The sequence below is a fragment of the Amblyomma maculatum genome, chromosome 6, assembly GCF_055883805.1.
Source record: "Amblyomma maculatum isolate TAMU_Amacu chromosome 6, ASM5588380v1, whole genome shotgun sequence".
Classification (NCBI taxonomy): Eukaryota; Metazoa; Arthropoda; class Arachnida; order Ixodida; family Ixodidae; genus Amblyomma; species Amblyomma maculatum.
The window spans coordinates 175339021-175483199 of record NC_139349.1 but is presented as its reverse complement, the minus strand read 5'-3'; the positions used below and the strand labels follow the sequence as shown (position 1 = coordinate 175483199).

The window sequence follows — 144179 nt, the reverse complement described above, 5'->3', positions numbered from 1 at the left end:
CGCAGACCGGTTCGGGTTCCGTAGAGAAGAGGCTCCTGGTAACGGGAAACACGTGGAAGGAATCTTCGCAGTAAGGAAAGCAGTTTGCAAGGAATTAAGGTTCACGCCTAAGGGTGTCGGTGGAAATGTTTTGTTATGGGCGCGCCGTGATGTACGGGATGTCGGTAAAAAATTCTGCCAGGAAAACCAATTGCTGAATTTCCTTGGGTGAGTAGATGAGTTTGGATGAAGAGAAAGCGCTCGTGAGTGGCTTGTAGTCGGTGCAATTCATATTGTCTTTTTGCGCTGCGCCCTTCCAATATGAATCGACACCAACTCGCCCAATTGTCTATCTTTCTTCAACTTAGTCCGTGAAGACCACAAAATTGTGGCCTTCCAAGAAAAAAACGGAATGAAGAGGGCAATAATTACCTAGGTACGACGGCTAAGGCTCGCAGGACTTCAGCTGGACGGAACAATCAGCCGCAGACCACAACTTCAGTGCGAAAAAATGCGCTCCAATATAATAATAATAATAATAATAATAATAATAATAATAATAATAATAATAATAATAATAATAATAATAATAATAATAATAATAATAATAATTGGTTCACAGGAAGAAAAAGGCGCCGTATCTGTCACACTTGTGTCTGTGGACACCAGAACCGCGCCGTAAGGGAAGGGAGGAAAGTGGGAGTTAAAGTGGAAAGAGAGAAAGAGAAGCCGTAGTGGAGGGCTACGCAGTATTTTCGACCACCTGGGGATCTTTAACGTGCGCTGACATCGCACAGCACACGGACACCTTTTCGTTTCGCCTCCATCGAAACGCAACCGCCGAAGTCGGGTTCGAACCCGGGTATTCCGGACAGTATAGTCGGGCGTCTTACCACTGTACCACCCCGGCGGGGCTGCGCGCCAGAATCAAGCGATATGGCGATGGAGTGCCGCAGCGCTGTGTTCATCGTCTTCCTTACAATGGCCCTGCTGTGAAGGAGTCGCTGTGACTTACGGGGAAGAAAGGACGAGATGGTTGTAATAGGGCTTGAAGCGGCTGACATGGATAACCTCACGAAGATGACAGCGGTGGTCGGAAGATGGGGTTACTTACTTAATGACGTAGTGTTACGGGGGACATGATTTCCACGACGTGATAGACCATTGTACTTGGCAGTACAGTTGCGGTTCTAGGGAGCCCACAGTCAAACGAAGCTATCGGCGAGGAACATCGGAACAGGTGTGTTGCTTTCGGGCTGATCTTTGCGATAGACTTGTGTGTCGGATGTCATCGTGCGAGCTAGCTCACAGCATATATGGGCCTTGAGTGCGATATCTGACGAAACACTGGACTCAGAGGTATCTGGATGGTAGTACAAAATTGTGTCGAGGTTGCAGGATGATTCAGGGCCGTATAAGAGGAAGAATGGCGAAACACCGGTTGTTGCTTGGGTGGCAGCGTTGTACGCGAACGCCACAAATTTGAGTATCTGCCCTTGGTTCGAGCATCCCGAATCAGCTATAACATGCGTTGTTCTTCAACTTTATCAGAACCGATTGGAAAAATTCTCCTATGGCAACCGTAGGCTTATTTGCGGTGAAACCGCGCCCAACGCTTGCGCGTACTCGACCCTTTGATTCTTGACAGCTCGACAAGGGTCATTACATGGTTTAACCACACTTAAGGAGAAACCAGAAGCGTCTGCGACGAGATTGAGGGAGCGAAAGACGCCAACGGAGGCTTTCCGGCGAAAGGCAGTGGTTGCGCCATCTGGCATTGCTTGAGGATGACGCCACGACAGAGAGAGCGGCCGAGGTGAGCGTTGCAATGCGCACGGCTAGCTAGATAGCTTCACCACTACCTTTCGCTGGAAAGTCGGCGTTGGCGTTTATCGCCAGCTCTGTCTCGTCGCAGGCGGTTCGGACTTCTAATCATGCATGGCCAGACCAAGTAAACACCATTGTGAAACGTTTTAGGAAATAAAGGTAAACAACGCAAAAGCTTTGTGCACGGTTTCACCACAAACTTGAAACTGGTTGAGGCGGGAAAAATTTTCAAAACGTCTGCTACAAAGTTGCAGAACACTGTACATGGCGAGCATGTCCCCAAGCTTACGGTTGAACCACTCGACGTTTTTCATTTGCGGGTGGTACGTGGTAGTAGCACGATGAATAGATCTGCAATTTTATAGGAGCTTGTGGACGACTTCCGACAGAAAAACATGACTTATGTCAATCAGTAGTTCTCGAGGGACGCCATGTCGGAGAACGAAGTGACGCAGAATGAAACGAGCTACGTCTACACTGGAAGTGCGGCGGAGCGAGTGAGATGGTTGACGGCGACGATGCCCCATCCGTTTTACCAGCGGCACAGCATGGTAGTGGACTGCAAACGTCAATGCCCACGCGATCAAAAGAGTCCGAAGAACACAGAGGGCCGGTCCGGCGGCAAGTTTACAGACGTTACAGGAGCAAAGGCAGCGACGTACAAAATTGTACATGCCCGCCAGTAATACCTTTGACGAAGGCGATCGTAGGTTTTCAGACGGGGGCATGATCGCTTTGTGGGTCAGCATGATGAAGAACGTAAATATTGAAGCGGAGGTAGCACGGAGTGACAAGGAGCCATTTTCTGTCATCTGAGTTGTACTTCTGTGGATGCAAAGTCCGTATCGGATGGTGAAATCGGAGGCTTGTTAGTGGAGTGAACTAGGATGTGTAGCCGCGGAAGTGGCGCCTTGGATGTCTAGCAGAGAAGAAATCCAAGGATCCCGTCATTGCTCGGAAGGCATATATACATTTTTATAACGTTATTTATTGCCTCAGGGCATAATGGAATATGTAAAGAAAAATGTAGGAGGGTTATTAAATGAAATAATGAAGGTTGGCTGTTCTAATACAGTTCAAGAGAGAGCGATGATAAGGCCCTTGCGTCCAAGCAATGTACGATGATGAGTTGCTCGGAGAAAGGCCCACTGCCGTCAGGTGCCGAATTCTCGTCGGCTTGTCCCGGGCAAACCCACAACAAGGGGTGAATATCTGCCTCATGATTTTCTGACTTGCAGACAGGACATCCTGGACGTTGATATAAATACCGATATAGAGCCCATGTTCATGTTATAGCAGGTGTGAGGGCAACCCCGACCCGGAACCTCCGTAGCGCAACCTCCTCTGAGCGGGTAAAACCGTTGGGGAGGGTTACCGCACACAGTGGGACAAGAACACGTGTGCGGCACTGGAAGTGCTCCTTTCTTGTGAGAAGCAGAGTGGCATCATCCATAGTGAGGAAGCGTGTCATTGATGAGGGTAGAGTCGCCTGGCAGCGTTGCGGAATCTGCAGAGGTTTGCGAACTGAGTAGGTCACGTGGGACAAACTCAATTCGAATGGTATGCGAGATGCGAGCCGCCAGACGATGTATATCCTGGCAGATTTATGGGCTGCGGAGCAGACGTATTGCTTGTAGGGCGTCGGCGCGGATGACATTTTTGGTTGTAGGTAGTAAGGTTGAGACGGACAGAGAGCGAAGCGCGTCTTGGGCGGCACCAGCTCAGCACAGAAAGAAGAAGGGGGTTCTGCAAATTGGGCATCTGGATGTGCCATTAATCGCCGGCTTACAAGGACAATGAATTGGAGTTGGCGTTTCACATCCGTCAATGCTAGCATCTACATATACAATTATTGAGCCTTGGGGCAGGTTTGTGTCCTAGCATCTACATAAACAATTATTGAGCCTTGGGGCAGGTTTGTGTCCTAGCATCTACATATACAATTATTGAGCCTTGGGGCAGGTTTGTGTCTTGCTCTGCGATTCTTTCACGAAGGGATGATTCCGCATAAGATGTGGTTGGTCTATGAAGGTCAGTAGGTTTGTTTTCGCTCAGCGGAACAAATTTTCATGGAGGAAAAACTGGCAATGGCGACGGCAATATGATGTGCGATATAGCATAGGCCCGGAGTGCTCGCGGTGAGTAAGGCTACAACCATCATGGCGTTGCTGTACCAGTTCATCTAATGTGTTGAGCTGAGCGTTTTCTTGTAGTGCCACGATCGGTGTGATGCGGGGGAGACAAGTGATGGTTCGCATAGCCTCTCTATTTACTGCTTCTAGACGATCCCATTGAGCTCTTGTCAAGTGCTAAAACTGTGCTTGATAAATGAGGCAAGGCTGCAGAACCGCTGTCACCAAATGCCGTGCGACGTGCGAGCGAGCGCCACCGGATTTAGGAGCAATACGTCTTATTAGGCCTAAAGTCTACATCACCTGCGTTTTAGCTTGAGAAAGCCACGCGGTTCCCGTTCCCGACTGATGAATCGACAGTCCCAGAATTTTCAATGTCTCACTTTCATGATGGGGAATTCCAGATAGTAGGAGACGGATCGGCATCGCCGCGAGTTTACGCGTTGACCCCAGCGTTTGGCGACCGCCGTGTACTGTTGCGTCCGGACGGCGGCTTCAAAGGGACATCTGGCCAAGTGGCTTTCCAAGAGGCCACAGTGAACGACTTCCTGTGCCACGAATTCTCTTCGGTCCTTGTTTCGACGTGTATCGGGAATTTATGACTGTCTGCACCTTCTCAGCCCAAAAAGAGAAACACACAGAGCAGTTGGCGCCGATCTCACCAGAACTACGTTTACGCTGTGCTAACTGCTCTGTTTTCGTCACTTCGCGCCGCGGCCGAGAGGCGACTTCGGGGCCATTTGCCGTGAAGCGGAGCGGACGGAGCCGGCGGCGCAGCCTTTTCCAAGGGTTTCGGATACCACCTCCAAGGAGCGGCCGCTTCCGCCGCGGTCATAAATTTTAACCCGCGCCAAGCTGCCCTTTGACCCTGGGCGTTCCTCTGGACTCTCTCCCGCAGTTACGTCATGTGACGTGCGTGCCTAGGGACTCTGTGTGGGGACCTGGGGAACTTTTTCGCTAGATATACCGAGCTCCATCTTGTGCGAGCTCTCTCTCACTGTGAACCTGGAACATGTAACCTCTTGTATAAAGTCTCTTTCTCTTCTCCTCTCAACTGAGCCTCTCGCTTCTTCGAGCACGGCACCGACACCCATAGAGTTTCTCACTCTTACCTAGAGGGAAAGCTGTGCTGCCGTCTATGGGAGTTTACATGGAGTTTCCAGACGGCCAGTTCAGCCACCACGGGCGCACAAAGCATCATGGGCCGGAGAGCTACCGAGTGCAGAATTACAACTTTTGGCCAAAACTAATGCAAAGATAAACGTTGTTCTACCGTAAATAATGTCCCAAGATTGAATATTGTGACTATAAATTACAAAAAGAGAGAGAAACAGAATGCCAGTGTGAGATTTATCCAATATAAGCGATGGCTCTTTCTCCTATTGGCTTAGTATTGAGCAGCACAAATACCAAAATTTCGCACTTAATAGGCAAACTTTGAAATAAAAAAATGTTATGAAAATATTTATGGTTGTGCAATCACTTAAGGAAGTTTTTAGTGGCATTTCGGGAAAGAGAAACCATTTATTCGCGACGTCTGCTTTTGCGCCTTCGCTACTATGGCTTTCGCGGTCTTTGTACGCACCTTGAAATGATGATGATGACGAAAAAGAAACATCGCAGTAACGCCACTCCACGTAGCCGAGAAAAACCGACTGTCCCGCAACAAGTAGCACACCGGCCCATGATTCTTAGCGCGCCCATGGTGGCTGAAGTGCAGCGCCTTCAGCTTTCCCTCTAGGTAGGGTAAGGAACTCTATGCCGACACCGGAGGAGCCGATGGCGTCGCTAACCAAGTCCCAACAGTACATAGTTTTGCTCGTGGAAAGCTCTATTCCGATAGATTTAACATAGTTGGCAGTAATATCCAAGGCTGACTTCAAGGCTGCCGCTTAAGTAAACCGGTCATGGTGTGTACTCCACACCGTAATATCATCAGCATACAGCAAAAAGTTGACTTCAGGGACATTATGTAAGCGCCATGAAAGGGAAATGAAGGCAATGTTAAACAGCGTTGGCGACAGTACCGAGCCCTGGGGTACACCGCGAACAGGGACAAATGATCCGATGGAATCGCATTAAGCCGTATTGCAAATCTTCTGTTTTCAAGGAAGGATTTTACGAAACTGTGTACCCTAAGTGGAAAAAGAATCATGAAAAAAAGTTCACCGAGTGTGCTTCAGGACTGGTATACAAAATTCCCCTCACATGGGGCAGATTTTACATTGGGCAGACGGGTAGATGTTTCAACGAACGGGCACGAGAACACAATTTGGCAATAAGGAACAATGCTGGAGGGCTTTTTGCACTCCACTGTGGGAACTGTGAAGGTAAGGGGAGGGGAAAGAACAAAGCACCCTGCACACCAATTTGGCGCGAAACCACGTTTTTGTTTAAGTCAAGAGAAAAGACAGAAAGGGAGGTTGTTGAAGCTTTTCATATCTTAAAAACAGGCGGCAGATGTGTGAGCACACCAGCTATTTTGCTTTCATCGAGTGAAATTGCGTTTTTGGAAGGCCACCTGTAAATTTTCTGGTGCCTTTTCATGTACTAATCTTGTGATAAACGGTTTTCAGTTTTCCAAAATGCAATTCGTTGCATAGCTTTAATATTCACCTTTACAGCTGTGTTTTCTAGAATAGCAGCTTGGGCATGTTGGTTATACATCTTGAGGTAACAGCGCGGAACACAGGACGGGAGCACAAGATTAGAGGACGACACAACGAGCGCTGGTTGTGTCGTCCTCTAATCTTGTGCTGCCGTCCTGTGTTCCGCGCTGTTACCTCAAGAGCTGTGTTTTGTTTTCCATCCTGTCATTGTTGCACATGATTATTTTACCTGGTTCTTTTACCTGGTTTTAATGATTTTAGGTTCACCTTTACAACTGTTCCTTGTTAATTTTTCTTTTCACATGATCCTCTTAGCAGATTTTAATGGTTTTAGGTACACCTTTACAACTGTTTCTTGTTTTTCCTCCCAGTCATTTTTTCACATGATTCTTTAAGCTGGTTTTAATCTTCACCTCCATAATTGTACCCTCTTTTCCGTTTACCCCTGTTGTCTTTTCGCAAAAGCTTTTTCCTCCTTTAATGTTCACCGTTTCTTTTCATCTCTGTCAAATGTTTCACGCCACCGTTGTTTTTCCTTACACCTATACATTGTTTCATAGCCTTTCCAAAACTGTTTTGTTTCTTCTGGTTTAAACTCCATCTGATTGTGGTTTGCCTTTTTGGAACATGGCGTCTGAGTGCTAGACCTTTTATCTTGCAATCTGCAATATGTTTTCTCATAGTGTGAAAGAAGTTTATGATAAAATTTTACCGTCTTATGTTTATCACGCCTCGTGTTAAAGATAGCAGTGGTTACGCGCCTGAGTTCCCTCATGTATATAGCATGTGCTTTCGTTCACCAATAAACAGTTGGAAGTCTGCGCCCGTGTTGTCTTGTTTGTGTTCCTTCGCCTATTGTCCTGTTTTTTAGCGCAGTTTACATTTTGATCTGCAATGAACTAACTCGCCCGCAAAAATATTCTAATGGAATTGTCGGCAAGGTGTTGGTCTCCTGAAGTAACAGGGCCCACACCTTAAGCTTGTGCAAGCGAAGGTGGGTTTCGAGTTCCCCCACTTTAGAGGAGATGCCTCTGGAGTTCCACTGGAGCACACCAGAAAAGCTTGTAGAAGCCATTCTACGTTAGGAGTCCAAGCGTTGCAAGAGAACAGATGTCAGGGTGCACAGCTGTGTCACCATGAAACGGAGCAAGGATACTGTAGAATTATCTTAAATTGCATAAGACACTCTGGGAGTAGGAATGAGTAAAGCAGTTGGGCGGGACATAGTAGGATGTGATTCAGCATTTCCATTTGCGTTGCTAGATCCCTCAGCAAGCCTTCGGCGTTCAAGCAGTTCGCGATGCTGTCGAAGTTTAGCAACCTCTGCCAAGAGGCGTGCAATCTGGTTGTCCACTTCTGTCATGTCGTCGTGGGGAGGCACCGGCATGCTATGTTGTTTTTTATGCTACAGGCGTCGGCGGCCCTTACGCGCTTTGTCGCTATATGTCTGCTGCTCGGCGATTTCATGCGGCTCTCCAAGTTCCGGACACTCGTCATCATCCCGTTGGAGAGCGTCAAACCGGTTGTAAGTATGCACCAGGGCTGTATTTATATTCTGAGACCATTGCTTAGAATTGGCACACCGAATCTTTTGTGTAGCCTTCAGGTTTGTTGGGCAGGTTGGAGATGCTATATCATGGCATATCCTCGATGGTTAGGGTTGTCAGTGAAGCCTCGGGCTAGGGGAACGTTGGTGAGAGCGAGGCCACCGTTGACCGAAAGAGCGTCGGTGTCACAGAGCCTGCCAGCACAAGGGCCACGATGGCCAGGCGGATTCTTGAGGGAATCGAGCAGCAGAGATCATGATGATTTGTAATTACTTCGAAGGAGCTGCCGTACAACTAAGGGCGGAGCTTTGAGGTGGCACCGAACTATTACGAAGCACTCCTCTTCGGTAGCGGAGTAATTGACTCAGCTTTTGTAAGAGCATGACTGGCGTAGGCGACAACATATTCGGAGAAGCTGGGCTTACGCTGAACGAGGGCCGCACCGAAGCCGACACCGCTGCCATCGGTGTGGAGTTCCGTGGTGGCAGTAGGGTCGTAATGACGAAGGATTGGCAGTGACGTCAAAACATGGCGTAGCGTCGTAAATGCACCATCGCAGGTTCGTGTCGAAGAAGTGAAGTTAGTGGTGTTTTTCAGGAGCTAGCTGTGCAAGGGGGGCTATGGATTGATGCGAAATCCTGGACAAAACGAAGAAAGCCGCAGTTCTTTGAGAGAGGTTCGTTAGATAAAGTCAGCAATGGCACGTACCTTATCGGGATCATGCAGATAACTCCATATTTACACACATGTCCGAGTGTCGTTAGCTGGTGGGCACCGAAGCGGCACTGTTTGAGATTGAGTCGGAGACCGGTGCGTGCGAAACAAGTGAGGACCTGGCGAAGGCCGGTCAGGTGGATGAAAAAGCCAGTTGAAAAGACGTTGATATTATCCAGATAGCACAGGAAGGTGTTCTGTTCGATGTTGCGCAGTGCGGTGTCCATCATTCTTTTGAATTAGGCTGGGGCGTTACATAGTCTGAATGGCATAACGTTGAATTCATACAGTGTTGTATATTTAGTTTCGGTTCTAGTTTGTGATCACCCGCCGCCAGAGGCACCAGTGTCGCTTTGTGTATATAAGTGACTGCATGTTGAAATAAAGGGGAATTTCTTGTGTGCTTGGCAATCCGTGTACATCTGCGGCACACGGCGCTACAACATTGGCGACGAGGATTGGCCGATTCCGGGGGCGTGACTTTCGCCGCTTGCTCTCCGGCGCCATGAGTGTTTCGGGGCTCACGCCGCCGCCCCCGTTCCTGCCCGCGCCTGGCCGACCTGCTGCTGCATGGCCGCAATGGTTGCGCATCTTCGAGAACTACCTGCTTGCTTCGGGTGCCTCCGACTTCACGCCGGATCGTCCAAGGCGCTACTTCTTCACAGTCTCGGCGTAGAAGGTCAGCGCATATTTTACACCCTCCCATCTTTGGACAACGCCATGCTCGGTGAGCAAATTGCTACTGATAAAGCATCGGGAGATAGCAAGGGCACATGCGACGGAAGGCCTGAAGTATCATCGTATGATATCGCAGTGGCCGCTCTGCATGCTCATTTTTCGGCAACAAGCAATGTTGTTCCGGAACGGCATCGTTTTAGTAGGCACGTCCAACAAGTTGGTGAATCAGTGAATGAGTACATCACTGGATTACGGGAGTTTCTGCTAAATGCTCGTTTCCTGTTGAAGAAGATTCGCAGCGTGAGCAGTTTGAGGCGGGTATTTCGTCTCGGAGCTTGCGCGAACGTCTTCTCCTTGAAGGATAGTCTCTTTCGTTCGCTAGAGCGGTACTACTGGCAAGGCAGTTTGAGCAGGCGTACAATGATCTGCAAGAATTTCCTTCTACAGATGTTGGAAGTATAAATACTTGTGGAAACACTCCTACGCGCACACCATATTCCGACGAGAGCTTGAAGCAGTCACAATCGTATTGTTACCGCTGCGGTTCATCTCGGCACAATTCGGCATCATTTCGCTGTCCAGCCAAAAGTAAGCGTTATCATTATTGCGGCGTCATGGGTTACTTCCTCTCTGTTTGCAAGAAACGAGGCTCCACTCTGGTTCGTGAGATAGAGCCAAAATTCTCCTAGCGAAGAAGTTTTGAGCATTCTGGCTGTGACGACGGCCGCTTGCTCCGCAGTCCACGTCACAGTTTCGATTGGCCATACGGACATAACTTTACTTGTAGATTCTTGTCATCGGTATCCATTGTTACAGAGAACCTTTTCGAGTAGCATTTTGAAGACCACTTACTTTTGCCCCAACGGTTCGCTTACTAAACTATTCAAAACAGCCAATTCCGGTTCGTGGCTGTTTCTTCGCTGACGTTACGTACAAAGCTTGCACATCAAGCCTTCTTTTCTATGTTGTAGAACAGGGCACCTCACTCTTCGGTATTGATGCCATCAAGGCGCTAAGTCTACAGACTGATGGGCCATCTCTTCAATGCCCTTAAACGATGCTAACGTCTAATTATCGAAGGGAACAGCGCTCTGACTCGTCGAAAGCCGTGCAGGACATTAACTTCCCAAAGGAATTAGTTGAAGAGTTTGGATCTCTTTTCAATCTAGGCCTTAGACTCACAGTATGTTTTGTGCACCACGTCAAAACGCGATCCACAGTGCAGCAGTCCAATCAAAACTTCGGCGCCTTCCGCTTTCACTGCGACCATTGGCGTCGGAAGAGCTCCGTTGGATGGAAAAACATGAACGTGATAGAGAGGGTGGAGGCATCTGAATGGGTGTCACCCATTGTGGTCGTTAAAAAGAAAGAGGGAGTTATTCGCCTCTGTGTAGACCTTTGACGAGCAAACAAAGCTGTCGTAGCAGACAGTTTTCCCTTTCCTCATACAGAAGAGCATAGTCTAGTGGGGGCAACAAATTTTTCTAAGCTAGACTTCGCTTCAGCTTACCACCAGGTCATGCTTCACCCTGCGAGTCGCGATTTGACCGCATTTCTAACTCACGAAAGCCTCTTTCGTTTTAAATGAGTGTGCTTCGGGCTGGCTTCCGCGCATTCTGCATTTCAGAGTATGATGTCCAAAATCCTGCAGGGATATAAGGGCGTGCTTTTCTATACAGATGATATTATAGTCTTCGGGCGGGGCCGGAAGAAGCACATAGATAACATTGCAGCAGTACTTAAACGCATTAAAAAGGCAGGACTCAAGCTGAACAGGAAATGTATCTTCAATACGCAGGAACTTTCATTTTTGGGTCACAGGATCACAGAAAGTGGTAATGTTCCACTGGAGGAAAAGGTTGCTTCCATCAAGGATACGCCGGCACCCATCAATGCAGCCAGCCTTCGATCGTTCCTTGGATAGGTCGAATACTGCTCTAGGTTCGTTCCCAACTTTGCCGATATGGTTGAACCGATGCGTGTTCTTCTTCGAAACGGACAACCATTTGGTTGGGTCTGGCTAGGTAGACTCCAGTTTTCGAAAGATCAAAGAGGCACATGCGTTCCAGCACAGTCCTGCGGATGCTCGATGCACCCTTCCCGTTGTTGTTTCCGCTGACGCGTCTGACTGTGGGCTTGGAGCGGTTCTCCAACAGGTGGATGGAGAGGAACTGCACACTATCGCCTTTGCTTCTCGAGCGCTTTCATCCGCAGAGAGATAATCAGTAGGAGAACGCGAAGCACTTGCGTGTGTTTGGGCGTGCGAGAGGTGGCATGTTTACTTGTGGGAACGCCATTTCACGTTGCTTACTGACCACCAAGCCTTGGTCGCATTGCTTTCAACTCAAGGGTCAGAAAGGTGTCCTTTGCGGATAGCACAGTGGGCGGAGTGCCTACTGCAGTACAACTATACAGTAAAGTACCAGAAGGGCTCGCAAAATCGAGTAGCAGATACGCTTTTTCGTCTCCCTGAGTCATCTCCTTAGGTAGAAGAGACTTTGCCAGATGAAACTGTATCAGGTGCCCTTGTATCTTCTTGCATTACGAGGGAAGACATTGAACAGGTCCCGTCGGAAGGCGGCACACTGCAACAAATCAAGGCCTACATTGAATCGTCGTGGCCTACGCACACATCTCTACCGGGTGAGCTTCAACCTTTCTTCCAACTTCGCGATGAACTTTCAGTGGTGGACAATTTAATTTTGCGGGACGAACGCCTTGTGGTTCCCGCATCACTTACACCGCGGATAATTACCGCTGCTCATGAGGCTCACCTTGGAATTGTTCGAACGAAAGCACGTCTGCGAGAAAAATTGTGGCGACCAGCCATGGACAGGCAAGTCGAGCTAGGTATCCAAACATGTAGTATATGCCAGGCAGCGGACAAAAACACGAAGGTTATGGCTGCACCATTGAACCCGGTCCCCTTACCAAAGGAACCGGGGCTAAAGCTGGGCATGGATAGATGGATGGGAAAACATTTATTTCATCGGCTTTAAGAGGTTCAGTTTGATTGCTGACCGCGCCAGATGGCCGCCAGTTGCGTCCTGTCGGCGATCTCTTCGGCCCACTCAGTGACCCGAGCCTGGATGGCCGGGTCCGAGCAGCGCAGCACGGCCTCCCACTCCTCCAGAGATGGAGCTGGCAGCAAATCGGCGGGTGGCGGATAGGCCGCGCACCCCCATGTAATGTGGTCTAAAGTAGCGTCGACGCCACACTCTTTGCATTCAGGGTCAACCCGCTCTTTGAATATATATGAATAAACTTTGGAATTGTTGGCCCATTTGAGAGAGCGCCACACGATTTCCGATATGCGATCACGCTGGTCGACTACTTTTCTAAGTGGCCTGAGGTATATTTTTGCAACCAAGCCACAACACGCACAGTCACGAGCTTCTTGGTGTCAGTGTTCGCACGTGATGGTTATCCAGAAGAAATTGTTCGCGATAACGGGCCACACTTTTCATCTCGAGAGTTCCAAGCTTTTCTGCAGGATCGCGGCATCCGCTTGCGGCATTCGTCCGTATACTACCCGCAAGCAAACGGGCAAGTAGAACGGTTTAACAGAGTTTTTAAAAGCTTTGTGTAAGTAGCTGCACTCGAGCAGCGTCCCTTACGCCAAACGGTAACCGAATACTTGGGCGTTTATCGTTGCACGCCGCATAATACAACTGCAGTTGCCCCAGCACTTCTCCTGCATGGACGTCTGCTAAGAACTCGGCTTGATGTGGTTGGGCACCCGTCAGCCATATTTTCGACTGACGCTAATTCTGAACTCCACCGCCTACGCGAGCGGTTGAAGCAAAATCAACAATCTAGCAAACTCTACACAGACGCTCGCAGGGCCGCAAGGCAAACCAAAGTGAATGTTGGTGACCTTGTACGGGTACGGGGACCTACCACTGCCTTTAAAGGTGACCTGGCTTTTAGCTGTCCAAGGAAAGTGATAAGAAAGCAGGGGCAATCTTTTTTCCACCTTGATGATGGAAAAACGTGGAACGCTTCGAAGTTGTCGAGGATGCCACCAGCTTCGGCATCCTTTTGTGGGCGGGGTGAAAGGAATGGTACAAATGATACCGCTAGGGAAAGCAGCTCAACACATACCATGGAGGGACCCGTTTCAGAAGCGCCAACCGGGACTTCAGCTTCAGCTGTTGCTGCGGCGGTGCATCCGCCTATGCCACCAGTGACCTGCTGTGAGCCGGAAGAGACTTCGCCTGCTGCCAGTGGGTTTTCTGAAGCATCGGGACTACAGCGTAGGCTACAGCCATCAAAGAACAAACGACCCCCAGATCGCTGCGGACACTAAGTGCAGAAGGACCCGTTGTGCTGTAGTGAACATGAACTTGTCACACTCCGCACGAGTGTTGAGTTTGCCGAGTTTGAAAGATATGGACATTATTGGAGGTGTAACTTGTTCTCTTTTTTTTATATACTTTGTACTAAGTGCATAGGACAAGCACGTTGTCGTTAATGTAAATATAATTTGGTAAACGAGCACTGACGTACTAACACTACTAAATTGCTAACCCATGTAGCTGTTGTTATAAGAAAGGGAGTGTGTTGCATATTTATTTTCGGTTCTAGTTCGTGATCAACTGCCGCCAGAGGCACCAGTGTCGTTCCGTGTATATGTGACTGCATGTTGAAATAAAGGGGGATTTCTTGAGTGCTTGGCAGTCCGTGTAAATCTGCGGCACAAGCCGCTACAACATATATTCCATCCGGGGTGACAAAGGCGATCCTCGCACGATCAGTTGCAGTCATGGGTTCAGCGCAAATCCAGGGAGGAAAAGAACTTTTTGCCTTGAAAGCAATCTAATCCATCGCATATTCATGGAAGGGGGGACACATCTCGACGAGTAATTTTGTTGAGGCGGTGATATTCAGTAAAAAAGAGTATTGATTCACCCTTCTTCATAACTGGGACCACAGGAGGCGACATGGATTGCAGGATTCTCTAATTATGCCGCACTTCAGTATGTCGTCTACTTTTTTTTAGTCGATATTTATTGTCTCAGGACATCAGTAGGGTATGAGATGAAGGATGAATGAATGATTAAATGAATGGAAAAAGGTTGGCTGATTTTATGAAGTCCAGAAGGGAGCGATGATGAGGTCCTTGCGTCCAAGTGACGTATGAGGCAGGATTGGTTGCTGATAGGCCAGCTATGCTCAGGTGCCGGATTCGTGTTGGCTTGAGTGCTGGGCAGTCCCACAGCAAGTGGTGGATGTCTGCCTCGACATCTTCGTTGTTACAGATCGGACATCCTGGGCGAGGATATAAATTTTGGAAGTATGACCACGTCCTAGTTACAGCTGGTGTAAGGGCAACACCGACCCGGATCCTCCTAAGCGCAACCTCCTCTGCACGGGTGAGACCGCGGGGAAGGGATATCGCACACGGAGGGATAAGTGCACGTGTGCGGCGCCGGAGGTGCTCCTTTCTTGATAAGAGGAGGGTAGCGTCTTCAACTTCGAGAAGCCGTGGGATTGATGCGTCTTGGTTCACGAGGCGGGTTGCAAAATCAGCTTGACTTTGGGAAGGCAGCAGATCCCGTGGGACCCACTCAATGCGTATTGATTGTGGGATACGCGCCGCAAGCTGGTGGATGTCCTGGCAAATTTTAGGGCAGCGGCTGACACGTCGGAGCAGACGTACTGCTTGAAGTGCGTCAGTGCGGATGACAACGTGGGCTGTAGGGAGCATGGTTATTGAAGTCACGGAGCAGAGTGCCTCCTGAACTGCCACAAGCTCAGCGCAGAAAGATGTAAGTGGTTCCGAAAGCTGAAATGTAGTTGTCTGATTCAGGCTAGGTCTCCGTGGACAGTAGATTGCCGTTTTGGCTTCACAGCCTTGCAGGCTTTCATCCACGTACACTACTATGGAATCTTGAGGCAGGTGAGTATCTAGCTGTTCAAATTTCTGGCGTAGCAACGATGCCGAGTTGGCAGACGTCGGTCTGCGGATGTCAGTTGGCTTGTTGTCTCCGAACTGTATAAATTTCCAGGGAGGGAGAACTGGGCGCATGTGGCTGAAGAATAATGTGTGACGTTGCATACGCACTCAGTGCTTGCGTGGAATGTGACAAAGTGGCCTTGAGTCTACGAGCATCACGGCGCTGCTGCACCAGTTCATCGATGGTGTTGAGCGGCGCATTCTCCTGTAACGCTACGACCGGTGTGATTCGTTGAAGGCATGTTATGGTCCTCATAGCTTCTCGATTTACGGCTTCCAGGCGATCCCATTGTGCCCTTGTAAGATGCTGGAACTGGGCCTGATAAACAATACGTGGCTGCAGAACCGCCCTTACTAACTGGCGTGCAACAGACGAGCCAGTGCCACCCGTTTTAGGTGCAATTCTTCTTATTAAACTCGTAGTTTGAAGTGCTTGCTTTTTTGCCTGAGAAAGCCAAGCAGTCGCTGATCCTGATTGGTGAATTGTTAAGCCCAGAATTTTCAGGCTCGAACTTTCTTGTATTGGGGTGCCTGATAGAGAGAGACGAATTGGATTTGAGGTAAGTTTACGGCGTCCTCAGCGGTTGGCGACTGACGTGTATGACGTTTTACACACAGAAAGTTGAAGGCCAATGGAGGATGCGTAATCAGAGGTTACATCTAATGCTGCCTGAAGGGCGGCCTCTTGAGTGAGAAGATCATGGTGAGTGCTCCGTACCGTGATATCATCTGCGTATTGCAAAAACTTGATTTCAGGGATATCATGTAAGCGCCACGCCAATGGGATGAAAGTAATATTGAACAACGTCTGAGACGTAGTGAAACGAATGAACCAACATTGTCGTATTGCAAATTTTCTTCCGTCCAAAAATGATGCGACAAAAGTGCGTACTCTCGGAGGGAGATGAAGCATGTCAGTGGCATTCAAGATTGCAGCATGACTGATGTTGTCATATGACTTTTCAACGTCCATTGCTAATATGGTACGTACATTGCGGCTGCGGGTAGATGATAGAACTGCTGATGCCAAGACAGCCAACCCGTCCTCTGTACATATGTATGGACGAAATCCAATTTGAGCAGGGTGATAAAAACCGTGCTGTTCAAGCCACCAAGAAAGTCGTGTGGCCAGCATTTTCTCTGCGAGCTTGCAAAGCGTTGATGTTAAGGAGATTGGTCGTAAGTTGGCGAGGTGCGTTGGAGGCTTCCCAGGTTTGGGAATAGGGACCACGACAGCGGTTTTCCAGCTCTCGGTTACGACACCATCAAGCCACACTTTGTTTATGGTGTCTAGTAGTTGAGGAAGTGCAGCAGTACTGAGGTTCTTGTAAACCTCATACTGAATTTTGTCCAGGCCGGGCGCTGTTTTCCGTTTCGCATCGTCAAGCAGCCAGCAGCTCGCACATCAAAAAGAGGCTCGCAATTCCATCTGCGTCGGCAGCAGATGGTAGTTTCCATGCATCTGCAGGGATACCTGCCAAATTAAGATTTACAGCTGAATGAGGCAGTATATCGTATTTTGGGAAAAATGTTCGAGCAGCTTCTTTGGCGAAATCGCCCGGTGACAGATTAGCCGCAAAGCATGCTGTTGCTGCTGCGTCAGTAGAACGACGACCGTGTTCCATTGCACGAAACGTTCGCCAGAGTGAGGCATTCGATGATTTATCAGAAAATTGTTGACACCATGCATACCACTGGCGTCGCGAGAGATCGCGTTCATATCTCCGAGCCTTCGCAGTAAGATAATTCAGTCGTGTACGTGCCTGCCCCGAAGTAGGGTCTCGCGTAGCAGCCAGCTCAGCTTGACGGCGGGCTGCCCACAAGTTAAGCAGGCCGAGATCTGGTGCCGGTCGACCTACATCAATCCAGGTAGTAGTCGTAGCGCTGTTTAGTGCTCTCTGTATACGGTCAATAAAGAGTGACGGCGAATCTGAAGACATACTGTCGAGACATGAGCGAAAGCTGTCCCAGTTTATCACAGAACATTTGCGGCGTAAAAGGCGGAGACGGGAGGGATGGAGACCGATGAGGATAGGGTGGTGATCACTTCCCCAGCATTCTGGTTCCATGTGCCATGAGGGAGTTCCTGCGCCCAACCACCACGTCAAGTCTGGAGCATAGGCAGCACTACGTATGTGACGCACAGGCCGTGTTGCTGTCCTAGGGTGATTAAGCAGAACAAACAGGGCATCAGTGAAGGCGTCCCGCACACGCCTACCACGAGGGCTTGCAGTCGGATACCCCCAATCCATGTGAGGGGCGTTAAAGTCGCCTCCAACTAAAATTAGACACCCGGGGTATTGCCGACGAACACTTAATAACCAGCCAAGATTAATACGGGAAGGTGCGCCTCCAGCTGGTCGAATGTAATATGAAACAAGAACAACGGTTCCTTTCAAAAATTTCGCAGCAACTGCTACTACCTCTTGGTATGATGTGCACCAGTTTTCGAGAGAAAGGCGCACATGAGGAATACGCGCTTTCACATATACCGCCGCCTTTTTCGGGGGAGAAGCAGTCTGCACGCGACGGTCGGTCATTGAAGGAGACACGTAGCCGCTGAAGCCCGGAATGGATGGCAAGGCGTTCGTTTCCTGTAGTAACATAGCCCACACCCGAAGCTTGTTAAATCGCAGTAGGGTCTTGAGCTCGGCCACCTTCGTGGAAATGCCTCTACAGTTCAACTGTAGTACACCAGGACGACCGGAGGCAACGAGGGGTGTGCCGCGGGGAAATCCAGATCACTGGCACAGCACTGGGTCGACGCCTCGAGGGCGGAAGGGGAGCACTGTGAGGGTCCGGTGATCCTGGAGTAGATTGCAGCACTGGGTCGCACCTCTCACGCAGCAGCTACGAGGTGCGCGAAGGAAGTACGGGTCCGGGGCACCACGGCAGCAGGAAGGTTGGCAGAAGCCAGCGAGATGGGGACGATGGCCCAGGGAATGTGCACCAGCGGGCTGGAGCAGGGAGGACTGAACTCCCGAAGGGGGCGAGCAGGACGCACGAATACGTGAGGGACGGTCAAGGCTGACGAGAGCGCGGCAAGAGCGGGAACGCACGAGCTCGTCGGAGCGAGCGCCACACGCACCCGCTCTCGCCGAGCTCTGAGGCGACTGACGCGGAACGCGCCTAGTCGAAGGAGAGCGAAAGACGCGTGTCCCCTCGAAGATCCTCTCCGAGGATGAGTAACCCAAACGCGTTGCTCGATAGCGTCACGTTTCCCTCTTCCCTCGCCGTGCGCAGGAGCGCACCGCTAGGCGTCGCACAAGCGAAGCTCATTGTCCGAAAACGAACAATGGATAAGTTGCACCGTGGTCGGCGGGAACCGGCTGCCGCCGAGGAGATACGACAGCGAGCCGCAAAAACGAGAAGACACAAGGTAAAAACCTCCCCGCTTTACTTCTTTGTTGGCGCCATCTTGCCCTTCAACTACTAGTCCCCATCCAAACGGATAAGGTCGTCAGCAAGATCATCACCAGCGTTTTTTAAAAACCCAATAAATATCTGGCCTTGGGCAAAAGTCCTGTTCTGTGTTGTGTCGTACTTCGCATTACCACTTTGCGGTTGCCCGTGGTGTGCGATCGCGGGAGCTCGGAGTTTGCGGCCTAGAGTTCAGAGGAGGTTCGACGGCCTAGTAAGAACCCCCCCGATTTTCTCACACATATACTCATTGGCGTGTAGTTGTAGGCTACCATATTATGTGGTATGAAAACTCCGCGTTAACCGAGCCGCACAAGCGTGCCTACATCGCCTATAAGGATGGCATGTCTAACTCGAGGGTCACTGAATGGATCGGTTTCCTTCCCATCTCAAAGGAGAAACCCGAGTTGGCAGCTCCTGCATTGACACCCTTGTCACTGGGGTTGCGTGACGTCACATAACCAATCAGTGCCCGGTAATGCCACTTGCCAGATGCATGTTCGGGATTTTTCGCGTTGCGGGCAACTCCGACGCCGGATTGTCTGCATAAAGGCGTCTTAATGCTGTCGCTTAAAGCATCACTACCTGAGCAAAGGAACTGGCAAAAACGTCGCAGACGAACTCGACACATGTGATCGCTGCTGTGGCAGGCTGTATTTGAGTGGCGATTTAACTTCAAACTTATCCATGTCATTTGTGGCGCTACTACGGTGCCTATAAAAGTCTGAACTAACAAGCCCAAGTTTCCACGCCATTAGAAAACGTTCGCGAAAACCGTATCTGGTTTAAAATGAGAGAGATCTCTGAGGCCTAATCACGTAAAGATATAATCAAAACACCGGTCCGAAACGGATCTGTAATTAGCCCACTCCTGTTAGTCATTGCGTCTGCCGGTCAAAACCGAGCGAAAGGAACTAGCCTAATGATCGGATTATGTAACCAGCTTTTTATTGTACTATTTCTTGACGCGTAATTCGGTCTCCAGGCTCCAATGGCTTCGACGAGCGCTCAGGCCGACCGCAGTCAGTTTGAATTTGCCTTCGAGCATGGAGTCGGTCAGCCTCCCCAGGGAGAGGCAGCAGCGTTGTAATGGGCCTACGATAGGGGTCGACTGGCTTTTTCGTATCTGTTGGAGGGTTGGGGATGAACCACAGAAGGCGAAATGCCGTGAGTACTGCTACGTGTGCATGCGGTGGACGAGTAGGGTGGGAAAATAATTGGTTTGCGAATGCTGGTTGAGGTGGCAATTTGTGGAATGTTGTTGTTGTTGTTGTTGTGGCTGTAGGAAGAAGGAAAAGGAAATGCACGGGCCTGCTACTGGCTCTGTAGCTGAGCCACCTCCGCTACCTGATTTATTTTAACTGATTTATTTGTAGGAAAGGGAAGGCGCGGTAACTGTCTCACTTGTTTTCTGTGGACACCGCAACTGCGCCGTAAGGGAAGGGAGGCAGATGGGAGTGAAAGTGGAAAGAGAGAAAGGGGAGCCGTAGTGGAGGGCTACGGTGTAATTTCGACCACCTGGGGATCTTTAACGTGCGCTGACATCGCACAGCACACGGACGCCTCTTCGTTTCGCCTCCATCGAAACGCAGCCGCCGAGGTCGGGTTCGAACCCGGGTACTCCGGCACAGCCGTCGGGCGTCTTACCACTGCACCACCCCGGCGGGGCCTCCGCTGCCTCGTGCGAATAGAAGAGAAAATAGAGAAGAAAGAAAAAGAAGAGGGAGAGAAAGACGCGCGCCGCCACAACACCCGTCGTCCACCACCTAAGCGGTGGCAGCTGCAATGACGGCCTACAACAGATGAATATTCGGGGGCTGGCTAGCCCGCACAGCAAGCGGCGTTGACCTACAGTCCCAGCCCCGTAGGGCCAGGAACTGCCACCCCAACGCCTATTAAGGCGAAAGCCTTTAATGTCTCATCGTTGTCGACAGCAAAGTGTCACGCTTTTGCGGCGGCTCTGATACTTTACAAATAAATTAATAAACTTTGTCTCCCACCGGGGAATCGAACCTCCGTCCCTTGAATCCCCAGCCCAGCGCTTACCACTGCACCACGCATCGGATTTCTTTTTCCTTTATTGCCTGGCTTTGGCACACATAACACGAAACTCCGATAATAATAATAATTGGTTCACAGAAAGGAAAATACGCAGTATTTATCACACTTGCTCTGTGGGCACCTGAACTGCGCTGTAAAGGAAGGGAGAGAGGTGGGAATGAAAGTGGAAAGAGAGAAATGAGAGCCGTAGTGGAGAGCTACGGAGTAATTTCGACCATCTGGGAATCTTAACGTGCGCTGACATCGCACAGGGAGGGTGGCTGATCCTGGCCCCGATGGGGCTGCGACAGGTAGGTCACCGCCGCTTGAGGCGGGGGCTAGCCTGCCACGGAATTTTTATCTGTTGTAGGCCGTCATTACACTTGCCACCGCTTAGGTGGTGGACGACGGCTGTTGCGGCGCGCGTCTTTTTCTTCCTCTTCTTTTTCTTTCTTCTTTAATTTCTCTATTCTGTCCGCACGATGCAGCGGAGCGGAGGTGGCTTAGCTACAGAGCCAGTTGCAAGCCCGGGCATTTTCTTTTCCTTCTTCCTACAGCCACATACAGCTAGTCATAACCTGGGAGCGCTTGCCAAATGCGCTCCATCCCAGTCTTATTCTCCTTGTTATCTCCCTTTCATGGTCCGGATCTGCGGTTACTACTTGTCCTAAATAGATATATCCGCCTGCTACTTCCAGTGCTTCTCTACCTTACGTAGTCTGCTGTTCCTTTCCTAGGCTATTGAACATTACCTTAGTCTTCATATTGATTTTCAAGCCTACTGTTTTACTTTTCCTGTCTAGGTCATCAACCATTCTTTGCAATTCATCCCCTAAGTTACTTAGTAAGGCAATGTCATCAGCAAATCGCAGATTACTGAGGTATTCTTCATCTACTGTTATCCGTAACTGCTTCCATTCCAAGTCTCTGAATACTAAGCAAGGTGTGAATAGTACTGGGGAGGTCGTGTCTCCTTGCCTAACACTTTTCTTTATGGGAATTTTGTTACTTTCTTTATGCAGAACAATGGTTGCTGTGCTCCCTTTATATATCTCTTCCAGCACTTTCACGTACGCCTCGTCTACACCCTGATTTCGCAATGCCTGTATGACCGCCGAGGCTTCTACCGAGAAAAATGAGTCGAAACCGGATGCGTCAATCCTCCTTGAAAGCCTCAATGCAGATCGAGTTCAATGAGGATTGGGAATATTCGTGTGACAGAGATATAACACTGGCTGATCATGACATTCATTGATATACATTGACTTCTATGTCTTTTTTTTAAACTCCGATCAAGACATGAATAAAGACACAGAAGCCAATGTACATGAATGAATGTCATGATCAGCCAGTGGCCTCGACGCAATAAACCTCCGGCAGCGACAACAAAGGCTCTACCATTGAGAGCCATTCGGGAGGTTCTGCAGCCCCTTCTTGGATGGCAATAAAGCATTCCATACTCTCTCGAAAATAAATTCGAGGAGGTCTGGCATTCCTGTCACAGTGATAGCCTGCCATTATGGAGCAACCCGTATTGTGAAACGCTCTTCATAATTTTCCTTGTCTACAGTGAGAATGATAGAGAGATTCCGCGAGTGACAGATACTGCGCCTTTACTTTTCTGTAGACGAATTATTGAACGCCGGTGAACTTTAATGCGTTCGATGAAATGCTGGTTGTGTTGTTGTTGCTGTAGGAAGAAGGAAAAGAAAATGCATGGGCCTGCTACTGGCTCCGTAGCTGAGCAACCTCCGCTCCCTGATTTATTTAAAAACATTTATTTATAGGAAGGGAAAGGCGCGGTAACTGTCTCACTTGTTTTCTGTGGACACCGCAACCGCGCCGTAAGGGAAGGAGGAAGGTGGGAGTGAAAGTGGAAAGAGAGAAAGAGGAGCCGTAGTGGAGGGCTACGGAGTAATTTCGACCACCTGGGGATCTTTAACGTGCGCTGACATCGCACAGCACACGGACGCCTCATCGTTTCGCCTGATTTAACTGATTTATTTATAGGAAGGAAAAGGCGCGGTAACTGTCTCACTTGTTTTCTGTGGACACCGCAACCGCGCCGTAAGGGAGGGGAGGAAGGTGGGTATGAAAGTGGAAAGAGGAGTCGTAGTGGAGGGCTACGGAGTAATTTCGACCACCTGGGGATCTTTAACGTGCGCTGACATCGCACAGCATACGGACGCCTCTTCGTTTCGCCTCCATATAAACGCAGCCGCCGAGGTCGGGTTCGAACCCGGGTACTCCGGCATAGTAGTCGGGCGTCTTACCACTGCACCACCCCGGCGGGGCTCATCGTTTCGCCTCCCTCTTGCAGACCCCTCGTGCAGACAGAAAAGAAAATAGAGAAGAAAGAAAAGGAAGAGGGAGAGAAAAACGCGCGCCGCAACAACAGCCGTCGTCCATCACCGAAACGGTGGCGGGTGCAATGACGGCCTACAACAGATAAAACTTCTGTGGCAGGGTAGCCCCCGCCGCAAGCGGCGGTGACCTACTTGTTCCAGCCCCATCAGGGGAGACAATTAAGGGGCGCTCGATGTACTGTCACGACAGGTCATGACGTCACATGGTGATTAATGCATATACACCAACATCGTGTTTACAAACAAAGGAGGCGCTCGCAGCGTCGCAGCAGACTGGGGGTGAAAAATAGGGTTAGCGCCCTTAGGAATACATGGAACCGAAATATTGCTAAGCAGTTTTTCATTTCACGAGACACCTATGATGTATTTATTCGGTGCAGAGTAACCATGAACATCCTAGAACCGATCGTGAAAACATGAAATCTCATAACCGAGGGGAAGTATTTTTAAAACACCGCGAAACATATGGGGGTGCGAGTTGGGAGGGCGACCTATAAAAACACAAGTAAACTCAACTTACCGCAGCATTTTTCTCGTTTCGCAGAGCACCAGAAGCGGTGGCCGGTCGTTCGACATTGGCCAGCGCTTTGAAGAAGTATGATGTGTCATTACGGAGGCGGTCTACTTTTAAAACTCCCCGAATAATCTATGTAGTGAGATCCCGACACCGCCAAAATGCTCATGTAGCGAATCATGTAGTTTTGTTTATAGTCGCATATGCTGCATGGAGTAAATTAGCTTGATAATACTGTCCCTCAAGTGATACATCCCAGACAGAATTACATTTAGAAGGCAGTTGTCAAACGTCGTGCAAAATACAGACCAAACAAGAGTCGCGCATTGCAGCAGACGACAGCGCAGATGGCGATACCCACCGCGGCCGCCTCCAGCTCCAGAGCGTCTGCTAGCGACAGCGTGGTGCATTGCCGTCTGCAACTGCGCGCGGCCAGTTTATCGTGCTGTGAACGGTCCCGCAAGTCAGACTTGCAGTACTTGCAAGGAAATATAGTGCGCCATGCAACATGATGTCGGGGCGTGATACAAGACGTTCACCAAAAAATGAGAAGGGTTCAACGCTGCTGAATCGAGTAAAATGTTGTGGTAAGTTGTGTTTACATGTTTCTATGGGTCGCTCTCTCAACTCGTACCCGCATACGTATCGCGGTATTTTAAAAATACTTCGTCTCGTTAATGAGATTTCATACTTTCGTGATCTGTTCTAGGATGTTCATGATTGCTCTGTACCGAATAACAAGATCATAGGTGCGCCGTGAAATTAGAAAATTCTTTTGAAATTTTCGGGTCTATGTATTCCTATGGGCGCTAAGCCTAGGTGTCACCCCCAACCTGCCCAGCTGGTCGACAGAAGTGCCACCGCATCACGCTTACGTCACAGATCGGTCTATTGGGGGTATTCACGTGACGTCACAGCGGACGTCAGTATGCAGCCGACGCCATCTTTGCGTCCTGTTCTGACTAGTACTAGTACGGGGCGGCGGTTAGCTTAGCTGTTCGTGCGTGTCCGTTTGCTGTGTCACTCTGCCTCATGCCAGCACTGTTGTTATGAAAACTCAGTCGGTATCACGAGTGACAGTTCGATTTATCGGCAAAGTGTGCACGATGCGGACTGAGACTTAGCTGTACGAAACAAAAATTTGGTACCGACCCATGTGCAGTCGATATGCGCAACTGCATGGTAAGCGTCGGCCTGTGCCCACGCATAAATATGTGCGACATTCATGAATTCCTTGTCCTACGGACGAGCTTCGTCACAAGAAACTAATCGCAAGCCTACTTACCACTCGAAGAACGCAACCACGTTACAGGCGGCTGGGTAAAGAACCGTGGTTGAAGCAGACGAACTCGCTCTTTGTGCAATTACGTGCGTGCCGTCCAACGTTTATACCAACTAAACCGCTGAGTTTTTGTAGCTGATATTCTGCATAGAAATGGCGTTTGGTAGTCAGTATCTTTTATACAAAACGTTTTTGGGTGTACTTGCCTCAATCGATCAGAAGAAGTCTGATGTTTGCATCGTCCATGGCGGTAAGGGAGCAAAAGAAACCGCTGCCATAGGCCACAGCAATGACACCGGTGGCGCCACCTCGTTGCCTTGCGTGCTCGATATGACTTTTTGCAACAAAACTCTTGAAATACAGCGCAATTTGGCGAAGGTAAACCTAATTTGTTATTAGAGATAAATAAGTTTATAAAGCTCTTTAAACCTTCTGCAAAACAACTCTGCCCGCCTGCGTTCCTTCGCCGAATCTGCATGCGGTCTGCTTTGATTAGCAGCCGACACAGATGATGCGAACATCCTTGTTTTGATTGAATGAGGCAAGTACGGCAAACACAAAGTTTAGCGAGCACTCTTTGAAGGATTTTATTGCAGCAAAACACGACGAGGAGGTGTTGGCGGCGCGCTGCATGCATGCGCATGACTGGAAGCGATACATTGCCGCGCTGCTCTTTTACCGGGAATGTGTCTTCCGAGTGCGTGAAGAACAGCCGTGCACGGATAGTGACAAGAGCTGGCTGCTAGGGCACATTCAGAAGATTCCAGTCCAGCCCATTTTGACATGCATTTCTTATATTCCATGATACTTGTGCGGTTGTGCCGTACCAGCCATACGTGACGCCGCATCTCGGTGAGGCGTCTCGTTCGAGTGGAGTTGTGCGTGTGTACTTCCGGAACCTTAAAATACCGAGATCGTTCGCGCAGCTCTTCAGCTTTCATTGTTTACGCTGTGCACGCGTCTATTACAGTCTACGATAGCTCGATAAACAACATATATGGCTGCGGATGCCACTGCTTGTAGAATCGCACGACAGTACTTGATACGTACGTTCGCCCTGTTCGTTCCGTGCACACAAAAATGGCCGACTGCGCCTCAATTACCCACAATGCACCGCGTACGGCGCATCAGTGAATATCCCCTATAGACCACACCGTGTTTATAAACAAAGTTGGCGCTCGTGGCGTCGCAGCCGACTGGGGGTGAAAATTACGGTTACCGCCCATAGGAATACATGGAACTGAAATATTTCTAAGCAATTTTCTAATTTCACAGGACATCTACGATGTCCTTATTCGGTGCAGAGTAACCGTGAACAGCTTCGAACATATTCATGAAAGTATGAAATCTCATTACCGAGTCAAAGTATATTTAAAGCGTCTCGAAATGTATGCGGGTGCGAGTCGGTAGCGCAACCCATAGAAACACATGTAAACAGAACTTACCGCTACATTTTTCTCATTTCGCAGAGCACCACAAGTGGTGGCCAGTCGTTAAACATTGGCCAGCGCTTTGAAGAAGTATGCTCCGTCATTGCGGAGGCGGTCTACTTTTAAAACTCCCCGAATAATCTATGTTCTGAATCCGGACACCCCCAAAATGCGCATGTAGCGAATCGCGTAGTTTTGTTTACAGTCTGATATGCTGCCGCATGGAGTAAATTCGCTTGATAATGCTGTCGCTCAAATGATACATCCGAGACAATTACATTTAAAAAGCAGTTGTCAAACGCCATACTATAATATGGACCGAACGAGAATCGCGCATTGCAGCAGACGACAGCGCAGTTGGCGATACCCACCGCGGCCGCCTCCAGCTTCGGAGCGTCTGCTAGCGACAGCGCCGGTGGTGCATTGTCATCTGCAACTCTGCGCGGTCACTTTATCGTGCTGTGAATGGTCCCGCAAGTCGTCACACTTGCAGTACTTGCAAGAAAATGTAGTCGGGCGTGATACAAGACGTTCACTAAAAAATTAGAAGGGTTCAACGCATGCTGAACCGAGCAAAATGTTGCGGTAAGTTGAGTTTACATGTGTTTTTATGAGTCGCCCTCCAAATTCGCACCCCAATACGTTTCGCGACGTTTTAAAAATACTTCGCCTCGGTCATGAGATTTCTTACTTTGGCGATCTGTTCTAGGATGTTCATGGTTGCTATGTGCTAAATTACGATATCATATGTGCCCTGTGAAATGAGAAAACTGCTTTGAAATCTTTTTAACATTTTTTAGGAAAGCTCAACCTCGAGGGATGTGATAAGAGAGGCAGAAAATAGTTTACGAAGGAAATGCGGTGAGGTCTGCGGCCGTGAGGCGACCACGTCTGCTGCTCCACTCCGGGGAAAGTGGAAGGTGAGGAAGATTCAGAAAACGAATGAGGGGTAGGATGTCATAGTACGCGAGAATGCCTGCGAAGCAGATGCCTCATACGGGGTAAATAAAAAAAGAAACCACATGATGACATACCCTGAAAGACATTTTATTTGTTTTCACAAAAAAAAAAAAAATAAACATCACGAGTAGATGTACACAGAAATAACCACATTCTGTACACAGTGGGCCATAATCATTCGTGCTACGAAATAGTTGCCATGGGCGCAACGATACGCCCGTTAAGTTGCAAAAGAAAAAAAAAAGTAATAATAACGAAGACGCGGGAAAACAAAACAAAACAGCACAGGCGCAGTCACCCCCGAAAGCAGTAGAACATATGTATGACTCAGCAAGAAAGATTCTTCTGCAGCAGAGCTGCTGCCTCTTGTGCGGGACAGGCTATTTGCAGGCTCTACAATTGTCAAAAATAAAAAAATAAAGAAAACACTGAGCAGGACAAATCAGTACAAAATTCGCCCTGCTAGGGCGCGGAACGAAAGGAGCATGTGTGTTGTTCCAAGAAAGAAACTTCGAATAAGGCAGCAGGCAGTGTGGCGTATGTCTGTGGTGGCAGTGGTAAGTCTTGTACAGCACAAACGAGTAACTAAAACTTAGGGTAATCTAGAAAAACGGCAGTATGAAAAACCGCTGCAGCTTATTTAATCAGCGTGAGTGGAGTAGTGGCCTTATTTACTGCCCATGAATACAACGGCTGACCAGTGGTGCGATCTGAACGCGTCGGAAAGAAATGTATATACACGGGGCATAGTGGAAACAATTTCGCCGGATATTCTCTGAGATGACCGAAAGTGGCGTTATATACGCTTCTTTGTTTTGGGGACTGAAGGAGGTAACTGTAGGTATGGCAGTGATGTTGACGAGCACTGTTACTATCCTTACATTGCGCAAACAAACGAGTGTGAACCGTTCCTTCCCAGGCAGCGCAAACCATCGTTCCAATATTGGAAGGGTGTTAGCGCACAGTCCGTCTTTATGAATCAGACCAATACATTACCAACACACTCCAATAGTGGGCCAGGGGTTCACGCTGCCCGGGCTACATCCGGTCCGAACAGAACGATCGACAAGACAGCGCCTTCCATGGCAAGGTTCGTTGTGAATTACACGTAACTACGAGTACAAGAGCGCCACACCTCAAAAAACGTGTATGCTATAGAGCTGGCTTCCTGTATGCTAGGGCTAACGATGTCCACGCTGCCAAAGCCAGTGGTGATGAGGGTCGTTGCGATACAGTGAACGGGTTATATACTTTTCTCCTAACTTTGAGAGTTAGAACTTGCTCATCTCACATAAAGTGAAAATGGGGGCCTGTCACAGAGAAAGAAAGTACGCATGCAGTCGATTACCGTTAGCTTAGAGGACAGTCAACAACAAGCACACTGCTCTGCTGCGAGTCACGCAGCAGAGCGTCTCCGCAGCCATTCTCCAAGGGTGCCCCCAACTACGCCTCACGAGCCGTGGTCCAGTCCTGACACGCGCTGGTGCTGCTCCTCCGTCGCTGGCACGCGAAGCTCACTCTGCGGTGCGTTTTTCAGCTAACGTTTGGTTCGCACCTGCCGAACAGAGTGCGTGAAAATAGCAGTACGACCTGAGACAGGTTCCGGATTGTTTTCGCTTGCATCTCGTTTTTATCGTGCTCTCCGACTTCACGAAACTATAAAGGTAAATGGGATTTAGCAAGCCATAGCGACTGAGGTTACGAAGCTAGTATGGTTGAAATGTTTGAAATATAGTCTGCATTCATGGGCTGGTGCTAACAAAAAACCGAGGGCAACGGCGTAAATTAGACTGCACGCGCGACTCTCACCGGTGAGCTTCAAGGCACTCGCGCAGTGACCCAACACACGGCTCGCGAGAGCAGTTATGTAGTGCCGCGCACCCGCACACCGTCGAAAAATGGCTGGCGTGGTTCGTATTTTACGAGGTATCCACGGCTCGTAAGATATATAACGTAAAATAATTAAAAAAAGCAACTGGAGGACAAACGCGGTTACAAATAACTCTGTAAAAAAAACGGACTTTGACTACGGGGACGCACTGAACGAAATACAGGGGCCCGGTCACCGGCTACACCGACAAGCACGGATGGTTACGGCTGGAAACACTAAATGAGAACATGGCGGGCAGCCCGCATCAGGCGGACACGAACCGCGCATGTGAATTGTACAAAAGGACACGGAAGAAAAAAAAAATAAAGCCTGGCTGGTTATAGAAAGGGCCGTCACTCGGCATAAACATGTTTGTATAGCTTCCCGACCATCCGAAAGAGCGTCGCGTGCGCACCAGAATGCGTAGCCTAGCAACTACCCGGGGACCACTGAGCGATGCGCTGCAGTCTACAAAGTACGAGGCAGCCCTTACAACCAGTCCTTGAGCCTAAGTGAGCAAACACGACTCAAAGCCCAGGGGGCGTCAGTTAAGGTAGGGCCAGCTGAGAGTTTGGGTATAGGTGAAGGTTAACCAAAATATTAAGGGACAGTCATTTAAGAACATTAAGTTGAATGTAGAAAGAAGAATAAATTTGATTCGACCGTAGTACGTCAGAACGTGCAGCATAATTGCTGTTTCGGTGACATGTACTTAAGGTCAAATGACTGTCTTTTTTGTTCTTTAATTTGAGGCAGGCGGCTCGCGTACTTGTACTGAGATTGTTGGGTGAGCATAAACAAAGCAGAAGACATGCGGCAAATGTGTGCACGGCATAAAGATAGCACAACACGCTTGAAAGCTCTTCTGCAATGTTGCAGTCTTGCGTACTGGTGCAGCCGACTGAAGTGAAAAAAAAAAAAAAGAACCGAGACAAAAGGCGAAGCATATAGGCATATCAAAATCCTTTTGGCACGAACACGTTCTACAGCGTCTGTATGTGCGCTCAAATAAAACGGCTAGCTGCCTACAGTGTGGGCTGGACGGTTCATCGGCGGTCGCGTTAAGTGTCAAAGGCGCCCTACGCATCGCGCCGTCTCCGCAACTCGCAATAATTATACCGCAATAAATTAAGAGAGCATAGACGTAACGTATACAAAAAAAAAAAAAGGGGAGATTCCGGAAAATGTATTCGTTCCTTAACAACGTGGAGTGTGCTTTGTGCGTCAGGAGTTGAATAAATGCCTCTCGATCACCACGCCGGGCACCTTTCCATGCTTGGCTTCAAATTGCCATTTGACGCTGAATCGGTGTGTTTCTTTCGAATATTTTGCCAGTTATATGCATGGCCAGATACATTTGGGACAAGGGGAGGGGATAGTGTACCACGAGTAAGCAGTGTACTTTGTTCATTCTAGCATAGAGGCTGCAGACGTTTGTTGCTTTCTCAATATTAGAAAACCTCTAGCGCTTAGGTGTCTTGACTCAGCGTACGAATAGCTCGAGCCTCAAGAATACGGCGCAGTTTATTCCGTGAAAGACGTACTGATGCCCTACTCTCACATTTAGAAATACATGCGATGTTCCATCGTAAGAATTCGCTTACACCTACGCAAGCTCAGAGTTTGGAAAGGCCGCAATAATTGGCACCGAATAAGTAATGAGCAGCTGCATAGGATGAAATAACTGCAAATTACGAAAAGGCTATTGAAAGGTATAATTACAGGAAGACATTACATTTATTGTGCCAAGTTCTTCGTCATACCTACTCATGCCTGCTAGCCACTTTTCTAAGCATTTCTGTTAGCAGTCGAAAGGCAAGTGCTGGGCTTGATGCGTATTTTAAGCTACTTTTGAAAGAAATGTCAGAACCCACTGCGAAACAAAAGCGACTCGCGCTTGGCAAAATCCAGGAAATGGGCATATTATAGGCATAGTAACGAGCGCAGAAAAGAAAAATCTAGTGTTATGGCAACAGAGGAACATCAAACCTGTTTTTCGGTGCGCTTCTTATCAAAATTCTGACCGAGGTTTCTTGTTCTGGTTACGTAGGCTATGTTTACGACATGTTGTGCTGTGGATGACACCGATTTTCTTCCTGTGTATGGTCGTTTTCAAAATAAGTGGCAACCTGTGAAATAATTCACGCAATGCTTCATTTCAAAACAATCTAATAAGCTTAGACAGGAATCTAGACCGCAGTAATGTGTTTTTGCTTTGCAAAAAACAACAACAAAAAAGACAGCGACTGGGTTTGGATGCAGTAGCTGTACATTATACGTGCAGGACGGTATTGACATGACTGAAAATAGCGAAAAGTAACCAGACGCTTTTTGTGGCATGTATTTCAAGCGTCCTATTGCCTCCAAATTTGGACATGTTACTGAGGCCACTGTTGCATTTACTGATTTTTCAGTGTGTGTGTGTGTTTGTGTGTGTGTGAGCTGCTAAAACATATAAACCGTGCGAACAGTAGCTTTGTTTTAACAAAGCTGTACGCGGAGAATTAACTTTATTTAGCCAAGCTCGGCAGAACATTGGGACAAGCCGTCACACTTTCGAGCAGTTGCGATTGCACAGATTTCCCGAAGGAATGCTTTTGTTCCCGCAATGCAACATAAATTCTTCTAATTTGGGCACGGCCTCATCGACGGCATTAAACAATCACCGGGAGCAATTGTTTGGTAAAATAAGTTTTGTAGATAGCTGCATGTACAGCTGGAACGTGAGAAGAGGAGAACAATGCTGACAAAACTGCTGTTTTTCTCTTTTTTTTTTAACAATTTAGCCGGGAGTCACTCGGCAGGCTGCAAAGGTACAACTTCATGTGGCAACTGAAACAATTTGATGCCTATCGCAGAGCCTTACGTTTGTATCGGTTCAGCAAGGCGCGGGATGAAGCAAAGAGGAACCAGGATGCTGAGCACCAAGAGAAATGAGTCCAGGCTCAAGTAGCCATCGAAACCGAAGGCGGTAACACATGTTGTACCTCAACTTCGGTGTCCGCACTCTTCACAGGAACATTATGGTGCTTCTGGTTAACGGCGGTTAAATTAGAGCTGCGTCATGGAAGCATCTGGACGCCAGCTTCAATCAAAGGCGCCGTTTAGCGGCGCCTTGTCACCTCCAGAATGTGCGTTCTTACACGGGGCACGTCGCTTGTTTCAGTCGACAGACGAAGATCCCTTTTTTAAGACGATATGCGCGTACGTTTTGAGAGCTAGCACATTTTGACGGGGGTGGCATTCAGCAGTTCTGTGTTCGGCTTGCGACTGCTGAAGGGTGCGGCCCGCGTACGCGATGTGCCGAGCGTCTGGAGCGGCCTCCAGACGTATGCCCGCGAGTGACTCCTGGTGGGCGCCTATTCCCTCGAGTACCCGTGGTTGGAGTAGGGTCCCGAGTAAATGGAGCTTCCAGCGGTGCTGGATCCCTTCCTGCGGCGACGGCGGTGCAGGATGCAGGCCACCAGCAGCATCACGGCCAGCATGAGCAGGACGCCCGCGATGGCGATGCCGATGGCGAACTTGCGCGAGGACACGCAGAAGTCGTGGTCCGAAGAGCTGGCCGAGGAGGTCGGCCGGGAGCTCACTGCGAAACGTGGACAAAAAGGGAATGTTGCAGACAGATGTACGGGCAATCGTAACGCAGCCTTTTATCTCCCCCTTCGATTCTATTATTTTCCTCAACATTCTTTTTCAATCTTTTCCTCTCGAATTCCCCTTCCTACACAGAGTAGCATGCCAGCGAAATATAAACGCCGGCAAAATTCGATGTTTTTCATTAAAGGGCGTCTCTCTCTCTCTCCGGGAAAAGAATAGCGGGAAAACGAGACACGCCGGCGTGACTAGCAAACTTCTCGCCGCTCACCTTCTGGGTCCTCGGAATCAGTGACTTCGTTGACGTACAGTCCGGAGAAGACCTCGATGCTGAGGTCGCGAACATCTTGCTCGGACTTCTCAAGGGCGGTCAGGTCTCCCTTGGCCTCGACGTCACGTCGACGACGCACGTTATGGCGCACGTCACTGCAGTCAGGCGGCTACGTGGTGCAATGAAAGAATGGAGGTGCGAACACTCAATAAATTAATTAATCAACGTTTATTCGGAATCACATAATGATACCCCGTTAACCTAGTTTATGGCAGAGCGACTGCTCGTTTACCATGGCCAAGCGCAGCGAAATTATGGGGGCGTCGATTCTAGGATCTATGTTTTGCCACAGCCAGGTTGCCAGGTTTTGCTAGGTTTTGCCACAAAGAGCCAGGTTTCTGTCAATTTCTGTGGCAAAACCTGGCTCTGGAAACCATGCACACTTGACCCCCCCCCCCCTTTTTTTACTTCAGTATCATCACGTGATACGTCAAAGGCCCCATATTTTGCAAAAAATGCGGCGTCGGCGTTCTCGGTGTTATGAGCGAAAATTCGCAGGTATGGCTCTGACATGTGGCTGGGCACTGATTGCCTGGTGAGTTTTGTGACGTCACGCGATCTCATGACAACGATGATTTGGCAGCAGCTGCCAACTTTGGTTTCAGACGGGAGAGTGAGATCAGAATCTTGCCTTTGCAGGACTCTTGCATCATAGTCATACACGCCACCGCTAGGCTACGCAAGCGAGTTCGTGCGGATCGGTTCAGCCGGGCTTTGCATCTCGAGTGGTGGTATACGACGGTATGCTACACTGTAAGAAATTTCTGTTGAAAAAATGCAGAAATTTCGGGGCAGCTGTTTTGCCAGAAATTTCCTGTTCTGCTGTTTCCAATTTTAAAATTTTCTGCGATTATATAGCTTTTTCTACTTGCATTACCATCAAACAATTCCTGTAAATTGACAGAAATGAGCGGCTATTTCTGTTGCAGCTAACAGAAAATATTTATGATGCATATTTCTTTTCATTCTTCTGTAATCTCGGATGTTTTTCTGCCTGTAAAAACAGAGAAATTACGTACAGTTTCATTTCTGTGTCATAAAACAGCACGTTTTAAAGACAGCGCCTTACTAGCCCCATTACACGAAATGCAATCGATGGCCCCCATAAAGCTGGCAACAGCCGTTGTCTAGCTGTGCATATAAAGCATGCATAACAGATGCCACTGTAACAGGGAGCCACTCCTCCCTCTTTTGGCCCTCTATATGCTCATATGCATCAATAACGAGCCCAAATAGGGTGCCATGAGATATCCTTTTCCGCATCAAAACTGCTACGTTACCGTTCTTCGAGTGGCGCTTTGATGGGTGCCATACCATCTCGCTTACTAATTACCATGCATTTACTATTCAAGTAAGAATCAACTGATTCTTGCTTGATTCTTACTTGCGGCAAGAAATTGAACAGGCGACATATGCGCCCCCAATCTTTTGCTTTCCATTCAAAGCTCGGGCTGGAAGACAGGGAATTACTGATTTTTTTTCCCCTGAACATGTTTTCTTAAATAGCCTGTATGGAAACAAAAATTTCCTTAAAGGTGCTTACCATTTCACTCACATTTCGTACAGTGTAAATAGCATGTGTGAGATATTATAGGAACAAATTAAGTGATCAATAATTTAGCGAGTAGCAGAGTAAATGCGTACGCGAACAAGATTCCGTAAGGACGACTGGCAATCGGGAGCCATTAACACAGTCGCCCTTAAAGATTGTCGCCCCAAATATTCATTGTGCCATATTTATTCGCAAAACAACTTCGCTACCTTCATGTCCGCATCGGTAGCAATGTAACTATTGACGTTTGCTCACGCGCACATGAAATGACGAGCAGTCGTGCTTGCAGAATTTGTAGCAGCTGCCGTGTTGCTGCAGCGCATCACGAATTGCGGCATTTTCACGTTTCTCTAGAGAAGTAGCGCGCCTATAATACGTATATCTCTTTAAAACAGATGCTTGGGCAAGTTGGTAACTCATTTTGACCGGAACAGCGCGCACTAAGACACAGACAAGAAGAGAGACACGACACACACGAGCGCTGACTTTCAACTGGTGTTTATTGTTTGGAACGAGGCACAGTTCCAACAACACAAGGAAAACAACCATCCTTCATAGATTCATAGTTCATGCATGTCACACTGAACAAATTTCATTTCTAGTACATCGGGCCCTATTAATTGTCTGTCCGTCCATCCATGTATTCTCGTCACCTACATTGCTGTCGCCGTATGCAACGCTCGATCATTGGCTTTTCTTGAAACGGAAAAACGTGTTCCAACGTACGTTCTGCAGCTGTTTGGAGGATTCCAGCCTTCGCAGGGCCATTGCTCAAGAATTTGCCACATCCTGAAGGCTGAATGGAACAGACAAGCTCGGTTTTACAGGCGCAGTCTTTTTCTTCTGCTGCAAAGAACCGAAGCCCCACCACATAGAAAGAAGAAATGGAAAGAGCTTTCTGATTTAGCGAACACTACGGCTGACTTCTTGTGGCACCAAACCCTTTTCCAGCTCCGGGCATCACCGGCCAGAAAGAAACACTCGACAGAGAATGTAATCCACACCGCAGGGAACGTGTCGCTGCCAACGGAAGTGCGTCGTGTTCTCTCCCAGGGGCCAAAGTACGCCACGGAACCCAAAAGGTCGCCCGCAGAACTTCTGAGCATGGTGAGGCAGATGTCCAGGTTGGCACCGGTGGCAGAATCCGATAGGTGCGTGTCTGAAGGAGTTGATGCGCTTCTGCGTTGCAAGGCCCCAGTGAACACCGTCTCGGTTCGGCGAACTGTCTCGTATTTGAAGGGAAATTCGCTGCGTTTGCTCCCAGCCGACAAGGAAGGGGGATTCCTAGTGCTACCCTCCCATTTGTACGTCAAGAAGGGTAGGGAAGCTATTCAGTCTTCGTTTTCTGTGGCCAAGAACCTTAATCTGAAAAGAATTAAAGCTAAGGCCAAGAGAGTGTGCAAAAAACTAACCTTGATCTCTTAACGAAAAAAGCCGATAAAAGTGAAGGCCTTAGTTTACAAGTGTTTTTTAGCGCAAAAACCCACAAACCAGAGTGTCCGTTTCGTGTGATCGTATCTGAGAGAGGCACATGGCAAAAAAATGTAGCCGTTTTTCTAAAGAAGATCTTAAATTCACTCACGTTGGACGATCCTTTCCAAGTAAAAAAATCGCAGGATGTAATCCAGTTTTTAGAAACTAACAAGAACAAGGGACTGATGGCCTGCTCCTTTGACGTCAAGGACCTATATTATTCACTACCACATGACGAGCTCTTCGCGTGCTTAGAAGAATGTATTGACCAGCAAGGAGTAATTGAATTCCAAAACAAGAACGGCATATCCGCCGAAAGCTTTTTAGAACTACTTCAAGTGTATTTAACCTCTACCTTCATTTCCTGGGATGGTGAGTTTTACCTGCAAAAACGAGGAGTTTGCATCGGGTCATGCATAGCTCCCGTGCTTAGTGACTTGTTGTTAGCACAAAAGGGTAGAATGCGTCAAGAAAAAATGAAAGGGTCAAAGGTTGTACAATGTTTTCGATATGTAGATGACTTTCTCGTTCTTATAGACTCTAATGCGGAAGAATTTGACACAGTCTTTACGCAGATCAAAGCTAACTTTGTAGAGTGCCTTCATCCCCTCATACTAACTACTGAAGTGCCAGAAAACAATGTCATCCAATTTTTAGACCTCAAACTCAGATTAATGCACCATCACATGTGTTGGTCTTACCAGCCACGAAGCAGAAAGCCATTGCTCTCTTTTACGTCATCTCATTCTAAGCTGGTGAAACGTGCTGTGGTGAAGTCATGCTATCACAACGCACTTAACAAATCCTGCATGCACTCCATGCAAGATAGTTTCCTTCTCCAAGCCGATCGGCTCGTTAAGGCTGGTTATCCCAAGCAGCTACTAGTATCAGTGTCCGAATCTATTCTCAGTAGCTTGAGCAAAAATGGAAAAGGGAAGCAGGCAGATTCAGAGACGCGGAAGGAAAAAGAAATAATTACTGTTGTACCTTACATTCATCATTTCTCCCACAGACTAAAAAAGATAGCGAATAGAGCACGAGTTAAGGTTATATTTTCGGCTCCAGATAAGCTTGGGAAGATGTGCAAAATGGTTAATACTGATTTCGTTCCCAGAGATTGCGACATCAAGCATAAAAATCGATTCGTGTCATGTGAAGAAGGTGTAGTGTATGCCATTCCCTTGTCATGCGGCAAGCTGTATGTGGGTCAGACGGGGAGATGCCTCAATGAACGCCTGAAGGAGCACAATAATAATGTGCATAACACAGTAAAAGGGCATCTCGGGATTCATTGTAGAGACTGTGAAAACAAAACTTGCCACCCTGACTTCACTAGCACACAAAATGTAAGTAAACACAGTGACGAATTAACACGCGAAATAATCGAAGCAGCGCACATCGCCTGGTCTAAAGACGCATGCGTCAGTAGCCCCTCTTTATCGATCAGTTCAAAAGAATTGGCATTTTTAGTGAAGGGAAAATGATAATGTTGTTATCGTCCTTGTTCAGTGTGACATGCATGAACTATGAATCTATGAAGGATGGTTGTTTTCCTTGTGTTGTTGGAACTGTGTATATATGCCTCGTTCCAAACAATAAACACCAGTTGAAAGTCAGCGCTCGTGTGTGTCGTGTCTCTCTTCTTGTCTGTGTCTTAGTGCGCGCTGTTCCGGTCAAAACGTATATCTCGTCTTGCTGATTGTCATCGGAGCAATTCTCCTGGCGGCTCTCAGCTCGCAGCTCCAATCGCAACAGGCGGGCACTCAGTCATCGCACAAACGGCAAGACGTCTGCAGTAACTATACAGGTTACACGAGGAAAGCTTGGCAGAGGCAGTTCACCGAGAAAGTATTCACCGCTTGCCCGCAAGGTATCGAGCGATAACGCGCACACTTCGCAATACGCGCTCGCCTGCCTACAGCCAGACAGGGGAAACCCCTCCATCCGTGACCTCAATAGGGCGATCCATTACGTGGATTCCGAGAAATGTGAGGAGTGTTTCCCCGCGGAAGCCCTAGGCAGGAAGGCTAACCAGTACACACAGAATGCAGAGGCCTGAGAGAGTAAATAACGCGTTCTCCCTGGCACGCTATGAGCGCTTTCTGGGAGGGCTCGTCCTGTCTTACTGTATTACGAAGTCTGTTTTTATTTGTGCTCGCGCAGCAATTTGACTGTCAACACCGGTTGTCTGCTGCCCTCGACGACTAGATTCTGTTCGCCCGCCTTTTAAAGGAGAGCGTAATAACCGGGCGAGACTGGTTCATCCTTTTGTCATCAGGCAGCTTTAACGACCCACTCCAGCAACCTTGAATTCGAAAGTGCGCTACCATCTGTGCCCCTATGCAGCGATGCCAAGCCATAGAACTCTAAACAAGCGCGTCTGCCAACGGTATATGGAGCTCACAGCATTAAAACGCACTTGGAAAGGTGCCGGATCGTGCGTGCTAAAACGCATGCTGTGCTTTGTTGCAACCCGCAGTACGAGGTCGGCTTCTTTCTGCTCTACCTTAAGGGAGACAACCCTTATGCGGTGAAAGTCAGCACTGCCATAAATTACAAGTTCTGTGGAAACGAATCGCAGTTCCTTAAGCGCTGTATGCAACTACCAACATACGGGCCGGGCCCCTGTAATCTCCACGGGGGGGATACACACCACTCGCTCGTTGCGAGGGGCTGTCTACTGCAGCGCGCAGGCCATTAGCTGCAGGTTTACAAGTCATTAGCCAGAAACGCGAAAAAGGAAGTCTGCGTGCGGCGTATCGATGGTTAAACGTGCCACCTGTTCCAGAGGCCTCGGAAGAAATGGGCAACGCTAGAGAGTCGGCTCTTGTTTTCACTTCTGCAGAGAGGCTAGCAATGTAGTACGTTTTCAGCTTTAGGAGGTCGGACTCCTTTTTGAGGAATGCAGCTGAAAATTCTCGACAGCACACCAGGCCATCACAAGTATGTTTACGCGCGAGGATCAGCGTCGAACATGTAAACTATACCCAGAGTTGAACGTAAAGAACTAGGAGTAATTTATCACTTGTAATTAATTATAGCTTTTTTTGTAATTTTGCTATTAACTGTTTACGTTTGGAAACATTAACGTCCAGGGTAACACGTTTACTTTTCCCTTTAGTCGGTTACTGGTGATCAGTTCATGCTTTTTTTTTCGTTCCAATGGCGTGTAGTGATCAAGCCGTTGCGGCTTTCAGAACCTTAGGCTAGCGCGAACTGTGGTGCTAGCAGGGATGCCTTCATCATGACAAAGCTACAACGGACTGCTGCGGCGAAGCATCGTCACAATTCCCTGCGGCAGTGCAAGTTTAGAGAACTATCTTACGTCCGCTGTTTATCGACTTATTTTGATTATGCATAGCTTGTATTTAAGAGTGCTTATGACCCGAGCTGAAATTTTTTCGATTATTTTGCGAGCGATGCGCGCAAATTCGCAGGAACAAACAGAATACAAATTCTAAAGCGGGAAGGATTTTCTACCATTTGTGTCATGTCATGTGTGAAAAAGTGTGGAACGCGAGTGCGGCGTGCAAAATACAAATGTCCACGGTCACTCTGTTTGGAACCCTGATTTTGAGTTTCTTCACACTCCACCGCAAAACGCGTGTCTTCACGATAACCTTGCAAAGATTATGGCACCTAAGTGTTTTGGCCATCGGCACGCCTCCTGAATGCAATAAATACAAGATCGAGGTTGAATGGAAAACCAGGGACGAATGAGCGGTCTGCCAATTCGAGCTACACCGACGTTTGCCAGATAGCGAGTTATGCGATGCAGTACCCGCCCGCCAATACGTCTTCGCTTACGCTAGCAGCTCATACAGACTTAATTTCCTGTTATACTTTGAAGCACCTTTTTTTGTAGCTGCTGCTAGGGAAAGGCAGAGGCGCCAACATCGAGCGATCATATGCCAAAGAGTGAGTCGCAATGCTATCTTAAAGACGCCTTGTTGGCCTGCCCGGTATGCTTAAATATAGGATTCCGGAGCAGAGAGCAACTCACGTATATACCACTTGCCATGCTCGTAATTTTCCGAGGCTGTGATGCGAGGGTCCTGTGTGTTCGAATGATCACCTTACCCTCCCATATGGAAGGAGCTGCCAGTTCAATCCAATTCGACAATGTCATATGGCCTCGTAACGTCACAGAGCCCGCCGACCAATGGTGCTAGGCCATGCCACCTGCCGACTACCACCTGCCAGAGCTATGCTTTTGTCCTCACGAGGCTGCGAGGCTTCAAAAGTGGGGATGAAAGGGTTAAGTTCTTTAACTGCTATTGGAACTTCCTAGACGAATGCTCACCATTTTTTAAGCTATGGGGTTTGGAACGGGAGTTTCAAGAGTTCCAGTGTTTTTAACCAGCCAAAGCTAGCGCCCCCTCGTTAAAAGCCTGCCGCTCGTGATTTTTGTAGGCTGCGAGGCGTCAAATAGTCGACGCTGCCGATGCTATCGGACAGTTGTTTTTTTCTTTTCTTCAACGACATGCGGGTAAGAACGCTTCCAGATTAAGACGTTCGTATCAGCAGTGTAATCTCGACAACTTTAGCTGCCTTTCTCTTGTTTGCTTCTATGTCGAAAACTCAGCTAAGGCAAGCGCTGAAGGAAAATAGAACACTGCGTGCACCACACCCTAACATATAAGTGCCATGCTTCACAGACATGAATTCGGAGCATTCACATCATGTGCCTATATCACTACATTTTCTTTTAGGTGACCCAAAGCTGCTTGGATACTTATAGTTTGGGTTGATCAGATCCTCCCCCAAGAAAGTCTGCCCACTTTAGCTGATCTTTGCCAAACTAATTTGCTTTACATTTTCGTTTGTAGGTACTACAAGACTGAGTTGTATTTTATCTGTTATGCCAGGAGGTACCGCTTGGTTGGCGGGCGAACGGTCATAGTTGGTCGGTAGTAGCGAGGTCAGTCCTCGAGCCAGTACAGATTCTCCGCCAACATGAACATTCCCTCTCGAATTACCGCCTAGCTGTCTTCGTTTACCGACAACGGCTGCAATGCCATGAAATTCAGTAAGGTGGAAAGGTAGGAAAGGAAGGTGTTGGATAATTCCAGTGAACAGGAAACAAAATGTGGCCAATTAAGCTAAGTTGGTCAAATACGATGTATGCGCGCTAGTATGTCCGATTAAGTTTCCGGTTTGACACTTGGGCTTCAAGGTGCACAGATAGGCGAAATCGGTAATTGGGGACATTAGTTTCAGAGCAATAAAAATTTTGGGACCGCTCAACGTATCGTACCAGCGGAATGCGATAGCGGTATCTCCTGTATCCACCGTGCATGGACAGAAGTTGAAGACGAGTACATGTAAGATAAACAAGAGAGGTTATCGGTTGATATCACAGTGACCTGCGAGGTGGATCTATTCGCATCGTCGTAGTATAGTCGTAGATGGAAATCTTGTCGCGGCCATATTTATTACAACGTAGCTCTGTTCCTTCCACTGCAACTCCCAAGTTCATTCATTTGCACGTTTGACCTTGAGCCGCTGGGGCGAGCTGACTACGCCATTACCCGCTTCTTCGTCTTCCGTCCGTAGTACTACCCGAGGTCATCGAGCGATCTTCCCGACCATGGACACGCAGGCTGTCATACCATGTGACTTGGAGAGTGTGTGTGTGGGGGAGGGAGGGAAGGGCTTCAGTTTCGCCATGAATGAGGTATGTACCGATCTGAATGTACCAACGCCTCGAAGCTTATTCTGATCACCCAGCCAATATAATTCACCGAGAAACAGCATCCAAGAGAACGTGCGATCGTCTCGAGGCAAAGACCGACGAAGAGCGAGAAGCTTGCATAGAAAAGAAACTGCAGTATTACAGTGTATACATTCTTAACAGAGCTTATGCTCGGATAAATAGATTTAACCGGGATAAGCCACCACAATTTCATTTTACTTGTTTCAAGGTCAGAGGGACCAACACAGCCACCGACAGCGGCTTTTCAGCGCAGTGGGAGCTCTGGACTAGCGCTCTGAATGTTAAGAACATCCTGGATGATGTGACAGCGTTAATAGAACTCTCCCTCGCCCCCCCCCCCCCCCCCCCCCCCCCCCCCCCCCCCCCCCCCCCCCACCCCCTTGCGGATTCTGTGTTTGCGTTTTGCTTCTTTCTTAAGTGCTGTTGCACATACTTAGCTACCACATTGTGTGAACGACCACCCGACATAGATACAAATTAAGCTGCGCTCTAACCGAGCCGTATGCCTGCCTAGGGGCAGCGCTTATCCAGCTCGAGATTCAAGGGTTTTCGCTCCTATCCCCGTCTAGCCTTCCCAGCTCAAAAGAGCTACCCGAGTTGGCAGCTGAGCTGTACTGGTATAATCAACGCCTGTCGCCAACGCGGCCATGTCACGGTTTCGCGGCGTCACTCAAGCGCCGGCCAATCAACGTCGACTCCGGAAACGCGTACTAGGCGGAAGGAAGCTCCTTCTTGCTAGAATAAGATGGAAGGCTGCTCTTCATCAATCCTACTTCCTCACTGCCTACTTTATCGCGGAGAAATGGGGTGGCCAATAGTATGGGTCACGTACCACGTCGTCGCAGCCGCCGCTGGACTTGAGGCAGAGTCGCACGTTGCACTGGTAGTAGACGGACGAAGTGTAGGGGAACTTGTGCGCCTGGAAGGTGACCGAGGCACGGGTCTTGTTCAATGTGTACTCGAACGGGCCCAGGATCTCCGGGTCCACGGGACACCTGCGCAGAGAGAGTGCGTGCCTCTTGTGCTATGCGCGCGAGATGCTGCTTTGCAACCGAGCTTTCAAGCCACCGCGCCTCGAATAATTACGAAGTGACAGCGAAACAGCAAACATTTTTTTGGAGCTAGCGTTATATTCGTATAACATTTGGTCGCAACGAATGCATCTATCGCAAGTGCTGTAGTTTCTTTCTTACTTCCTGTGTCGTTATGCTACTGCCGTGTCTCACCATTCAAAATAAAACAGACAGATAAGTTTCTTGCACTGTACGTAAAAACTTTCTTTAAATCAATTATCCAGAACCACTGATATGAGCTTATTTATTAGCATCTGATGGTAAATTATGTAATAAATCTTTGAAGTTAACTCCCTAAGAAACCTCAATCAAGTCCTGTCCATAAACTCGTGGCCTGCACCTACTCTGCCATAAAAGGGTACCAATTTGGCGCCCTTGTCGTTTGGAGCCCGATGAGATCAGAAACAGGCAGAGCTTCGAAATGTATTTGGGCGAATGGGTGCCTCCCTTCAGGGCTATAAGAGATGTCTTGGCAAAGTCATGGCAGCGTTGCTTACAACCCGTAGAGTTTTTTGCCGAGGAAATTTGTCTCACCCTTCGTTGTTGATGAGTGGCTGCTCTCCCCAGTTGAGGCCGTCACGCACCAGACAGTTCGTAACACGCATGCCGTAAGTTTCTGAAAAAGAGGAGGACAAAAATGGCAATGCTAATCGTCTTGAGCTCCTTCAGACGTTTGAACGCGTTCGAGATATGACGTCCATTCTGCCATGACGCCTTAAGGAAAGCTGAGTTCTTTTCCTTGATAGTTGGACGAATTCAAAGACTCGAATGCATGAAATTTTCAGGGTGAATCATCCCATTTAGTCAGTTGGACGCAACACTACGAGTAATGGGTTGCTTTTTTGATCTTGTTTGATTTATAGGCTTTAACATCCCAATGTAAGTCAGGCTATGGGGACGCCATAGTGGAGGGCTTCGGATATTTCGACCACCTGGGGTTCAATCTTTAACGTGCGTCAACATCGGACAGTGCACGGACGCCTTTGTCCATTAAAAAGCGGTCGCCGCGAGCGTAATGCTGACGTAATCGCCAATCACAACAGCGACGAAGTTCAGGTTTTTCCTTCGTGCATGGGATGAGTGCGGGTAAACTTGTTAGGATATCATTGTTGTCGAATTTTCATATTTCAGCTGGCTGCGCTCACATTCTGCTTGCTGTATCGTCCGCCAAACAACGCATCGCGAGCTATTTTGGTGTTGTTGGTTTTCCTGAAACAACAGCTTCCTAGCCGGAAACGTAGCACCCCTACACATAACATCATCGATGCGGTACCAGCTCGCTGCTGTTCGCTGCGAAAAAAATATGAATGACTACTCACTTTATTCGGCTATTGTGCAACAGTTTCAAATGTTAGCAATGAAAGAATCCGTGTTCTTTACCTGCATTTTTCGTACCTTCGTCATCTTTAAGCTCGTCGAATTTTGAAAACACTTCAGTCAGCCTTGGAACTCTGATAATTTAAGCAGGTTTGCAGAAACAAGTATTCTTTGGAACATGTAGTTCATTTTCAAACAAAGTATAATGTGCATACATATATAGCACGCCACATAGGCGCTTACTCGCTGCCTACTTAGTGAGCACATTCGCAGTATATTTTATTGGAGATGAACACTTCGCACAGGAGGCCTCCACCCGCTCTTTGCACAGCGGGACGCACAAGCACGATCCTGTGCAAACTATAAAGCATATTGAGAGTCTGACTGGCTCCTTTTTTTTTTTTTTTTGTCAGTGGAGAGATATGCTCTTAGGCCGGGAGAGTTTTGGATCATGATTACCTTATATGAAAGAAAAACAATGAAGTCAGTAAAGAAGTTCATGGCAAAGTATGCAACAGCGATGATAATATAAAGCTTAATCGAATCCCCCAACGGCGAGTGGAATTCGCAATAGAGAGTAATTACTCACTTGCTCTTTTAAAGCTTTATAGCCATATGACTGTGCATGGATGGACTTTATTGAGCAATATTGCTCCCTACTGACAAATACAAAAGATCGCCCATTCTAGAGCAAAATGTAAGCCGCTCCACGATCCAATGAACACTGGAGTATACACGACTTTTATGCTTGGGGCTAGATTTATGTACAATAATTTGCGCCCTGTTCCAAGGGCGTTATCAAGCGTTAAAGCTGTTCTAACTGATCATTCGGCAGCTCTGGCTGGAGCAAGGCTATATGCACCAGTGCACATAGGGGACCGCTGTATGGGTATGGGTAGGGAATCCGGTATCAGGTATCGGGTATAGGGTATGGTATAGTATGGTATGGTATGGTATGGTATGGTATGGTATGGTATGGTATGGTACGGTATGGTATGGTATGGTATGGTATGGTATGGTACGGTATGGTATGGTACGGTACGGTATGGTATGGTATGGTATGGTATGGTATGGTATGGTATGGTATGGTATGGTATGGTATGGTATGGTATGGTACGGTACGGTATGGTATGGTATGGTATGGTATGGTATGGTATGGTATGGTATGGTACGGTATGGTACGGTATGGTACGGTATGGTACGGTATGGTATATGGTATGGTATGGTATGGTATGGTGTGGTGTGGTATGAGTTTAGCGTTCAACTGCTGCACATGAGGAACACCATGGTAAAGGCCGCTGCATTAATCTTGAACCACTTGGTATTTTAACGGCACTGACGTCACACAGCACATGGACACTTTAGTTTTTTTTTTTTTTTTGCACTTCGCCTCCACCGAAGTGTGACGTCGCAGCCCGAATATATGATCCGGAGTCTTTACAGAGCTGAGTGGTCACAGCAATTAAGCCGTCGCGGAGGACGGAACCGTTCTAGAAGTGTATGTACTCACCCTGGTAGTCGATGCTGATGACAAGCGTGAGCGGGTCTCCGATCTTGACGTTCTCGGCGATCACCTCTTCCTCGGAGTCGCCAACGAAGATCTTCATGCTGCAGCCCGGCATGGGTGCTGTGGCTACCAGCGGTGTGGTGCCCAGCATGCTGCCGTAGAAGAGGGAACTTTAGTCAGGGCTGGGCACGTCTGCCCTTTCACACTCAAGCTTCTTTTCATGCATGCCGGGAGGAGAGGCTGGGCGGGGGAGGGAGGTGAGGAGTCAACGTTCTCGTCATGCTCTACATGCATGGGGTAGGGATTTGTCGGTTGGGAGCGCGATCACTTAAAAGCCGCCAGTATATGTACTGTTGCTATTACTGCTCAATGTACATTCTTCTTGTTAGTCATCCTTCCGAATGAAAGGAAACCGTCACAGCTGCCGTCGAAGACTGCAGCAAACCGAGCTTGAAAGTTACAGAACTTCGGGAGCTTTTTTAATTGTTTGCCCGTGAGTACAGCCCCAATATATAACGTTCGTGGAGTGATGTGTCTGCAAAAAGTATGGATAATGTTTAAATAAAATAGCCTCTTAATCTCACCATTCGTTTAAATTTGGGAAAAGCGTAAGAAGAGCTTCGAAAATAACCTGCAATCAGGAAAGAAGGTTTGATGCCACTATCGTTAAAAACGCTGAGTTGCTGTCTCACATCATTGTCATAAACCTGCCGACCATCGCTTGTGCCTCGATTACGGGAAGTAGTAATCTCAAATGGCTCAAACAACACGTGCAGACTGCAGCGGCTCTTATATTTCGTAAATAAAGCAGCTGGCTTGTGACAATGCGGTATGCGCGCTATTAGCAGAGTTTTCTGCAACTGCTAAAGCTTTATTATGCGATATTGCATGCGGTGCCCGCTGGATGTTTTCCCGGCTTTGTGTTCTGTCCCATTTGGTGAGACGCGGGCTTATGGGGCAAAGGTTGTGTGTACTGCAATTGATGCACATCTACCAGACTGATCACGTTCGAAGTTGAGCGATGAGATCTGGCACAGAACTCTACTAGCTAGTTGCTCCAGACATCGATTCGGTGACGAACCGTTAACCACCTCATGTATGCACAGTGGGACACCCTTGGTGTCTGTGGCATAAGTGTCTAGGGCGTCAAATCTCATCAGCTATTAAGTGTTGCTTTTTGGATAATTTTTATTTCTTTCATTGCATGCTCTTGGATGGGCTCCATCAAGGACCTAGAAAGTATCACATAAAGTATTTCATTTCATTCAATGATGATATTTTATTTCCCACTCGCTTTCTGCGCGAATGTACGAGCTTGTTTTCAGTCCAACCCATGACAGGCGCACAGACTGTTGTATAGGTAGCGGTGCTTTATTCTCCGAGGCTAAAACGTTTTCCCCTGTTAACAAAAAATGTAAGAGCGCCTACTGGCCTCACAGGAACTTTCTCATTAAAGAATATAAAACGACTGCTCCCTTTCCCCTGCCCTAGCTCCACTCCGCTCATGACGATTCGTTGATGTGTTCGGTTAAGAAGGCAATGAATGTGGTGCCCTCCCAACGGCGACATGCGCCGACATCTGAGTGTCTTCCTCCGGCGGCTCAGTTTCATGTCATCCACTCAAGGCTTCGGAGACAAAAAGGATTAGAAATGGTCATTCGTGATGCCATTTGCAAAATTCAAAGTAAAAGAAAACGCAAATACGTTCACGCATGATTCAGTAACAAACAGCTCGGCATAAACCCGCTAAGGTAAAGTGCGACATCTTCAAGCAGACCAGATTAGTATCACTGGCAGAGGCAAACGCGTACCCACCATACGTAGATGTAGACTTACTGTCTTCAACAGTTATAGAAGCCGCGGTGCGATTTTAATTTGACGTCGGCTCGTCAGACGAAGCTAACCTCGCGCCGTCGGGCGCCTGGCAGGGCGCACTATGACCGTCTCTTTCTAACATGGTCTTATCCAATAGAACAGTAAATTTCTTCTCATCTGTGCCCATGCCACCTGTCCTATTGTCTTCCTTTTTTTTTTTGCGGCGGCGGCAGCCAACTCCGCCTGCACGGGAGCGCAGCGCGTGCAAAGGGAAAGAAGTCCGGTCTGCGCCGAGGGGAACTGACGCTTCGAACAGAAACGCAAATGCGTGACGTGGTTGACAGGCATCCCGGACAGATTAAGCGAGCGTCGGCGCGTTTGTCCGTCTGCGGCAGCACCGCCGGTCGCCCGCGGCTGTGCCTCCTCCGGTGCGCGGCCGGCGCCTTCTTTTACACGCACCGACGTCGGGTTGTACACGTTGCCATGCGGCGGCGGCGTCTGGCGTGGGAGGCAGCCGCCACGAAAATACGCGGCATAAGCGAACCGGACAAGGTCGTCAAGGAAGTCTCCCCTGTCGTGTATATTATTGCTTTTACTATGCAAGTTGCAGGCCGTATGCGTTCGTTAAAAACAGTAAATCGACGGGTTCTCCAGTGTTCCGAAGGCAGTCGCTGCAGTGGACCCAAAAAACGCTTTTCTTGCTTCTTCGAGAGACAGAAACGTGTCGTCAAGAATTGATGCGCCTGAGAGTCCTGGCACTATGAAAGCAACTGAAGTTTCAGTAAGGTGGTTCAAGTCATTGCCTTATAGTAATTTCGTTCTTGTTGTGGTACACTGAATCCAGATTTCCTAATTATTTCATTTTTGCTGAAGTTTATCCGTTTATTGTTTCTAGTGCTTATTGTTTCCAGAGATAATGCCGGCGTATTTATTCGTTGGTGGACTTCTCGAGTACTTCCCAAACATAGCTTTAGATAAGTGCGACCGCTTACAGTATTTAGATTCGACTTGAATTTTTTTTAATACTCTCGAGTCCGCCCCAGACAAGTACCCCACACGCAGAAGGATTGCCGAGGCGAATTAGGCAGCGAACGTTCCCCTGCCTAGTCGCTGCCTATTTCTCCTCAGTAACCCTTCTGCAGCGACTAGTCAGAAGGAAGTTCCCTCAGGCCAAGCACAGGCAGCAACGGAATATCTATGTTATTCAATAAATTCAGGAAAGTGCACTTGCTCGCGACTCATCATTCAGCTGCCATTTCTGCTTCTGTGAAAATAGAATCACCCTTACAACGTCATACCCTGTTGTACCGCTCGCGCGGGAAAATCAACTGAAGCCGCACTTTGCTTTTAGAAGCCAGCCAAAAGGTACCTGAAGTGAAAAGTGACCGTTTGAAAATGAACGCTTTGGGGGCAGTAATTGCTGAGCCTTATGCTTACAAAGCAATCATGTGCAGCTTCTCTCTAAGCACATTGCGGTGTGATCGCTTTAGAGGTTCGCGACATGAGATTAACGCGGGAGGACAGATGCGAGAGCACTTTAAATGCAGTTTCGCTCTAAAGGCGTACCTCACGTTGAAGAAGTTTGTGATGGTCTTTTCCTTCGTCTGGTATCGGCACCGAATGTGGAAGCCACGTCCCTGGTTCGTGACCAGCTTGCGGTGAGGCTGGACCACCACCGTATTGAAGTACTCGACTCCTTCATCCTGCGGACAGTGGAAGTATGACGTTTCCAAAAAACTGCGTACACCGAGCACACCGACAGCAGAACATTTTGGGAACCACAGAAAAGTTGAGGGTGGTTTAGCTTGATTAAATTTAGAGTGTAAGCGAAACCTTCAGTATTAATGGTTACACGTGGTGTAGAGCTGTATAGAGCTCTTTATTTACACAAGAAGCCGGTCAAATGGAGCAAGACGAGGAAGACTCTAACAGGAAGAAGACAGAAGGCAAGAAGAAGAAGACGGGTGGCAAGAAGGTTCGGAAGACGACAATAGAAGAAGAAAAAGAAGAGGTACATGCGCAGTTGTGGACTGCGCCCTACGCGATGACCTTGGATTTACATGACGTATTGAAGCTTTCGCTTCAAAAGAGAAGCCGCTGCAGCGACAACGGTACAAAACACCTGGTGCGTGAGCAAACGTGCTTGATATCGGATATATCCTCGTAGTTGACTGCTTATGGCTAGAAACAAATATTACAATTTGCGTTTAAAGCACTGCCACTGAAAAAAATTATTGTGGGAGGGTTTAACGTCCCAAATCGACTGAGGCTATGAAGGATGCCGGAATGGAGGGCTCCGGAAATTTAAACCACGCAGCGTTCTTTAAGATGCACTGACATGGCAGAGCATACAGGCGACTTGCTTCTCGCTCCATCAAAAAACGCCACTCCGAAAAGCATTGAATTCCGCGTCCTCGGCTTCAGCAGTCGATCGACCGCCGTAACTATACTGAGACACCCCGGCGAGGTACAAAAGACAAGATCCAAGGAGTTCGCGTCTGAGCCGTGTAGTGGTTTTGGACATGAATTGTGAGGATATTGATGTGGGTAGGAGGGGGCCGAGGCTCCGTCAGGCGACCGAGCCTCAGCCTCCTCTTAGACAAATGTCTGAGAAACAACCGAAGAAAGAAAGAAAGACCACGGGATTTTTGGACTATTCGTGCAAGCACTAACTCTTCAACGAATTGAATTATGAAGGAAACAATACTAATTATGCCTGGTTGGCCCCAGACTAATTCGTCTAAGTTTTTAAGCACTAAGAACATTTTGATATCGACTTTTAAATGCGGAGACACTAGCTAGCAAAATGTGTAAGTAATTATTTTTATTTCGTTCATTCATTCAACCACAGAAATCGGTAGTTCACATTTACCAATACTTAGCATAACAAAATAAAATTGCTTAGCTCGGACAAGCCTGGTTACGTCTGAGAAAACATTTTATGCTTGGTTATTCTGTGCGTTGCTGAGCATGGTAGATTAAGCATGGTCGGACACGGTTTGCTGTGGTTTAACTCCTCCATGGCCGCCTGCGAACATCAAGGAAATGCAGTCAAAGCACTGGTTCTAGCGTTTGACTCCTCCATGGCTCTCTGCGAACTTCAAGAACGTCACAGCCGGGTCTAGACGACAAGATGGTGTTAAAGGGGCGCCGTGACGTTCGCCAGACCGCAAAAAACCCAGCTGACCTCTAGGTGATTTACACCTTCCCGATGCCCCAAAGTCCAATCATAACGGCGAAATCGTAGCGCGTAATATTTTAATCCGGTTTTACAATCAGTGTTCTGGCACCGATGTGAGCGACACACGATGGCGAAGTTCGTTAACCGATATGACGTTTCTTTTTCGCTTGGGCCGCTCGGGCGCTGCTTCCCTGATTGGTCGAGCACGCACATTAGATTTTACAATCGACTGTTCTTCAATTTACTGAGCAGAAAATAAATACAAGGTGTTTTAGTGCCGCGTATGTCCTTAAAGATAGCTTCACTCCCGTGGGCTCCTAAAATCCCAAGGCAGCTGACAATGTTCGGATCTCGGAGGTCGGCAAAATCGCTGGACAGTCGAAAATCACGTGGCTGATCGTTTCTGCCGACGCTCCACAGATGGCGCAAGTTGTGTCGAGATCGCTCGTGAAGCGCGCTCGCCACAGCCGAATCCGCAGCACTGCACAGCGGGCCTCCACCAGCAGCACACTGCCAGGGAGTTGTCATATAGTCGTTTCCGGCAGATGACCTCCTTGCTGGCCCTGTACATGTACGTGATAGGCTTCGCCTTAGCCACTCCTCCGTCTCCGCCTTCGCATTCTCGTTCTCGAACTTTCACAGAGGTAGCGTTCGAGTGATCCACGGCAGCACCAGCGATAAACGCCGGAGGAACGCCAAAGTTTCTCCAGTTTTCTAGGGTTTCTCTAATGGCGAAATCGTCAGGGTAAACAAGGGCTGGAATGCGAGACCCCAAACAAGAGCAGGCATGCAACACACGTGGTTGCTGTTACCATGGTAACGAAGCTGCCAAAAAAGCGCGGCTACAGGTTGAGTTTTATTTTTTTTTCGAAAAGTTTGCCACAAGGCATAAGTTGAGAAAGGGGGAATGAGATGCAGGAGATAGAAAGTTAAAAGAAGGAGTGAAGTCCAGTTGCGCTTATGTATTCGCAGAGGTTGGCAGTGTAGCGATTGTCCATTGTCCACTTCTCATAATCACAATCGCGATTCCACCGCAGGCCCACCTTCATGAGTATCCGTTGTCTAATGTGAGTCTTTGATGGACACGTCCACAGCAAGTGACGCACATCGCAGACGTCAGGTGCAGTGTCACAGTGATGTTGTGTTGGACAGGCAACCATGGTGGATAGCTTCCGACATGTCACTGCAGAAAGCTGCGTTTCTTATAGGTTCTGTCCAAATCATGCGCTGGGCGAGCGAAATGGGAGAGGGGCTCAATCTCACACCAGATCAGACGCGCTGTTCTTTTTTTCTTGTATTTAGAATTTTATAAGCCGAATAACTCTCGTTTCCGTGCGCCGATTTTTGTAATTCTTTTTGAACTGACATCGGCACGGTGCAAAGAACCTAGAGGTCGGCTGGAATTAGCAGCCTGACGAACTTGACTGTGCCCCATTTAAGTGCATTTTGAAGGGGCAGGTCCCAGGATGCGGGCCAAAGGGCCAGGAGAGGTGGTGGGGGGATAGTGTATATACGGGGGACTGAAGGCTGCGTGACATTGTGTAAGGCAGTGTTGTATATTTGTGTAGACATGTATCGGTACGTACATAATTTTCCAGGTGTGTGAAGAAGAAGCAGCAGCACATGTGCGAAGTGGAAGAAGAAGCGGAACCGCAGAACATTATCTGAGGGCACAACAACAACAACTACAACAGAAGAAGCGAGCGCCGCCGACACCGCGCACTGCACGTGCGAAGGAGCGCGGCGCCGGGTCCTGGCGCTCTATCTAAGGTCAAATTCCCGGCGCCGATCAACCTGGCTCGAAGAGGCCAATAAAGCTTTCGATTTAAAAATAGCACGCGTTTTATTAGCGAAACGCAAGAGCGAAGGATGCGATTTCAACGCGAAAGGAATGAAAGTGCTACGTACCACTTCGGTGCTCATGGTGTTGCAGGAGCGCAGCGGAAGCGTGTAGACGATCTTGTCCCTCACGTTGCTGTACTCGGCCATGCAGGTGGAGTTCTTGGACAGGCCCTTGGGATAGATCATGCCGTTGAAGTCGTGCGTCGCCTCCAGCGTCACCTGGATGTTGTTGCTGTTGCACTCGATGTTCACGTCCGACGCCTCGCCGCCCTCTGCAAGGAGGAGAGGACGCAGCAAATGGAATGTTTCTCAACTGTTGTCGTAAAAACGGTCATAACTGAAAGGTTGGTAGCAGCGTGTGCACCTAAACGCAACGCCAACGTTAACGTGAAAAGGTTTATTTTAAATATAGAACAAGCGGTACTAAACAACAGTTTGAAGCAAGCAGCCCGGGATAGCAACTTTTTAAATTAATTTCAGAGCTGGAAAGAACCGTCACGCATATAAAAGTTAAAGTAATGATGCTATCAAGCTCTAAAGCAATATGCGTCGCAGGGTAGTGCTTACTGGTGGAAGCGGTAACGAAAAGCATCGATGATTTAAGACAAACCCGATGATAGGTTCTTAGAGTAAATAAGTGTAGGACTTTTACACAAGAAAACAACCAGTTCGCAGCATTGGCAGCTAGCTTAACATTGAAAACGTGGACAATTCAGACAAGCCGGCCTTAGGAGCACAGTCTAGATGACCAAAGTGGGATTTATCAATGCGTAAAACTTTTCAGTCTCTTCTGGTCAGTGAGACTCCCATGTGTGATTTCTTTCAAAAGAGGCTTAATATAAATGCCTTGCAGTAATGATTCACTACAAACCACCCACGTTGGGAAATTCAGACTGGAAGTTAGCGTCTGAAATATACAGAAAAATATGTATGACATCATTCGATTTAACGTTATATTGCTTCATCTGAAGCCTGCAACATCGAAGGTAGGCCGAGACCTTACGAGTTGCTGGCTTAATTTAACGACGTGGTGCAGGCAAAAAAAAAAAAAAATCGAAAGAAGTTCGGTTTTGGAGTTGCGAGGGTTAGCCTAGTTGGTTTGCTCAGTTTATCTCGTGCAAATCCTCCATACATCTTTCTCGGTCACGCAGGCGAGACGCAAATGGCCGTCCGCGTTAGTCTGGGAGTATAGCTTTACGAAATACGTCCTTCGGACCGGAGATATCACGATGGTGCACGGTGTTTATCCTGCCGACGCTGGACGCCCCTGGGGCTGGGGGACTGTTGAGCTCTCTCCATCCCTCAGGGAAGCCGCTGTTATGCAATCGCCTTTCATTTCCGCAGAAGAGCAGCAGCGAAGAAAAAAGGGTGGAAACAGGAACTGGTGGCCCGTAGCTGGAGGGTTCCGCGACCTCACAGCATGTCGCAAGCCCGAGTGCATACGAAAGAGAATGCGTAGACCCTCCCACTGCGCGCGCACGCACGCACCGAGAGTGAGAAGAATGGACGGCAGCGCCGTCTCGTGTCAAGCCGCAGCGGCGCTAAGCCGTCCTGACTAAATTGCCTTCGGGCCCCAGAGGAGCTCATTAATCAGCGAAAGGGGTGAGACGGGGCGGCAACTTACGCGCGTCGGGTTCGTTCGCCTTAAGGCGGAGCTGCCGCGCGTTCATGACCGGCTAACCCGGCCAACTCTCGCTTCTCCGCCCGCCCCTTTCCTGGCCCTGCTGAGCTAGGTTGGGTTAGGCTTAATGAAAAAGTGCGGGTTCTTCCCCAAGTTCGTCGTCCCCGACCACTCGATCATGCGGCGCCTTATGTCCCCCTGCTCCGCCTTCCACCCACTTTCTTTTTTATCGACTCCTTCCGAGGTTGGAGACCTGGCTGCGCGTTCGACCGATCGTCCGAAGCTCGTCGCGCATCCATCATGGCGGAAGCGCCTCGGTGCGCGCGTCACAGCGGGAAGCTGGAGAGTCTCCCCGCCATGGCACACCGGCCATTGTTCCTTTCACCTTCGTTTCGCTCGGGGTCTGGTGCTGCACGCAGTGCAGGCACTGTCGCTTTCTGCTACTTTGTGTCACTCCGATACACGTTGTCGGTGTAATTACTGGCGCCCGTCGGAAGTTCGATGAACGTCGCTCCTCATCGTGAATCTTCCTGATTGAGAGAGTTGCCAATGAGACGTTTCTCTATCAAGAAAGTGGATCTACAACGCCGCCAGAAAACCGCAGGGGCTTGCACGAGCGTCAGCTACAGGCAGAGTGTCTCTTGCTGCTGGCGAGAAATGAACTGAACGCCGTAAGAAAACCAGGAGAGAAACGGCATGACGCGAGGCATGGAGCTACGGAACGACACCCAGAAATAATCGCACCGGTTTCTTTCCTCTGCATTGGTTATTATTAATGACTTGTGTGTGTACTACTGGAGTCCATTTCATCACGTTCACAAAGTCTCTGCGTAATCGCAATCTGCTTATTTTTCCTTAAACGTCATTTGCACTGCCTCCTCATCATCATTTTGCTGCCGGTCTGTCCGTATGCGCAGCTCACGGCTAGTCGGTAAAATTTCTTGCAGGTAACAAACACGACTAGAACCGTTCACCGCCTCAGCAGAGTTGCTCGTACCAGGATGTGGATGGACTACTGAACCTGAGGGCCACTTAAATGAGAGTTTTTATCTTTCATCGTCTTCTTTATGCAACGCCAGGCATTCATTCAAACTGATTCATTTTTCTAATTAGGCTGATCTGATTATGCACTGCCAGCGTCTGCGCTTATTTTTTTGCGTTATCTTGCCCTCGAGTGCGTCACCCGTCTTTCCGAAATGTGACACCTCTTGAACTTCTATTTTCTTGAGTAGTGTGCGGAGGTGAGCACACTTCCGGTTTCGACGTTCCAGCTGAATAAAGCTCAAAGCTCATTTATCCACAGCGTGACAGCAGCCCTCCTGTGAAGAAAACGTACTTGAGAGAGCACCAAAAATATGCAGCTAACTATACTTCCAGGTACTGGTTTGCGCGCCGCATAGCGTCTTCGTTCATCCCTATGAAGGGGTTCCTCATTCTTATTTTTTTCTTCCGGACACTCAATCTAGGAGAACGAAAGTTAGAGGTCACTTCGTGGGTCTGAAAAAAGGATGATGCGGTCACATTCTCAAGCACCCGCCCTACGTCTACAGCTCCGCTTTTCGCCTGCACGGATGGCGCGTGCAGTTTATGCAGGAACTCCAGAACATAGGCTATTCACCTCTCCGCGTCCTTGCTAACCGCGGAAGCACTCCTTTTAGTAACGTCTCCGATAGCCAACAGTAACCCACTGGATCGGGCGTACTAACTTGGCAGGTCGTCCTCTCCATGACTCCGTGAGCACGCAATTCTAACCAGTACCGTGGTAACTGCTATCAACAGCACGTGTGCAACATTCGAGTAAATTCTCAAAGGTGCAAAGATACTCGGCGTAAACACATTTCAACGCCCGTTGAAGCAGTGGCATGTGCATTCTTCTACAGGGCCGCAATCACCTCCAGTCGTGCCATGATGGCACCACACAGGGCTGACCTCTGCTTTTAACCTGCCCCCCCCCCCCCCTTCCCCACTCCCAAGATGGAGGTGATGGCTATGATGACGACCTGAAAGAAGCCCAGTAAAACGCGAGTAGCCATCCCTCACACTCGCTCTCCGTCCGCTCCATCGCCATCACTTCCGCGCCGCCAGACCGTTGGCTTGGCGACCGCTGTATGCCGCCGCCGCCGCCGCTGCTGCTGCCGGGTGGCCACTCCGTTAGCCTTTTTGTGCGTGGCCAACTTGTCCATTGTGCATGTGCCCCACCACAAAGGGTGTGGGCGCGACCCTCGCATTGTGGCCAGGACGCTCGCCCTTTCGGCGGTGATTTCGTTAGAAGCGTTTTTGTCTTGGACGCATCTTTCTCCCTCTCTCTCTGCTGCACTCCAAACGGATGCGCCTCGGCCGCTTTTGTTTAAACGTGCTCCGCTGAACGGGTCGGGAGGCTGCTAGCACAAACAGCGGCACTGGTGAGCTCTTCTTTGAGAGCTCTGAGCATGCGGTTTTTCCCTGTTCCCCTGTCTGAAGGTGTGGATAGAAAAAATGCATGCTCGCTAATAAATTGTTTAAGATATAAGCGTCTACCCTACGCAGGCCTCTTCATTTATGGCTGTAACCATGTAGTAACTGAAGAGGCCCTCACCGTTGAGTATGAATGATCTGGAAGTGCTAAACGTTACCGGGTCGCACTTTGTGGACGCCTCTGACCGAGCTTGAGGCATCTAATGCGCGACGGGCAGCGCGTAATTAATTCATTTGGGAGCACTGAAATGCGTGATGTGTTCCAAAACATAATGCGCGTCGCTGCGTGCGGTCCTTAAGCGTATCGGGTGCGATACTGCGCAGCAGCCTACACAGCAAAAATATGGAGCTCAGATCCACAATCTGTAGCTTAGTGCCGCGTCTGCGGTGTTCACACGAACTGCTAACAGTGGCTATACTCTAATGCAGTGCACAGAAAACAGAAACAAAGAAGGAAGACAGTACAGCGCTTGTATTCTCTTCCTCCTGTTCTCTTATTTACTTATTTTTGTGTGTGTGTGTGTGTGTGTGTATGTGCTCTGCATTAGAGTATAGCATTGAACTACCAACTAGCCTGAATTGCTACCCTCCATCAATTTAAAAATATGGTGGCAGTTCAAACGCGAATTTAAGAATAGTCGCACGCAAAGGCAGGTTTATGGATGTCTTCCGAGGAGGAATGTGGGGCTGAAGCTGGCTGTTGCAAAGCACGAGCGTTAGCACCCTCACGTTGAAAAGAAAAGAAAAATATATGTCCAGTGGCATCTGAGTGGCCGGTTTCAAGTCTCGCAGCATCGAAAAATCACGCACACGCCTATGGCAGATGGCAGCAGTGCGTGGCAGGAGTTGCTTATTTACTTCCACTGCACTTAATTACTTCCTCTCAAGTGGCTGTGACAGGGGCGCCTTATGCCGCCAATTTTTATCCGCAAGCACTTTGCAGGGCCTTCTGCGTGTAAAAAGGCTTTTCTTTTTTTTTCTTTCTTTAAAATACCACGCCGGTGAGAACGCCGTCGGTGATTCCATCTGCAAGTTTTCCGAGTTATTTCTGGGGACAGGCGCCCGAGTTTTGTGAATAATTTTCTCGACGGATCAGCTTAAAATATTTCGTCAGGGCACATGCCGACGCCGAGTTTACGTTTCACACGCACTGTTTTCCATGCATAGCCTTTGTCGCTTTTTGCGTCCAGCATTTTTATCAATGATTGCTTGTTTCCGTGAGAAATAAAAAAAAAATTACAAGGGTTCAACGCTGCTAAACCAAATATTGAGCGAAAGCATTAGCTGCGGTTGACCGATCGTTCTTCTTCTTCTCTTTTTCTTCTTCCTCAGTCCACATATAAAGTCCCGCTTTAACCAACCCACATAAACGTGCCTTAGCGGCCTATAGGGGTAACGTGAATGCCAGGGTCCTAGCAGGCTGATTCCGACATAACTGTCCCATGTGAAACGAGGGACCCAAGTCGGCAGCTCCTGCCAGCCCGTGTGTCACGTGGGGTGTGACGTCACAGCGTCACGTGGGTAAGACGTAACTGCGGCCGGGTCACGCGAAGGCTTGAAAGTGCGAGTAGTATTGTTTTCGCAATAGTAATCATTTTTGCTCTCAGACCGAGCGCTGTGTGGAGGCCCGGCAGGCTTTTCGCTAAGGAAGCGTGGAAACGGGAAACGCTGCCCTTAAAGGTCAACTGCGGTGGTTTTTTCATCATTTTGTGTTTTTGGTTGAATTACATTCCTCGGCACGTCCTGACTCCAACACAAACAACCGTTTTTCGAAATTCCAATCAGAAGTATTTTTAAAAAGGAAAAACAGAAAATCGAAACCGAAACTGCTTTCACGGCCAGAAACGACGTCCCACTTGACGAAATGGTGACGTCACACTCAGTATTAGAAAAACACGTACGCGCGTTGGATGGTGAAAATAACTTATGGAAATCATGAAGCATTGCATAAAATGTCTGAGCTAGTTCAATATAAGCCTCACACTTTCATAATCATGCGGTAAGTGGACAGTAACCAAGGAGGATATATACAGTAACGCCGGTATACTGTTTGTGACGTCAGAAACTCAGTGTTGCCGGCAGAAATAGTCTCAAATTAAGCCATGAAAACAGCATATTTTAAAGTCGTGTTGCGCGTGAACGGATTATTGTACGGCGCCCAAATTTTGTAGAATGCGTCAGGACGGAGAGGAGAATCTGCAGTAAAATTTTTATTTGAGTATTCGAATGTCAAAAAACCTCCGGAGTTGCCCTTTAAGCACACAGTTAAGAGAATTCGACCGCGGTAAGTGCGGAGATATTTTCGAGTTGGAGCGACCTTCGCGGCATCGCGTTGCAATACTCCAAGCCTGCTTTGAGGCAGTATTTGACGCTAGTCCCCAGTACTTATGCCACGTGTTCCGAACGACTTTTTTGCTGCCCATAAAAGGGCGACCGCCTCGCGGCGTTAGCGAAAGGCACGGTAGCGTGGCCGGCCGCTACCGGTTCTGATGGCTCCGCGTGCGTCTCCGTCCTTCGCGCGGATGTGCCCAGACTGCGATCGCTATCTCATGCGCTCAGACAGATATGCGACCGGCATAGCAATGCCACTCGATGCACGAGCAGTGCGCGATATTGTCGCATCCCTGTGTATGCAATGCACAGCCTCTCTGGTGTAAGCGAAGGGCAGACGGAGAGAGAAGTGGAAAAAAAAGAAAAGAATGGGTGATTCCGGAGTTCTCTGCCCAAGTTAGCGGCGACGCAGTAAGTAAGGTTATGTCTCGTTGCGATTACTGGCGATTACGCTATACCGGTTCCGGTTTGGCAAGGCGCTGGATTCAAATCCTTCTTCATGAAATAAAATAAAAACTCACGGAAAGCGGCAGTCAGACCATTTGTTGAAGATTGGCGACAGCTGTGTCGTAAGCTTAAAGTTGTTCGCCAGGGTGAGTCTAAGCTCGCAACTTCAACTCCTTTCGTCGCCATATCAATCCTTGTGTTCGGAAAGAATTTGCAGAGATAGGTCCTCCTTCTATTTTTCTCTATGTCGTACTGACACTCCCCAGCTGTGTAACCGGCAGTGAGCTGAGAGTTTTGCGCTTAACAAGGTTTCGGAAATAGCACGTCGACCTGTAGAAATCGCCCCCATTTAATCATTCGATTCCAGCAAACAAGCAGTCGCCATATGGTATGCCACAAGAAGAGTCCAGCCATCTGCATTTGCCCTCGTTTATAAAGAGCCAGCCGCCAGCCACTCCTTCCTTCCAAATTTTCTGCCGTCCCTAATGATGTTCATCTTTCTTTAGTATGATCTACGCCATCCGGAAGAAGCAATACTTCCACCCTGAAGGGGCAACAGCGAATATCATCCATCTGGCTTCATTCAGTAATCTGCGCTGGCCACTATCTGCCTGTTCGCGCTTGGCAGCAACGTTTCTTTCCCCTAACATGGAAGACGCCTTTTTAAGCACTACGGATACTATGGCTGTTGTTTTCTCCTTCGTCTGCGGTAGCAAAGCGATATCCTAGAAGGGCGAAGTGGCGACAACAGCGAATGTCCTGCGAGAAGCAAGCGGTGATTCGAAGCACCCTCCCGCTTTGCGTGCATCAACAGATGGGTGTAAATCACGCGCAAATACTAGAACATTGACCGCCATGCACCGCCGACTCGATCGAAGCAGCCCATCTTCCCCCACCCGGGTCTCTTCTCCGGCTCGCAAGGACGGCGCAGTCCGAGCGCATCTGCGGTGCTGCAAGAGTCAGCTGCTGCCGTTCGCACCTCTTTAAGTCGGCAGCTTCGTTCGGCCATGGCCGTGGAATCGTGCACGGCTGGCGAGTCTCGGTCAGCGGTCTGGCTGCGTGCCAGCGTTTTTTGTTTGCGTCCTCTCATCCCATCGGAGTGGCGACGTGAGCATGCGTGCGGTTGCTGATCCCGCTTCACCTGGCGCTTTAATGGACGCCCAATCTGTCGCAAAAGTTGGGCAACGGCGAATGGGGCGCGGAGGCGTAGGATAACCGCGTCACGTGTATGTTTGAACCACCCACGCTTTCTAGTTTTCTCTAATTTTGCTTCCTGGTCGAGGCAGCTGGCTGGCAGCGCGGCTTGCATTATATTTTCTCGCTTCACAATGCACCCCAAGACTATGGGCACAGCGGTGAGGGGAATCTCGGAGGCTGTGGTATAACCCTTCTATGACCCTTCTGTGTCTGTACAACCATACAGCATCGCTTGAGCGTCATGTTTGTTCGCAGAAATGGCTCCTGCTGGCGTATACCTCGCGAATGAGCATAGAAAATCGAAAATTCATTCCATAAAATTGTGTTAACTTTGCTCTCATTGGCACCCGTTTATGAGAAAACGATACCGGCAGAAACGAGGGGTCAGTTGAGTTCATCCCGTTTCATGACGCGGCGTGTGGGCGGCATGCAAATTTTGCTTTTACGTCTCTTGTACTTTTATTCTGCATCGAAAAAGGTAAATTCAAGTCGTGCTACTGGCTGTTGTCGTGCTCTTTCTATCTACACGGAGGTATACCGGCTTTCATAACGACCATTCTCGTGAGGAGACGCTCTGTCGACCCCGAAAGCCAGAGCTTTCATTTACTCACTCGAAGCCGTGTCAAGACCGTGTGAGAAAAAGTAGACATCTCCCGTACACGTTCGGCTTCCTCTTATGAGCGAACCTCGGCAAAGCTTATAGACCCTCCCCATTTCTTGTTTGAGGTTGAGGTTGAAGTTGTTGCCGCAGGCGGAATTAGTCTGGCTGACTATGTCGTCTACTGCTTAACCATGGCGACACTTAAACAAGGTCGCTAAAGCAGACGCCTGGCGGCACCGCTAAGCACACAATCATAGTCCACTCCAGCTGCGCACGTATACGGCCCATTGGAAACAAAACTGTTAAAACCGCGCGCAGACACGGTATGGACAAATGCGAAGGTTAGACAACGTCCCCCGCGGGTCATCGGAGCGACCAAAGTCCGGGTTTTTTCACTCTCAGTGCTGCATGTAGAACGAGTAGACATTTCTGCGTTCTCGTCACGCGTTTACCACTGTGCACGTCAGGTCACGTGTCGTCTGAGCCTCGTTTATCCGCATTCTAAGAAACACGGCTGCACAGCCGCCGCCTTCCCTGTTGGCACTCCTTTCCTGCACTGCCGTCGACGCGACGGCTGCGTGCGTGCGCGGTTATGTCAAGACGAAGAGGAAAGAGCGTTACGCAAGCGCCTTCCTCCATGCGCGGGGCTCAATATGAAACGTCCTGTTGTCGAGAATTCAGCCATCTTGCGAGAAAAGCAAGCAGAGAAAATAAGCTGGCCGCTGTGAACGTATGCCGAGCGATTCCGCCGCATTAGCTATTGCAGGATGTGCCTAGCCGCTAATGATATCTCGAAAGTGTCTAAAGTACGCCTCTCACTTCCGGACGTAGAGTATATTTGCTCTTCTCTGCCAGCCTTGAGTCCTTCGATGGGCGGATCCGAAGACGCTGGTAATTTATGCAGTGTGCGCTCTTGGCGCGACGGTCAGCAGGTTTGTGGCGTTTGTATAAACTAACAATGAGATGCTCCATCGCAGTGACAAGTGATATCTTAGCAAGAAAATTTGTCTGGTCAGGCACATCGCACTCCAGCGTAGAGAGGAAATTAACTTTCAGTTTTAACTTAGTATTTGTAAGGATTGTGAATTGTAGTTTAGGGCTTAGCAGAAGCAGTAGCGTAGCAGCGATACATAACTCTTCCCGAACTCCGACATCATGTGTTGCCTCACTGCCACTTTTTTCCCATTTTCAATTTTTCTTCCCTTGTACCGTAGGAGACCCAGGGCTCGTCCCAGGGCTCGTCAAGGTGACTGTATAAGCTTTTTCGAACCACCAGCACCCTGTCTGTGATAGTTTCTGCATGTGATTCAGCTTCATTGCTATCGCAACTTCAAGTCAGCGTTGTCTTCTTTCTTTCTTTCTTTCTTTCTTTCTTTCTTTCTTTCTTTCTTTCTTTCTTTCTTTCTTTCTTTCTTTCTTTCTTTCTTTCTTTCTTTCTCTCTTTCTTTCTTTCTCTTTCTTTCTTTCTTTCTTTCTTTCTTTCTTTCTTTCTTTCTTTCTTTCTTCCTTTCTTTCTTTCTTTCTTTCTTTCTTTCTTTCTTTCTTTTCTTTTTAGCGTTGCTTATCGGCTGAGGCGTAACCGGAAAATTGGCATTTTTTCTTTCTTCCTCGTACCAGCAGCTGACAGCTGCCATTGCAACCTACCAATTAACCTGCTCAGCAACCAAGCTACTCTTGTCATTTCCTCGCTTGAAGAGGAAACAGTTGCTCGAAGCATCTGTTTCAGTTGGCCCTGTAAACATTTGAGTGCGAACAAAAAAGTCGAGGCTAAGCCTTTCATACTGAAGGGACACGCTCAGATAGTTGCGCATATCTATGAAATAATGATTCCCTCAGCTCAAGATACTTAAACGGCGGCCAAGAATTTAGGACAGTCTGTTTCATACGCACGGCATAAACAGACAACGTAAAAGACATTAAGAATTCATGTACACACGGCTGAGGAGATACGTTTCTCTCATATATCATGCAACGCGCGACGTTTACTGTTTAATTAGATAATGAGGCAGTCACATTTCGTTAATAGTGCAACTTAACAAAGAACTTAGACTGGACGTAATCGCAATACATTTGGTAAACGCAGTTTACATATCAGCCCAAATCAAGTTCTTGTGGTTATTCCGTGCAGAAACATTTTACACGTACGCGCATTTCTCGACAAGCAAAAAGACGGCTTCGCTGCGATGGTGGGAACGAACGACCGCAGCGACAGAATCAGCGCATCGGGACATGAGCTAGTTAATTGATAAGCTCACCAAATGAAGCTTAATTTCACCGTTACCGGCCTGAGGGAGGTCGCCATACCTGGCCGGCTGAAATTTCGCCGAACACACCACTCTATATTGCTGGCATAAGACAATATCATAAGAGGGCTTCACCGCAGTGTGGATGTATAAGAGAATAATGCCTGTATTCAAGACTAAATGACGAGCTGGTTTATGGATTCCCTCGAATGCAGAGCATTCACTGCGTCTATGTGAACAAGTGTTTAATCTCATGATGGCATGCATGTAGTGGGTGAGATTTGTAAAATAATTATAACTGAACGTAGAAGGATTGATGTAAGGAATTTTCTCAGGTCGGTTGATCCATTGTTCTGCATGTGGCGCGGTAAAGAGAAATAGAATAGGTCGGCAGCAAGAAAAAAAAAAAAGGCCGTACGTCTTACAAGGGACGTAGTCTTTCAACGGTAGCCGCAGCTCACGTAGCAAAGCAGATTACACACGTCTGCGTTGGTTGTCATGCCTTGACGACGGGCGCTCGGCTTTAATAATCTCGCACACGAGTACCTAGTATACACAGATGCACCCCTGGCAGGAATGGCGCTCTCGTATCAGGAGCGGCCTTGGCGAGGCGCAAGGATGTCTTGCGCTGACTCGCCTCGCCGGAGGTCAAGGCCTGTATCGGGACGTCTTCCTCGAGGCCTTTGCGTAACCGAGTGTATCCTCCACGAAGAAAAAAACCTTCTATGACAGTTGTGGCTACGTTTCAAACTTAAGAACCGTGCATGTGAAGCGTTCCTCTTGCATCAGACTGGACGAAATCATGCACAGAGCACTCATTGCGTCTGATATATAAATCATGGTGGATCATCTCGCATCACCTATTGCGCCTCGAAAGAGGGGGGTCACGATAAAGCTGACTACAAACTGATTGAATTCGCGAGAACTGATGCAAAAGTGGGGACAATGCTATGGAACCGTGGTCGTTCTCTTCGTAGCTACGATCCATCATAAAGCAATGGTGCCACACGGCGGCGTTAAGGTATTTGCAAGAGATGCAGAACAGAGAGCACGCATAGCTGCAGCCGATGATGGTGTGCGGCGTTTAACGCTCAAAAGCTACTCATGCGTTATGACAGACACCCCGACGGACTGCCCTACACCATGGGGAATCACCGACATCACACAGCTGCGGAGGGTTTCGCAGTTCGCCTGCATGGAAGTGAAGCCGCCTCTGTTCGAACTAGAACAAATCAAATCATCGCACGTGACGCACGTAGCAAGAAGTAGGCCTTGGATCCTAGTTACTTTGGTCTAACAGTGCGTCCTGACCGTTACCCAAGTCACTATGCCCAAGCCAGCCAAATACATGGGCTTGTGCTGCTATGAATAGAGGCGAAGCCCTTCCAATTGGTGATTTATAATAATGTCACGAATGGTGAAGTGACTCGAAAGCTGGTGTATTTTGCTAATCCCCTTATCGCCCGCCGCCTGTACTGGCAAGCAGCACTGGACTCTGGGATACGCGCTCAGTCATGGGACCCGTGACGTCGGGAGTAATGTATGACCACGTCTGGATGCTCTGATGGCCAGGAATGTATGCGCAAGTAATAAAATATGAAAATTAAATTGTCTGTGAATCAGTGAACGTGACCCCTTTACTCCACTTGCGCTATTGTAAATCCGGCTCTGATGATACAGGACCACCTGTTTGCGCAAGCCGGCGGCGCCCATCTGGAGAGTGGGACTGCGCCGCCCGCGTCCGCGGTGCCGGCGAGAGAAGCCGGAATGCAGCGCCCCTTCTTTTACCCCTACACGCGTCGAGACGGGAAGACACGGCCTTGAGGATGCGCGCGGACGTCGGACACGGCGCGCGGAGGAATGCCGCGGGGCCAAGCGAGCTGAGTGCACGGGGTTGCATTGTGTGCTGCCTAACCATGCTGCGGAAAAAATAAACACGCCCCCTAGTGCGAACAACAGAATCGGCGAAACGACAGATGCAAGCGCCGCAGATCAATCAGGCCTTGCCACGAACAGCTCGGCCACGGCGCCGGTCCGCCAGACGCGCGCAAATGAGAGAGCGAGTTCTTTGCAATAAAGCTATCGCCTCGCTACGCTCTCACTTTCTATCCCGAAAGGAAATTGAGGAAAACTTGGGCGAGCTCGGCGAAACCGCTGCAACACTATCCAATTACTGTAAACAAAAATATACGCCACAAGGTTAACTGTTACGGAGTGCTAATGTCTTGAGCAAACAAGAACAGATAGAAATGTAGCCATCTAGGTGTTCTGAACCTCTCACATCGTCCTACTCGGGCAAATGGGCACAGACGCTAACATTTTATTTCGGCGCAGTTTGCCTACTTTTTGAACACTATTAAATGCTTGCAGACCTTGCTCTTTAGCATAATTCGACACTGGAGCGTGAAAGTAAATGCAAACTGACACTGCCGTGAACAGCTGTGAAAACTTTCTTAAGAGTTTCTGAATTTGAACCACTCACTAACAACAGCTTTATTTTACGTGTATAATGTCCTGAGCCAAATGACGGAATAAGCAACACCACCTGCTCTCTGCTTAATTTACGAATGTAAATTAAGCAGAAAAACGGCGCGTAACGCATTTGGTACCCAAAGGCAAACTGCGAAATTTTCAAGCTAGAATAGCCGCATCTTACTACATAAATCTCGCTTAAAACGCGGCGTGTCCATGAGACGACACAGCGGCGACTAGGGCGCATGCGTATTCTTGACTGCTCAGCAATTGACCCGGTCACTGCAGTGCATATTGGATTAGTGCTGAGCTCCAAGAACGCGAATCCAATCGTTGGGCCAAACGCAAAAGACGCCAGCATGCAATGTGGTCGAACACAAATAGACAAATAGATAGGTTATAGGGAGGAGGAGGGAAGGCAGGCATATTAACCAGAGATACCTCAGCTTGGCTACCCTACACCGGGCAAAAGGGATTAAAGAGGGAAAGAGAAAAGGGACGTGAAGGAAAGTCACAATGTCACTCAAGTCGGCGGCTGCCAGTTAACAAAACAGGGCCTTGTATGCCTCGAAGGCAGTCGGCTGTTGTGGGTGCACGGACCAAGAATCTTGTACTCAGTTAAAGGGCGAGAATGGAGGCGGTCCCGCGCACAACGAAAATTGTCTTTTATTCAGCAGGGCATTCACACAGGAGATGTCCAACTGTCTCTTCACAAGTAGGGCTGTCGGCCGTTTCAATCAGGAAACCATATTTGTTTGCGAAATCAACATCTAGCCATAAACAGCACATGAACCTTTCTTCTCGACGTGCTATCTTATGGGGAAGGCGAAGACACAGTCCAGGGTCCAGTGCCCTGAGGCGACGGTTGCAAAACTCTCCCGCGTTCCACGCTCAAAGCGTGATCTCAAGGGCCAAAGAGCGACACTCTGCGTCAACCACCGACATGGGAACTCCGTCGTTGTGGGCAGAACGAAAAATTTCCCTGGTCTCAAAGCACCTATTAAACGCGATGGCCCTCCGTTTTTCAGCGAATTCGCCATCGATGCATGAGCAAAGAATCGCGAACGTATACCTCTAGCAGGTGGTAGTTCGGAGGTGGCGGGGCGCTGACTGATCGACCTAATTGGCAGAAGCTGCCACCACGACCACCTCCTCTCAGATGGGAGGATGACATGGGAATCGAACTCCCATGGCACACTTCGATGCCGATTAAGGCACGCTACTCGTAGGCCACACAGGCGGGGCTTTATATCCAGGTCTAATTACCACGTACTGCATGCTAATCGATATGTAGAAATTAAAATATTAGTAATTAAGCGAATAGAAAAATGTATGTACGCAAACGAGGATCTGCAAAGAGCGTCGGCAGACGAGAAGCATTGACGCTCTCGAGTTTCCACCCTTGAGGAATATGATCCCAATTTTAATTCCTTCTTTCACTCTCCTTCTTCATTTTCACGCGAAGCGATCCAGATGGTGAGATAGATATTGCGTCTTTCCCTTGACTATAATGCGCAAGCGAGCAAGGTAGCATTATCCGCGGTCGGCGTTACATTGGCTGACGCATATATAGTCTCTGAATGCGCTTAACAGTTCTGCACCGGTGTGTTAATTGAGAAGCGGCCCACGCTCGCTTACTTGTGCAGAAATATAGGCGCGGGTGTGCGCCGAAGCTCCTCACCGCTGAGCGATTGTTGCGATGATCACTACTGGATCCACGGCGCCCATCTCACCTCTGCCGTCTTCTTCCGTGATCCGAAAGTAAAGACGCGCGCAAGCGTTGCCTGCAGAAAACGAAACGAACGGGCCGCTCAACTTCGGATATGCCTCATCGCGCAGTGTGGTCACGTCCCACCGAGGCTGCAGCGGAGACTCCTCTCCACGCTCTTTTGTCGCCCTAGCTGCGCTACTCTTTATATTTCTCGCTTTAAAAAGCAAGGCCGCAGCCCTACAGCACTGACCACGAGGTCGCTCTGCTATTGCCGCTCCGTTCGTGTAGATAGCCATCCCCCACAGAGAGCTACATAACGGGTCTTTAGCGAGGGAACTATAATAGAGACCCTCAAAATGAAACTCGAGATTTCTTTCGACCGCAAAACGCCCTCATCGGTCCTTCCCTATAGCCGATAACAACGACAGCAAGAATGCTCCGTTTTCTTTTTTTTTTTTTTTTTATGTCGGAAATCGTTTTCAATGTCGATATCTGTGTCCAAGTGAAGGATTTGTTCTTTGCTTCGGTGCACGAGCCAAAGGCTTTGTGCAATACTGGACGGCAAAATTCTTTCCTAAGGCTGCTTGAATCAACGATCATTCGTGTCATATCTTTATGTTCTTAATTAAATGCTAGCCTAAATGATCCAGGAGAGAAGAAAAGATAGAAAATAGTTTTTCTTGTCGGTTTTTTTTTGTGCTTTTTCCTTTTGCCACAAAGAATCAATTCTATATTCTGAACAGGGCACGTGTCAGAGCAATATATGACCTTTCGCGCAGGTGTATCACTTCTTCTTCAACGATGTCAGTGAATCGTAACGGATCGTACCAGTCGCCGCGATGCAGCAGGCCAAGGCGAATGCTAAGCGGTCAGGCGATATAGACACACGGGAGCCGTCCGCAACTCGTCCCATGGCGGGAATTTCCGGAATAAATGTATAGAGGTCGAATCCAGCATTCCGTTATTCAGTGGAAACGTGCAACGCTTTTAAACGTGCCAGTTACTTGATCGAACGCAGCGCAGGTTGGAGATGCGAGTGCCCGAGGCTCGGAAGAGGTTGGCACCCGTTCTTGGAGAGCACTTTCACAAGTATGACGGCTGCAGCCGTTCGCATTTGTATTCGTAAGCGCATCGAGCCGCTGATCGGAGCGTCCTTCTCTTTGTCGAATTCAAGAATGGACTGTTACGCAAGCGAGGCTATACGCAAGTCCTTTTGGCTGAGCGCGCAACATTAAGCCGGTGCAGCAGTCGATGCAGGAGAAAGTATATTTATACCTGCAGCAGTAACTTAATTTAAATGGTCATGCGAATTCTTTTCACCTTGGCTCTTTATGTGACAGGGCCAAGGCGACTATTTTTGCACCCTAAGTAGATCCTGTAAATGATGAAAGACCTGACCACCTCGCTGTGCTGGCTAACGAAATATAGGCACACGATCACGAAACCAATATAGCCGCTCATGAGTAGCAAGTCCTGCTCCAATTTGACGCTCTTTCAGGCAGGTTTGTTTGAGGGCTAGTTGGGGCATGGGGCTCTGAGTGATAGCCTCACCGCATTGAAGTCCCCCCAGAACTCGAAACTCGAATAGTGCAGGCTCGAAGGATAAACACGACCATATTAGCATACTAAATCTCTCTGCTGTTTTCTCGAAAATTGTTCCGAGTTTTGTAGAATATTAATACGTCAGACGTGGCATTAAACAGGGTTTGTGAGCTGTCATCTCGGTGACAAGTATTTTTTTTTTTTCGTAGAAATTGGGTTGAGATACAAAGTTTGCTCACGGTGCAAGTCCTTTTCTCTTTTGCAAGCTAAAGCACAAGCAGGATTAATTTCTTCAGAGTAGAATGCAGTGGTACCGTATACTCCTACACCAACTTCGTAACATTCGGTTTTTGAGGAAGTCGTCTGCGAGAAAAAGCAGCTTGACAGTGGAAAGATGCTTTGGTTTTTGGGTTTAACATCCCAATGCGACTCAAGCTCAGTTCAGTAGTTCAGTCGTGTCCGACTCTCCGTGACCCTATGCACCATATCACGCCACGTTTTCCGGTCTCTCACTATCTTCCAAACATCACATAACTAACATCTGCAGCGCCTCGAGGATGCCATCTAACCATCGCGTTCTCTGCCTACCCCTTCTCCGGCGACCCTCAACCTTTCCCAACATCAAATCTTTCTCCAGCGACTCCTCTCTTCTCATCAGATGACCAAAGTAGCTGAGCTTTAACTTTAGAATTTGACCCTCCAATGAGCAGTCAGGGTTTATGGTCGACAATATCGACTGATTTTTCTTCTGGCCGTCCAAGCTACGAGAAGTCATAGTGGAGGGCTCCGAAAATTTCGACCACATGGGATTCCTTAACGTGTACTGACATCGCACAGCAGACGGGCTTCTTGCCTTTCGCCTCCATCGAAAAGCGGCCGCCGCGGCGGGGTTCAGTCCCCCATCTTTGGGCACAGTAGTCGAGCATCCTAACCACTGCATCACGGCGGGGCAATTGGCAGTGGAAAGAGCTGAATTAATATTCCGCATGAAATATGACGTACACCTGAAACCTGCTGTAGCACGATGTGTTCATTTACTGATACTCCTTTAAGGACTCTGTTAATGATTTTTGTCTAGCTTCGCTTGAGAATAATTTGGAGAGATAGCATCGGCTAGAAGCGAGTCTCCAGCAAGCACCTGGTGCTAATTCGACCATAGTGCGAAGCGCCACAAGCGTTGCTCTCTGTAACGATGGCTTATTCGACCGAAACTGTGGGCTTGAAGATGAACGCTGCACGCGGCCAAGAACGATTTCGCTGCGCGGATGCCGGGGATGGAAGGCCTAGCTTAAACGCAAAAATGCTACTCGTATATGGAGAAATAATTCAAACAAGTGAGAAAAGCAAGCAACGCCTAAATATGTTAGGAATTCGTCTTCGAAACCTGCCGATTCTACATCCTTAATGCAGTAAAGGAAGAAGATATAGGCGTCTATGTCCAGGAGAAAATGGTACTTTCTCCATGGATTCGTCCAGGAATGTAAGCATAGAATGCAAATGTCCGGTATTTACGCCACGCCCCCGTAGACAAAAGTGAAACACGAAAATGAAGTGCCCTAAATAACTACGTCATTGTGTTGATGAGTAATTTCTGTACTTACGCCACGTAAATGCATTTTACGCAGACGTGTTTTCACAATTTGTTGCATTTCAGCGTTCATCTGCTGTGGTGACCGGCAGGCTGTGAACTTGGAAAACTGAACGATAATTCGCAGCTTCGATCAAGGCTGCAGAGGGTACCTTTCGCAGAAAGAAATATGAAAAAAAAAAAAAAAGAAACGCTCTTGAGACGGGATCGCGGTGCATATAAGCCTATATGAGATTTCTTATGATCGTTATGAATAAAGCTCTCTCTCTCTTTCTCTCTCTCCCGATGCACGAGGTTGTAGAAATGAATCGGAAGCAGTCTTCTGCGGCTCATATATCGCTGCGTCGTTACAGCGCACTAAAATTACGCTAATCATATTTCCATTTTTTTTTTTACCCGCGCTGTTCTCGGCACAGTTGTGCGTATACGTATGGACATTTTTACGTATAGCTCACGGCTACAGGCACCACGTTAACACTCCTTATTACGAACAGTGCACAATCATGCGTCCTTTCTTTTTCCCTTGACGTTTCGCTGTGGCAATGAAGAAGTGGGAATCATGTTTCCGTGCAACGGTTTCAATGTGTGTGTTTGTCAAGCAGGTAGCATCGATGTCGCGCTCCACGCTTCAGAGATAACGCGACGGACCTCTCACCTCTGACCCTGGTCTGGTATTAAAAGAGAAGAACATAAAAAAAGAATCTCTCCTATCAGCACTCGAAATTCGATTTAGCTTCCGTCGTGCGCAGTCTGAGGATATCCAACACGCTGTACCGGGCTTGAAATATTTCTATAAGTGTTTCACGTGTAGCAAAGAAATGGCTGCATTTTAGAAGTTACATTGTCGGGCGAATGTTGAACTCTTTGGTGTCCATAAACGACTTCTCTAATTACCTAGAAATGTTCATTTATTTATTTCGCAATACTGTCAATCGCCTTTTAGCGGCCAAAACAGGAGTGGACGAAGTACAAAGTGCCGTATAACATAAAAAAAAAAATAACTTAAATAACTTTAACTGGGCAGCCTGGTGCAGGTTTGTTACCTAAAATGTCTGTATAATTAATTTGCGGACATCGCCACTGAGAACGACCCCACGTTCGACCTAGCACTCAGCCACCCCGCACGCAGGTGGCCACGCGTGAATATCAAGGTTCCGTAGGCAACGGACACCGCATTCGGGGCAGTTCAGTTCCGCCAGGTGGGGCGACGTAGCGCCCGCACAAGCATGCGTGACCCGTGGCCACCGTCTTCTCAGGGCGCACGCGTCGATTAGTATTCCGCTGCGGCGTCTTCGTCTTGTTCGGCCGAGTTCCGTCGGGTGTCATTTTCATTACGACCTGATAGTCGGGTGACATTCCCATCGAAGACAGGGCCTATCTCGGTCCACCATCGGTACCGCTCAAGCGAAACGCTGGAATTTTCACGGTCTCCGCGCCACCCGGGGGCGGCTTCCTCGTCCTTTCTGCAGCTTGCGTTCTCTAGGCTGTTCCTGGTTTGGGTGACGTAACCTACTGACATCTAACTGGATAGAGCAACAGGGAGCGGTGTCGGGGTAAAGTTCGATTACGCGAGCCTAACAGGGCGCAGGTAAGCGCCTACCACCCTCTGCTATCAAAACATGAGATGGGATTTTTTTTTATTGCGAAAGCAATACTACTTGCACTTTCAAGCCTTCGCGTAACCAGGCCGCCGTTACGTCTTTACCCATGTGACGCTGTGACGTCACACCTCACGTGACACACGGGCTGGCAGGAGCTGCCGACTTGGGTCCCTCGTTTCACATGGGACGGTTATGTCAGAATCAGCCTGCTAGGACCCTGGCATTCACATTACCCCTATAGGCCACTAAGGCACGTTCATATGGGTTGGTTAAAACGGGGCTTTTTATGAGGGCTGAGGAAGAACAAAAAGAGAAGAACGCTCGGTTACCGCAGCTAATGCTTTCGCTCAATATTTGGTTCAGCAGCGTTGAACCCTTGTAATTTTCTTTTCTTTTCTTTTTTTTTTTTTTTTTTTTGCAGTCCATTATTGATCTGTGCAAATTGACCGAACTTTATTCCAAGAAACAATGGTGTTTAATGGGTTTTCAAATGAAAGTTTCTAACTAAGGGAGGAAGCAAACAGGGGTCTTCGCACTCCCTTCCCTGCTTTGGTCCTAAGGATATATAAATAGCAGCAGACTTGGCAAGTCGCCAGTAGTTTGGTTTGGTTTAGTTTGTGGGGTTTAACGCCCCAAAGCAACTCAGGCTATGAGAGACGCCGTAGTGGAGGACTCCAGAAATTTCGACCACCTGGGGTTCTTTAACGTGCACTGACATCGCACAGCACACGGGCGCCTTGCTTTTCGCCTCCATCGAAAAGCGGCCGCCGAGGCCAGTAGTATTCTGCATGACAAGTCGCTATTAGTATCCAAGGCAGTAAGTCTCACCCGTTTAAAATCTCACCCACCACATAAGTGATCTGTGAGCAAGATTGATTGCAACTAATTAACCAACCAAGTAGCTGCTGCTCATGAGGCAGGTACTTCAATACTAATTTAGCTGACATTGAAGTGCCATTAACTAAACAACCAGTTTTAAAGCGTGAGCATTAAAACTGGTTGTCAACGTCGTCGACTCTGAAGCCTCGCAGCCTCAAAAGACCTCGACGATGACGCGTGGCAGTTGACGGGTAGCGGTGACAGGAGGCAGCTGCCAGGTGTCGGTGATGATTGGTTGAGGGAGGCCACACGGCATGGTCGAGTAGGAAGGAGGTGCCGACGGGCTTTCGGATCGAATAGTGAAATGGGAAGACGCAGTCACAGTTTGTCACTCAAGCCTCTCAGGTAACAAAAGACTACCTCGAGGGCAGTTCACTGCTTTGGCCACAGTTCGATAACCTAATCCTCTGTCAAACTGTGGCAATCGGGGCGGTCCAGAGCACCACGCAGCGCATGTCATTCGCTCGCAGGCGCCGGGCATTCAGACAGGAGACGTGCGATTGTCTCCTCGCAGCCACATCTTCCACAAGCCATCAGCCTAAAGCGCAAAACGAAACCCACTATTACAGACACACTGAGCTACTGCAGTGGTGCCAAACGCGACTGCCACCACCGTTGAAAGGTGTCTCATTATTGACCTACATTACCAGGTTCCGGGCAGCACTGAAGAGCTGTTGACTGAGTTCAGCTCACGTCTCAGGCACTAAACGCAGAGGCCGGGTAATTGTGCTCAACGCGCTCGACGCTCGTTTCTGTCTGGGCTACGCCGCCGCGCCGTTTAAGGTTTATTAGGGCCAACCTTAGCGCACAGTTTCCTCCAGTGGTCCTTCCTGCCGGTGCTCCGTGGCGGATTTTGACCGCTTATTTCCCATTGTTTCTGAAAGCTGGACTGCAGGTGAATCGTTGCTGCGAATGCAAGCAGTAAAACTAACAAAAAGCCTCCCTAAAACGCTACCACGGAGGGACGCGTACGAGTGTTAAAATACCACAAAGCTGTTATTGTTATTTTTAAGTCATATTTGCTTTGCTTTTTCCTTACGCGAATAGATAGAGAAGGAGCGGACGTCGATAGGCCGCCCTGAGGCTGACGCCGCCGTCCTGTGTCGGTTCCTTTGCCGTACCTCCCACGAGCTAACCGGAGAAGCGTGCCTTCCGCTTGCGTGCTCGATACTCTCTAGCGACAGGACCAACGATGATTCGCTGTACATCTATGAGCAGGAATGGAAGCCAAAAGAAAGAAGTGCGCTGACAAAAAGAAGCATCTCGGAAAAGCAAGAAAGCGCGGCTTCCTTTCGGCGTTACTTGTCGTTTAAACACCCCATCTTCGCCTTTTCTTTCTCTTTCGTTGCTGGCCCCGCGCCGCCTCATCCGACGACCATGGTGGCCCCGCCGGAGTGAGAGGAAGGCGCGATTCCGTGGCCCCACTCAAAGCCCGACCTTGGGTGTCTTCCCCCCTTCACTCCGCCGCCCTTTCGCCCTAGACACACACAATAACACGGATACGTCGGCCGACGCTGCAACAGCTGACCCGTTCCTCGCGGCAGTGTGGAGGCTTCGCGTGCGCCTGCCTGTGTGCCGAAGAACGTCGCTTTTGTACACAGCTGGGCTCCGGGTAACGGGTCGGTCACGCCTAGTCGCGCCAAGTCACGCCAAGACGGAGACCGTCTCTCTCTCCCACCGGGCCAGTGCGAAGCTGCCGTGCTGACTCAGTGGGCGTCCGTCGAACAACAAACATTTAAGTGAGACGGTCAAAGTTAAGAAGACAACAGTGTCGGTTACAAGTTTAGACCAGGCTGAAATTAAGAGGGACAAACGAATTTCGGATAGACCTCTAATGCACACAACGGGCAGCTAGCAGCCCCTTAGAGTCGCAGATAATGGACGTCGATGGAAAGGAGGCGCGTAGTCGAAATCGACAGGGAATGAAATGAAAGACGAAGACAACAGCTCGGAAGGTTATACTAGTCACTAGCTCCGCTGGCGAATGCAACTTACCCCTTTCTTAATTTCTTGAGTTAGCTTTCCTTTGTTACAAGTTACCTTAATAACTGCGTCACTGGTCATCAATACAGCGAGGGTAAAGGGCTGTAATTGCTTGCGGTGTTGTGAAGGGAACCTTGCGAACATGTTGCGCTGCACGGAGTGCGTGAACTACGGCTCATCCGAGCTACTACAGGGTATTCCGCATTGAGGGGAAGCCGAGTTGACATTTTTGAAACAACAGGTCTCTAGTAGACTTAGTCGGACTTCCGTCGATAAACCAAGAAACTTAGCCGGAAGATATGTCCGTTCTCAACGGTGCGACCAGAATCTGCTGCCCTTGCTGGGAAGATTTCAGCAGAAGGAAAGTATTCAGCGTCTAGATAACTAGGAAGAGGAGCCAGTGCACCCTGCGAAATGCGATCCTATGTGGCGTAAACATGGCGAAAATAGAGCACTTATGGAAGCAACCTTTTACGCCGAAAGTATCGCTGTTACGTGCAGCACATAAACAACGAGGACGGTACTTGCACTCAGAGCAAGATTCCTTGTCGCCATTTTCATCACTCGCTCGCATGCTATGGCAATCATAAGAAAATTTATAAAAAACAGCGTGATAAACTTGGCAAAACAATGAAAAGCTAATAGTGCATGATACTCAGCGCTTCCCAACGAACGACGCGCGAGTGACCACAACGACACGCAGCGCAAGGCACGGCGGAGCGGGTTGTGGGTAAAGAATAAAAAAATTATAAAAGCATAAGTAGCGTCGTTTAGCGCGTTTAGCGCGTTTAGGCGGACTATTAGACAGAACGAATTATAGTAAGCATTTGCTGGACCCAGACGAATACAAACTGTAATAACGCGTCGGTGAGGAAAAAAATAAAAAAAAAACGCTCACTCCATCAGAAACGAGGCTGACAAATGGCGTGCCCTCGTTAATGGCCGCTTCCTGCCTTGGTGGCTTGCTGACCCGAGCAACAAGTGCGCCCATGAGTCTTGGCGAACTAAGCGCCTTACGCATTCTGGGGCTCTGGGCCTCACGGGGTTTCTTGAGCGCCCCCCTCTCTTCCCACTCCAATCTCTTGGGGCGCGCATCGGGCTTCCTGCAGCGCTGCGGTGGCGCGTGCGTACTCCTCCGCGACCCTGCGGAGACTGCCAGGTTCACGTGCCGGACATGCATGCGTGAGCGCCACGCGGAACGAAGATTCCTGCGTGGTCACGCTTCGATGCTTTTGCGTCTGGAAAGGGGGCAGCTGAACAGCGGAAGAGGGCTGACGTCGGCGGATTCTTACCGTTTGCGGAAGTAAGAAACAGAACAAACTCTCTCCAGGAGAGATGAGCGTCTCGTGTTCAGGAACCGAATGACTGACCGCTTGTCAGCTGTACGTGCCACATCCTGAAAAGCTGTGGTTGGCAACACTTTTGACACCGGTTCCGGACATTGATGCTCAAAAAGTTATGGGGATGCCTATCGGTGCCTATTGGTGCCTTCTGAGGCTCGCGAAGTTGCATATCATTGCGCACTCAACGAATGCTTGTGTGCATACCCCCCGGGGGAGGGGGGGGGGGGGGGGATTCCTGGTTAAAGGCAACGTGACGTGCAGAAGGTTTGAAATTTAAAAGGTAGCTTGGAGAGCGAAAAGATATGAAGATGGGTTGAAGAGAAGCCTCAGGCCGCTATCCACCATTGATATAATAGGATCCTCCTGGTGCTTCCACTTCCGAGTGAAGACCCTTTTTAATCCTTGTCAATCACCCACGCACTATACCCTAACGAGATTGAGTGCTCTTGTTGGGGAAGTGCGAATCCCTTTCTACCTTCGTTCTTTTTATTTCGTCTAGATGCAAGCTTGCCGCACTTGCTGCAAACCGTCAAATATTTCGGCCAATTTGCACGGACGCACTACACCAAAGGAAGCTGGTGGGCAGAGGGTCTCGTGCTTGTTACCTTGTTACCTTGTTCCGACTTCTTGCCGACTTATTTTGGTCGCACATGTGACGTATTCCTGTCGTAAAATGTCGAATGCAGCCATATTGTTGATCAGGCTAGTGGGTATACAACGCATTGTTCTTTTCTCATATTTTAGTTGTTTCAGTTTTCTCGTCAGCGGTTTTCCCACATATTGAATTCTTAGACACGTGCTACGCCCGGCATTGTGCGAACTAACGCCATAAACACAGGGTGACTTACCAATCTTCGCCGAGACGGCAGTGTCTTCCTGGGCAGATGTGCATGCTGCCAGGAACGCCTGCGAAAGACCGACGAAGCACATCAGTTAAAGAGGTAATCACAGATCTGGCAATGGCTAACTAGCAGTGGCACCGTTCGAGTCACTAATACACCGAGAGCAAATCATTGGAGGCTCATCAGCACTAAGCTGAGGTCCTTCTCGTGAACTCAATAGTGAAATGACTTTGCAGCTTTCATTAGGGATAGCTTCTTTAACGACTTTACAGCTTCCATCATGGATCTTCACAGCTGTCATTAACACAGAGGATGGGGCTGACGCATCAGCAAAAACGTAATAATGAATAAACCACTCATTTTAACCGTACCTAGTTACCTGCCATCCTCTGCATTGCAATGTCCAAAAAGCGCGGGCAGCTTTTGGTAGTCAAAGGCTTTCACGGCGGCGACGCAAGCGCGACGCGCTCAAGCAATAATTCAATCAACGGTCAGACCGCCCGGTATCAAAGCAGGCTGGTTGCAGCAACCACCGAATAGGAGGCCGACATTTACCGAAGTAAGAGAAAATAAAGGAGGGGAAAGAAAGGAGCTACCAAGGCCTCCCTCCAATTTCGGCCCGATTGTCCCCTGCCGTTCTCCTCTTTCCGCTTTTTCTCGGCTTGGCCGGCTTTCCCGCACGACTCGGCGCCGCGATTCGTGATGAATGGCGCAATCCCACTTGGCGGCTAATTGCACCCTTTGGGAACGCATGGCGCGTCCCAGGGCGGGGAAGGACTCCTCCGAACACGCCCCTCCCCTGGATCAGTGTGGACGGGGAAAGTGGTGGCCCATCGCCTCCGGCTTCGGCGTCTCCGGAGGTAAAAAAGGGTTTCCGTACCAGCCGGTCAGCGGGTCAGGCGGGCGCCGCCACTGACATCGATTATGCGCTACCATTAGGGCTCGGGAAGCGTGCCCGAAGTGTGTGTAAACAACTCTGGGGTGATTACGATATTGCTTTTTATCGCGTTCAGCACAATTGATGACCACTTGGCTGCTGCGAGATAAATAGTTACAGGCAGAACGAACGCAGCAGTGAGAGTGCATGAAGCGCGGCGGCAAGCGTTGGCCGTCTCTGTGCTGCGCCTGTGAAATAACGCCCCTCGTAATGCGTCCAGCGTGCGGGGTGAGGTGCCAGTCCACTGCGCATGGCACACTCTGTTACATGGTAGTGGACCTGGTTTGTTGCACGATTAAGAAAGGTTCAGCTCCAGCTGCAAATTTAATGGGGAGGGGGGGGGGGGGGGGATAATAACGCTTAGACGCAGATTGCATACACGACGGGGACGCATCCTCTTCAGATATACGCGAAACTTCGGATTGCCAAAGTACTTGGTGTAGGGCTAGTTGGTTCAAGTTATAAATTTGAACTGCGCAGAGGAGACAAGCGAAGATAAATAGGAAAAAAGGAAAACAGGCTCATTTTCATGTGTTCGCGTCCTTTTCGCCGTTAAATTTTATGTTCAGATTGTCAGCGTGAATCGAAGCTTATTCTTCTCGAAAGTCGCAATGAAATAAAAAGTGCCGAAAGGTGCCCTGACGCTCATGCAGCAAAATATATACGCGGCAAAATGAATATTTAAATTAAAATCACCAAAATTCTTGCAGTGAACCGCGAGGAATTCAGGAGCCATTTTTTTGCTGTAAGGCAGAAAGGCGATCGAGACAAAGCAACCAACATCAGATGCTGCTAAGACCTAGTCCCTTCATTGCTATGCAATTCATGATCTGGTGCATATGCGGCGTGTCGTTTGTATGACGCTGAAATGATGCGTTTGTTTATTAAAAAAAAAAAAAAAAATACACGAGCATTCCGGGCCTCACGAGAACATGCCTCGGGGAAAGAAAGTAGTCGGGGACGTTTCTTATCATAATTTCTGCAATTAACGAAAAAACACTTTTCATTAAGGCATTTCATATATACCACTTTACGCTTAATTGTACGTCGTGCTTTGGATGCGCGGCTTGGAGCAGAGTAATGTTGCCGGCAGCATATTGACAACTCATCTCTATTTCACTTGTGTGTTTCCATCGCATCGCTCCATCAGTAATAATTAGAAAAGGTCTGAGATGGTGTTGCGTAGAAATCCGCAAATGTTTCTGTGTCTAAGCTTACATACCCTAAGTATAAGAATTAAGCATGCAAGTGAGGTCATGGCCGCCGTTTTGTGGTGCCCCTGCTCCTGCAGTGCAAGCCGGAAAAGAAGACGATTTGATATGCCTGCAGCATTTCGCTGAGCTACATGCACAACGAAATGACGGCAAAGGTTACGTAGGTGCATACTCCTTACAGCCAAAATGCCTCCCAAAAAAGTGGCGAGAAATTAATGTCTGCTCGAGGGAAAGTCCATTTAAAAATGCAGCGAGAGCAAAGCTTACAGATAACAGATGTGGTATTTCTTTTTGTTCCTTTGTAAGGGGGCAAAAATGTAAGTAATGACATAAACAAGGCCGCGCCCAGAGCCCGAAATAGACTGGGTGGCACTGGGTCATTTTCAGCGAACATGAATGACGAAAGCGCGGTTGTGGCTGCTTCCGCCGGACGCCGCCGGCAGCAGACCTCTTATTATCTTCGTTTCTTTCTTCCCAATTTCACTTTAGCTCTTTTTCCGCTCGACTTATTCTCCGGACATACAAGCCGCAAATTCGAGCACTGTGCAACGGTTGGCACTTGAAACCGCCGCCAGGTTGTTAGTGGCAATAGCGGGTTTTTACGAGCCTGTCGCTGCTTATGCGCGTCGCACGCTTTGCGAAGTTACAAACCGCAAAAGCTGTCTGCGCAGCTCGAGAGAGAAAAGCGAAAGGGGTCCGGATGTGCTATATTTGCTCAAGCGCGGAAATGGGCCGCGATCATGTCCTCTATCGGGTGTGGAAGCAGAAAGACTGCTTCGTTCCGGCGCGCTACTTGTTCAGGGCACACTGCGCGCGTCCGGCTAACGTGGTAGGTCAGCAACAACCGCAGCGCGCAAGTCGTCACACAAGTATACACAATGCACCGAGTGCACTGAATTATTGACATCCGCTTCTAAATGGCGTTTTATTTTTGTCGCATCTTCTAAATGGCGTTTTATTTTTGTCGCATTTAGCATGTGCAAGAAAACCATGATACATAGTTATGGTGTGCATTTTAGCGATTCGAGCGCTGTACGCAGCTTCTTCTGGCCTTTGACTGCGGGTGAGATCGCGCGCAATAGCGCTTCGACAGCAGATAATACACGCTAGCGCTCTTCCCGTAAGCAAGGCAGTCACGACCATCTCTTTTCATTGACCCGGTTGAAGAGGCTCGCCTAAAGGCACGGAGGCGCGCATGCAACGCAATGCAAATTACCATCGCCGTCTGGACAGTGGTAATTTGCATTTTCCTGCCTCGCAGAGGATTCCTGCTGCATCTCGTGCTATTAATTATCTGATTGAAAAGAAAACGCATTGTATACTGACCATGACTACATGAAGCGAAAACTCGAAAGATTACCTATATTCACACGCACACACTGAACTAGAAACGTTTGATTCGTATCTCAGGTATGATTCACAACGGCACCCGACTGCGTTTTGCATTGGGTATACGTTCAAAAAGGCCTGAATCAGACAGCCAAAACCATACTTTCTTATCTTTTTCATCTTGTGCACCAGCTTTTTACAAGTGAATCAACACTCCGATAAATTCAGTGTACTTACGAAATACATAAGCACGCCGAAATCTAAAGGCGCATATCCAAAGGCTGCATATCATATGATGTGCGTGCTTTTAAAACGTGTGAAATATCCCATGGGTTGAAGTAATTGATTGGGCGGACGTTAATGGACGATAAAGTTAGACACTAGATCCCAGCCATAAATGTAACCTGATGGCGGTAATGTCCTGTGATAGGGACATAAGAATTTTTTATTTCTTAGAATAGGGAACAGCCAAATTATAGGAACAAAGACAGGAAGGAACAACGTAGGCGCTGACTTACAACACAAGGTTATTCTCCTCTGTGTACTGTGTTTGCGCTCGTCCCCATTTTAAGCCATGTTGCACCAACTAGCACGCACCAACCTCATCGAGAATTTTATGACATTACTCACTTCCTTCACTACCTCGAACATTCTAGGCTATTGCTGTACCTCCCATGTACGTACCTGAATGTCCTTTAACAGCGCCATTTTTGCGCAGGAATCAGGAAAATAGAAAAAAAGAATCATTGTCTAGGCTGAAGTAGTATTGCTGTGCATCCTTTCTTTAGGTGGGGTACCTGACTGTTCCTCAACGGTGTCAATTTTGAGCCGGAAAAGAAAAGCACTATAGAAGGAAATGAATAGCACATAAACTTGAGCAGAATCATTAAACGAAATGCCGGCAATTAGAGGGAGTAAAATGGTTGTCCAGCACCCTTATCGTCTCCCTCTCCCCACCCTCTCCTGTTTATTTCTCGCTCACATGTCACCGACCGCGACTAGCATCGAGCCGCCCAAAGCCCGAGCAGCGCTGACATGAGTAGACTGATTTGCACTTCGTGCTTGACTGGAAGCGCAGCCAGCGCGCCACGCTTGAACGGACAGTCTCGATCGCTGCAGCCTTGACCAATGCGCATCGGCGGATGTGTAACAGTCAAGAATGCCGGAGATAGCTGACATGGGGTCACGGCTGCAAGGCACGCGTCACGGATCACGCTCACATGAAAAAAAAAAAAAAAAAAAAGAACACGGAGATTGAACTTCACGTCTGAAATTCCCCAACGCCATGATGACGCCGAAAGGTGGGGAGGGGCCGGGCGATTCGGAACAGTGACCAGGGCCATGGCTTGTAACGTGCACTGAGTGCGGAAGCCTCGGATCTTTTTTTCCTCACTCTTCAAACGACCAATTATTTGCGCACCCCACTCACGGCCTACGAAAGACAATTTTTCAATAAGCAGTTTGCTACAATGTTATTCGAGCCCCGGTACTATCGATTACCAATTACTCGGGTCCTCAGACAGAAACACACGGGTCGAACGATAATCATTCTTCAGAGTGACGATCGTGACCAAAAGCAGGCAAGGCTGCTGTTTCTTCAACGCCTGTTTGCCGACGACAAATGGCATCACTAAACAGACCGAAGCTCCGAAATAGTGGTGCGCCATACTCTTCCCATTGCCGGCGAAATTTTAAGTTATGCAACTTTCTTGATGGCCCTTGTTTCCAACAAACGCAATGCTTTTCAGATAAGCGAACTTAAAAAAAGAAGAGGAGGGGGGGGGGGGGGGGGGGGCTTAAATTTAGAAATAAATATTCGCCGCGGTGGTTTAGTGGCGAGGGTAAACGCGTGCGACTATATCGTTGTGACGGTAACAAAAGAAAATGCGATTATTGCTTTAGCATCACGTGCAAGTAATGAAAGGTACATCATCATAATCATCATCATCAGCCTGATTATACCCACTGCAGGGCGAAGGCCTCTCCCACATTTCTCCACTTAACCCGGCTCTGTGCTAGCTGCATCCACTTGACCCCTGCGAACATCTTAATCTCATCCGCCAACCTAACTTTCTGCCGCCCCCTGCTACGCTTTCCTTCCCTTGCAATCCAGTTTGTTACCCTAAGCGACCATCGGTTATCTTCTCTTCGCACTACATGTCCTGCCCATGTCCATTTCTTCTTCTTAATTTCCACTAGAGTGTCGGTAACTTGAGTTATTTCTCTGACCCACTCCGCACGCTTTCTATCTCTTAATGTTACCCCTACCATTTTTCGTTCCATAGCCCTCTGGGTTGTCCTCAACTTAAGTAGAACTCTCTTGGTTAGCCTCCACGTTTCAGCTCCATAGGTGAGTACAGGCAAGATGCAACTGTTGTATACTTTCCTCTTGAGCGATACCGGTAAGCTGCTAGTCATAATCTGCGAGTGCTTGCCAAATGCGCTCCATCCCAATCTTATTCTTCTTGTTATTTCCTTTTCATGGTCCGGATCTGCGGTTACTACCTGTCCTAAGTAGACATATTCGCCTACTACTTCCAGTATTTCGCTACCTAATGTAAACTGCTGTTCCTTCCCGAGGCTGCTGAACATTACCTTAGTCTTCTGCATATTGATTTTCAAGCCTACCTTTCTACTCTTCCTGTCTAGGTCATCAATCATTATTTGCAGTTCATCCCCCGAGTTGCTTAGCAAGGCAATGTCATCAGCAAATCGCAATTACTGAGGTATTCTCCATCTACCCTTATCCCTAACTGCTCCCATTCCAAGTCTCTGAATACTTCCTCTAAACAAGCTGTGAAAATGCTAGGGAGATTGTGTCTCCTTGCCTAACACCTTTCTTTATGGGAATTTTGTTACTTTCTTTATGCAGAACTATGGTTGCTGTGCAGCCACTATATATATCTTCCAGCACTTACACGTACGGCTCGTCTACCCCCTGATTTCGCAATACCTGCATCACCGCCGAGGTTTCAACTGAGTCAAATGCTTTTTCGTAATCAATGAATGCTATGTGTAAGGGCTGATTATATTCCGAGCATTTTTCTATCACCTGATTGATGGTATGGATGTGATCGATAGTAGAGTACCGTTTCCGAAACCCTGCTTGATCCTTTGCTTGATTGCAGTCTAAGGTTGTCCTGATTCTATTAGCGATTACCTTAGTAAATACCTTATACGTAACAGACAGTAAGCTGATTGGTCTGTAATTTTTAAGGTCCTTATACCTCTGTCACACGAGCAGATTTAATGTCATTCGAATCGAATGTCATTCGATGCATCGAATGTCATTCGGTTTCTTTCGGTGCTACACGGTAACATATAATGACATTCGCAAATGGTGGCAATTACGATCAGCTATAAAAAAATGCTGCACTTAAGGAACATCAGTGCGCATAAAAGGCGTTTGAAATCACTGTGTAACATTTTAAAGCTGATCAAAACATTTCTGTACGATAATTCAAGCGAAAAACATTACTTTTGACTGTGCGGTAGCACTTTAGCCATAAAAACCCAAGCCAAGTATCGAGTCACCCACAAACCGATAAATGTAAACAAACAATATGGCTGAACACAGCGGAGCGCGGATACACAGTGCAAAGACGCACGGAGACACGTAGAGCATGCGATTGGCGTCCAAACTGTGAGGCGCTCAGTCAAAATTTTAACTTAGTTCCGAGATAAACATACGGGGAGATGCGGCTACCAAGGAACTTAGAGCCCAAAATGACTTGTGAGTCGCTGCCATGACTGGACCACTGCTGTGACCGAGAGTAATGCCGTTCCGCGAGAGCCTGCAGTGCTAATTTTACATCTAAATAAACAGGTTTTCAAACAAAACTTTAGAAAATAATTTTTAAATTTCAATGTGCGCAGAATATGCTGTCGGGTTACTAGTTTCTGCTGCGTATCTGGCGTCAAGAGTACACATTCGGTTCGCGATCGAATGCGAATGAGTTCCCCAAACTCATTCGATGAAGAATGTCATTCGAACCTAATGACATTAAATTTTCTCGTTTAGCACGGGAATAATGACATTAGATGCTAATGTCATTCGATGCGAATGACATTAAATTTGCTCGTGTGACAGAGGTATTAGAGTCCCCTTTCTTGTGAATGAGGATAATGTTTGCATTCTTCCATGGTTCCGGTACCGTCGATGATACCAGGCACTGCGTATAGAGGGTAGTTATCTGATCCTCTCCAGCTGATTTCCCCCTTTTCATAGTTTCTAGTGCTTTCTTGACCTCGTCCTTCGTCACTGGTGGCACGTCTGACTGTTTTTCCCTACTGCCAATCTCGTTATACGGTCCTGACTACTTTGGCTACTGGCTACTGGCCCCAGTGCAGAGTAGCAGGCCAGATTTGAATTATTCGGGCCAACCTCTCTGCCTTTTCCTTTCAGTAAATCCATCTATCTTGGCTACTGTAGAGATCTGTATAGAACTCCTCGGCTACTTTGACTATCTTGTCCATATTAGTGATGACGTTGCCCGCCTTGTCCCTTATCGCATACATTTGGGTTTGCCTATGCCCAATTTCTTCTGTCTAAGGAGACGAAAGATTTGATTAAGAAACGCCAGAGTATGAAAGCTTCCAATCCAACAGACCAGATCGAATTGGCCGAGATATGAAAGCTAATCAATAAGCGCAAGGTGGCCGATATAAGGAAGTATAACATGGAGAAAATTGAGCATGCTGTAAAGAACGGGGGAAGCCTTAAAGCGGTAAAGAAGAAATGAAAGGTAGTCTTTTTCAAAAGTGTAGAGCCCAGGGGGTCCGCTTCTGAGCCACTTCATGTGGCTTGTAATGCATTTCCAGTGTTCCGAATTTCTTGATAGTAAGAGTTTTTGCCCTATCCTCTCCATCAGTAGAAAGGACTTCTACTGATGCGAAATCAGCGCCACTACACGGCTCAGAAGCAGACTCCCCGGGCTTTACACTTTTGACAAAGACTGTACATTTTAAAGACAGGTTGCCACGCCGACACACAAACGATGTCGGGCGCAATGCTGTGATTGAATTGCAGCTTGTGACAGAGTGCACGGTAGCGGGCAAGAATATTAGTTTCCGGATCTAGAGATGTTGTTTTGTTTTTTTTTTTTCGAAATACAGTGCAGGCTCATATATTATCAGTTTGCACCATAGAGTTACGTAAAGGCAGCACACCGGAGGCAGAAAAGGCTACCTTTTCGGTTATAGAAAATAGTTAACGAGCTGGAGCATGTTTCTGAGTTAATTACAGCCGCATCATCGGAAAGCTGGAGCAGAGAGTCAATGTCTTGTGGAGTAACTCTTCGTCTTTTTAGTATTTCTTTACTCTTCAAAGGCGAAGTCCTTTTGGGGTTTTAGCAGTGGAACCTGACGGCGGCGGCGCTTCTAAGTAGACTGGTCCCGAAGAATCTGCGTGATGTCATCGGGACAGCCACGTGGTTACAGTGGTCCAGTACATAGCCATTGCAGTGAGCGCTGCCAATCTGCCATAATCTCTGAATCATTCTCAGTCAACACTAATCAACAATGATGTCAGCGCACATTTCAAAGAAGAAGAAAAACAGTAATGAATGAACAATATTATAATCACCACCGCAAGTAGCTTTGGCAGAATCCCTGCGTACACGCACTGGTAACCGTCCTCCTCTAAATTTTTCTTCTTCGTTAACTATTACTCGAGTGCACTAGAGTGCTTGCTCGTTGCCGCTATAGACTTGTCTCAAGTCTGCTCACAGGTAGGTTGGAGGTTACGTGTCCAGAGGCGCTAGTGCTGCATTGACCTTAAGGCCGAAACAGGCGTTCCGAACCGATGTCGTCCAGATGCCGGACGCGCAGCGCGTCCTCGCACGCGTCGCAGCAGCCACTTCACCAGGAAGCGTCTATTTTCCACGCTCGTCGCCGCACACACAAAGGGGGGAGCCCGGTCACGACCGCACACCGTTGGCGTGTCCAGGAGGCGCACGACAGGCGCGCTGACTCACGCCGCCGCGGCCACACAGAGTCCATCTGCCGGCCGCGAAATACGGAGAGGCACGGCGATAAGATGCGGTGGTGGCCTTCCCGTTTTGCACAAGGTCGCGTAACACGCCGTCCGTATCCGTTCAACGATCCAGCGGGCACGGCTACAACAGGGCTGCCAGGAAGAAGGCGCTGCCATGCGCTCCCCCCTTCACCGTGACGGACCGCCGCCACCGTGACTCGCATACAACCGAGGTATACGCTGGGGACGAAGGCAGACTCGGATCAGCATGATGCGCAGCATAACAGAAGAGTGTTGCATCCATGGCTGCTTTGTGCATGCTCGTCTCTTCTCTGAGCAAACACGCATGATGCCAGCTTCTACGTATGTGCGAAGGATGATGTCCACCAATTCTCCCAGGCCGACATAGGCTGCTGAATCAACAGCTGTCGATTGCAGGCACATAGAGTACTGAGGGAACGCTCAGGGTGCCAGGTTCCACTTGTGCGTGCGAAGGGTGGCGTTCACCGGTCTCCCTGTGCTGATCTCACAGCTGCCCAAGTGCAAGCACGGGCACTTCTGTGGGGAAACACACAAGACGTTACATTCCATTTCTGCATTCGAAATGTGATGTCCACCAATCCTCCCAGGCCGACCCAATCTGCAGGAACAACAGCTGCCAAATGCAGGCACAGGCACTTCTGTAAAGAAGCGCTCAAAATGCCATGTTCCACTTGTGTGTACGAAGGCTTTCGTTGACCGATTTTCCAGGGCTTATTTCACAGCTGCCCAAGTGCAGGGTGCGGAAACACACAAGATGTCATGTTCCACTTATACGTGCGAAGGGTGATGTTCACCAATTCTCCCGGGCCCAGCTAGGCTGCTGAATCAACAGCTGCCAGCTGCAGGCACATGCATTTCTGTGAGGAAACACATGATGCCATGTTACACTTCTGCGTGAGAAAACACAAGATGCCAAGCTCCACGTGTGTGTGCGAAGGATGGTGTTCACCAATTCTCCCAGGCTGATCTAGACTGCTGAATCAACAGCTGTCAAGTACAAGTACAGACTCTTTTGTGAGGAAATGGGATCGTGAAAAAGGAACCGTGAGTTCAGCGCATGCATCTTCACCTCTGACAAGCATTTGCGCGTATATCTGACAGCGACAGAGGATGATTAAAGCACTTAAACGCACAGCGCTGCGACGTCCGTTCCGTACAGGCTCCTACAGCGCCATCTCGTCCTTTCTGCATGAAGCGCCTCAAGTGCACTGTACTCTGGTGTGGCTCTTCAATGACGATAGTAAACGGATTTTAGCCAACCTAGGGCGATGGGATCTGTCCGTTAGGGTAATCAGAAAATATATGTGTAGAAAATGAGCTTCTCATTATGAGATGATGTTTAAGATAGAAGTAACATAATACTACACAAAAATACGGTCTTAAATTCTAGATTAGTGCGTTTTGAGTGTATATAAAAAATTTGCACTTTACACTTTGCACATGAGTACAATTTTGTGCGAGATAAAATAGAAAAACAAAGTGTTCTATGCCCGGATGTGCTTCCTAGGGCAGGAAAACTGACCTGAAACACATATAAAGGTACTTTTATTAGTGCAATACCACTCATACAGACACTTAACGCGAGCAACAATCCTGGACCTCGTACCTTATTCCTGATTGGCTCTTCTGATCTTTACGTCACAATTCACGTGGCATGTCGCGGGCAATTCCAACACAGCTTTCTACGCACGGTACCATCAATCTCACCAAGTAAAGCACCGGCTAATTTTTCATTCCCCTTTAATGCGGCGGTATTTATTTACAACAGTTGCGGTACGTCTGCTCGTGAGTACAATCAGGGCAGTCTGAGAAACTAACGCGGTGTTTTAGGCTCGTGTAGTGCGTCTGCATCACCCCTGCCTCACCGCCCAAGGTTTAAAGTAAACCTAAAAACGTTGCCAAGCCCTTTTGTTTACCGGTCCCGAGGCCCAATACGGTGCATCTCTCGTTAAAGCGCTGCGCACGTCCCTTTTTCGAACTTTGCCGCGTAAACTATGCAAAGAGAAGTTTGCTAGAGCACTGCGACTAGGTCTCATGATGATCTTGCCTTGTAAAACACTAGCCCTTGCACCACAGTAGTAAGATGAAAGCACATCGGACAGCACAGTAGTCAGTGCCTCCAGGGGACCTTCCAGGGTTGCCAAGTCGGTGACGTTTCGCATGAAGTGCCAGTATCGAAGATGAATTAATGCAATAATCTCCAGTACAGCGATACCAATTCCGTGAAGCTATGACCTCAAAGTCACTTCGTTTTTATGTCCTGTAGTTGCTTGCAAACACCAGGCCATGACGCTGGTCGTCGCCACGACTGAGCACTGTTTAGTTTCAAAGCACTACAATTGTCGAGATCTCCGTGCGGCCAAAATATGTCAGGTAATTTGGCAATAGACTGACACCTTTAGAACGCTCGGGGCAAGGGCGTCGGCCGGCGTAGCAACGAAGGAAAACTTTTTCCTCAACCTTGGCCACTTCGATTCGTTCTATCTGTTCTTGGCACAGGAACGTATATATACATTTTTAAGTCCACAAGGGGCGCGTGCAAAAATTGACGCAGTTTTACTAGAAATCTATAAAAGAGGTTGTGTCATTTGGCTTATTGTGGCTGTATTAAGAAAAAATAACGCAAACGCTGAGCCTAAATCCATGAAAGTAACCTCGCCATGGTCTGAAGTCCGCCTCCAAACATGGCGGGATTTCCGCCTTCGTTCTCTACGCTTTCGATGCGTGAGGCAGGTTCTCGCCGACGCGGTGCATAAGGAAAGCACTGTTGTGTGAGGCAGGGTCATTAAATCGAGAATAGGGGAAGGTCGCACTCCGGTGTCCTTCGGTGACGGGGTGATATGGGGATCAGCGTAAAGCCTCGAACCAACGGCCAACGAGTTTAAAAGGGGATTATAAAGAGGGCCGCCTATTGGCTCCCGACTGATGCCGTCTGCACCACTGACGCACGCGAAACTTGCCAAGTGCGCAGAAACGACTGATGTTTGCGGCAGTTAGAGGTTTTCTTCTCCTTTTGTTTGCTTTCGCGTTACCCTTTCTTGTCATTTTCTCTGCAGCTTCGACTATGGATGCTTGGCTGAGGGTTGCTGTTACAACTCCGATCTTGGCTTAAGGGCAAGAGCGAAGCGAATGCTCGGACGGGTTTCCTGGTACGAATTCCAGTAGTCGCAGGTGAACGCTTTGGGTCGCTGCCATGCAAATGCCTCTAGCGAACTCGGAACGTGAATGTGGAGTTTCTGTTTTTTTTTTTTTTTTTTTACTCTGTTCATCTACCTGAGCTAATGGCTTTAGCTAAATGTAATGGCTTGTTGTCATGAGCCAGGAACTAAAATACTTGACGCACAACCAGCCAGAGGAAGCTATCGAGCAAAGAAAGCTATTACTTCAATTAGGCAACACGTGTGCAGGTCTTTTTCGCGAGCCCCAGTCATGGACACCGGAGTGAAAGTAAAGCCGCGTTCAGACTACGTGCGCAACGCACGTATCGTTCGTAAGGATCGTAAGCGTAAGCGCAAAAGCGTAACGTGTCTGTTCAGACTGCTGCCGTATTGAGCGTAAAATGCGCAACGTACGCAGCCGGCGTGGTCGTAAATGTCGGAGGACCCGCGACTTTTACGACTAGTAGAGATGCGTCTGTTACGACGTGACCAATGAGCATAGCCGTTTCGGTTTTCCCTTTCCGGTCACGGGGCTTCCGGTCTTCCCAGATTTCGCGCGCAAACCAGCTAGTAGGCGACATCATCCAACGCTCCTACTCTGCCGCAGTGTCTCGGCTCGCCGGTGTTATTGGTGTTGTATCAGTGATTGTGTCTGTGTCGGTGATTGTGTCTATCCGCAGCTTGATCATGTGCAGTGCGGAATCTTCGCTGTGGAATTATCAGCACCTTATGAAAAAAGTTCGGCAGAGGCCGGCTCTCTACTACGAGTAGCTGAAATCGCACAGAGAGAAGTGCAAAAAGATGCCTGGCTGCAAATTGCCAGTGCGCTGAGTCAAAGTAGTAAGTGAATTATCAATCCGGTTTTTTCATCTGCGAACAAGCTCTCAACAAGCAAATGTTTCCTCTAGTTCAGAAAAGTGAGGTTATGGAGGCGGGGGATGCCCGCTTCATCCCCGTGCATTCTCGCAGCCCATCGACTGCGTCGACAAGTGAGGGAACAGTTGGCCTGCAGCGAAACGGGCCGCAGAGAAGAGCTGGTGCGGACTCGTCGAAGTTTGAAAGAAGTTCACCGTAAAATAGAAAAGAAAACAGCATTTTCTGAGGGGGGACAAGGTTTCGCGGACGTTTCCGTGTCTGCCGCGCGCCCCGGCTCATTGTTTGGTGTCAGTAGTACGGCCTTTGAGTCACCGCCCCGGCCCGTCTCCAAGATCGCTTCGGGGCACTGGTAAAATCGCAAGCAGGGATGCAGGCGGACCGTGCGCCTGTTTTGGTGCGAGGGAGTGCGATCATGGGACACCGAGCAGGAGTGCGCGGTACGTCGACAACGAGAGCGGGCGCGTGAAGACATGTGCGGAGTGAGTGGTGCGTCAGCACGCTGAGCGGACGTTTGAAAACTATGTGCGAACGTGCGTGTGCGAAACGAAGTGTATTTGTAATCGAGTGGTTAATTGTTAATATGCCCATTGTTCTTTTTCGTATTTTATTTGTGTGTCCAGCCTTTTCTTTCACATAGCTCATTTTGAGCTTGAAGAGCCCGGACCTTCGCTATCAGCCGCTCGCTAACCGGCGCCATGTTGAGAGCGGTGATTGGCCGATCGTAAAGAACGCATCTTACCGAACGGCCCAGTGTGAACATGCGCGGTCGCAAGCTACGTAAACGGGAGTTCCAGCCGCTATGCGCACTGCGATAAATACGATACTTACGACGGATGCGCACGTAGTCTGAACGCGGCTTAATCCGGCTCACTTCGACAGCAGAAAACATGAAGGAAAAAATGACTTTCGTGCTAAACAAAACTTATGCTTAGATACAGATTTAAATTGACATAGAAAACGATGACAGAAGGAAGGGTCTTACTCCTCCAAACCCTTCTTGGTTCATTGAAACTGCTAACTCAGAACGGATTCTTGAAACAAGGAGTGAAGTGGCAGTTACAAGGCTGGCTTTACCTCGAGTGCTTACCACGATAAATGTTGAAGATACGCAGTTGCGTCTTTTAGACGTTCTTACAAGAGAAACACTGCCCAGTCGGTTCCTTTTTCCTAAAGATGTTTTTTTCTTACCGCTGGGTGTTTTTTCTTTTTTTTTTTTTTTTTTTTCAGGATTGGGTTGACCGTTCAGGATGACCGTTTTAGTGATGTAGCGATGTATCCAATCACATCCCACCCGAAAAAAAAAAAATACGACTGTTGTTACAGCTATAATAATCGAATGGATTGGGTCTTACCATTTATATACCCGCAAAAACGAAACAGAAATAGTGAAACCTGTCATTGTCGCTATTTACAGAATCAGCCAGACTGTAAGGATTTGTCCGCCATCCTATCCCATCCCATGCCACAGTCATCCCATAACTCATTTTTTGCGCGTTCGCTGGCAGCTATACTCCACCAACACTGCTAAGATAGCAAACGCGGATGCCAGCTGCGAACGCGGCTCGAATGGCCGCCCCTCTCTCCGTTGCTACGACGTGTTTGCCACGATCATTTCACTGGCAAGCCTTCGCAACTTGCCACGCCGCCGTGTTCGCGACGTGATGTCGTACTCCGCCGGAGGCAAAATAAATGCCTGAAGGGGAATGGAAGAGAGAGGCCCGTCGAAGAAAGCGCGCAGCACGAACTCCATGGCGCGCGTGCAGTATCGCCCCTCGCCCCGCCACGAGCAAGCACCACCGCGTGCCACCGACCCGCGCCAACCGAGCCACGGCGAACGGAAGGGAGCAGCAGCGGAATCCGGCGGCCTCCTCCTTCTCATCGGCCGTCGTCTCTTTCTTTGCTCCTCTTCTCGTTGATGCCACCGGCGGAAGAGTGCCGTCAGTTCGTTGACCGACCGACGGCCCGAGCGGGCGCCATAGGCGGTGGCGGGCCGGCTGGCAGAGCAGGTCCTAATTTCGGCCGGCCGGCTGCCTCCCCCCCCAATGCCGGGCAAGGTCGGCTGCTGCCGGCGTCGTGTGTCTTTTCCTTTTCTTTACGGCGCGTTTTGTTTTCTTCGCAGCTTCGCCATCCAGCCGAGCCGACCGCCCCTTTCGTTAGCGACCCTTCGTTTCTCTTCTGCGCACGAATGCTGACACATCGATCGACTTGGAGCTCGAATCGTCGATATACAAAGTGCATTCGAATTAAAAGCTTGTACGAATTCACTCCTTGTGGGTTCAGTAAAACCGCTCATTTAGCAGGCACTTTAGTAGGCGATACTCCAAATGGCTGGGACGAGTTGTTTGGCTTGTTATCAGAGAATAGGTGGGAACAGCACTAACCAACGGAACAAGAGAACAGCGCAGTCGTCTCCCGTTTGTTAGCGCTTTCGCACTGACCCCATCGCACTTCTGATGCCGGTGTGATGAGAAATTCACTGGCTAATCGCTCACGCCGGTCTAACGGCGTAAAATGCGCTGAGTCAGAGTAAAACGCGAGCACTTCAGATGAACCGAAGAGCAGATTCCTTCTTCCTCACACAGCCGAGTGGCTGGCTTGGTTCACATTACAGCACGAAAGGCCATTATGCACACGAACTATAGTTCCGAATCGGCTGCCACAGTGAAACCCGTCATTTTCGCTAATTACAGAATCAGTCAGAACCTAGGGATTCGTCCGCATTGCAAAAATACGAGGCATCGTCATCCCATAAGCAGTTCTTTACACGTTCGCTATAATGGCCGTTAATTGGGTGCCCGTGCTTTTGTACCGCCGGTTCGCGTCAAGGTATAGACAACGCGGCCCATCCCACGAACAGAGAAGCCTCATTCGCCCGTCTGCCTTGTGCGATCCCGCTGTCTATGTCCGGCGGTGATGCTGGCAAAGTCAATGAGTTGCAAAAAGAACACCGTATGCCTAGCATCCCCGTGCATCTAGCAGTCTCGACAGATCCAGTTAGCAATCAGACAACAGGCAAGACGCATCACATAAAGTCGTGGGTGCACCGCTTCGGAAAACACTTGGACGCCTGCGCATAGAGTCCACTTCCGGCATAAATGCAAAGATATCTCCGGAACACAGGAGATCAAGAATAGTTCCAGGAGACACTTCTGGGAATGTTTTGCCACGCTTTACGCACTGTGATCTCTTTGGAGTATTAAAGCAGAACTTTTTGTTTCAATTTTTGCTGGCTACAAGGCAGGCCTGAGCTTCGTAAGACCGAAAACAGATGCGGGATACCTAACGCTCGCATGTGTGAATCTCAGACGAGCGTTTGGGGGGTTTCAAAGGTACCTCAGGACACATCATCTCTTTTTAATGTGCTTGACTGCTGTCTAAGGAAAATAAAAAGAAAGGAGGACGAGGGAGGAAGGGGTGGTGTGATGCGACACGGTGTTCCGTCTGCCAAAGATATTCATGCAGTGCTTCAACGCACAATACAGCAGTTCTTTTTTTCCTGCGCAACTTTGAAAGAAGGCGACCTAAGCACTTTACCATCCACTTATGCTTTAAACGCACATTTATTTCGCTGCATTTATTCGGATTGTTTTCCGATGTGTTCGCGTTTTCTGCACGTACAAGGAGAGATGAACACAAAGAAGGTAATTTGCGCGCAAACTAGCAGAGCCCCATGCGTTCTGCTCTGACGAATGCGCCAAGGTCGCGATAACCTCTGCCGAGAGCAAAGGTCAGAGCATCCCCGCACGCAAGGGCCTGCCCCGATTACAACTGGGGCCACGCATGCGCTGACCTACGAAAAGACGACCGCGGGAACGGTATACGAGTTCGCATGGCGGTCCTCATCTTGCAGCATTCGGATGCAACTATTAGTGCACTCGGTCCGCTCTGCGTATCCCTCACCCGTAGACGGAACTCCTGCGGTCGCCTCGCGACCCGCATGATGAGCGCTAACAACAGCGGAGCACTGTCGCCTCGCGCAGAACGACGTCAACGGTGCACAGAAGAAGCGACGATCGTCCCCTCTCGTACAGAGCTCGTCGCCGACGGCAGCGAGCAGGTAGTGACCGGAGGAAGTATTCTCCTCGGCGACTCTTTCGGTGCCGTTACTGTGATCGTGGGAATGACGTGCGGGCCGCGGCGTCCCCAAGGGCAAGGTTATGCGCTCACCCTCGCGTGGCCTCCCTTCCCATCTTCCCTTTCGTGAAACGGAGCGAGCTCGTGTACGCCGGTGGCTTTCTCGCGAAGCGCGCGCGTGCGAGCGCTACGATAGCTCCCTCGTGAACGCCGCACGCACAGCCGTAACAGTGCGGTATGACTCCCTAACGATCCTCCCGTGACTGCCCTGCCGTGCAGGGATGCCTCGCCGCCGCTGCTGCTGCCTTTACGGGAGTTCGCGTGCAAGCAGCGGAGGCTATCCGCGCCCTGAACGCGACGTGCGTCGGCAGACGGCGACCGAGGGATGCACGGATGACGTGAGCTCTGATGGCTCCAACTCTCTGTCTCTCTCTGCCCCTGCGCTGTCGCACCTCTCGAATTTGACACGACACACTATTTGACGTCGGTTTCGGCGACAGTCGTCCTCGCCAGGAATGGCTTTGAACTTTTCCGGCTCAGGGATGAGGACGGTGAACAGTCGGCTGCCTGCTCGCGTGTCGACGGTTCGCCAAGGCGTAACAGAAGAGAGCGCGGTAAACTTGTCGCCATGACCAAACGCGCTCTGTCGCGTGATATGATGCGGGTCACGCGAAAACAAGGAGGCCAGAAAGCATTCAGCTTCTCGTCTTGGAAGGATCGCATGCGGACAGGTACGGAGCGGAGCAGTAAACTCGTGAGTATGGTTGGATGACAATTAAAACGACGCTTTCAATACAAAAACTAGGCTTGAAATTTACGCACGCTTAAACAGCGAGGTGGGATTTCTCACGCACCACGCAGACTCAGATGCGCCTTATTTCACTAATCCAAAGGAACTGGTACGCGAACAACAAAGAAGGGGAAGAAGTGGTCAATAGAGAGTAATGAAAATGTTGTAAAATAAATGAGCAAAATGCTATACAGCCACTGAAATTTTGGGAGGGGTAGTTGCGGAGTAAGTGATAAATACTATAGAATGCCGGCCCTAGATTTTTCAGGGTCATCCAAAGACATTGCGCGTCCATCACAATGCAACCTCATTATGGGTAAAGCCAAGCTTACTTTCCACCATCGCGAAATGAAAGGACTCAAGCAGAATGAGGCAAGCTGTGCACCATCGCCTAGCAGCCTTGTACGTGCAGATTCTCCATGGGGTGCAGCGTTACGAGATTGACCATCATCCGCTTTTCCGGAGAAGGCTACACTCACGATTAGCAGCTGCTCGTACAACGGCCAGTCCCGGGTGGGCCCGTTGTGCGCGGCCCTAACGGCAGCACGACTAATGCGCAGAGCAGGACGGGGTCAGCCTCCCACCGAGAGCAACAGATCGAAGGATGCGGGTTCGGAAAGAGTGGAGGGCAACGACTGCTGCGCGGCCCTAAGTGGCGGTGATCCTCTCAGCGAGCTCGTCTCGCCGACGAGCGAGTTGAGCGAGCATGGGAGCGAACCTCCCCTCCATCTTTGCCGCGAAGAGGCCTGATCAGTCGTCGATCCTCGGCCCGAGCAGGGCCGCAGGCAAACCGCAGGGGCGGCGGTGGCTATCTGGTTGCGCAGCCTGCCATGTACGAAGACAGATGCCGAGGCACACTATAGTATATATGCACTGTCTCGACTCGCTTCCTCAAGCCGTTCCTTAGAAGTCGCCGGGCGTCTGCCTGATTTGACCCAAGAGGAAGCGACCTCACTCCCCAGAGCGGCCAGCGTGACGTGAGACTGCGCAACATTTGCCATTAGCCGGAGCTTCCGCGAAAGCGGCACGCCATCCAACGAAGCTCGTAACCCCTGTTCCGACATTAAATGCATAGCTCCTTTATCCCTCATTAAAAAATGAATGGTAATAAAAAATGTATGAAAGCTACCGACGGATGATGCGCGCAAAAAGGACCGAATAGCACCAGCGATATGGAGCGTTCCTAGCGTACGCGTGCTCGACCAAGCCGAACGCCATCGGATGGGCTGTGCGGAATTCCCACTGCACAATAAATTCCTCGATTACCGACGCTAGCAGGGAACGAACACCTTCGGTGTTTTCGCACAGCTCCTCGCTCCATAGACGTGAGCGGAAGGTGGGTTCAATGGCGCGGGGAAGGCAGTCGCTCCGGAGTCGAGGTAGCAGCAGTCCGATGTCAACGCCCTCTGGCGGACGCTGCAGCACGCAACGAAAGTAAAAGGCGTTCAGTGGTCCAGAACGCGGTTTTTGAAGGAGATCACTCGCATTCGTAGTCTTGGCTGTGCGTTTCCTCTGCGTTCTTTTTAGGCCTTCCCTGTGCGCCACACCCTTCTCTCCCCGGAGCCTTTCAAGGGCTCCGCGGGGCTTAACGCTTAAGCGTCGAATCATTGCCGTCTTCTGAGGGCAGAAAGTAGGCGCCAACTCTTTCTATAACGCCCATAAATGCATAGGTATACCCGTCCGTACGCTTCGGCCTTTCTCTGGCCCGTGTGGGAAGCTCTGTAAGAGAGCTGATGTCTCGAGGTCAGTGCACTTTCACACCACTGCTAATGGCCAAATGTATACGTTATTCGGATAGAAACTCCTTTAGTACACTGAAAATATATGCGAAGAAAAGCAACGTGTATGCAGCCGCAATAAACTGTTTCAGATTAATACTTATCGACAACCATGGTTGTCTTTCTCTTAGTATTATACTGCAAGCGGGTTACTCAGCTGTGGTCGAACGGTAACGAGAAAGCACCGACCTCTAGATGTCTTTCTTCGCTGGCGCCGATAGTCGTGGGTAGCGCAGTGCATCCCTAAGCCTCAGCAGGAGACAAGAAAGAGCAGATAGCATTTTACTTTATGCCTTGGTGGCCATCTTTCGATCCTCGATCTCAAAGATCTCTCCATCTTTTATATGCTCAGATCCACGCGTCTGCTCCCGCGAATCGTGACTGCACTGCTTGTTTGCTTCCTGCGGGCGAGCTTTGATCGGACCGAATACGCGCGACGTTGCGGCCAACCGCCAAGCACAAGATGAATGGGCACGGCATACGGATTATGCCTGCGCGGAAATCGAGTTACCGCTGCTCACTCGCACTGTGCTGGCTCGAGCAGTTGCGCGAATCGCCCTTTAAATTACGCCGCGGAAGAGGCAGCTACGAGTTCCTCGCTGCTTCCTGTCACGCAATCTGGCAGCGGAGAGGACGGCCACAGGTTCGGTGGCCTCGAGAATTGGGAGGCGCCAGTCCTTCTTCCCTGAGCAGCGACGACCGAAGATGAACGCTTTCACTGATGCACCCTCCCTTAACTCGCTTGCGGAACGATGACCAGAGGCGGGCACGGCTTCGCACGCGAGGCTATAACGGCACTTGCGCCGCGCGAGAGAGATGAGTCGTTACACGCAGGGGGCGTGATTACGCAACATGCGGGGCTGTCTTGTAAGGGTCTGCGTCCGAGCTGCGTCTCGACAAGTTAGTTTGCTGACAGCATCGCTGCTGGAGGCCCAGCTGCTTGGAATGGGGGCTTGAATGAAGACGTCTTCCCGTGGCCCGCGGATGTTTGGTGTGCCTTTCGAGGTGAACTGGCGGTGTTTCGTTATCAGTGGGCCTGTCGAAGTACGTATGTATAAGAGTACGCCAGCTTCGTACTAGCGTAACTGGTTCTTCAAGCCTTCCACTAATTCGTAAGATGAAGGGAACCGGCTGATATACGAGTGTGTGGCAATTAAACGCCCGTCCCAAGCGCTTCTAAGCTGTTTCGACAACCATAGTTTATCAAGCGGAAATACCTGGGCTAGCAACTAACTCTTCCAACCAGCTTCGTCAGTGTACATTTTTCTTCTTGTTTCGTTCCTAATCGGTTTCACGAGGGACAAAAACTACAAATCGTACGGAAATTCCTGGCCTATACGAAGGATTATTGAGCATCGGACCAAACACTTGTCGCTTTTGCCTAACGCCATTCCTCTTTCATTTATCGTAATAAAGGGAAAGCTTACGGAACACTTTGTGTACCACATCGTGTTATGGTGCTTTTTGTTTTCTTGTATGTTCCGCCTTACGAATAACAAGCTGAAAATTCCTCTTTGGGCTCTATCCCAAAACGCACATCATGTGAACAGAAGCATCGCTTTCCGGCGGGCAGCGGAAGTACGTACTTGCCGTGGCGAATTTCAATCTGGTAAGCAGTGCACGCACAAACAACACGTGCGTTCGGCACGCGACGCACGGGCAAGATGCCGCGTCAGTTAAGTGAGCATCACCACGCCTTCAGTGGCCGCGCCTGCTACGCCATTGCCACTCCAGAAGTGAGGTGTAGGATCTCGTTCATCATTTAGACCCCCTGAACAGGAGGTGAGCTCCCCCTGCTCTTACGTAAAAAAGATAAGAAAACGAGACAATAAAAACAATTATGGGAACGAGCGTGCCTCGAGGGGTTTCTGCGCATTTTTACGCGCTAAGGTAAAGCGGCTTGACGATTCCAGAGCAAGGCGTTGCCTGCAGATCCTCCCCAGAAGCGGACGTGACGTCAAGGGCTAGAGGAAGAGAGGAGAGAGTGGTCGGGCGTGTCCCGTTCCAGAACCCGCGTTTCCGCGGCGCTTCTGACGAGAGCATGGGGAAGATCGTGTCTGACTTTCGCGGTGGTGCTCGGTTGAATGATCGGAAGATGGTGATGGAGTGCCTTTGTGGCGTGGGTGGTGGCAACCGCGTTTTGCACTGTCGCGGTCCCCGTAGCGTCGACAGCTTCCGTCCTCTCTCCTCTTGCACCCTCCCCATCGCGATGCCACTCCCGCCGCGCACAACGTCCGCCGTTCGTGTCATTCACCGCGAACGTCGTTTGGCACGCACACCATTGTCGGCTCACAAGAACACCGTAGAAGTTCCTGATGTGCGCGCTGGTGGTGCTTTGAGAGCTTACGCTACTGGTGGCCGATCCCATAATGAGAGGCGGTGTTGCGGTGGCCCGTGGTGAATGGTTTTGGAGCAAGAGCCTCGAAGGCTGTCGATGGAGAGAAGCTGTTTTACAAAGTCACTGCTGGCGCGAATTTTTCGTTGACGTTGCGAAAAGCGGTACCTCTGTCGATCAACGAAAAGAATGCAGAGAGAAACAATCGACCATAGAGGATGGTGTGCTGGTGCAGTGTGCCGAACAATAATTTTGTCCCACGAAAATTCTAGCGAAAACAGTTGCAAAGTGAAAAGAAAAGAAATATTAAAGCGCAGCGAAATGACTGCTCAGAATGTTCCAATGGCAATAAGTCGAATGAATGTTCGGAAGCGAGAGGTCTCTTCATTCTTCCGGTCACGTAGAGGAAGTCTTCCACGGCTCACTGAGGCCTTTTTCGTTCTTGATGCTGCTGTCACAGTGGAAAGTCGTTCCTGATGATCCGAAGTGACGTCTCCCAGAAAGCGTGCAAATCAAAACGACATATCCGACCAAGAGCGCCGGGCTCTATGTTGGCTTTCTCTGTGTTCCCTCTGAGGCGGCGTTCTCGCCGCCCACTTCTCGGAAGTCACGTTTGTGAAGTTCACGGCTGCCGCCTAGATTTTCGCGGAAGTGCCGAAGGGCGCGACGTCTTTGCGCAGGGCGGCTTCTCTACGTACACGAAACTCCACCGCGGTCGGTCACCGCCAAAAGGCGCCAATGCGGACGGATCCGCCGAATTGGACGGTCACGACAGAAGAGGTGGAGTCTCTGCAACGACCCGTCGATTCGATTGCGTCCGCACGCTCGGGACGCTGCAGCTTGCTAGGGGCAGCGATCCGTCCGCTCAGACGTAGTCAAGCGTTGCGGTCGCTATGTAGGGCGTCCCGCGGTTGCCTCGAGAGCGCTGCCTTGGTCACGTCAAATATAAATATGATGAATGGATTAGGATCTTACCTTCAGCGAGAATTAACACGCGGAAAGGTGCATATAGGGAGTATTCATGTGACGTAGTAGCGACGTCACCGCCCACCCGGCGCCATTTTGATGATTGTCGCGCATCGGTCGCGTAGCGCAGCTGTCCGCATGTACGTACTTGTCTCGCCGTAATTTTGTTGTCCGTGCGCGCTCACTGTTCTGCTGCAGATGAGATGGGAGCTGCCTCCATTCCCTCATTCGGCAAGTTTGTGCGTCGCAGACAAGGAGAGGTATGCTGCCGAAATCGAGGCGTGCGGCGTGGATCAATTTTCGCTCGACGATCAGGACTGCGCTGTGGACGTCGATCTGTGGCCGCGTATCAACATGTGTGATATTCACGACTACCTTGTTTTGAGGACAATTTTTGTTTCTAGTAAACAACAGATAGCCTACAAGTCACAGGAGGCCCATAATTACGTCACCAGTGGCTGAGTGAAGGAGCCATGGCTGAAGAAAGTTGGCCAGGGCACTGTCATTGTTTTAGCGCAGGTAGGCGTGCAGCTTTTTGTTAAGATTTTGTTAACAGCTGCATTTGCTCACTTTATTACTTGCACAGGCCAACCATTCCCAAAGCCTGCCAACCCCTTCCGTGAAGGCATGAATTTTCGCGGACAACGACGGGGAAGTCCTGGCAGCACATTGTGTGTACCTGGCAGGAAATGGGGAGGCATGTTAGCATGTTGCAGCCCTGCTTTTCTACATCGAATATGGCCAGCGGGTACGGGAAGAACGCTCGTGCACATACGAGGCAAAGCAGTGGCTTCCGCCACATGTCCGGAAGATTGAAGCGCGACTCACAGCAGAGATCGATTTCGCGTCGTCGACAATGAAGAAGCGCCGATCAAATGGCGGTGTTTCTGCAAGATGCACCACGAGCGACCAACCGAGGGCCAGCTCCAAGCACAGAAGAATTTTTTCTCCAAAATATTATCCAGACTGAATAGCCACTGATTCGATGATTGGTGCAAAGGTAATCAGCGCAAACAAACAGAAATTAGCTTTTACGCGCTTCGTACGTAGGCGCAGAACCATCACCAATGTGATGGCGGCCGTCTGAACGCTTTGCGTGATGCCGCACACACTTTCTACTACTTTTGTGCTCTTCACAGTCGTGAATTAAACATCGCAAATTGAGCTAGTGCGCTTACCCGAGAAGTGCCGTGCACACACGCAGTACCTGTCGGTAGCTGCACTAGTGTTTTGCCGGTTGATCCTAGCCAGCCTTTCCAGGCGCCGCTTTTCCTACAGCAGCTTCGTGCGGTCGCACTCATTTAGTCGGATCTTCGGTATCTTGAAAAAGCCAAGGTCGTTCTTTCTGCTTTTCAGCTTCTGCTCCTTGGTCTGACTCTGGCTATTGCAGCCGACAACGACGCAGTGTACCATAGCTGGCGGTGAAGTGCAGAACGGCAGCGCATCAATTGATAGCTTCACCCGCTCGGCTTGAACTGAACACAAAGATGGCGCATTGCCCCACAATGCACCGCGCTCGACGCGTCAGTGAATACTCTCTATAGTTAATACTACAGTGAATACTTCCTATACTCCCTGAACCCGATTTTGGCACTTTGAATGGGCCACAGTACAAGCACGTGGTTCGAGCTAACGTTACTTGGAAATATTGGAATTGACTTATGAGCTTGCAGCAGAAGCGAGCGTGATGGATAATTTCTAGAGCAGACAAACGTCACACTGTAGGCCTGTTCTCGCTGTCCATTACTGCGGTTAATTTTAACATACTGTCCAGATGAATGGTGAAACTGCAATGATTAGCTATGACAAACCGCTTAACGTCGCGCGTTTCGGAGTCTTGTAATGTCTCCGGATTTGGTACACACGAGAAACTCCCAAACCTTTTTTTAGTGCACAAGCACTCATACGGACACCAGAGACGAGCAAGGCTTGTCAACCGTCGTTGTGTCAGACTCCTGTAGGCCCGCCGAATCGTTACGTCACAGTGCACGTGTCCTGACGTGGGTAATTCAAACAGTGCCTTCGCAAGGTATTATCAGGCTAACCAGGTTAAATTTCAAATAAATTTTCAGAGAGGGCCATGGTGGCTACCACACTCCACTCTGGACTGTGGATCAGTAGATATGGTGCTTCTGCTCTCTGTCGCCTTACTGTCAGAAATCCACCAGCAGCTTGAAACATATCTTCCTTGAAAACTACCCCCGACGGCTTAAGATTACCAAAGATTACCGAAAAAAAAAAAGCTTAAATGGACGTTAGGAGTAGACAAAATTCCGATATCGCGTGAAGGCTGTTTTGTATGTGCTTTTATTCCCCCTAGCTTTGTGCAGTTGGCCGGAATGAAACATACTTGTCGCCACTTGAAGATGCTCCTTACTGATTGGCTGCACGACTGCAGCGCCATACTGCGGGACTTGCCGTTGCCTCTTATACGCTTTTAAGCATAACAATGCATCTTTATGCAGCTATTAAAATGCAGCTTTTGGCCAGCACAGCAGTTGTGCAAGCAAGATAGCATTTTCTTCAGGATATTAGACTGCTTCCGCGTGCACTACGATAAAAACAAGAAACATTCCTATAACGAACGAGCGCTGGCAACGCGAATGCAACAAGGTGTTCTTCCCTCGCATCGGTGCAGCTTGTTTGCAGTGTTCACTGCCCGACAGGTAGCACGTTCAATGACCAGGTAAGTCGTAGGCCGCCATGTTCGCGTGCACGTCACTCGCACGATCGCGTAGAGATGGTTCTTGTTTTTTTCTCCACTGCAGTCTCGACTTGCAGCAGGGTGTAGACGAACGATCGACACGCGTTCGCGTCCAATTCTGACGAGCAATGCACGTCACGATTGCTCTCACTTACTTATGCATACACCCGTTAGCCGAGGGTACGCATTCGCTGGTGTGCGCTTTTTATACCGTCGCACCCCGCGACTGATTCTGCTTTTTTGTGTGTATGTTTAGACAGTGCTTCGCGAACCTATTTCCGCGCGGTCGCAACCGGTGCGTGACGTCTTGCTTCCTCGAGATTATGCTCGCGAAAAAATTTATGCCTCGAGTCAAAGCACCCCCTTCCTACTCTTTTCCCGTGGTGTTTTCTGACGCCGCACGTCCGTTCTTGTATCGTGTTGTCACTCTCTCCCCTCCGCATAGACGCCCCATCTTTCCGGCCTCTCTGCATCTTCTTTCCGTTCATCAGCAGACTTCCACCTCCCCTTTCAACTCGTCTGCCGCCTTCGGAATTAAATACCTTCACGACGCTTTTGGTGTAATTTTTTTACCTCCTATAAGGCAAGTTCGGAATTTGAGGCATTCGGCTGGGTGCTCAGAGGAATAACTTCAACCGGGGCAGGTAGGGATGCCTGGAGACGACGGATGCCGAGCTGGAAATATTCCTAGAAAGTGTCTCTCCCCTCCAAAGGAAGGAATGCGATGGGAGACAGCAAACCCAGACGGATCTATAGAATGCAGCCGGAAGTTTCATCGGCGCTGCGTTTCAAAGCGAAAGTATCGAGAACGTTCACTCCTGCCTCAAAGCAATCGTGGCGGAAACCCTAAATATACTGAATAGTATGTCGAAAATTACGCAGCGTAGTGATCACACTTCTCTGACGAACTTCACAAGCTACTCAGCGAATAATCTTCCTATGCTGCGTGGAGCCATGAACAACAGAAGTGCAAGTTCAATTTTCGTTAACGTGCTCAATAACAGAATTACTGAATGACGTGTGCCGTGTTGCTTGATGGTATGGTATGCTATGACATGGTATGGTATGGTATGGTATGGTATGGTATGGTATGGTATGGTATGGTATGGTATGGTATGGTCTGGTATGGTATGGTATGGTATGGTATGGTATGGTAGGGTATGGCATGGTATGGTATGGCATGGTGTGGAATGGTATGGTATGGTATGGTATGGCACGGTATGGTATGGTATGGGGCTCTACGAGAAGTGGGTTCAGTGTTCTGAAGAGCACATGGCCGGCGAAGGTGCTCCACAGAGGAGGGTTCCCGTGTTGCTCCCACGGTATGGTATGGTATGGGGCTCTACGAGAAGTGGGTTCAGTGTTCTGAAGAGCACATGGCCGGCGAAGGTGCTCCACAGAGGAGGGTTCCCGTGTTGCTCCCATCACCTGGATATCCTTGACATATGTATTATAGCACAGTTATTATCCGGGAGTCACCGCGGCCGGTGTACTGATGTCGCGACCTCAGGCCGAGCGCAGGCTTTTCATAATGCTTGAATGCTAATATCCAACACCGCAGTTTAGTCGGGTGCACAATTGGCGTTTGGAAACTAATTAAGGTTTTGGGCTGAAGGTGAAATGTAAATATATATATATATATATATATATATATATATATATATATATATATATATATATATATATATATATATATCAGTAGCGGTTCGACGCTTCCGAACCTGAATATTGTCCTTTAGCGCTGAGTTACTTCGCAATGCTTAGCAATGCGGAAAACGCGTTGGTTTCATGGTTGAGTAAAATATTTATTAATTACAATTGTACGCAATGCAGTACGATTTTAATCCAAATCGGCCGATGTCAAATTTGGGGTGGCTCGGACCAATTTCGGATGCAACAATTGTATGCACCATAGTCGAATTAGGCTGGACATCGATTTGGTCCAAATCAACTGAGGTTAAAATTTAGGGTGGCTCGGGCTAAATTTGGTGCTCACCATCGCCATAGCCGAATTGGCTAACATCGATATTTTGAGCACATGGCGATTTTCCGGAGTAGGCACGCCTGTCACGGCGATGGCTCACGCCACTAGCGACTGCACTCCTTTGTTAGAGGTACAATTCTGGTATCACTTGACCTCCAGGAATGATAGCAGAAAAGCTAAAAAGAAAGCTGCATGAAAACAGAGATGAACAGGGTAGAAAGCATGCCGCGACAGAACGGCAGCCCGGCACGCGCTCCTTTCGCCCAACAGGATCTGTTATCACCAGTGCGAAAGGGATACGGACTCTTCCTGGCCATTCCGGAATAGAAACCGGAGTCTGCACTGCGTGTTTATCTTCGCGAGCTATATCGTGCTCCTGGTTGTCGGTCGGACGTGACGGCCAGCTCTGAAGCGCCACCGAGGAGGGCGGGTGCACGGAACTCTCCCGCGGCATGGACCGCGGGAAGAAGAACTGATCTCTCCAGACCGGACGTCTGCTCAGCGGGAAGAGAGTTGTTACGCTCGTTGAACCTTTAGTGCCAGCTAAAGTGCCCCGGTGCTCAGCAAGGCAAATCAAAGGACAAAGTTTACAGAAAAGACACCAAAAACACAAACAAGACGAAGACCGCGTGCAATTATACTTTGTTGTTGCAGCCGGGATATAAAGTGTTTGCAGACCAAGAACAGAAAGAGTGGGAAACCAGAGACAGCGCCCTAGCTTCGGGTGTATATTCAGCAGACACGCTACTCAGAATCTCCTATACCATGCACGTAAAGGGCGACCAAACAAAATGCGCTTATTACCAACTTGCGCAAGTACCGATCCAAATTAAGCTACTGGAATTGCGGAGGTGGCATAAGGTGCTGTCCGAGTGTCCAGTGGCCCACTCTGCAGCTGCCAGATAGTAAGGTGACATGGGAATCAAAAACCGCGGCCCTTGGCTCCATAGTCAGACACAAAATCCCTTTGTCAAGCAAGGCCTTTCGGGCGACTCGATTAGAGCGGAGATTTATACCTATCATGTGCTCGAAAATAACATCAACCTACTTACCAAAATAAGCCAGAAAACTGACACTTTACATGACGACTGTTTCACAATTTTTTCTGCAAAGACAGTTACTTCCATTTAATCAGACATAAGCGATTATACGTCATTTGTTTGCCTCTTTTGAAAAAAAAAAGAACAATTAAACCTCAGCATATGCGAAAAAAATTAGTCATAATACAGTAGGCTACTGACACCTGTTGAGTAGAAGTGTACCAAGAAAATGATGCGCCAGAAGCATACGATCTACTTTTACTAAACGTAGAGCACAATAACAAACTTGCACTTCCTCTTGTTTCCGTTCAAAATCCACAGAAAGCTTAGCAGGAATGGATTAGTTCGCTCCTTTTTAAGAGCATCCGAAACTTTCTGCTTGCTCATTGTATTAAAAACGAAAGATCCAGAAAATTGTGTTGAATTTAAGAAATTCTGAAACAAATTAAACCGGAACTTGAAGAAAGCTAAAATTTATTTTACAAAAGCAAATTTTCTCCACAGAGCAAACGAAAAGGGTTCGAAAAATTGTCAATGGCCTGCTATCCAGCGGGAAGCCTGATGTAACTTCTTTTCTACTCATTGACATGACCTCCAACTCCTGTTTAACCCTTGTAAATACACTTAATGAGCACGTTCTAAACGCAGCTTTCTCAGTGCTCAGCAGATGCGTGTTATCTGCCACCTATCGACCTTTATACGCGAATAAATAGCAACGAGGTTCTGTTTTTATCACTCGTGAAGAAATGATAGCGGTTGTAAATACACTTAAGAATAAACGTTTTTCGCGCTCTGACGGAATAAGAAGGCTCCCAACTAAACCCGCTATCAAAACTAGCAGATGTCCCTTACATATACTCGAATGTTCCTGACTGGTACCCTTTATGCTAAAATGAAAATCACTCCAGTTACAGCGCTCTACAAGAGAGGAGGCGAAAACAATATGCACAACCCATCAAGACGAGGGCTCAGTCAGACTGGTTGGTTCATGTTGGACGGAAGGACGAAACAGCACTGATATGAGACAGACACAGCGCATGTCTGTGTCTTCTCTTCCGAACGGTCGGTCAGCTCTGTTTTGTTATTTTGTCCAACTGTCACTCGATATTGCCAATGTTTAATGTCGTAAAACGCGCGGTACATAACCGATGAGAAAATTTACTGAAAAAGAGAGACAAAATCTGCAAAGAACAGTATGATTACGGGGTAAATCGACCCAAACTGCGCTACTATAGATAAACGATAACCTTTTTTCTCACTTTTAAAGTAACTCCCATGCAACATTTCTTGATTTCAGTAATGCCTTTGATTCAATCAAACACGGATTTGTATCCCTAAAACCAGGGAACTTCATGAAATTCGACTCAGATTAGTTGAGAGCCGCCCAACGGAAGCAGCCTACATGGCTTAAAGTGACATCCGACACAATAACAATAAAATTCGGAACCTCATCAAAAGCCTCTAGCCTTGTTAATTATAATTTATGTTCGCGTTAGCAGATCTGCAGTTTATTTCATGGTCTATGCTCAGTCCTGTGCACTTCATTTTGCAAAGGTACTGTGTGACCATACCCTTATTTTCAACATAGTACTTCACTCTGCTGACACTAATGCTTTCTCTGCTACCGGCTTTAGACTGAGTGAAGGCTGTTCCAATATTTGGCTCAGTGACCAAATGGCTTATAAGGTTCAATCAAATGTTAAAACAAAATTTACGCTTTCCCATCTTAAAACTAAACCTCTTGATTATGACGTTTTACTGTATTTTACAAAACACTTAATTTTTACAAGCAAATTTTCTAACGTTTCTAGGCTAGATTTTTTTTTTCTTAGTGACCTCCTTGGTTCAGCTTCGTTTATTGGGTTCAAAGTGACTCAGGTAGCGAGGACGCCGTAATAAAGGGCTCCGAAACTTACGACCACTTTCGCGGGCCGATCACGTCAGTAATGTCCTGATAAGACTATTGAAATCGGTTGGGTTAGTCCAACGACTACTTTAAATTCTTTCATTCCATGTCAAGAAACATGTATATTTCTCTCTTGCTCATTTTTTTCAAGTTCGCAATCACTTTTTGTGGGTCATATGCAGTAAGACTGGCTCAGAAGGTTGTTTTGTGTACAAAAGAAATCATTGCCATTCTCTTTAGCCTCCCTCGCGTAAGCCACGAAATAAGCATGAATAAATAATTAATTATTAATTAACAATCATCCAGTCACGATCCTTCGGTACAATATTTACGTGTCGTGCAGCACTAACGTCTTTACCTTTAGTGCTTTAGTCTTTCAAGCCTCGTTCGTGCTTACAATTGCACACAGCTGAGCAATGCGGACGAGGATGTTGAAGTTGGGATTTACAGGTAGGTTTAGCCACGCATTTCTCTGCCATGACTAGCGAGTGTTTTTGGATCGAAGTCCTGCTGTTGTTGCCTTTCGCGACACGACGGTAGCTACGACTTCTCGTTCAGCGTGGCCATGCTCCGTGACTTTCTGCCCAAGCAACTGGCTTTGCGAGTGCTCTCCCAAGCGTGAGACGAGCCTGAGGGGCGTTCGACACTTCGACGGCGACTCCTTGTTTCTAATACTCTTTGAAGTCAAAACCGCATGCATTTTACTTCTTTCTTTCATTTCCATGGCCTGACAAGGTGAACGCTCCAGACGCAGCTTCCGACGACGCGCGGCCGAGCGTGGAGCGGGAGTAGTTGCGCCGCCGGAAGAAACGCCTCGACACGACGACAATTGCGCCGCTCTGCCGTAGTGGCGCGCACACCTTCTGGCGGCGTAAGCAGTGCTCGTCTGCAGGAATTTTGCGCAGTTTTGTATTTTGTTTCTACATACGTGTCCACTGATACAAAACTATGGTGTTGCTACGTGCCTCGTAAAGTATTGATTTCTTTATGTGCCAATGCCAGTATTTTTGCAGGCAAAAGTTGGTGGCCCGCATCGTATGCATGTAGTGCAATCTAACATGCGAATCCATCAGCGTCGACAAGAATGTGTTAATCAATGCTGTGAGCTTTTACATCAACCACGCAGTGCAGGTCAGGCAGAAACTGGCTCAAGAAATGTGATTTCTTCCATCGATGTCCGTCTACACGCGACAACACCCGATTGTGTAAGAAAGTGAAGTTGTCATTAATGTTAGAATAAATAAATTGCCCTTGCCCCAACGTCGAGAGCGCGAAGGCGAGCGCATACGACTGTGATGGCCCATATAGTATTATAGCTGATTACATTAAGGTGTGCGCGGCTAACTAGCGGGAAATTACGCCATTCTAGCCACAAATTACTCATAAAATGTGCATACATATGCTGCCCAGATAGAAGTTTTTACAAATATCCGAGACGCCAACAAACATTTGCTTTAATGAAGCGTCGGAGTATATATGACACCTATAGTTCATGCAAAGGTATGGTTTCAGCATGCGAGGGCGTTTGTATTTCGGAGAAGAATCGATTAGTTTCACGCAGACTTCAAAGCAGGGTCCATATTAGGCAGAACAAAGTCTGACATTCGGGTATGAGCAGATAATAATCATTTGCAATAATTTTGTCAGACATTTCCGCAATGCTATTCCAGCGCACCACACACACAAAATATCACTAAGCGATTTGTCTAGCTCTCTTACGACTTGATATGTTTCGCGCCCGGCTTAATCGAACCAATTGCACACGTCCTCATTTAAGCCTTTCGAGGATATCCTTAGATGTTAGGCACGGTTTAATAAAGCGCAAAATATACTCACCAATAAAAATATCACAGGTAGCCTTGGCTGCATGTCGATGGACTGAAACGAAACAAAAAGAGAGACAGTGTTAGGAACCAGTGAAGAAATGCAACTACAACAAGCAACATAGAGGTGCCCAGACAAAGGCCATCAGCGAACCGTATATCACTGGGCTTAACGGTGGCAAGATCCGGGCCATAAAGATGGCACCGCTGCTCAGGAGGCAGCGAGCGGCAAGAAACAGAAACAGAACTGCATGCGCTTGATAAACGGTTCCGGAAACGGCCCTTTCTCGCTGCCCGCTTGACTCCCTTTGTTTTGTTTACGCTTTGGGCCTTCCGTGTTACCTCTACGCGTTTGGTCTCCTGGGGACGTGCTCGGTGCACATTCTCCGTTGCATGCTTTCGCTTTGGGCGAACTTGGAAATCATGTGCAATGCACCTTTCAAGGCCAGCCTTCTTGAAAATCGTATTTTCATCTCTTCAGTCACAATGTCGATCGTCCAAACTTCCTGGCCCTTTGGAGGACCTGCGCACTGCTCTGCATAATATTTATTTTGTGCTTGCTGCTTCTCAGTCTTTTGTTTTTACTAATAAGAAATCGCCACTGCCACATGAGCCTTCATGACAATAAATTTTTTTATTGCCCATTTTATTTTCTGATTATTTTTTAGAATTCTCTTTGTTGGCTGCGGTGCCCGCCCGCAAAAGTTGGCCTCTGGACAGCAAACTTTCAGATGTAAGTCAGCGCTCGTATACGTGAGTGCGTCTTTTCTCTCCATCCTTGCCTACTTCGCGCTGAGTCAAGAACGATCTGTCATCAACTAGCCCAGGCTTCCTTATTTCCAGTATGCTTTTTACACAGTGCCGTAAACCACTAAGTGATATATGCAAAGAAAAGCGGCACGTAAGAGCTCCGTCCGCTACGTACATGCGAGGCGGAAAGAATAAAAAACCAAAGACATCTCGACTATATCTTAGTGTGACTGACTGCTAGTGCGGTTTTTAGTGAATTATATATGCGCACTTAACCATTTTGCTGCGACGCTTATCGCGGCAAGTTACGACCTTAGGGTCGCATGCGAGTTCATCGCGATTTCAGTGCGACCGGCGCACGCGGTGACATTTCTGTGTGCGCAGACGCCGGTCTGCGACTTGCCCCGTGACCAATGCAATGGCCGTGTACAGATTGTCGGCTATCGCCGACCGTTCGAATCACATCGGAGCACACTCGTTTCTACTGGCATTTGCAAGTCTAACCGGGCCGGTGAGCGTGCTTGTATCGCGTGTCCGATTCGCACGACTCCTCCGAAGCGACACCGGCTTCGCCTTGACACAAAACGGTCGCCGTTCAAGCCGATCCTTTTACCGCTACTACGGAGAGAGAAAAGAGGGGGGGGGGGGGGAGGGAGGGGCAGAGGAGCTCGCCGCAGAACCTTGACCCGAACATCCAAGCACCCGCCCGCATCTCGGCAGCGATCCGAAGGTACCAGAACAGCTATCTGTGCACCTATGCAGATGGAGCCCAAAAAGGCGCTCTGCTGGCATCAATAATCCGTTGGAAAGTGTTAGATTCACGCGAAATAGGGAGGCGACGCGCTCGTGCGCTCTGCCCTTGCGCTCCGCTTTCGTCCTTTTTGACTAAGAATGGTATATTGTGATTCTGTTAGTGCGCATTTGAAAGGCGCAGGCGAGAGAGTCTTTTATCTTGCGGAGAAAACTAAGGCGGACCCCAATGCTTTTGCAGCCTTCACTCGTCGTCCCTTGCGCAGAGCCTACCGACAATATCCGAACGAGTAAATCGCCGTGCAAGGAGAACTGCGAAGGCCTTTCAGAGATACCACTAACGCGATAGAAGCGATTATTGCTGCAAACGAGTCAGCTTTCCAGAAACGCAATGAGGTGCCGTGGACGGCTTGTAATAAGTGCGATGACGCGTTGAATGCTGCGTTCCCTGCACAGGCGTTTGGTTGTTCGTAATATATATTGTTTTACCAATAGGACTGCAGCGACTCGCTTTACACTTACTTGACTCCCTGAGCCTGCGAAATTTTGTCTTATCTTCTTGACTTCGGAATTCCCCCTGCAAACCCTGTCTATGGTTCCCTCAATTTATCGTGTAACGAAAGGAAAGTGACTGTCTGTTTAACAAACGGAATCGTTAGAAAACCTTCCATTCATAAGAGAGCCGGAATAAATATTTAATACGTTAACAGAAGGTATTCTGGTTTCAGAAACAGGGCCTTATGTGCGTCGAGAACATTCATTCCACAAGTCCATCGCACATCTATGAAATGGGTACAAGGGTGACGAATACGTCCAGCTTTCTTAGTGTGCTCGTGCTAAGCTGCTGCTGCTGAAAAAAAAAAAAAAAAGAAACGAGGCATGTGCGCGTTCTTCACAACAGGTGAGTGGTTCGGTGAGGCTCATTCGTGCGGAAACCTATGGCATGGAGAACGAAAGCAGCACGGCTTCGGGATCTTTGTGCCTCATTGAAACGGTCGCATAGCCGGCGAGACAACATGACAGCGCGGGCTCAGAACCGGATCAAAAAGCGCGCTGTCTCCGTTCCCATGCATGAGGCCTGCACCACAGAGTAACACTTAGTGCATCGGCTTTCTTTGAAGTTAGGCGGGCATTAACTGCCTGCTTTGGTTATCTGGCTCGCCCAATCTCGCAACCATATCTAAGCAAATCAGATACAGTGATCGATGCATCTTTGCTCGAAGGTGCAGTAGCTTTAATCGCTTCTTAACCTGCGGCAGGAAGGGTGGCGCAGCACACGTATTACGTTCGTGTCACAGAGTTTAATTCTTGTTGTTAAGGGCTAGTTGCACACACATAAAAAAAAAAAAAAACGCTTGATGAAAGATAATAGCCCACAGGCAGACACACACTCGAGAGAAGAGAACACGGGACACGCGTTCTTCTATCGAATGTGCACCTTCCTGTACGCTATTTATTACCTTTCGTCAAGTTGGAATGCACCATCTAGCCCGTCTTCAAGTTTTGATTAAAAAAAAACCCAAACACAAGAAGAGAACAAAGGAGATGAAAAGAGCGTTTAATTATTTTCCGACGTTACGTTGTTCGCATTCAGTAGTGAACATGAACGAGCCCACACTGCCTCCTGACATCACCCGCAAGAAGCTGCTCGTGACCGCAGTTCGGAAACTGTGAAGCAGTGATCCTCCATGCACCTTACTAGGATGTCGCAATACTCCGCTATACAAGCCTCTACGCGGGTAGTTATGGACGGATGGAAAGTGTACATGCAGAAAATGTACAAAATAAGCACGGAATAAAACGCCAGCAAGAGAAATAAAATGCAAAGACAAAACAAGCATATCGGTTCATGGTGGGGGGAACATAAGCGAGGCTGATTAACGCTTCTGAAGGGCAGCACCACTGCTCCTTCGAAATTACCCTCCTCTGTATGGTATCGAGCCTCCTCGGGCCGTAGTGTTCCCATTTTGCTGTTCGAGTTTAAACTGCCTGCTTCATTGTTTTATGATAGTACACAGACATAATTTTCGCACAGACTTTACCGAGCTCTCGCCAGGACTAAAGGCTAGAACTGGCATACGCGTCTCTCCATATCCCGAGTAACAAGCTGCGAAAAGGGCATTGTTCCCTCCCGTCAAGTGATTGTGAATACATTTTCTTAGTGCCCAGTGTGCTCGTAGCAGAACTTCATGTTAATGAGCGAACAACAAACATGTGCGCTTAGGCGTTCTGATTAGTCCTCATGAAATTGTTTGTTCATAATTTTCAGAAGAGTGGCAAAGAAAACTTTCAATACACGAGTTATAGGAGCTATTCTATTGTCCTTTTAGTTGTTGCAATGCTCCAAAGGACAGGTGCGGGGAATTGGCGAGGCAAGAGGGTGGGAGAAAGGGAGGGAGGAAAGAAGTAGTGTCGCCATTCCAGAGGTTATTGGTAACGATTTCTAGCCGCTAATCTATGGTTACAACAAAATTCGTATGATTCTATTACTAAGCTTTTTAACAGCTACATCAAAGGAACTTGCGCACAGAAAAAAAAAACAAAAACAAAAAACCCCTCAGAATATGACAATTTCTGTTGGTTACTATGATTTAGAAGATTTTGTTGATATTTAGTTTCCTTCAGTTCAGTTCAGTTGTTCAGTCGTGTCCGACTCTTCGTGGCCCTATGGACCATATCACGCCACGCTTTCCGGTCTCTCACTATCTTCCTAACATCACATAATTTCGTCTGCAGCGCCTCGAGGATGCCATCTAACCATTGCGTTCGCTGCCTACCCCTTCTCAGGCGACCCTCAACCTTTTCCAACATCAAATCTTTCTCCAGCGACTCTTCTCTTCTCATCAGATGACCGAAGTAGCTGAGCTTTAACTTAGCTTATGCTTAGAAATCAGAAAACGTCAAAGACAAGCATAATTCATCTTCATAAAAAACAAAGCCAGTCACTCCGAAACCATGGAAGACATCACACGAACAAACGAGATTGGTCATCGATAAAACCCTTAAATCTCCCAGCATGAGCGTATTACTAGAGAAACCCGCTCATCCAACAACGTGGCATCCTTGTCACAGCTATGTGGGAGCGTGGATTGTGCCCTGTCGAACAGCCAGAGAACGGACGATTAGGCAAATGGAGTACCCCGCCTGTCACTGCTTCACTCGGGTATAAACCTCTTCGTGTGACCCGATGTAAGAGTGTCGGAAAGTTTCATCCCCGCCTTCCCGCAAACGGTTCTTTCGCCATGCGGCCGTGGTCCGGTGACCGCCAAAGCGGGAGCCGCGCGCCCATAGCCTTTACGGAGCTGCTGTCGTCAGCGGAGTGGGCGAAGCTCATGTGGGCCGCAGCCGACGTCACCTGGACCCGACCGTGTCTGGCGGCGGTTATGAATGCGGCGAAGGACGCGGAGCGACGTGGGTGCTCTGCGTTCCGCGCTCCTGTTTTACCACCACGAGGCCACGCGCGTTTTCCGTGCCCGGTTCCGACGCCTTCTTGTTCAATACTGCCGCTGTCTATGGCGCGTTTGAGCACTTTTACGTGCTGCTTTCAATTTGGCGTACTCCGAAACGAATAACACTAGATAAAGGAAGCAGAGGGACATAGGCTCGGAGGTTCGGAGGCTCACTATGCTCAGGTACTTCGGCAGCAAGTTTTCATTGCGTTAAATAGAAAATATGTACCGTGGTAATTTTACGAATAGTGGAAGCAAGTGGTCGGGTGAACGTGCACTTGTACTTTGGAGCTAAGTTTTCTGTGCTTACACTGAGTTGGTGGTGCACGTACCGGTGCAATCGGATGCTTCGGTATTCGTCCATTGGCTTAAGATGAATTACGGCGGAACACGAGGACAGGGGCAACGTCCCCACAAATAAGAATGAATTAGTGACAGTCATTTGCAACGTCGATCCCGTCGTATCTATTACTCTTTGTTTCCAAACACGGAATAAGACACCGGTCTGAATATGAATAATGAAGTGGCGCGTGTTTCCCATGCTTCCATAGCACAGGGGAGGCGCACACAGTAAGTTTTGAAGCCTGCAGAACGAGATCACCGAGAGGAATTGAAAGACGTGTGGCACAGCTTTCCTTTAAGGCACGCCAATAAAAGAAAGACAGTAGTCATTTTCCCTGCTCAGCTTGCTTAAGAAGTAAATATCTATACAAATCACGATGATACACCACTTGAGTCCAATAGTCAGCATAAATAAACTATCGGTAACAATTATTTAGAGAGGATATTCACTTAATATGACCAAGTGGCGCACTGGGACACCACTGAAGTAACACCACACCTACGGCACAGCAGTGACCATCAAAAGTAAAATCGTGCTCAAAATGTAATGATTTCTGATAAAAACCAACGCCCTGCTCTGAAGCCTGGCATCACCATATCTTGCAGTTTCACACGGTCAGAGGGTAACCCCGTGCAAAAACAAATGTATCGCTGCCACGCCGTTTCATGTCCAACACGCACTCGAAAACCAGTCTCACATCTCAATTCAAAGGCATTGTTACTTGCTTCCTGCTTCTTCTTTTTTTTTTTTTTTTTTCAAACGCAGACGAAAGAAGACGCTCTTGACGAGGCTCTTTCTTCGAGGCTTTCAGAACCCCGCCAGCGCTCGCCAGGTCTCGGCAAGCATGTTTGGCTCTGGCGAGCGGATCCTCTCCGGTCACGACTCATCCGGTGTTCACCAGAATGTGCCTTCATGCGCCTTCGTCCCGCGTCGAGCGCTATCCGGCACCCGCTCTTTTTACCGGGTTTCAGAACTGGCGTATACGCCGTGGTTGCCTAATTCGCCGTCTTTTTTCGGCCACCGCTAGCATACAAACTTGCGGCATAAAGCCAACACTCCAACTTCCCTTCTTACCCTCTCTACCTGCAGATTTGGTACGGCCTGTACCGTTTTTCAACCGTTTTTAGTTGTTTGCATGGATTATATGACACTTCTTCGGAATGGAACCGGTGTTGTTGCACACGATATCTATGTGCGGCCGCTGGAAGCTACCCTACCCCACACCACTTCTCCCGAACGTTAACACTAAGAGCCAACTTTACGCCCTCCTTACTCCTGTAATTCTCCCCCTGCTAGATGTCAGCTTGAAATCTAAGCCTCATCACTAAATTCCTGGCTCACGGCGTAATAGGGAGCGAAATTAAAAAAAAAAAAACAAAGAAATGCAGACATTTTCTCGATAAAGTGCCGGCAAGCACAATTACAAATTAAAAAGGCTGCAATTTCAGTGCCGCTAACATATAATTTGTTTTCTTTTTGCCGTGACAGCCGCTGGTCATTTGTCTGCCACATTTGGTCAAGAGACGAAGGACGCCAGCGCGACCTTGGGAATTTCGCGCACCAAAGCGTGCGACTTTTACATCGTAAATGGGTAAACGCTTAATTTGATACCTGGAACGATAGCTCGACTCGGAATATGAACGCAAAGTTGCCCCTGTGACGTACGCGCCTTGCGAAAGTTCCTAAATTCTTAATTTCACACCAAATACCTAGAAGAATAAATCATTCCGCCACCTTGAAAAGGGGAGCTGGGAGGTGAGCGTGCGCAACTTCGTTGTGAACAAAACTAGAAACTAGAGACAGGGGGGGCAAGAAGAAAACATTTCTTCAAAAGGCAACACTTGACGAGCGACCTGGAACAAAAACCTCGAAAACTGACGCCGAAGAGAACATGCAACAGGGAATCTGCACGCAGTCCGGTCGGCTTCTCCCTTCCCACAGTTGTCCGCACCCTGATGAAACCGCGGTTCCCAGCAAACTCCGTCCGTTCCCTAAGCTCTTTTGGCGCCTCAATTGGCCTCTTCTAGTGAGGTGAAAGGTCTCTAATTGTTTCTTTCCGGCCCAGGCGCGATTTCGAAGCAAGCAGCGGCGGCTTGGAGCACCCAGGAGAATAGAAGAAGCATCGTTCATACCAGTGGCGCTGTGTTGTTGCCGGGCGCGACGCCGTCGGGAGCCCGAGAAAGTGACGCTATTACGAGCTACTCGCGTGAGCAACACCACCTTCCGCCGTGGGCCGCTCCTCAGGTTCTTTTCGGAGGTGGCCACCCTACGTGCGGATTTCTCTTCGCCATATGAGGAGGAGAAAGCTCGCCGCCATGAGCGATGACCGCTGCGTCTCTAATCATATCCTGTTTCGCGATAGGTGCCCGATGCGGAGCCACGCGTTCCGCTTGCCTTTCGCCGCGTCATTAGCCGTGCCCAAAAGTATGGAGGGTTGCGCAAGCGTCGCGTTCTGAAACAGGCGGCGCCAGTGCTTGTCGCCCTGTGAATGCATTACGAAAATTAGGCGAACCCTAAAAAGCAGACGATTACAGCGAGCCGATTTGCTTGTGTGCCATTTGCTTTACTCAAGGCCGCTTGTTATTCGAAAATGCAGCCCTGATATGGTGACGTACGCGGCGTTGAGGAATGGTTTTTAGAAACTAACTGAAGGAACCGAGCAACGCGTAACGCCTCTAAATGTATACCAGAAGAGCGCACCTTGTCGGCGCTGGCCTCAGAGAATCAGACGTTCACCTCTCTGCGATGTTTGCTTGTAACAACGTTTAATCATTCGCTGCAGATAACCATATGGGAAGAGTGGTTAGACACCTACCGATCTGGAACCATAGTTTCATGGGAGCAGTTGAGTTGATAAAATTCGGCATGTGATATATTAACGCAGTTAAACAGTGTCGGCACTCAGAATCTTAACAGCAGTGAAACCAAACTTTGGAAATCCTTAGAATAGAATGGAAGAAAATCCTTGTTGATGCCAAAAACAGGAAAGGAAAACATGCATGCCAAAACATTTACCATACACCGTGTTTGGATGCCGGAAGTAAGCATAATTGCTGTCCTAGGTAAGTGCTTGAATAGAGGACGTGCGGAACGCAGAAAAAAAAAAAAATGCGCTCGATCAGTCCAGTGAAAGGGGTTCACTGCAGGTACGCAAGCAAGCGGTTGAGTGGCGATTACGCCGCCCAGATTGAAGATGCACGTCTGCTAAGCGATCGCCCGACGCGTCACGGTCTTCAAAGAAGCACCCGCGGGCTGTTCTCGCTACACAGTAACGACGGCTGGAATTCGATCCCACGGCTGTGGGCCACAAGAGTGCCAGTGCTCATTACACGGCGGAGTCCGCGTCAAGCACGGACGGTTCAAGGCAGGCAAAGCCGACACTGCCTCCTCTGAAGCGCCGCGTTAACGCCAGCAAAACGAGCGCCCGTAGCTCAATCCCTGAAACTTGACGCTCGAACTTTGACCGCCCTTCCCTTCTCTCTCTCTCTCGAAATTCCGGAGCAGAGAGATTAAATAAAGCCGAACCGGCTCTCCGAGTGGCTCCCCTTCAGTTCCGAGTGCCCCCTGGAAAGGGGATCTCACGTAATCGATTTTCACGGCATGGCCCTTCCGATACCCATCTCGGGCACGAGCTGTCCCGTCCGGCGCTCGTGCGGAGGGCCGTTCGCTTCCTAATCCAGGCTCACGTACGCCTTGACCTCAGTCGGAAGCGGCTCCTCCACCTTCCCTTTCGGAGGCTAACGTCGGGCACAAAAAGGACGGCCAGCGATGATGGCGCACCTTGTATCGCTGGTTACGTCGGGTGCCCGCCCCAAAGGCGTAGGCGTCCCTCGCTGTCGCGCCGAAAGCTCTCAAGGTCGAGTCTACAGCCTCAACACAAGAGGACAAAAGAAATAAAGCGTACTACCCGAGGCTTCGCTCGTTTCACTAGTGAAAATAGCATCGAACACGCTGCACTCAAGAAACATGCGAATAATGAGGTATGGATCACTCATGTGACAAGAGAAAGGAATGGTGGTGGAATGTGGTTGTACGTCACTATCAGTTTTACTATCTGTGACAAGCGCGAGATTTGCTGAGCAGCCATGATACAGTGAGCTTTACGAATTCGTAGCAGACTTTACATTGTTCCCGCTTTAGGTATTGCATCTGCCATTTCCCGAAGTTGCAGTGGATATGAAAAAAAAGCAAGTTTAAAAAGCGGTTACCGGCGAATCCCTAACGAGCCAGCCATCGTGTGCGCTTCTAGATGGCTTTGCTGAGTATGACGAGAGGGGGATAGGGAGAGGGAGAGTGTGCCTGGGTAACACGCCAGTGTTTACAAGTAACTATATATACTAGAGACGGGATAAGTTGATGGTTGTATTTTTCTTGGTCGCGTCCGGTTTTGCAGTTGTATTATCTTATGCCCTGTCTTTTTCGGGTGATACGAAATGTCAGTCATACAAGTGACCTCCAAACGTTCACAGAATTCTTCACGGACCATCCACTCCTTCACCGCTCAGGGCGAGTGAACTGCATGATTACAACGTCCGCCATTTCTCAACTTCAAGGCTCGTTTTGGGGCCTACGGAAGCGTGTAGCCACAGCCGTTAAGCAAAGGTCCGCTAGAGCTCATTATAGTCACCAAGGTAATGCAGCACTTATAGTTGCAGTGACGGAAAGCCGTGAACTCCTTTTAGGTGCCTTTCCTTTTTCTTCTGCGGGCGCCATCTCGGATGTGCGGGCGCACCCACACGACGGGTTTCCCGCTTCCCCCGCTGCCCGCTTCGTTACTCCGCGGTGCGTATAACGCAATCTGGACCCGACGGGACCGGTAAGGCCAGTCTGGATGCTCAGCTCGCACGACTCTAGCCGTGTTTACGAGGGCCAGTTCGGATGTCCGCTTCGATTTATCGACCGCAGTTCCTTCATTTGTTCCGGCAAATGAACAACATTGTTTATAAACCCGCGAGAGCAAAGACGGCAATAGAAGCTGGACAAGCCGCGGCAGCAACAGACGCAAAGGCAGACTTGCGTTTCCGGAAAACGGCACTTTGAATGACGAGAAGGAGTTCTTAATAAGCTTCTTTTTTTAATAAACGAATGTTTATGAGCGAGTAAAGACAAGAGGTCGCCCTCATTACCTTTTCAAAAAACAAAAAAAGAAGAAAAAAAAAATATCGTATCGTGCTTCGTACCGGTCGTAGAATCGAGACTACAAGGTAGCCCGCCCGAAGAAAGTCGAAGACCAGTAAGCTCGTTGCGACGGCTGCTTGGCAGAATCTTCGAATCCGCAAACAAGGAGCAGACGTTGACATGACACCGAAGCTCACATAAATGCGTTTCTTTAGGACTCCGCATTGATTTCAGGGATGTAGAGAGTGGTTGTACTTATTCGAACGAGAGCGTCGCTTTAAATATCTTCACGTAAAATGGACCGGATTTAGCGTTGCGAAGCAGCTCACGCGAAGAAAAAGCTAATAATTGCACGCTCCGCAGGTAATATCCCTCGTCACGTTTTTGCAACAGGCCTACCATGACAAATCTGCAATTTAGTTAGGGGAACGGTTTCTTTCATTCATCACATCTATCGACCTTATACAGCCCTGTTTTAACTGAAACTGGCTTTTTTGTTAAGCGGCGGTACGGCTTTGATGCCGCCCAAGTTTATTTTATCGACAGCACCTGTTCAGTAAGTAAAATAGTCAGTGATAGCCGTGGATTCGTGTCGCGGCACCTTCAGGTACACTATTATACACCGCCAGTCGACGCGTTCTTTAACCGCCCTTACGGCTCATCATCGTAAACCGGGGTACATCCACTTCAAGGCAAATATATCTCATAACTTAACGCGGTCCTGCGCCAGCTACATCCACCTTACTCACGCAAATATCCTAAATATCGTCCCCACATCTAAATTTCTGCCGCTCCCTGCTAAGCTTTCCTTCCTGGCTATCCAATTTGTTAGCCTAAGCGACCATCGGTATACTCTCTTCGCAGTACATGTCCTGCCCATGCCCATTTCTTCTTCTTGATTTCCACTAGAATGTCAGCAACTTGAGTTATTTCTCTGACCCATTCTGTATGCTTCCTATCTCTTCAAGTGCGTACAGAGTTACGTACGCAAACGTGAGAAGTCTACGAGCGCTGCGCGAATTTCGCCAGGACTACTTTAGGTTTCACGTACTTGGTGTACGTGAAGCAAAATGTATGGACCTTTCATACAAGCCTCGAAAAACTGTGCGTACGTGTTATGCCGCGCCATCTAGTACAGATGAACCAAACTAATTTTGTTCAGTCGAGCTGCCTTGAGCCGAGCCATGCTGCGGCCGTAGCCAAGAGTCGGTCGAATTGGAAATTGCTGCTCTCAACGTCATTGCTCTACAGTGAACAATTAGCAAGACGCATACCTATATGCGTCCACCGAACAGCGTGTCGCATGCAGTCTTCGAATGGATTGCATTCTCTCACGTCGCGAAGCATATCCAGATCGTCGCTTTTGGAAAAGCGAATTCGCTAGGCAACAGAACTCATGCCTACAACGCTTACAACTTCCCCCTACAACGGATTGGCTCTGGTTGGCTGCCGCCTTGCATCTGGCACTCTAGCCACTTCTTGCTCAACTCTGGTCTGGCGTGACCTCGCGAGATCGTTGCTATGACGACGACAAACGCTTCTGCGTCAGGCTTAACAGCTGAAAAATCGTCCTTCTATCTAAAAACAAAAGGCTATTTGTCACTTGAAACTTTACGCGAGGGTAAGATTGGGTAAGCTTAAAGCGAATACAACAGTTTAGAACACGATATCGCGCCGAGGAATTAGCGGCGAAGCTGTTATTGCTGTGAAGCGGGCGGGCAGGGCGTCGCCATGTTGTCAACTCTACGTACGCCAGCAACGTGAAGACGCCAAAGTGAAAATCCGAATCTCACGTACGTCCGTAAAACTCCCGCAGACTCTTCACGTTCTGCGCATGCGCACTGGTCACACGTAGGCGTTTCACGTACGTGAAACTAAAACTGTCTCCCCTACCGTTTTTCGTTCCAAAGCCCTCTGCGTTGTTCTCAACTTAAGTAGAACGCTCATCGTTAGCCTCCACGTTTCAGCCTTACAGGTGACTACAGGTGAGATGCAAATGTTGTATACTTTTTCTGCAGGGATACTGGATTATAAAGCAACAAAAAAAGAAATACAGCAGAAATTCACATTGTCTTTCTCCCCAACAAAGCAGTGACGGACTGCAGCGGACGAGATGCCCACCCCAGGACGTCGATACGAGTCACTACTCCGCTGTCTTGCGAGGAAACACCCGACGTTCGATTGCCGAGAGAGCCAGACTCCTCCGAGCCATCGTCGCACCGACGGAGGAAATTAAGCGGACAGGTGGGTCTCGAGTAGAGCAGTCACGGTCCGCTCAACGGGGTGCCACAGTGCATGTGCACTTTCTGTTTGCACGCCTGTGCAGACCACGACACGCTATCGACTCACGCCAAGTCGTGCCTCAGCCACACACCGGAGTGGCGCGCGCCGGGCAGTCAACGCGTACTTTGCCGTCAGATGCGAGCTTATAGGTGGGGCGCCCGAGACATCGCGGGGACGACGCATCATTGACGGGGTGAGGGCCTCAAGCGAACGTCTGGATGTCAGGCAGTATGTGGGGTCGCCTTGTCGGCGGCTTCGTCTGGGCAGCTCCCGGACGCGACTGGAGGCAAGAGTGCGCGCGCCCAGCGGAGAAACCGGTGCCCGTCGGGGCCCTTGACCCGCTTCGCCGTCATGCTCCCATGCCAAAGAGCGTCCGATGCGAGGCATACGTCTGTCTAGCTGTCTCTCCTTTCGACGAGTGCTTCCCAGAAAGCACTTGCCACCGCCCAGTCTATGAACGCCACCGACTCTGTTGGCAGCCCTTTTGTACATGGATCCCTTCGTCATAACGCAGGCACTGTTTGCGCTGTCTGGAACCAATTGCTAGTGCATAAAGAGCATATATTTTCGCATGGTTTGAAGTTTGGCTGCATGAAGTCCTTTTTATGGGAAGGATTACGTGACTTCGTTCCTTGAAAAGATGAATTGCTGTGTGAGAGGTCACAGGCTGTACGCGACTCACTTTCGTCCGCCTTCGCAGGACAAACCCTATTCGCTTTCGTGCGACAAGCGGAACTAAGTAAGAGTCATGGGAGTTCGAGAAGAGCGCTTGACAGAGCGTCCGAAGCTTCTGAAGAGCCAGTTCTTATTTGAAGCCCTTGAAGATTATCGTTCGGTCGTGCCCCAAGTCGTGTCCCAAGAGCAAGTGCGTCGTTTTTGCAAACTTTGCCCGCGCAGCGAGGGTGCGCCCCGTCCAAAGGGATAGAACTCATCCGATTCCGGTTGAACGGAGAAAGTGCGTTCTCCGATCCTTCGAACCACGAGAAGAGGTAAAATGACCGGGGAAGGGCGAAAGCGACGCACTCGAAGAGTCTGCTTAACCCGTCTAGACGGCCGGAATGCTATTGCAGCTCCGCATTGCAAGAGAGGACCCTCCCTTTTGCTCGCTTTACCTGCGTAGATTCAAGGGATAGTTGGACTGTACGCAGCGTACAGCATACCGCAGCGGTGTGGAGTGGAAGGAGAACCCCCGTCGTTTCGTCCCGAGCAGGCTCTCGTGGGTCATCCACGATGAGACAGCGTGTTCGCCACCGGCGACGTGCGTCCGCCTTGTGGTGCCGGGGAAAATGGATAACGCACGTTGGGCCGCCTGCTGTTCCCGGCGCCGCGATGAGCTCGGCTTATGCAGCGAAAGAGACAGCTCCTATTATGAGCTGAGCCGCGTTCTTAAACCTTGGAAGCCTCGCAGGGGTTAGTGACCGGCATTGGCAGAAACGGCTGCGTTTACAAGTGGAAACGCTGTCGGGCGACTGCTTATTGAACGTCCCAGTGGTCGTCCTGCTTAGTCCCGAGTTCTTTTAGGCGTTCGTGTTTGAGCTGTCCTCCTCACGCCGTCTTTATTCGTGTGTGGCACCGGCGTTTCACCACGCTCTCCGGTCTGTATGAGCGTTTTTCAGTGTTTCCACGACTCGTATTGGATCACAAAGGCATGGTCGCGTTGTCTGGAGCAGTGCGAACACGGCGCAAAGAGGCATCCGTAATGCATGCGTGGAATTCATCTGCATGCGAAAGGGTTGCCGCGATTCTTAGCAGGGTAATCGACGGAGCACTGACAGACAGACGGTTGGCCTGTGCGGTCTAGGCTGCCAGTTTGAAGAGACCCTGGCGTGATCTCACTAATGCCATGGCTGGAAGACGTCAATGCTCTGAGCCTGCATTTCTTTCGCAAGGTAGTATTTGAACAACTACAACAACAACAACAACAACAACAACAAAAAAAAAAAAACACACCCCAGTTTACTCGTGAGCGTTGCAACAGGGCTCTGGGGCCCCTAGAAACCAGGGGCTCTAGGAAGGCAAGGAAAAGGATGATCCTTACCCTACACATATTTACTGTTCAAAAAGTGTCATAAATGCCAGACTGTTCTGATTAGAAAAAAAAAAAAAACCGTTGGCTGGGTACTTTATGTAAAGGCGGTACATTGAACGGAGGAAACAAAATAACCTGTAATCATCTCGTGCTCGTGACTCCTCAGAAGTTTCTATCACCGCTAACATTAGCCACGTGCTTTGACAATTTAAAAGATAAAACGAAACAAGCGAAATGTTTCCTGCGATACATATTGTTTTTAAAGTGAGCTTATGGTAAAATGTGAAGCGTAGCGCACGATTCAATTGTCCAACTTCTCGCCATCACGTCGCTAGAAGCCACAGAAAATTCCCAGTCTTATGGTGTATCCACGACACGGTGGCCACATTCATTGTGTGTTTCCTTTTCTACTACAAACATATCACCGGGACCAGAGGGCATTGCGTCTACAAATCCAGTTCAGTTTTTGATGCAGATATTAACGAGCTTTATGATGCTATGTTTAGCGATAGCCGAAGCCACAACCATGCAACCGAAACGTGCTCGACGATAAACGAATTTTCGTACGCGGATCCGGGAGGCTGTCTCACATCATCATTCACTTAAACCAGTTTTTCTCGATATAGATGCTAGAAGTTCGAAGCTATGCAGAGAAGACAATTTTTAAATTCTATTTTCTCGCCATAATTCCGGCTTCCTTCACTGCTGGACAAAGCTTAACCAGAGTCCTTGAAGGACTCTGGCTTAACATAGCCGGAAAGAGAATCAATCTTTGCCGAGAACAATAACTGCATGCAGATGTTCACTGTTTGCCTTGAAGGGGCATAAATGCACGAACGCGCTCGTGTTACAGCCGGTGCAAAGGATGAGCTGACCTTGTACGAAATGGCCAGTCTTGAGTATGAAGATTTACCGAATTTTTTTTTTAAATTTTAATGCACACCTCATTTTGAGAAGAGCGTATTTTTGCACCAATACATTTCACATGCTTAGCGCACTTCATCAAGCTGAACTGTTGATTTATTATTCGTAAAAAATGCGTGGCAACTGCCCTTTAATCGTTGGCAGTTTAAGCAGTTTGAACATATCGTAATAGCTCGAGTCGTGCTTCAGCTTTTATGAAACGCCTCGGGGATTAATGAGTGGCTGCTGCATTATGCTAAGCGCAATACGAAACCAGTGCGCGATGTAAATACACGTTATACCCCTGTCAAGCGTGCAAGTTAAAGTGCACTTACACGGAATGCACTTCGCAGCTCGAAAGAGTTTACGCTACGCAGTGCTAAACGGGAAAGCGTAATGCACTCGCATGAGCACTCGTTGGTACGAAACTGGCAACTGAAAAACATGTCTTAATAAAAGAATTGGAACCTCGAAGCGTGAAATTCAGAGAACTGGTTTTTAAAGGGGTAAAACACTCAAAAAATGCTTAATATTTGGCACTGGGCCATGATTCGGAGACCCGCTATTAACAAACACCATGAACAATAACAATCGCCCCCTAACCGAAAATGGCTTAGCCGCAGTGGCGCACCACGCTTAATGTGGAACCGTGATGTGGAAGTTGTGTACGCGGTTAAATCATGTTTTTGTTATGTGATACTTTGCCCGTCGCTATTATGAAAAAATTCCTGAAATGAAAATATTTACAAAACACATAAAATCAACATGTATACATATCTTGTTACATAATACATTTGTCACGAAGAAATTTCTGCCGGCGAGGCTACGCACTCGGCCCTCAAAGTCTGTTTTGCGAACGCACTCCGACGAGTACACACTTTGGCAAGTACACTTGTGTTACGCCGTTTAGCAGCGGTAGAGTGCACTTTTCGTAAGTGGCCGTAAGTGCACTTTATTTTGTGCGCTTGACAGGGGTATAAAATAACCCCAGCTGATCGAAATTATTGCTCAGCTCTCCACTATATGGCATCCCTCAAAGCCTGAATCTCTTTGGCATTTTTAATCCTGAAAATAAAAATAAACCAAACAGGAATCACAAAATAATAAAATTTCGCATGGCTTAGGTTATGGTGTGGATTTAGTTATTGTGTTTTGGGCAATAGTCCTAGGAATGCAAATAGGCGCTTAGTGGCGACGGAGTGTTTTAGCTGTGCCCGTACGGTTCCCAATGGATTTCTTTGCTCATGGATGCAGGTTTTCCGGGAAGAAGATCTTTTTGCCCTGTGGTTATGATAGTCCTAGGAATGCACCGGGTTAATTGGAGAAATATGGGAGAGGCCTTCGCCCTGCAGTGGGTATAATCAGGCTGATGATGATGATGATATGATTATATTACTGGTAACAAAAATTAAACCAGGAACGACTTGCCTCTGTGATCTCTCAAGAAATAATGATACATCACTACAGCGATAATGCTGCACACTGCTTCCAGCAGTGATTATTTACCGTCAGTTAGTATGGAGCTTTTGTTCAAAAGTAACTGACGGTAAATAAATATCATTATTTAAGGCACCCCGTTTTCTCGCAAAAATTGATCTTTATCTCTGTCTCTCTATTTTCGATTCTTATTTTTACTGTTCTCGTCTTACTGGGCGAGGCGACCGGCTCAATCAGCGGTGCGAGCAGCAGCGACTCCCGTGATACTGCGCAGCTCTGCAAAGAAGCGCCTCCTTGGCCTGAATGCAGTCGGGGTAGAGAGGCGAACTATCAGGACGAGGCGATCTCGTTGTCTCCTCGGTTGCGTCGATGGAGTGTGGAGGGACGGTGTAACCTCGCTGCACGCTTACGCTTGAGCGCTGAACGCCAGGCAGAACCGGCACAGCTCTTCACGGTTGCCCGTCGAATAAGGACGTTACTGCAGATGCGTCGGTTCACTGTCCGGGACGCGGGTCTGTTCGGTCCAGCTTGCCATTGCACGACGATAAAGCTGCAACCGGAGCCAGCCAATGGAAAACCCATCTCCGAGGACAATTTTCGACTTAGAACTGCGCGCCATTGCTTGTCGCTTTTGTTACGGTTCGCTAGGGTTATGCCGACAGCCGACGGAACGGGCGCGAGGGATGTTTGCGTGCGAGGTCCTTTGATAGAGCTCGATTCCAACCGCACAATACCAACAAGACTAAAGAAATAACCAGAACACGTACAAGTTGGCCAAGAGTTCCCAGGTCATGGGGTTTTCGTTTCAGCAGCGTAGCGGGGCGTTTAAAACCGCCGGAGCCCAGACCGCATCTAGGACGAGCAGGAGTCTCATCGTCATCCGTGACGTCTGTGGCTGCTTTAAAGACAGGTACCTTATCGCACCACTCAAAAGCAGACCTTCTGACTAGGGAATTTCAGAGCTCACGTTTGTCAAGGTCGCGTTATTCTGCAATTTATAAACAATGGTGGTCGCTATGGTAACAGCGCCAATCCATTACATAGCAATAGCGCATGCTACGTCACCTTGACTGAAAAGAAATTGAGAAAAAAAAAAGGTTTAGTGAAAAAACATTGCCACTGCTCGGTTTCGAAGCCCAGCATAATGAATAGATCAGCCTCCTTAGTTCGGACCAGTCCAGTAGGTCTTTCGGATGGCGTTTGTGTAGTTATTTGTTTTTCTGTTTCATTACATTCTTTTGATCATTTCTACTACAATGTTTAGTTCTCAACAGAGCTACATTGACAATGTTTTGCAAGATTAAGCGGCTACAAGTTCACTTTGTTTAGCCTTAAGGAATGAAGTCGGAAGACGGCGCAAGTCCGGCGCGGTACGTGTTTTATGCTTTGTCTCCGTATTTTTCGCACAACTGAAACCAAGCAGTGAAATGGAAAAAGGGGTCCGGTAGGTATTAATTGCGCTTTTACATACGACCCTCCGTTCGCCGGCTACTGTAGAGCTAACACATACGAGACTGAGTACAAAAGAAGAAGCGGGCGCCAGAAACGCAACCCTAAAACTCATTACATCATCACATCATCATCACTTTATTACCTCAGAAAACTCAGATGCGGCTTGTCGTGACGCCGAAGACAGGCCACGCGAAGTGGGAATCCGCTGGAGTGGCGTTGCCTTACGTTGGGTGGCGTGCGCATCCCCGCGAAGCCGCGCACAAAAGAGAAAACTGGCGCGCTGGTCGGCTCGAGTCACTCCACTAAAATTAGCTGATATGGAAGCGCGCACGTATGCTTAGAGGAAGTTTGCAACATCGTAACTTCCTGCGGTAATTACAATCCCTACCGCGCTGCTTTTGAACCATTAGGATTGTAGCGTGAAAGCCTAGTTAGCTATGTCGCTTTCAACTTCGGTGATCTCTACAGTGGTTTGTGCTTAGTATCTTTTGGTGAGTGCACTGAATTAGAAGACAGGTACCGTTTTATATTTTTAGCAGTTATTTAATAGTATCAGTTAATTTGGCCCTGGCGCGGAAATGACTTGCACAGGGGAGCAGTAGCAAAAAATAAGCGCGGTCCAAAAGCAAACCCAACAAGCTACGGGATAACTAAACGTAACTGCAACGAAAGGAAACACTTCTCACTGCCTTCATCACAAGTTTCTTTTTCCTCTTAAATTTTGTACCGCACTGTGCGTATTTATCTAATTAAACACACTGCAATTTTCCCTATTTTAACAGTGTGTCGAATTAGATAAATTCGTAGAGTACAAAATTTATTAGGAAACAACCTTGTGGTGAATGCTTCCTAGTCTCATCCTGACGAGCTTACATGTACGTATACTGCACTTCGCTCTTATCCAAAAAGCCATCCATCCATCTTCAATGACCGCACTCTTTTCTAACCCAATTCTTCCATCTTTATTCCCTGATTCCACAACCCCATGCAGAGTAGCATGTTAGGAAACATTCACGCCGGCTAAACTCTCTGTTTCATTAAAGAGATTTCTCCCTGTTCTCTCTGACGAATCTTTAGAAAGGCTCTCCTCTCGAACGTCTCGTTTATAAAAACTCCTAAAAACATGAGGTATTTTTCAGTGCAGCCAGTTGTTCCCTGTTCCTATACTCAAAGTGTCGTGTGACACTCGCTGTACGCACCACCTGATTTTGTTTTCGAAACAGCATCTGCTCTCGGAGCGCCCACATTTCGACTTGAACCAGCGACTAAGAACTTCGATGCAAAGTAAAGCTTTCTTCCTGAGGTCTCTCTAGCATTTTCTTCTCCTGGTAATCGTTGCTACTTAAGTGCACTCTTTAAACTGGCACGGTGTGCGTTACGTGGTTACAGAGAGCGTGGAAGAGTCAGCAAGAGAGGTTCCGGGAGATTTAACAGAACAGGTTTCCGCTTGGCTACCCTGCTCGGAGAAATGCGGTAAGAAGTGGAGCATGTAGCGGATGAAGAACGTGACGAAACGGGATGTAAAAACTTCATTGGCGGTATGCAGCTTCGCTATGAGCACGAATATGCATGCAGAAGCAGTGTTTGGCAATCGTTTGGCTAAGTTCTGCTTCGCTTACTTTCTTCTTCTTCTCTTACAGAAGCGCCGTCGTCACAACCGCATAGCAGCAGCAGCAGCCCAGGGGCGACATGAAACTCAGTGGTTATATAGGCGACGAATCAAAGCACGCTTTGCATAGTACCGTATCATTTGGTGTTCACGTTAGCCTACACACTCTTAGGTGTTCCAATAAGGTGAAGACGAGGCTATTTTGACAGGAGAGCATGCAGTCAGTACGGGACGAGAGCACAGCCAAGGACAAGGTCGAAAATAACGTCAGCAGCCACAGAATAATATCTTTAGGATGAAGGAGCCCTGATTAAATCTTTATCGCAACTTTGTTATAGGAGATGAATGCAATAAAGACAGCGATACTGAACCGCAGCGCGAAAGACTGGCAGCTTAGGACGCCGAGAAAAATAAAAATAAAACGGGTTTGCATTGACGTCCAACCGAGCGGTCAGCGAAGCTGATCTCTCCGCCTCGGTTCGGGTTTGAAACTTCGCATAGCTTTCTTTTTTACCTTTTTTTTTTTTTTTTTTTTTTCAAGTTGCTTGCTCGAGGCAGGCTTCAGAGCCACGCCGGCGAAATCGAAGCATGGGGCAGCAATGCTTCTGCCTTGAAAAACACGCTGCATCGTCACATCGTGTTGTTCGAGCTCGACATTCTAAAAAGTCAGACCTGGAAAAACGATGCGTTGTCTCAAGTTCTGTGCACGAGAGTCACAAATGCCTAGTTTTTATAAACAAGCCATACAGTAGCACGCCTAAGGAGCGCTGCAAACTGTCCAGCAGCCGCACGTCCGAGCAAATCGCTCAGTGAGATGCAGTCGGGTTGCACGCACGTACTCTTTTTCATACATACAAGGTGCATGATACACGTCAGCAGCGCACCACAGACACCGCTGTTCGTGCCGACCCATCTCGATGCAGCGAGGTATCCTGCAGAGTGGCGGAATTGGGAGGCCTCGGGGCACGCTACTTGTGTAACTACCGCAGCGGCAGGAATGCGCAGAAGGGGGTGACAGAGACGCCGGGGACTTCGCCAGGGCCCTGAGGAAGAGCGATGCGTGTACGAGAACGCGTCTTGCAGGGGAAATTGCTGCCAGCGCTGCTCGTAGGCGGCAAAAGGGGTAAAAGACCTCGCTGACTGCCACTCCATCACCGCAGGTGCCGTTGGCGCCACGAGTGGCCACGGGACCAACGGCGAACGACACGTGATAGAACACGTGACCCTCCTTTTCTACCCGACGCTGTTGTTTCTTTCGCTCTGTTTAAGCTCGTCTTTGATATTGCCCGGCAAGGTGCAACGATCACGCTACTGGTCCATTCTTCGCTTTCTGTAGAACGGAAGGCGAGCTAACAGTGCCTAACAATCGACTCGTTATTGCATACACGGCTTTCCCTCTCGCCCAGTTGGACTTGCCTCCGAACTCTACTCGGCGCTCTCTTTACCCCGTCAGCTCCGCGGGGGTACGCGCGTCTGGGGTCGGCAGTCGCGCTCGCTGCAACGGACCATGCCGCGTTGCTGTCCACGACACTTGGCCGGCGCCGCTCGCCAAAGACACCGCTTCGAAAGAAAGGGGGCACCAGTGAAGGTTTCCATGCAGCCTCTAACGAGAGCCATACATTCGGCCACTCGCACTTCCCTCGGGCGGCGATAAGGTTATTCCTTCGCCGACAGCTCACGCGCATCCCGCGCGGCGGCCTTCGTGGGAAAGCGATGGGCCTGATGGGAGGGATAAACTCCGATCTCATCCATCGAATCTCGATGCCAGCTTCAGTTCAAGCTGCGCACTTTAAAGACGCAACAATTCGTGATATTTTTCTTCCTCCTTTGTTTTCCACTCCGCAATTCATTTTGACAAAACGGATCTCTAAACTTTGATTTTCCAGGTAAGGAAGTGAAGCTTGCAGGCCTTGCGTTTCATCCGATTGTTTGCAAGCGATGCGGCTTTGTATAAAGTAGGCGCTGTTGCTGAAGTAGCGACGGCTTCTCTGTTATCGCTGACCTAGTACTTGTTGACGAGGCATGCGCGGTCCCGCTCATTTAATCTTACCTTGGGTAGCTTTCGCGTTGCGCGCCTTGCAAAGTTTTCGACAGCTGGCGGCATTAGACGGGTTTTAAAGTTACATAGGCGACCTAATTTGGCCGCTCCATTTCTCGCACTGTTGCTTCTTTAGGGCCCGTTTTCGCTTTCGCCGTGTAGCGTTTAGGCCGGCCCCGCCATGGTGGTGCAGTGGTTAGGGCGCTCGACTATTATGCTCAAGGATGCGGGATCGAATCCTGGCCTTGCCGACCGCTTTTCGGTGGAGGCGAAAAGCAAGGCGCCCGTGTGCTGTGCGATGTCAGCGCACGTAACGAACCCCAGGTGGTCGAAATTTCCGGAGCCCTCCACTACGGCCCTTCACTTCATAGCTTGAGTTGCTTTGGGACATTAAACCCCATAAACCAACGAACCATTTAGGCAGGGCTTTTATAGATTAGCGAAAGAGAAATCTCTGCGTTAAGGACCCCTCCGCTTCCTTATTTCTCACGCACATGTGGCAAGCAGTATGTCCTCCTCATGTCCTGAGTACGAATAAGTGCCTTTGACGGCTTATTCTTTGTTTTGTTTTCTTCTGAACAGTCAGGATTTTGCACGTGGAAAACCTATTTTCACGCATTTGCCTATTTCGTATTTATGCCATAAATACAATGTGATGTTTCAGAGAGAGGAGAGGGTGTACAGTCGGCTTTCCACCAAGTGCAGTCGGACAGTAAATCAATGCGATCTTTTTCGTCTCATGCTCCAGAAAGGTGTAGAATGGCATACCATTCTACGCAGGTTCAATTCCGGCTGCGGTAGCCACCTTTCGATGGAGGCGAAATGCAAACGCCTGTGTGCAGTGCGATGTCAGGACACGTTAAAGAACCCTAGGTGGCCAAAGTTTGCGGAGCCATCCACTACGGCGCCCCTCATGGCCCGAGCAGCTTCGGGACATACAACCCTATAAACCAAACTGTGTAAACGTTGACGCGTTTATCCTTCTTTGGCTGAATGACACATGAGCATGCGGTGCCTTGAGATTTTTTTTTTTTTGTCAAGCATAAAAGTGTCGTGCACGAAGGCTGAACAGACGACGTAAAATGCACGACAGAAAGAGTAAGTCCGCGAGAATAAAAGACAATACGAACTTGACCAAGACACGTAGTACAGAATTAATCTGCAAACGTCACCGACCCTGTGCGTCACTGTTGAACGCACAGGCGAAAAGACGATCTGCTGCTTGAGAGGAAAGCCAGGACATTTTTTTCTTCTTCTTCGATACCGGCTTTTACGGGGAAAAATTATCCCGCCAAAGTCGTAAAGAGAAGAAGCGAGGCCATCAACGGCCCGTATGCGGATCGCGTGCAAACGAATGCGAAGTCTCGGTTGCTACGAAGAACAGGCAGCCTGGAAACAGTAATGCGTTCGCCAAGGCCAGCGCGTCACGTGGAGTGAATCCTGAGGAGAAATGGAAAGAGCGGAGTACGTGGCATGAAGGAAAATGCGGAATATATATGCACATATATCTATGATCTTCACTGAGTTCGAAGAGATCGAAGTGCCGAGATGGCGGTGCACAGGACGGTCAAGTCGCGGCCTGTCGTCGTCCCCGAGCGGAGAGGTAGAAAGTGCGTGATAAAGTACTGGCTTAACGTCGAACCGTAACGCAGTTCAGGCAGAGGCAGGAGGAACGTGAAGAAATACGCTGTCTTTTCTGGTGTGTGCCTGATATTAGCGTTGAACATGAACATAGGGGGTTGTTGAGAATACTGTTGTCTAATGACCAAACGTACTTGCTGCAAGGCTACTTTGTTCATGCTAAAAACCTCAACGGCGTAAAGGGCGCGAACACAGGAAAATAAAGAGCACAGAAGGCGATATTTATGCCCCTCTTGTTTTCCTGTGTTTAGGTAATTCGCACCATCTGAATATATAGCTCTAATAACCAATCTATGACACACTACATGTAAGGTACACAAAAAAAAGGAGAGGGGGGGGGGGAGGATACTGCGCACCTTTACTGTTCAACTTGAAGGTCGTCGTAAAGGGACAGAAGGTCCACTCGTCAACTATCTCCTAGTCGTTTGGCGAAGTAGACACAAACCTAGTATCCTACGACCGTCCGAGCCTTGGGTTTTACATTTACGTCAGTAGTGGGGTGAAGGTGCTCACAACTTGATCGCCTCGAAATGCTGGCAATAAATCAGGCACACCTCATGCGCGCTTCACTCCTCCGTTATGCGAAACGGTCGCGCCGGTTTCGTTTCAGACACATGGCGTAAAAAAGTGGGCCCAAGTTGGGTAATCGGGGTTGTTGTGCCATGCTCCAGCTTCTTTTGTTCTGTGAAACTCGACCTTGCGTAACTGCATCAACGCCCCGGCGGCCCTGCTTACAGTCTGCCTTACTCGCATTCCCATTATTAGATTCCTTTTTGTCACTCAAAGCAGGGCTGGTTTCTTCCCATTTCTGTGGCTCTCTGGAGTGGAGTAGGCATGTTGAAGCGAAGAGCATGCGTAACACGGGATGCTCGCGCATGTCATGGCGCCTTGCAGTCATAAGCCAAAAGCTTCCAGGAAAAATCAGCGAGCTATTCATAAGGCAATCATTATCAAGAAAATAATCATTGCTCCATTTGCGCATGAGTTTTAAGAGCAACTGCTGGGGACAATTCTATCTATCCATTGTTCGGAGTAAACTGTTTTACTTGGTTCTATCTGACAGTGTTGACCCTTGTCCGTCGGCAAAAGACGCATACATCTCTGACAAAAGTGGGCTTAGATGTCTTCCCGTCAGTTGTTCCAAATCAGCGTGGATGCATGCATTCTATTCTTGAATACGCTTCTAATGTCTGGAATCCATACAAGCAATGTGAAATCGATCAAATAGAATCTGTGCAACGTAAAGCTGTAAGATTTATTTTTCGCCGCTACGACTTTCATTTTTCACCCTCATCTGCCATGTCTTCCCTAAACATAAGCCCGCTTGCATCCCGCCGAAAAATTGAGTCCTTAAAACTTCTTCACTCCATAGTTCATTCTGCTAATTGCCTTTCAGAGGGTAAGCATATCTCGTTTTCAAAACCATCTGCAACCAGGAGCCATCACGATCTTAATATCCAACCTTTTTTTGCCCGCACTAACGTTTTCAAATACAGTTTTTTTCCGCGCAATGTGGAGTGTTGGAATTCTTTGGATGGCAACATTCGTGCACTATCAATCTCTGATTTTGCGTCGGCAATTGAGTCGTAGCATTGTATGTTGTTTTTCTAGCGTTTATATTTGTAATGCTTGTATGTACTTTTGTATGCGTGGAATTGTTCCACATTTTTGTACCCACTCCTGCTATAGCCCCTTGAGGGGCTGCAGTATTTTCAAATAAATAAAATAAATAAAATTTTACTTGCAAGATCGGCCAGTGAGGGCGACACCTGTACTTTTCCTTTCGGATGTTATAAAAGCTTCGTTTTCGTTGAGACCGGTCTTTGTGATTAGAGTGCGGTCTTCTGTTTAGTATAGACATGCTTGTATTTGTCCCTTTGTGTAGATTGCTTATTCGTGATGTCAGGACAGTTCTCTTCCCCCTTTGCCTTGTGAGCCAGTGTGAAGTACAGTCTTTGTCAAAATTGTTGAGCCCAGGGGGCCGTGCAGTGGCACTGATTTAGCTTTAGTGGAGGTCCTTCTCATTGGAGAGGATAGGGCAAAAAAAGCTTTTCACCATGAAGAAATTCGGAACACTGGAAATGCATTACAAGTCGTACGAAATGGCTCAGAAGCGGACCCCCAGAAGCTCTACACTTTTGACAAGGACTGCACTTATCCACAGCAGGATTTAAATCAGTAAGTTTTCGGCTTGGCACACAGTGAATATGCCATGTTTGCACCAAAGGGTTTTGCATTTGCCAACGTAAATGAAGACACGCACCTGCATCTCTCCTTGCTGGTTCGCTCCCCGATGTTTCGAGAAAATAGATGTCCGCCTACACGGGTTTGGCGGAAGGAGTCGCAGTTCGGGCTTATTAAAAGGTGTCGTGTTCGCCAACGCGTGCAGCCTCCATAACGACCGCATTACACAGCAGTGCTCACCGAAGCGGAAAGCTGGCAGAGTTGGTGGAGATTCGAAGTTAGAAGGGAGCAATTACAACGCAGACGAGCACACGTAATCCAAGCGCTAGTGTTCAGTTCCAAAACAAAATTTCGGTCAGCCTTCCAGCGGGGTCAAAAATAAGCTACTTAGGTGTAAAATGAAGACAACAGTCAGTTATGGGTGAAAGTGTGCGGTTCTCTCTGGTCATGGGGAAATTGACAGAAAACCTCATTACCGAAGATAAAATTAAAGCCGAAAAAAACTTTCTCAAAGCTCGACTCTAACTATTGTTACATTTTGGAAGTGGACGAACGTGTACTATAAGGGCGAAAAAAGAATATATATATATATATATATATATATATATATATATATATATATTAGCACGGAAAGGAGTGTTCCTTTTTTTATGCTGATGTATAACCTGACTTCAGAGGTCTGGGCTCAGAAAACTGTCCGGTCGTCTGGGAAAGCACCCGGTGATTCCGGTGATTGCGGTACCTGTACCACTTAATTTCTTGATAGCTATAAGCCTTCGTGAGCTCCGTTATCAGCAAATGTAGCCTAGATTTTATTAGAGCCATAAGTTAGCTATCGACAGAGACCAACTTCAATTTCTTGCTATTACTCCTCCAACCGTACTGCGATGCCCTTGCACTCTTGTTTTATCACCACTTTTCCCACATACATCACTGATTTCCACGTGGACTACATACGTTAGGCCCCAGGCTCCGGTTTTTCGAGAACAGGTTTGTTAAGGAACGCAGTTTACTGAGTGTGCACCGTGCCATCCAGCCTTGTGCTTTGCTCCCAGAGTTGTGAAAACCAGTCTCAAGGTAAGAGAAAATCTGCTGGTCCCCTTTGTTTTTCTTGAAAGTTAGTCTATCTTCAGCTGAAAGCGTCGTTTTTCTCTGTTTCCGCACGAAGGCAAGTTGTCTGTGGTGTACAAGCTGCCCTTCCGGATTGATGAGAGTAATGATTTGTCATTTGAAACTGCAGCCGCGTTGTTTGTTAATACATATGACGTAGTTTTACCTTTTCCTGTACTCTGTCTAGGGGTAGTTTATGCGCTTAATGCCTACACGAAAAACATAATCAAAGATAAAAGATAGAGGTCAGTGGGTTCGCACTCCACCGGCAGCACGTGCTTGTTTTAGTTCTAGTTTCTAATCGTTCATCTTATTATTACACTGTTATTCCACATTGATCAACGAAATATATATATATATATATATATATATATATATATATATATATATATATATATATATATATATATATATATATATATATATCCCCTATGCTTCCCTTCGTGTCAGTGGCTGATGTCTCCCTTTGTGTTTATTCAAGTAAGTGGTTTCCTCAAGATATATTAGTATAAGTGGCACTAGTAATGAAAGTGATATTATATTATAGCTCCATCATTCATGTTTCTAGGCAATCCAGAGTGAGTTCTCAGACGTTGACTGGTGTAGGAACGAGTGCAGGCCAAGATGAGAAAAAGAAAAGCACGTCTTTCTTTTGATTAATGCGCTATCTAGAGCCTGTGGTGGTAAGATAATACCTTACTATGCTTAATCGTTTCAGCAGCAATTTACCACTGGCAGGAAAATGAGACAGAGGTAAGGTCAATTGTCGCGTGCTCTGTGGCCTGATAACAAATGACGCAGGCTTGCATACAGAAAGCGTTTGCCATTGCATTTGTCTTTTCATTCGTAATCACATATGTAGTCGATCATCTGCCCCTTTCGCTTATTTGCTGCACGAAGGACTCTGAAACCTCTAGTGATTCAGCGCTGCCAAGTTTCCCTTTTACGAACGACAGAATTACATCCGCTCGCACGACGGCGAAAGGTAATCGCGTCTATCGAATACAAATGCGTTGCATGAAACCTACTTTTTTTTTGCGGTAACCGTCTTAGCCAACGTAGTCCCTGGTTTGACAGAATACCGTCTGGCGAGGAGCGAGCATTGTAGAAATAAACATACACTCGCCAAAATGTTTTGAAAAAAGGAAAACACGACGTTTCGGGGCCCGCACGGATCCCTTGATCACAGAGCGCTGCATGGAAAGACGGCTGCTTAAACACGGTTGAAATTGCAGTGTCAAGGGTAAAATGAACACATAACCGGCAAAGCATTAATGAAACTGCTAAACACACAATTTATAAACTATTTTAGGATTTCTTATTGTGCACGGTACTTCCTTCTATATTTCAATCTTCCAGGCACAAAAACGTACTTCAAAGCAGAGTGCATGCCTCGAGATTTGTTCACTATTGTGTGCTGAAACTAAGCCCGGTTGGCATAATCGAACGAGAACGCTCTTTTAAAGGCAGAAAATGGGCTGCAAGTATTGCCACAGTGTCTCACTAATCTCCCTAATCCTTGTCAAAGCATCGATGCACCGTGCTGCACGGCAGGATGGCGTCCACGTGCTCGGAACGTGCATCAAATCGTTGCCAGAGGCTTGTTCGATGCAGGACAACAGCTCGCGCACTGCTGACACACACCTTGGGAACGTGTCGTTTATCTGAGAGACCTGCCTGCTCGGTGCTCTGGAGGACTACTCCACTATCAGAGGCGTGTAGGCGGTGAATTTCAATGAATCGCCAGCGCAGATCATGATCCGACTTTTGCAGAAAGTAAAATACATTAAGAAAGGGGGAAGACAGCTAAGGCCCCTGTGGAAAGTAACGAAATGGCACAACAAGATTCGCGACGACGAACGGGAATCAGCCGTATCATCGGGTCCTTCCGCAACAGCCCTCTGGGCGGCCCTGTGTTGTACGACCGATGCCAGGCGCGGCAACCCATTGGAAGTCAAGTCCCACGCTACGCGGCCCTCTCGCAACAGCGTCCTTACAGGAAATCTGGGACGCAGCGCTCGCAGCGAGCGGCTGCCGCATCTCACGGCCCGAAGCCACGCCGCCCCAAGGCGCATCGCGGCCGTACACTATCCTTTCCTCGCTGATGGAAGACACCCACCGCTTCTGTACCCTACATGAGAACACCTGGTTAGGACACGTTGTACGCGCTGACAGCGGCCGCAAGGCGGGCTTTCACTCACCTAGAGGCAGTGGGCGACGTCCTGCGTGAGTAGGCGCCGACCGCGTTCAGGCTTCGTTCGCTTTCGAAGAGCAAGACTGCGATTGCCGACGATGTAGTCGCTGTGAAAAGCACTGCGGTCTCCTCCTGCGGCTACACGGCTGCGCGCACGCAAAATCCGTCGTTTGTCAGGCGGTCCGGGCTCGTTGGCGGAGGCGGTCGAAGCCGGGCTGGCACACACACATCCACGGTGGACGACGTCTACGACGGCGCTCGGTTCCGCACTCGGGGGGCCCACTCTCGCCAAACCCGTTTTCGAGTGACCTCAAGCGGAGAGCGCGGCCCACGTTTTTATACTGGGAGGCGGGGTCTGCTCACGTGACTTTCCTTCTCGGCACACAGGTAGACCGACGGCAGAACCTTTATTTCTCGTTTCTTTCTTGCCTTTGCGAAAGCGCGTGCCTTGGAGCAGTTTCTGTAGCGCTTCGTTTCTCTGGCACCACCTCTCCCTCCGCTGCCACATCTTCCTTTCGCTCGTCTCCCCCAGCGTAGCTTGCCTATGATGCCCCCTTCCTTTCGGTTTTCACCCATAGCAGGCTCCCGCTGCTCAACCCCCTGCTAAGCCAACGAAAAAAAGAAAAAACCCCAAAGTGGTCCTGGGCATATTTCTCTGGCATATTTGTACTGCGTATCTTCCTTCCTCAATTTTGCTCTTGTTCCCTTCAGAACTGGTGGCCGTCCTTTTTTTCTTTTTTTTCTCCCACTGGTGCTTGTTTCTTCAAGTCCGGTTCATAACCGGGCGGCTGGACGGTTCCTCCCATTTCTGGTTCACTCTGAGCACCCGAGCTACTTGCCAGAGCTTCTCTGTTGACTTTCCTTTTCCTCGCCGCCACGTTCCCTCGCTTCCGCCAAAGTGCTTCCCTTTTTTTGTTTTGTTTACGTCTTGATGATCCCTTGCCTACCTGTCAGAGTGTTTACGCATCTGAGACCGGCGGCTCCTGTCAGGGGCCTTGTCTTATGATGCGTTCGCCGCTTGTTCGTTCGCTCTCCTGAAATTTTTGTGGGCTCAACCATCATTTCCCTGCAAGGCTTCGATGCCGGATTTGACGTTGTTTTGTTGAATTGGGTGTTTGGATGCCCGACTCTTCACTGCAATCGTTTAGCCCCTTTGGCCGCAGCACTGAGATGGTATTTATGTATTTTGATAACTTTCTGCGTTCTTGATTCTAAGTTGCTTGTGATTGGGCCCATTTTATGAGAAATATGTGCGCTACTTGGATTTACGAAGACCTGGTTCAAAGATGATACAAACGTTTAGGCGCGATTCCCCGTGGTTTGCCTTCCGACTAGCACTATGCAATTCTTGAAAACTAACACATCTAAAAAACTGAGCAGTTAGGCGCTGTTGAACATGAATGTCGAACATTAGCTTAGGATACTTTACAAATCATGGCCGACCTCTTGGTTTGTACTGGTTAATCAGTTTATGCCAACATGACAACCATCGTATGTATGCATCTTCCTTGTAACCGAGGCTGCGTGTTTGCAATATCCGAAGTCACGTGATATGCATGCATCTTCGTTATAACCGAGGTTACGTGTTCGTGATATCCGAGATCACGTTGTATGCATGCAATTTTGTTATAACGAAGGTTGCGTGTTTTTTTATATCCGAGGACGCGTATAGATGCTCGTTCGTAGGACACTTAGGCTCCTTCTTTAAGTGCACAACGAGACAGCGTAGGCTACCACCTGATACAAAGCCTCTCTTTAGCCAATCTGTACGAACTTGCCTGCGTGTCCTGGGTGAATCGTGCCCGATTCGGCATCCAAGAGCACTGGAAATTCATTCTTATTCCACCCCGAAAACGAACAAACTGAGTTCGCACCTCCTCCCAACTTTCTAATATTATGTGGGCTCGTCGTTAAGTCGCACAAACCATCGAAATGATCAACGCTCGATTATGTAAGCTGCCAGATATCACCTACCGCGTGGTATGCGGCACCTTCGCTATAACCAAGGTCACATATTCGTTATATCCGAGGTCAGAAATAACGCGAAAGTCGCAAATGAACGCAATAAATCTAACGCTCTAAAACTCAGCCATTCTAGTGTTGCTGTAACAGTCACGAGCACAGTGTATAGCAGTGTGATAGTCACTGCGACAGCCGCTCCAGGAAACCCTAATATGAGTCGAAGACAGAGTAAAAAAAAAATAAAAAAAGACGTTATTCGGTATAAAGCCATGGTCTTCCCTCAGCCTAAGTTCAAACGTTAACTGTTCTTAACGTCTTTCTTTTTTAACTTTGAAAAATGTGGCATGAAAAGCTGGGATAGCATTTTTTACCATTGTTCAAAGATTTAGGAAAGAAAAATGGTAATCGAGGCCCGCGAGTGCCTGCCTGTTATGAAGGTGCACAACTTTATCAACATTTTGCCAGGACCTATACAATGTAGGCGATACCCGTCTTTTTCCACAAAACAATTTTACTTGTAATTTGTACACACACCTCCAGACGGCTACTATGGAGTCAAGCTTATGTGGTCATTGTTGAGGGGTGCCTCATGGGTGACAGTGTCGAATGAGTAATAAATAAGCAGAGCTTCCAAACAAAATAGTGGGGTTGTGACGACATTGTACTGCTGATGCAATCTCAGAGATTTAGTTACGAACTATTTTTAACTGAAGATTATCTTTTCTGTAAAAGCAATGGGAAATGTTTTGTAAAAGCAGGCATAGAACAGATTTGTAACGCTGTTTTACAGCTATAATAGACGCATTATAATACGATTTTGTAGAAATCATTCGGACATTACTTAATGGGAAAATTGAACTCACAAATACATGCATTATTTGTTCATTTTTTATCATTAGAGTGACACCTTCATCAGAAAGGAAAGCAGTGAAGGCGCTCGTTAAGTTTTTAAAGGAGTCGGAGCAGAGTTCTAGGCTAAGTGTACGCTCTCTAACCTTTTTAATTATAGATCTACGGACTTGTGACACTCCTTTCCTTGGCGCTCTTTCTTTCGTTTTTCTTCCTTTGTTCCCCACATGTAGGATAGCCTGGGCATCGCCCAGTTAACATCCCTGCCTTTCTATTCTACTATTTCTCCCTCTCTCTTAAATTTCAGACTAATGTTTATGATACCTGCCGTAAATAATACTATTGCTAATTTTAACGATGATAGGACATATTACATTACTGTAACTTACATAACATATTTGTAGCATTATTCTAATCTTCCGTATTACCCGAGATGTGGTCTGTGGCCTCATTGTAGTTTAGCGGCACCTGCAGGTATGGTGTCCTACCTTTCGGTTAGCTGAGCGCGTGAATTCGGTCGCAAAGTTAGTGACATTATATATTTAAAAGAAAAATCTTTCACTTGTCTGTGTTGCTCCGTATACGGTTATGTTATGGGAAGACAGTGGAGATACATGGATTGATTTCTACCATGCTTGGTCCCCGTAGTACACGAAGCAGTTATTTTTTAATACGAGAACAACTAGCCGGAATAATATCATTTCTACTCGGCACTTGTTTTCATTGTTTCGTGAATATTTCTGCATTTCCGCTGTGCCGGGGTTGAGCAGTGGTTACGGCGCTCGACTGCTGTTCCCAAGGATGCGGGATCGAATCCCGGCCTCGGCGGTTGTATTTCGATGGAGGCGAAAAGCAAGGAGCCCGTGTGCTGTGAAATGTAAGTGCGCGGTAAAGAACCCGAGTAGGTATAAATTTCCCGAGTCCTCCACTACGGCGTCTCTCATAGCCTGAGTCCTTTGGGACGTTACACCTCACAAACAAACCTATTTCTGTATTTCCTTGAATATATCTACGGTGCGCTTTTCTTGCCTCATGCGTGGCGTGAACATAAAGTGAGCTGAAAGCGTCACCAGAAAACGTCATTCGCAGAAGGACAACAGGAGTACAATCTGTCTCCACCGGAGCCACTACCCCTCCGATGCCCAGCCGAGCGCGCAAACCGCAAGTTCGGAAACAGGTCGTAATTCCTAGTGCAGCGTAAGCATGATAGCGATTAATGAAGATAGTAGCGATCACAATGACAATGCAGTTAGCGGTAATGATAGCAGTGATGACGATGACGATGCAGTCAAAGAAAATAGTCCTGTAAACTGGCTTTCGTCGTTTCCGCGCGTAAGTATATGCTTAAGCGCCATCCCGTATACTTTTATTGTGATAGCAATGCTGCGCCAGGTTTCGGCCCGTCGCGTAGTCCCGGAAAGGGCCACGTTTGACCTTGAACAGCCGCGAAGAAGACGAAGAAGAAGGCGCAGACGAAGACGAAGAAGAAGACGACGACGAAGAAGAGGAGGAAGAACGCTTGGTCACCGGCAGCTAATGCTTTCGCTCCACATTCGGTTCAGCAG

At 48.5% G+C, this 144179-nt stretch overlaps 1 protein-coding gene across 2 annotated transcripts; it reads right to left on the bottom strand.

Annotated features, from left to right (window-relative positions):
• Nucleotides 1–27523: 27523 nt before the first annotated feature.
• pio (zona pellucida domain-containing protein piopio) lies at nucleotides 27524–140102 on the bottom strand. Of its 2 annotated transcripts, none has more exons than XM_084607703.1 (10): nucleotides 139811–140102; nucleotides 110527–110568; nucleotides 77590–77647; nucleotides 52795–53000; nucleotides 49272–49408; nucleotides 45894–46060; nucleotides 43601–43682; nucleotides 42826–42988; nucleotides 33193–33361; nucleotides 27524–32913 (listed from the first exon to the last, which is right to left on the bottom strand). In XM_084607703.1, exons 2-10 carry the CDS (start codon nucleotides 110557–110559, stop codon nucleotides 32687–32689), a joined length of 1242 nt encoding a protein of 413 aa, XP_084463829.1. In that variant the 5' UTR covers nucleotides 110560–110568; nucleotides 139811–140102; the 3' UTR covers nucleotides 27524–32686. The 2 variants fall into 2 exon arrangements, with proteins under 2 accessions (XP_084463829.1, XP_084463830.1); XM_084607704.1 differs by having other exon boundaries at nucleotides 45894–46042.
• Between the last annotated feature and the right edge of the window lie 4077 nt (nucleotides 140103–144179).

Excerpts from the sequence above, each read along its gene's own strand:
- pio (XM_084607703.1), bottom strand. The coding sequence starts at position 110,559 with ATGCAGCCAAGGCTACCTGTGATATTTTTATTG. Across the intron at positions 77,648-110,526 it reads TACCTGTGATATTTTTATTG|GCGTTCCTGGCAGCATGCAC; the intron begins GTGAGTATATTT and ends GGTCTTTCGCAG. Across the intron at positions 32,914-33,192 it reads TGATTCCGAGGACCCAGAAG|TGAGCTCCCGGCCGACCTCC; the intron begins GTGAGCGGCGAG and ends CACGTTTCGCAG.